The 144,179-nt window shown below is 40.0% G+C and overlaps 4 protein-coding genes and 3 long non-coding RNA genes across 11 annotated transcripts; 3 read left to right on the forward strand and 4 right to left on the reverse strand.

Annotated features, from left to right (window-relative positions):
- The first annotated feature begins 10,255 nt into the window (after window positions 1–10,255).
- LOC131227240 (uncharacterized) lies at window positions 10,256–17,074 on the forward strand. Its single transcript, XM_058222995.1, has 6 exons — window positions 10,256–11,117; window positions 11,167–11,407; window positions 12,442–12,581; window positions 13,700–13,797; window positions 15,091–15,380; window positions 16,881–17,074. The coding sequence occupies exons 2-6, from the start codon at window positions 11,224–11,226 to the stop codon at window positions 16,892–16,894; spliced, it is 726 nt and encodes a 241-aa protein (XP_058078978.1). The 5' UTR covers window positions 10,256–11,117; window positions 11,167–11,223; the 3' UTR covers window positions 16,895–17,074.
- Window positions 17,075–21,087: 4,013 nt separating this feature from the next.
- On the reverse strand, window positions 21,088–28,220 carry LOC131228178 (uncharacterized). Its single transcript, XR_009162743.1, has 4 exons — window positions 27,795–28,220; window positions 27,158–27,644; window positions 21,249–21,408; window positions 21,088–21,152 (listed from the first exon to the last, which is right to left on the reverse strand). It is a non-coding gene; the product is annotated as an uncharacterized LOC131228178 (long non-coding RNA).
- Window positions 28,221–28,250: 30 nt separating this feature from the next.
- Window positions 28,251–38,612, forward strand: LOC131228176 (proline-rich receptor-like protein kinase PERK15). Of its 3 annotated transcripts, none has more exons than XM_058224025.1 (9): window positions 28,251–29,360; window positions 29,513–29,655; window positions 30,627–30,724; window positions 31,464–31,735; window positions 32,858–33,583; window positions 35,015–35,163; window positions 35,270–35,491; window positions 37,276–37,425; window positions 38,037–38,612. In XM_058224025.1, exons 1-9 carry the CDS (start codon window positions 29,177–29,179, stop codon window positions 38,385–38,387), a joined length of 2,295 nt encoding a protein of 764 aa, XP_058080008.1. In that variant the 5' UTR covers window positions 28,251–29,176; the 3' UTR covers window positions 38,388–38,612. The 3 variants fall into 3 exon arrangements, with proteins under 3 accessions (XP_058080008.1, XP_058080009.1, XP_058080010.1); XM_058224026.1 differs by having other exon boundaries at window positions 28,251–29,327; XM_058224027.1 differs by having other exon boundaries at window positions 29,186–29,314.
- LOC131228179 (uncharacterized) lies at window positions 31,362–38,342 on the reverse strand. Its single transcript, XR_009162744.1, has 2 exons — window positions 38,203–38,342; window positions 31,362–32,496 (listed from the first exon to the last, which is right to left on the reverse strand). It is a non-coding gene; the product is annotated as an uncharacterized LOC131228179 (long non-coding RNA).
- Window positions 38,613–42,784: 4,172 nt separating the features above from the next.
- On the reverse strand, window positions 42,785–95,170 carry LOC131228177 (vacuolar protein sorting 38-like). Of its 3 annotated transcripts, XM_058224031.1 has the most exons (7): window positions 94,820–95,170; window positions 79,214–79,420; window positions 61,362–61,542; window positions 55,629–55,801; window positions 55,141–55,365; window positions 50,239–50,314; window positions 43,175–43,297 (listed from the first exon to the last, which is right to left on the reverse strand). In XM_058224031.1, the coding sequence occupies exons 1-6, from the start codon at window positions 95,021–95,023 to the stop codon at window positions 50,252–50,254; spliced, it is 1,053 nt and encodes a 350-aa protein (XP_058080014.1). In that variant the 5' UTR covers window positions 95,024–95,170; the 3' UTR covers window positions 43,175–43,297; window positions 50,239–50,251. The 3 variants fall into 3 exon arrangements, with proteins under 3 accessions (XP_058080011.1, XP_058080015.1, XP_058080014.1); XM_058224028.1 differs by lacking the exon at window positions 50,239–50,314 and having other exon boundaries at window positions 42,785–43,297; XM_058224032.1 differs by lacking the exons at window positions 50,239–50,314; window positions 79,214–79,420 and having other exon boundaries at window positions 42,785–43,297.
- A 26,600-nt stretch (window positions 95,171–121,770) lies between these two features.
- Window positions 121,771–124,568, forward strand: LOC131226811 (putative receptor-like protein kinase At3g47110). The gene is made up of 3 exons (XM_058222536.1): window positions 121,771–122,643; window positions 122,878–123,469; window positions 124,069–124,568. The coding sequence occupies exons 1-3, from the start codon at window positions 121,771–121,773 to the stop codon at window positions 124,509–124,511; spliced, it is 1,908 nt and encodes a 635-aa protein (XP_058078519.1). The 3' UTR covers window positions 124,512–124,568.
- Window positions 124,569–126,905: 2,337 nt separating this feature from the next.
- Window positions 126,906–129,619, reverse strand: LOC131227338 (uncharacterized). Its single transcript, XR_009162213.1, has 2 exons — window positions 129,271–129,619; window positions 126,906–127,095 (listed from the first exon to the last, which is right to left on the reverse strand). It is a non-coding gene; the product is annotated as an uncharacterized LOC131227338 (long non-coding RNA).
- Window positions 129,620–144,179: the final 14,560 nt, after the last annotated feature.

Here is a 144,179-nt window from a genome sequence, read left to right on the forward strand (position 1 = left end):
CAAGATCAAGGATAACTATCCTAGGGTGCTTAACCAATAACGCGAAGATGAACAAACGATAGGTAATGCCGGTCTTATAAACTATTGTTAATATAACATATGAGTGTAGTGCGGACAATTCCTAAGGCTAAGTTTCTCTATTAGATATCACACACAAGTGCATATGGAAAGGAATTTACAACCACTAGATATCACTAAGTCAATCTTGCATAAAGTAATTACGGACAAAACTAATCTTAGCATTAGGGGCCTTGCACAAAACCTTAGGATCTAGCCTCCCGAAACAAATTAGAATTTTGGAATAATAATGCAATGAACTAAATCAAAACATAAACCACACCACACCAGAAATTTTTATGTGGAAAACCCTCAAAGAGGTAAAAACCACGGGACCTCGTCCAGATCAACAATCCACTATAAGGCAAAACGTTACAACCGATCACAAGCACACACCGCTTGAATCAAACCTTCTTCACTCACGCAGGAGTGGAAAAACAATAAGAGAAACAAAGAAGATGGAGAGATCTCACCGATTACGAGGACGTGGAAGCGCTGAGATGTGGTAGATCACCTCTACGAGCATAGCCTCCCTTTCACAAGCTTCCCCCCTCTCTCTCTCTCTCTCACACACACACACACCTTTGATAATCCTAAGCCCTTTAGCAAACCATTGCAAAGCTTTAGGAAATCCTATAATACCCTAGAATACACATCAATCCCGCATACACCCCTTTATATAAGAATAGAAAGAGGTAGAATCAAAATGGAAAACAAAATCCGTAAAATCTGCGTTTTCGCAATCGCATCTACGAAACTCTTCGATGATATCGACGGTCTTTCGATGACAGACTTCGATATCATCGACAGTCCTTTGATGATATCGAAACAGGACCAAAAGCTGTCCAGCGACCAGGGGTGAAAAATCCAACAATTATCAATGTCATCGAAGGTCTCGATGATGATAGCCTTCGATATCATCTAAAGTCCATTGATGATATCGACAGGACCAAAAAACTATACAGCGACCAGCGGTAAAAAATTCAGCAATTATCGATGATATCGAAACTGGTTCGATTTTATCAAACCCAACAATTATGAGAAAATCCCCATCACTTAGATGTTAAGAGGTTTACATTGATGAGCAGTGGAGATGATAAGTGTCCTATGAGATTGGATAAACAATATTTGTGTTGAAGTTAATTGGTTTGTGTTTGAGAATTTTTTGTATTTTATTTTTATGATCTTTCTAATCATAAGCTCATTCGTTATTTATAGATTTTTTAGCATTATTATGAGAACAACAGGGTGCTTAACCAATAACACAAAGATGAACAAAAGATAGGTAATGTCGGTCTTATAAACTATTGTCGATCTACCATATGAGTATAACGCGGACGATTCTTATGACTAAGTTTCTCCATTAGACATCGTACACGAGCGCATATGGAAAGGAATTTATAACTACTAGATATCATTAAGTCGGTCTTGCATAAAGTAATGACAAACAAAACTATTCTTAGGTGCTAAGAGGTTTACACTAATGAGCAGTGAAGATGATAAATATCCTATGAGATTGGATAAACAGTATTTCTGCTGAACTAAATTGGTTTGTATTTGAGAATTTTTCGTATTTTTTTGATAATCTTTCGAATGATGAACTCATTCATTATTTATAGATTTTTCAAAATTATTACGAGAATAACAACTGCTACGTGACGATGTCGTATAACAGCAATTGTAAATGGCAGTTGACTTTAGTCGTTTGTTCTTTGCCTTTATTGAATACATCTTTATTGAAGTAATAGGCTATTGATCATATATCGACGCTGATGTAGTACTAATTGTTCATCATTCTTATTCATGGATAACTTTAAGCAGTCCGACTCTTATATGTCTAGTTACTAGTGAGCTAGCCTTCGTATATTTAGCACATAATACAAAAATCTCACGACTACCCGCGGCTGCATTTGCATTTCGGATCCAATGTTGCTGGATCTTGCCTAAGCAATAAGCATATAGCCAATCCATTATTCAAACTCATTTTATAGTATGAACCCAAAAATAAAGCAGATTCAAAGTTTAAGTGGACCACACCACATGAAAATAGTGGTGATTCATCACCCATCGTTAAAAGTTTATTGATAGCCACAAGAGTTTTGCATTAAGTTGATAGTTTTGTTTTTCCTTCTTACAGGTAGGTGTGGCCTTATTAACAAGTTACATGGCAAGAAGGTGCGGCCCTTAACGTGCGGTTCCATGGGGCCACCTTAATGTATACATTATATATCTTTGCCGTCCATTCATTTTTTCAGATCTAATTAGGGAATTAACCGTCCATTTCATAGCGGCCAGTTGAATGGTTATGATCGTTCAGCGCATGCCCAAAACAATTAGGCTATCTCACCCCTCAATGTGGGCCAAAATCTAGCGAACGAGGGCAACACTCCTACCAATTTAGAAATGGTGGTGACGCATCCTCGAATGTGGTACTCACAAGTCTTGGATGGAACATATTCCTAATTTCACAATAATCAAACAATCCTAGCCATTCAATTGATAGCAATCAAACGGATGGCTGAAAGTAAAGCAATTAGTGGTCCAATTTCCAAGGCAAAAATGAGATGGCTACCTTCCATTGAGTATGGATTTGGTGAAGCTGGAAAACAATGAGTGCGGTGAGGCTGTGACGGTGGGGCCCACTTGTTGTATTTCTTTATTTCTTTTCCCCGCTCATCAGCACAAGGAAATAGTGGTGACTGAATGCCCCGGTTAAAAACTTCCTATACTCACCGTAATGTTTATCAGCCACCAATGGTATTGATACGATCACACGGACTTATATATGAAGGGAAAACAATTCAAAAGTTTTGTGGCCCATTCCAAGTTTTTAATAGTACACATTCAATCATCACTACTTCCTACAATATGGTTCACCTGATATTTGGATTTACTTCATTTTTTTGGGTTAATGCCCTAATATAAGTTAGAAAAAAAATGGATATACAACAAATACATTAAGGTGTACCTCATTAGTCACTCAAGTCGGTGTTCCCCTCGCCAAAATCTGATATGGTTAACATTTTGGGTGTAAAATTTTTTAGAGCAGTACATGAGCTGAACCTGATTTTAAGATTTTAAATATATATATAATTTATTTATTTAAATATATAAATATTTACCAAATATTTATATTAAGTAAACCTAATCCGAGTTGAATTGATTTGAATTGAGTAAAGTTTCAAGCCGAGTTGAGTCTAGTTTGATTTAACTCGAACTCGGCATGAAATTTTTTCAAGCTTAAAAACTTAGCTCGACTCGGCTCGAAATTAGTTTGGAGCCTAGTTGAGTTGAGCAGGTTAGCCGAGTTAACTTGGTTCATGTGCAACTCTATTCTCCCTCCACATCCAGTCGAAGGCTTGGTACCAGATTTGATGAGGCCGAAGAAACACTAGGCTTAAGTGGGGCCTAGACACGGTTAGATTTGATTATGCCAACCTAGGCTAGGTCTAGAGAGGACCAGACCACCTTGGGGGTGCAAGGATTAGGTGCATCACTGGCCTCACCCAAGATGGTGCACTCGTTACTATGGGACCAACTTGATGTATGTATTCTACATCGATCCACTTGTAATCCATTTTTTCAAATCGTTTTAGGACATGCTAAAAGATGAAGTATATCCAAATCTCAGGTGGACCATACTATAGGAAAGAGTGGTGATAGATCACCCTTAAAACTTCCCAGCGTCCACCAAATGTTAACTTGCCATCTAACCCACCGAAATAAGGCCACACAAACCTAAGATGATGGGAAATACAGATATTAGCTTGATCCAAAACTTTTATGACTCACAAAAAGTTTTTAATAGTTAATCATTATTACTATTCCTATGCTAAGGTCTACTTTGATATTTAAATATGTTTCATTTTTGAGCTCATCTCCTCGAATGATCCGGCAAAATGGATGGATGGTGTGGATATTGAATACATACTTCTAGGTGGGCCCCATAGTAAGGGCCACACCATTGGGTGAGGCCAGGCCACACCTCATCTACTGCCCATTATGGGAACCGGATTCCGTGAGGCCAATTTGATTGGTCTAGCTCACATGTGACATCAACCAAGTATGAAATTGGTCGAACTACTTTCAAACATACTCCAATCTCTATCAGCTGCATGTGCCTCAATCAAATTTAGCCATCATAGCCTCGCCAAACTTGAGTGTTTCTTAGAACTTTCTCAGAACTTCAGCTGCCCGAGCCTCCGTCACGATCAAATCTCGCCATCATAGTCTTATCAGCGGCACGTTCCTCGCCAAACTTTAGTTCATGTTTTTCTCAGAACTTCAGCGGCACGTTCCTAGCAAATCTCGCCATCATATCCTTATCAAACTCGGGTGTTTTCTTAACTTTCTCATAACTTCAACTGCACCAAACTTGGGTGTTTCTCATAACTTTCTCAAAACTTTCTCAAAACTTTCTCAAAACTTCAACTGCACATGTCTGGATCAAATCTTGCCATCATAGTCTTACCAAACTAGGGTGTTTCTCGAAACTTAGGTTCCATCACTTTTCAAACATCCTTTCCATGACCATTTTACAAGGTGTATATTTGGGGAGGCAGGGGCTAATGGTGGAGCCCACCTTGATGTATATGTTGTATAGCCCTCCATCCGTATGTTAGGTCATTTTAAGGCATGGGGCAAAAATGAATTACACAGTAAGAATTGAATTCCTACCATTAAAAACTTCTTAGGCCCAGGTTTCTATTTGCTTTTTCCCTTCATTCACGTCCCACTGTCCTTATCCGTTTGTCTTGTCATTTTAAGGCATGGAACAAAAATTAAGCAAGAATAAAATTTCACGTGAATTATGCAGTAAGAATTGAATTCCTACCATTAAAAACTTCTTAGGGCCCAAGTTTCTATTTGTGGTTTCCCTTCATCCAAGTCCTGTTAACTTTATCCGTTTGTCAAGTCATTTTAGAGTATGGGACAAAAATTAAGCAAGAATAACATATTCTTGTGAATTATGCAGTAAGAATTGAATTCGTACAATTAAAAAAATTCTTAGAGCTTAAGTTTCTATTTGTATTTTCCCTTCATTCACATCCTGCTGACCTTATTCGTTTGTCAAGTCATTTTCGAGCATGGGACAAAAATTAAGCAAGAATAAAATTTGATGTGAATTATGCAATAAGAATTGAATTCCTACCATTAAAAACTTCGTAGGGCCCAAGTTTCTATTTGTGGTTTCCCTTCATTCACGTCCTGCTAACCTTATCAGTTTGTCAAGTCATTCTGAGGCACGAGACAAAATTTTAAGCAAGAATAAAATTTCATGTGAATTATGCGCAAAGAATTGAATTCCTACCATTAAGAACTTCTGAGGGCCCAAGTTTCTATTTGTGTTTTCCCTTCATTCACGTCCTGCTGGCCTTGTTAGTATACAATCGTAAAGTAATATATTCTCAATAAGACCGAAGTTGATCCATGGAGAATATAAGAACACAAATGGGTATTGGAGGGCGTGGAATTCATAAATCCAAATATTAGGATAGAGGTAAAAACAATAAAAATATAGTATGATTTTATTTTTATTTTTTTGTACGCGTTCACTCACCGCTATTTTTCTGTGGTGTGGTCCACCTGAGATTAGCATGGCCTCATTTTTTAGACCGTGCTCTAAACTTATGTAAAAATAAATAAATAAATAAATAAAAAATCACCAATGATGGAATGCATATACAATACATCAGTTATCAAGGTGGAGCCGAGGGTGTGGACCCAGCGGATTAGGTGTTATCTATATTAGGTTTTTGGCTGACCATGGGGCTTACCTGATGTATGTGTTGTATATCTATGCTGTCCATGAGTTTGTCCAGCTCATTTGAGTGCATGTTCTAAAAAAATGATGCATAACCAACAACCAAATGGACCACACCATCAGAAAAATGGTCATTGAATGCCCACCATTAAAAACTTTCTCAAGCACACCATAATGCTTTTTTGCCAACCGACCTATTGATAAGGTGACCTAGACCTGGGTGAAGGGCAAACACTTAATATCAGCTTTATCCAAAACTTTTATTCCCTCAATAAATTTTTAACAGTGGTATTCAAATCCTACAGTGTGCTCCACTTGAGATTGGGAATTTTTTTTAATTTTTATTTTTACACACGCACAAGTACCCTCAGACGCTCACACCATAGCGGAATTTCACCACCTATGGGTACTCGAACCGTTGACCAGGTGTTAGAACTCCTAAGACTCTACCACCCGAGCAAGAGTAAGGAACCACTTGAGAGTTGGATCTACTTTATCGTTTGATCCATGCCCTAAAATAATCATGAAAAATATACAGATGGCAAGGATATACAGTACATACATCAAGGTGGCCCCACAGCGAGGGAAACACCCACTACTCCACTATCGCCTAATCCGCGCCCTCATTCGTCTGGCCTCACTGAATTTGACGCGTGTGCCATTTTGAAGTGTCTGTGTATCAAGCGTCATCGCAGTAGGAGTATCAAACAGATCACAACCAGCTGCTGGATTTGAACTTTCACATACATCCTTTTATTTCCTGCCAATGCATCACATGTGTAGAATATCAGATCCGTGAAAAAAGGTAGGCCACGCCCTGATGATCATCTGACCACACCAGCACTGCACCATGGCCATCCATTGATTTTGATGTTGTGTTCCGTATGATAAGCAGATCAGCATGATTTTCTTATCAGTTGATCACCATGGTGTGACCCACCTGTTGCACGGACCGGATATTCTACAAATGTTACCATATTACCAAAATAGATTAAAAAAACTTGTGGTTATCCCCTGATGATCTACTGTGGTCCCATGTTACCAAAAGAGGCTTGAGCGTCAATATTATTGCCACCCATATGGAGTTTACACTCCAAATTTCTGATGGTCCAATGACTTCGCAAGATCCTCATGCCTTACCATGGGCTGGATTATAGATCGGCTAAGTAAGTTTCTAAGTGACCAGGCTCCTATTTAGGCCTTCGGCTTGCTATTATCCTAATGATTTCAAGCTCTTACTCATTAGTTCTGGTTCAAGTAGCTCAAGTGGTACACTGAGTGAAAGATACCTCAACACTGAAGTCTTGGTATCATCCCTGGTGGGGGTGGCTAACAGTGAAGTGTTAACTGGCAGTGGGGTGTACTGATAAGCTAACAGAAACAAAAAAAAAAAAAGAAAAAAAGAAGAAGAACAGGAAGAAAAAGAAAAAAGTGCACCATTTTACTAGAATGGGTGTTTACTGGTTCATGCCCTAAAATGAGGGGGCAACACGGATCAACACCATGGATATAAAACACATATATAATGTTGGCCCCATCAGAAGGTACGGACTGCAGACATGTTTTTAGAAAAATGCACAAAAGGAGATTCAATATGCCCGTTATTACATCAAACGAGCATGAAATCACATTCCACTCACTTCATCCATGAGCTGAAACGAGCAAGGTATCACTTACTCGCATCAGTAGACATGGATTCAGTAAAACCATGTTAGGAGCAAGCCTCGACCGGTCAAACAGCTCCCTTCAATCGGTCGAGCATCCCACTCGACCGGTCGAGTAGCACGGTAAAACATCCGTTTTACACTACCTCTCCTTTGAACTGAGGAGGAAAATCTCAAAAAACCACAACGCTATATCAAGACACCCAAACACAGCCCACACAAATCGAAATAGCAAGTTACACATCAAAGAAAAAATTACCTTAATGAGCCAGCTAGTGTTTGCGGTCCATACCCATCAGAACATCCTCTTGAGGTCCATTGAAAAATCTGGAGTACTCCAGTCAAACGTTGGGACCTCATGCTGATGTGGAATATACTATCCTTGTTTGTTGTGATTTGATTGGGCCACATCATCACGCATTGTATTGAGTATAGCAGTGTTGACAATGTCAATAATAAGTGGACCAATCATGCTACTTTAACACAAGAATTTATTGTTTGTGGCAATCAAAAGATTTGGATTCACCGGGAGGTAGATTTCCCACTTGCTGTATTTAATATATCAGTGTCGAGAACCCTAGTAATATGTATTCCAATATTATGCTGCTTTAAAACAAGAATTTTTTGTTTGTGGCACTCAGAAGATTCAGATTCATCGGACTTAGATTTCCTGCATGCATGGAATCTAGATAGGGCCATTGTGATGTTTGTGAGAAATTCACGACGTCCATATATTTTCGAGCTCATTTCAGGATATAGGGCCAAAAATGAGATGGATCCAATACTCAGGTAGGTTGGAAAATCGAAGATTGAACGTCCATAGCTGAAATATATGTGGGGCCAAAGAAGTTTCAATCGGGCTATATAATATTTGTGTTTTTACTTCATAACAATATGGATGGCATGTAAACATCATTATCGACCTTGGGAGGTTTCAACGGTAGGAATTTTTCTATCCACCTTTTCCTTTAGTGTGGTCCACTTCTATCCTTCTTACTTTTGGTCTAAATTTGTAAAATGATGTCACAAAACGGATGAACATCACGGTAGGCCGCAACTGCATTTCAAACTTCCCGTGAAAGGCTTTGGCAGTAAATCCGCGTCCGATTCACCAGTAGACACTTATCTGGAAAGACCAATTGCAAGCACCCACGTGGCACTATAGCATGGGCTATAGGGTCCAAGCCCATCAGATGGGCCACACCATCCATGTAAAGTGGATGGTTAGAAATGAACAACCAGCCGTACGTGCACATCCAACATACATGTGTAGCCCACCTTATTAGCAGAGATGTCGCATACATTTGCTGAGCTGTAACAAGCATAACCATCTTTCATAAAAATAACGAGGATGGCCCGTTGATGAGATCATCGAGGAATGTAGAATTGCTTAGCTCATCGATACAGCCTAAGTACGGCTTTGCATCCTAACCACACATTCATTCCCTTATCTTCGCTGAATAAAATATAATTGACGATAGCAAACCAACCAACAACGTGTCTGCTTACCAACCATAACAGGCTTCTCAAGCAATCATTTTAAGGCCGGTGATGGCCCCACCATGACCAGGCAAATTCGAATTGGTTTGGCTAGTGACCCAGCACCATCCAGCTAGATGGTGTTAAAGATCTATGCGCCCTACCATGATGTATGCGTTTTATCCATTCCGTCCATCCATTTTTTCAGAACATTTTAGCATATAAGACAAAAAATGAGGAAGATCCAAATCTCAGTTGGACCACACTACACGAAACAGTGGGGATTGAATGCTCACCATTGAAAACTTTACTGACGTCACAAAAGTTTTGGATTAAGCTGATATTTTTGTTTTCCCTTCATCCAAGTCTACGTGGACTTATCAACAGGTTGGATGGCAAATAAATATTACACCGGGTCCTAAGAAGTTTTTAATGGTGGACGTTCAATTAACATTATTTTCATTTAGTGTGGTCCACCTGGGATTTGGATCCACCTCGTTTTTCCTCTCATGCCCTAAAATGGGTTGAAAAAATGGATGGACGGCATGGATAAAACATATAAATCATGATGAGGGCCAATAAAGCTTTGACACCTGCTAGCTGTCTGGTGCTGGGGTCACTAGCCAAACCGCGTCCAGCAAGGAACTAGTTTTTTAGACTGTTGGGCATGGACCGTCACACATGCAACTGGAATTTTATATTGAAGCATGGCCAGAGCCCAGGTATTCGGGAGCGGATTAGGTGTTACCAGAGTAACACCTTAGTGGCTATATCCACGCCGTCCATTCATTTTCCCATATCATTTTAGGATATAATCCCAAAAAAATAATTAGATAAAAATATCAGGTGGACCACACAACTGGAAACAGTGATACATGACCATTAAAACCTTTTTGTGGGCCATAAAAGTTTTGGATCAAGCTGATCTTTGTCATTTCCCTTCATCTAGGTCTGATTGACCTTATCAACAGGTTGGATGAAAAGTAAACGTTAATGTGGGCATTGCTGTGGACTCTAGGAAGTTTTTAACGGTGGACGTTCTATCACCACTGTTTCCTGTGGTGTGGTCCACCTGATATTTTGATCTGTTTAATTTTTGGGAACACATACTGAAATGGTCTGGAGGAACGGATGGACGGCATGAATATACAACACATCACTAAGGTGGGCCCTATGTCGATCGAGGTGTGTAATTTGGGCCGGGCCGTTCAATTCCAACCCAGCCCAATCAAAGCCCGTTTCTACTCCGAATCGTTTTTCCCGCTGCTTCTGTCCTTTCTAACACAAACAACAGATATGACGGAGCCGAGAAATGGCAGAAAAATCAATTTCAGAAAACAAAAACAATCAGCTAAACCAAACCTTCAATAGCCCAAAAACAAATCAGGCGATTTTTCAGATATCCGAATATGCAGTCGAATCTGTATCACAGATGCTTGCCTGGATCCACTACCACCACTTCGCCATTCTTCTCCTCCAATCAAGCACTCAAATCTCTGATCAGTTTCTCCGTCTGTAGAGCCTGTGAAGGCAGTCTCTTTTCGGGTCTTTCTATCGTCTGAATCATCAAGATCATTAGGTCTGTTTGGGCTCTTCTCGATCCCAATCTCAGGTCACAAAACAGCTTTGGATATCATCCATTCATTTGATTTTTAAAAATTGAAGCCGGTTTGCAGGTTCTTCAAAATCTCTGATTCCAAAAATATTCATTCTTTTTCCCTTATTTTTCTTTTCATCTCTGTGAAGTGTTATCTGAAACCCGCTGTCCTGGAGTCTAGAGCTGAGATCTTGACATTAGAATTCCTGCATTTCATAATCGAAAACCATGAATTCCTATGAACCACCTCTGATCTAAATCTCAGAGCAGGAAAAATCTATCTCCCAAAAACCAATCTAACGAGTATTTTACTTCTGAAGTTTCGCTAATTGCATTTTAAATCCTAGAAACTGAAGTCCTAAAATCACCAAAATCAAATAAAAATTTCTCCCCTTTGCTTGCATTTCTTCACTCCACAGAAGAAGAAAAAACAAGCCCTAAAATCTAAAAGATCTAGACATTCCAAAATCAATCCGAAAATACCCTTTGCAAGTTTTCAGATCCGCCTACAAAGATCAATTCCAGCATTTCATACCTTTAATCAGTGAAATCTCAGGTTTTCGGGCGACCAAGTTCAGATTTCACCTGACACGCATCCAAACCAGACGGTCAATTTCCATAGATCTAGATCTACAGGCGGGGATCCATCAACAGGAGACAGCATGTCGGAGGCGGCGAAGAGGGTGGTGGTGATCCAGGACGCATCAAGAAACATCAGTTCGATCGCAATCAAATGGATCTTGAAGGGTTTACAACTTAAGCCCGGAGATACACTCATACTCCTTGGTGTTCTTCACCAGGTTAATACTCCTAGTGCCTTTCATTTCATGGGAGCCAAGAATCTGTGTAAGAATTCATGCTTTTCTCCTGAAAAATAACACAAACAGAACAACTCAACATACACTTGAGGTCTTGGTATCGATCCCTAGCGGGGGTGGCTAACATGGAGTGTGTGTACTGACATGGGTATGTACTTACAAGCTAACCTTAAAAAAAAAAAAGAAAAAAAAGAAAAAGAAAAAGAAAAAAAAGAACAACTCAACATAGCATACCATGGGAAATGGGTATTTTGTTGGGAATTCCTCCCAAGTGGAGGTGATTTCACATGTGAGGATCAAAGAGTAAGTGAAGGTCATTTTTGGTCTTTTTTCTTGGCTAAGATTAAAAAGCAAAAGAAAAAAGAGGTTTTGTGATTAGAGTCATGCACGGCAACTATCAACATTTTTTTGGGTTTTTTTTTTTTTTTCTTTTTATTATTATTAATATAGGAGAGAAGGATTTTTTGAGGAATAAGGGCAAGTCTCTCTCTACTAGGCCCTAATTTTAGTCTCTTGTTGAGACTTCCATACATAAATTACAGGTTCTTTAGTTATCTTTTTTTTTGAAAAACTAGGTAATGATTTTTTTTTTATTTTCTACAATCTCGTGTTGATAAGAAACTTATTTCTTCTGTAGTGATGCTTGCAATCCACATATTAGGTATTATATTTTGATTATTTAAGGAGGATATTTTGATGAAAGTGATTGTGTGGTATTATCTTGAAAGTAACTGTATGGTGTACTTAGGCATTCAAGAGATGGTGTTTTCTTGATAATTGTATTTCTATTATCTTTGTAGTAGATTTGTTGTTAGACTAGGTTTCGTGATTTTTTTTCTCCTTCGTATTGAAGGGTTTTTAATGTTAAAATATTGATGTTTCACTTGCATTCTATATGTTCAATGATATGCTTGGCTCATGTTAGAATATTTGAATCTTCCATTAAAATTCTCTATTTTGTTAATCTCATTGATTTATATATCGTTAGAAAATATATTATTTTCCTTGCATATTTATCACTCGTCTTTTTTATTGACTTTTTTCCATTTTCTTTATTATCAGTGGGATGCAAGGGAATCAGCTCCAATCCAATTGTTGGGGTGAACAAGACAATTATTAAAGAAGCAGTCGAAAGTAAAATGGAAGAGTATGACAATAGCACGGATGTTGCAGAAATTCGTATGCTGTATGAAACAAACCAGGTTGTTACGAGTTTACAAGCCTGACACTAAATAAGTTATTTTGTAGGGTGTGTCTATGGAAATGCTAATATGAGGTTGACCACATGGGAGCTTCCCATGAGGTCAAGCTATGGGCCCCACCGTGATGAGTATCATACATCCACAAAGCATTTGGTAGGTCCCTTTTAGGTTACAGGGTGCGCCAAAAATCAGCCATATACAGAACTCATGTAGGCCACACCATATGAAAACATGATAAAACAACTAAAAACACTTGATGGGGTGCACTTGGGTTTTAAATATGCTGAAACTTGGTGTGACCCCTCATCTATTGTGTGTACCATCTGAAGCTGCGTGAAAATATGCTAAAACAACTAAACTGAAACTTGGTGTGATCCCTCATCCAAGTGGGACACACACAATGAATGGGCTGAACGCATGAACCACATCTCTGTGGACCCTATAAATAATCATAAAGGTTTCAATGGGTGCATAATCACTCTCAATTGTTGTCTATGGTGTGGCCTGCCTAAAACATTGATTGACCTGATTTTTAGGCCCGTGACCCACCATAGAATCGTGCATTGATTGGTGGAGTGAATGTCTGACACATATAATGATGGGGCCTACACAGCTTGATCTCATGGGAGGCTCCCATGAGGTTGACCTCACACACACATATCACCCACACTAGTTCTCATGAGAATGTTCTCACAATTCACGTGAGAACTTTTTTAGAACTCATCTCCCATGCTATGAGCCTAAAATCTGAATGGTCCAATTCAGCATCCCATGAAACCCCTACAGGGCCCCACTTTCACCCTTATCCAAAACTTTGGTGTGCTATGGCAAAAGAGAGACATGTTTTGGATTAGGGTGAAAGTTGGGTCCCAAAGGTTTGATAAGTTACAATGGACTTTAGATTTTGCACTTATACCACGAGAGATGAGTTCTAAAAATGTTTTCACGAGTTCTCGTGATAACTGATGTGCAGGTGAGCATTCCTATGTATATATATATATTCTTTTTAAGACCCCATAGCAGTAGAAAACTTCTTTCACTCAGCTCTCCTTCCTGTGACTACATTCTCTACTCGATCCTAGCTGCTAATATAATTAGCTCATGCATGAACTTCTCAGGTCGAGTTCAATGTAAAGGTGGTGGCTGCAGCTTCACCGAAGATGGTTGCTTTGGACATTGTCAAGATGTCAAGGGCTACATGGATAATTCTCGACAGGTCAGTCAGAATATCAGTGAAGATTTAAAACCTAACGAGACTTTTCTGATGCCAATACAATACCCTTACACTTTCCATGAACGACAGATAGTGAAATGATCCGAGAAATACACTAAAACCCTCGGGGTTCAATAGACTACTGCAAGTTCATCTCAGAAGGCAATTACTTCTGGTACTTCGGCGGAATAGTGCATGGATTACACAACTTCTCCTGTGGTGTGGTCCACTTGAGCTTTGGACATGCTTCGATTTTGAGCTCATACCCTAAATTAAGCTAGTAAAATAGATTGACAGTGTGGATAAGATACATAACTCATGGTGGGCCCTACAGATTTTATTCAGTAGTACATAATCTGATTTAGCCAGATGTCGTACATAACCAAGATGTAGAGTGGGTTGCCGACACTTTCATGTCTAAAATGGACCAAAAAAGCCCGGTCGGAGGCAGAAGTAATCAAGACCGTCAAAACCCTAAAATAGGCATATCTTACAAACTGAAATGAATTATTCAATATACCATATATGATTTTGGGGTAAGAGAAGCAACTTTAGCCATATGCCGAATTTGTGAGATTCCATCAAATCAACGGTTGAAAGTTCTTTTTAATTTTGTTTTTACTATTTACAGTAAGTTTTAGTTTGATCATAACTCTTGAACCTTCGAGCTTTAGGAGTAGTGCCCAACATGAAAAGTTGTTAGAAAAATTAGGAGAATTATATGATTAGGTGAAATTGGAGACTTACTATTTTTATCTGAAAACCTTGAAGCCTAGTAGAGATCATGACCGTCTATAAATAGTAAGTTTACTTTGTATATATAGTAAGTCACGTTTTGATTCTTTAACTTTTTCTCTAGTATCACTATTTAAATGATTGCAAATTCATTTTTATTATCAATCAATCTATTTTCAAATTTATTTCTATTTTTTTATTTTTCCTTGTGAATTTGAGGAATCCCTGTGAGGAGTCCAGAGAAGTGGATTTGGAGTAATTATCCCCGAGGAAGAAGGAGATTGACCTCATTGCATCCATCCTGCGTCATACACACACACACACAAGTGTTCCAAAGCTTCTTGAGAGGGAGCAAAAAGCATTCGCTAGACTTTGATGTCATATATGTCTAAAAATGGCATGATGTAAAAAAAATAAAAATCAAGAGATAGTTTTCATATCTGAACTTTTATACCTCAGAGCATTGGCAATTTGATAGTTTTATCCCAGAAATACTAGTGCTTTACAAGGGCATACAATAATCTTTCTATAGTTTCTTTCTTAATTGGAGCCGTGTTGCAGACGGATGAAGAAAGATAAGAAATACTTCCTGGAAGGGCTAACTTGTGGAATTTCAAGGATGAAGCGTGATGACATCGTTGTAGAGTTGAGAGGACCAAAAGACAAAGGCACCAACAAAATGCAGGCAGTTGGAAGATTGAATACTGCTGTGACATGTGATGAGATGATAGCAGGGACATCTGACGATGAGATATCACCAAAGACACCAGGGACATGTGACTATAAGATACCACCAAAGGCACCAGCAACACCAGAAGAAGATCTTTTCAGCTTGGAACTCTCTCCTTTCAGTGAGTCCTAAATGAATTGGTACTGATTAAATTATGTAGGGCCCACTATGAGTTATGTGTCTTATCCATTCCGTCCATCTGTTTTAACAGCTTATTTTAGATTACAAACCAAAAATTGAAGGATATTAAAATCTCAATGGACCACACCACAGGAGACAGTGTGAATTGAACACCTACCATTGAAATCTTAATAGGGCCTACGAAGGTTTTGGGTCAAGCTGATACTTATGTTTTCCCTTCATCCATGCTTGTGTGACCTTATGAATAGGTTGGATTACAAATAAACATCACTGTGGGCCCTGGGAAGGTTTCGATGGTGGACATTATCATCCCCACTGTTTCCTGTGGTGGGGTCCACTTGAGATTTGGATATGCTTCAATTTTGGTCTCAACACCCAAAATGATCTGAAAAAACGGATGCACGGCGTGGATAAGCCACATACATTCAGTGGGTTGGTAATAATCACGCTTTGAGTCCAAGCGACATAAAAGGAGGGTCCCACTGTGTAAACGATCAAGATCTCTCCCACAAGGATGGCAGTGGGCCAGGTCGCCCACCAGATGTGACGAGCCCAACCCGGCTTTGGGCTAAGATCGGCTTAGCTGGACTTAGGCCAATTAGCTTTTCGATCGAGCCTAGGCTCAAAGTCATTTTAGCCCGACCCCAACCGACCTAGCCTGGCCTGGCACAACTTTATATGCACACGTGTTATATTCTACAATACAAATATGTCATTATAATCTTTGGTTAGGTACTGATTCCTTTGAAATGTCTATCTTATTGCAGATGTGGCTCACTCGATCAACGCATAGATTTGAAAAATTCAAGATGCAAATAAGAATTTTATCAAATTCCAGGGTGGGTTCGGGTCCAATCAATTTTCTTTTTCAGGTTCAGGGCTGGGCCATGCTCAGGTATTGTTCTGGCGCGGATTGAGTACTACCCCACCAGGACCTAGCGCTGTAGGGTCCAGTGAAGTATGTGTTTTATTCATTTTTACGAAATCATTTTAGCTACGGTCCCAAAAGTGAGGTAGATCTAAAGCTTAAGTGGCCCTCACTATAGGAAGCAGTGGGAATTGATCGCACACAGTTAAAAATGTCTCAAAGGCTACATCAGTTTTGGATCAAGCTAATATCTATATTTTCCCTTCATCCACGTCCGTGTGACCCTATGAACAGTTTAGATAGCAAATAAATATCATGGTGGGCCTAAGGAAGGTTTCAACGGTGGCCGTCACTATCACCATGGCTTCATGTGGTGTGGTCCACTTGAGCCTTAGATCTGCCTCATTTTTGAGCTCATGCCCTAAAATAACCCTATAAAAATTGATGGACGGTGTGGATAAAACAAATACGTCATGGTGGACCCCACAAAGCTCCTGACAGGACCGTCCGTATCTAGCTAGTGTCGGGTAATGGCCCACACAGAATCACTATTGAAAGGTAAGGATTTTTTCGTACGTGTCTTTAAACTCTTTTCATTGGTTTTGATATTAGGTTCTGCACGATGAGTGCCACGCCATCTTCTGGTGGGCCCACCTTTTCATTCCCATCCACGTGTCTCATGTACTTGATATCTTCGTTGTGCAAAACACAAGACTGATGAGTTGAAGTAACAACTGCGTATTGTTATGATGCGATGTATGGTCTGATGAACGGTTTGATAGTTGCATGGGCATCTTGAAGGTGGGGCCCACCTGAAGTTGGATTATTTGGATCTTGCTCTGACTCTGATTGGCATGTTGTTTCTGTGGGACGCCGATTGCCGGGCCCACAGGGATTCCGTGAAAAATCCATTCCTTTTCTCTCGCTTGCAATAGGACAGTGTTAAAAATTCACCCACATCCATAGCTCAACTGGCAGACTGGGTGAAGATACCTCGTTTCAACACTTGAGGTCTTGGTATCAATCCCCAGCGGGCGTGGCTAACATGGAGTGTGTGTGCTGACATAGGTGTGTACTAACAAGCTAACCCAAAAAAAAAAAAAAAATAGGTGTTAAAAATTCAGGCATATTCAACTCTCAGGTGGGCCACACGACAGGAAACAGTGAGAATGAAAGCGTACACAGTCGAAACCTTTGAGGAGCCAACGGTGATATTTATATGCCATCCAAACCGTTCATAAAGTTATTACGAGTGGGATAAACCGTAGGCACAAACCTTCAGATCGTGTGTCCCATCTGTGTTTTGGATCTTCCTGGTTTTTAGAATCTTATCCTATTGTGAGCTTGAGAAACTGATGGATGGAGTGGATTTCTCATGGGAATCTATGTGGACCTGACATAGCTTCCGACCACAAGAACTGCCTATGGGCAGGGGCACAGGCAATGCCGTCTGATTGTGCGCCCGTGCATCGCGCAGTTCCGTATTATAGGAGAAAGTTGCACATATGGGCTTACAGAGAGACAGTAAGATGATCAGAACCGTCCATCTTTTGGCTGCAACCATTGGCTTTCGGAACCCTAAGAAGGAAGATGATGGGCCGTTGACTTGTGAAATTAACTATGGACCGTCCACAATTTCCTTTTCTACGGTCCATATATATATACACACACAGATATACACTTTCAATGGTCTGTCGAAATTCAGTGGTTAAGATGGGGTTAAATTCAATGAGAGGTGCAAATCAAATAATCTTATGGCCTGTTTGGTACGTGCGCTTAGGTGGGCTTATGTAGAATAAAATTACATTTGGTTCCGTGAAAATTTCATATGGCATGTCGAGACTACCCAAAGATGGAGTTACATTTGGTCGGGTCCTTACTCTTACTCAGGTAGTAGACTCTCAGGAGTTTCAACACTTGGTTGAGGGTTGAGTACCCATAGGTGGTGAAATTCCACTACGGCGTGAGTGCGTGGTGGTGTGTGTGTTAAAAAAAAAAAGAAAAAAAAGAAAAGAAAAAAGAAAGAAAGAAAGAATTACATTTGGTCCCATTATGGATTTCCGGTGGATTTTAAAATCCTACATATGTGGGCCCCACCTTGACATGTGTTCTATCCAAGCCTTCTTCGAAATGTGCCACGTACACATGACATTCAAGTTATATACGGGTACAAGTGACCCATCCCAACCTCTGATTTGTGAACACCTGTTTGATGAAATAAAATAATCGGATATTTTCATTATTAATTGTCTCATAAATGTCCACTAATTTGATAGTCAGATAATTCGATAACCATAAGTTTTTGGGGTCATGATACATTAAGTCGATATGCATGTTTTGAACAGTTGATTGTATCGCACATGTACAATTCGTAAGTAAAAATTTGTAAGTGCTGTGTATCGTCCACCACACTCTGCCAGAGTATCAAAGTTCTTCTCTGTTTCACCGCTCGCCACCCGAGAGAGAGAGACCGTTTCGACTGGAATCCTTTGGAACACCGGTATAACGTTGTAAAGGAAATAACCAAATCTGTGGGACCCACCATTTTACATTATGTGAAATCCACTCCATCTTTCAGGTTATACCTTCGATGTTAGATTCTAAGGCCAAAAATCAATTAAATCTGTAACACAGATGGTCCACAACACATGGGACAATGGAGATAGGATGCAATATAGCTGGTCTGTGGGGTCTGCCATGTTGTACATATGAAATCCACTCAGTCAATCAGGTGGGAATCATTATTTGAACTGTATAAAAGATACGCCCAATTTAAAACTAATATGAGCTATACCAACCAGAAACAATGTAAATTTGCTCCCAAAACTGCTAATTTCACTCGGCATGGCTCACTTGAGTTTTTAATATGCTGATTTTTATATCTTCTCTTCATCCAGAAAAGTAATACCTGATCTTCAGGTTTGATGATAGATACATCACATGGTGACCCACAAAAAAACCTGTGGTCAGTATCTCATGCCCAATGTTCCATGTGATGTACCTAAGCTGTAGATCTAGCTGATTTTTGCCCCGCAAACCTAACATGAGTTTGTGACCTAACAAGAAAGCTTTGCTCACTTACATCCGAAAGCCTAGCAATAAAATACATTGGGATTCTAGCAGTTAGATTAGGTTTTTTTGTATTTTTATTTTTTTCAAATGACCCAAATTGTTTCATTGATGGGGTTTATCTTGGTCGGTAAGGAAAAAAAAAAAAAACTTTCAGATTGAATATTTCGACCCTTTAATTTGTTGCGAAAAAACATCTGCACAAGATCATTGTGAACAAGACCAAAACACAAAAGAAAATAGCTAAACAAAAGGTCAAAATGACTAAACCAAAATAAGAAACAAGAGACACAAAGATTTACGTGGTTCAACAATATGCTTACTCCATAGGATAGCAACATAGAGTGTCCTTCTTTATTAGAAATAAAAGAATTATAAATACAAGACTTACCTCTCTTTCACCCATATAAAGAATCACCCACCAAGGAAATTTTCAGAAGATGAATACAGTATGATACTTCTCTCTACAAAGTGGATCTCCTTATATAGACTACAGGAGAGCCCTACTAGAAGTCTTAAGAAAGAAAACTAAACTTCATGACTACGAGAGAGAGAGAGAGAGAGAGAGAGAGAGAGAGAGAGAGAGAGAGAGATAAAATGGAGAAGATGTCTCCCATTAGGTGACATCAACCACGCCTCAACATTCTCCTACTTAAAAGACTAGTTTCTCTATTAGTGTGAAAACTCTCCCATTAATGACTATTTGAACATCACAAAAACGTTAGGTAATAACAAGCTCAAGAGAAGTCTTACACCAAACAAACTTTTCATTTGTGATATGCTTCGTCAACATATCTGCTACGTTATCATCAGTGTGAATATTCTACAATGAGATTTGACCATCTTCCACCACGTCTCAACCTGAAGTGAAGTTTTGGAAGACAGTAATTACAAAAGGAAAAGGCAAAAACATGAACGTAATATACTAATAAATAAGGGCCTATTTGGATTTACGTATATACTATACTGCATTGTGTATTTGTATTGTTCAAATATACAGTAGACAAAAGCTATTATCCTTTCACTTTGGCGAAGGAGAAGCGAGTGTTTGGATCAGACTGCCTAAGAACAGGTATACAAAGGCGAAGTAGTAGTCGACGTTTCGATAAGAAGTACACGGGGCATGACGTGTAAGGTCCATAATGAGGGGTGGGTCATCCAACGGGTACATACTATAAGACCCATCATGACTGCCCCAATATTTTATTATGCTCGGGCAGAATAACGGAAGCTCGAAAGATCTATGTGTAGACGAATAAAGACCAATTAAAAAATTATGTTCATTACAAGAAAATGAGGTGAGGAAAACAAATATTAAAAAAAAACCATCCATGAAATGTAGCGGATTTTCTAGAACATGTTGTTAACACAAAGTCGATGTCCTGCAAAGTCGTGATATAGAAGAATAAGAAAGAAATTTCGACTCCTAAAACATGATAGAATTGACGCATTCGACTCCCAGTCAAAAAATACAAAAAGCCCTTGTGCAATGACAGATAAAAAATCCATAATCATTATGAATCCAACATAGAAAACTATCCTCGTTCAATTTCTCAATGACCAAATGAACCTTGTAATAGGAGCATATATCATCAACACCCCAAGCAGAACCGCAGCATGACATTCATCATCCCACAAAGCACATTTTGATAAATTCCGCCCACACTCTCCTCATCACCTTCCTGCATCCCCCCATTCTTACTGTCAATAATCACGCCTTCCTTGACACGAGCACTTTGGCCACCCACATGAATGCATTTGAAGTGTTGTGTAGTCCTCATTCGTCCTCCTTCCTGATCCATGATGAAGGGTGGCCTACATCATGAACATTGTCATATCAGGATCCACGGTTACTGAAAAGTTATCTAAGAAGAAGACCAAAAGTCATGTTCCAAAGAATATGTTCTAAACCTTGTTACTTGTTCCATTCCTTCTCTGCCTCATCGTATGACTTGAACGATTGGTATCGACAACTACTAAATTGATATACATGTGTGTCGTAATCATCCCAATTGTCATATATCCTTGGAGCTCTTCCCACGAAGACCATGTAAAACTTTCCCATTGTTACCTAAAAATGGAATTGGTATATTAAATTACATATTACCCTGACAAAGAAGCCCTACCAATGTCGCTATTAAGGCATAGGGTTAATGTCCAACAAATATTTAGTGATCAATAACCAAAATTTAACAAAGAGGAGAAACACATTTAGGTCAACAGCTCACCTGTTTAAGAATTTTCAATCTACCACGAAGTTGCATACAAATATGAAATGATACAATAGATCATTCCAGTTGTTAGTCAATCTCTGGTACATTACTCCTCACATGAGTAATAAAGCTTCATTGTTCAGATGAATATAAAACTGAAGTATATTACTCACTAAGATCTACCCTTCACCACACATAAAATCATGACTACATGCTTATAATAAACTAAGCAGGATATATAAAAAATTACAACTTGTATCGATTAGGGTGACGCTACAATGTCACACACACATAACAAATAAAAAAAAAAAAAAAAAAAAAAAAAAACAAAAAAAAACTAATTTATTCCTTTGCAAGTCGTTTGTCTCTCATAAGGGAGAATGTCATCCTATTCATCAGCTTTGGGGGTGTAATACCTACTCTGCACCTGCTTCCGAACAAAACACAACAACTACCTTATACTTACTAAAAGAGTGAATGAAAAGCACCTAACTTTGTGATGGTATATCCATTACCAACTATAGCAAACATAATATAGTTAGCATCCTCTCAGGTGCACAAAAAGCATGCAATGTATAGTAGCCATAAAACCATAAAAACCCAAAAAAGAGAATGTATGTGATGCAGGGCAATTAATCACTCGCTCTAAAAGCTCGAACTGTTAGAGCATGGCGAATCAATCCCTTTATCTCATAGCCATCTCACAGGCAACCCCACTCGAGCCTGGTGTGAAAATACTTATGCATTAATCACCTCTGATGAGGAGTCTCGAATACGAGACCTTCCGCTCTGATATCAATTTGTTATAGGACAATTAACTACTTACTCTAAACGCTCTAATTGTTAGAGCATGACGAATCAATCCCTCTATCTCATAGCCTAGGCCCCACATCTCATGGGTTAGGATCTCGGCCGAACCCCCTCGTGGGACCCAAATCATATGGGTACCGTCTCACACGAGCCACCCGTCCCGAGTGTGCCCTTGCATCTCACAGGCAACCCCATTTGAGCCTGGTGTGAAAATGCATATGCATTAATCACCTTTAGTGAGGAGTCTCGAACACGAGACCTCCCGCTCTAATACCAATTTGATGCGGGATAATTAACCACTTTCTCTAAAAGCTCGAACTGTTAGAGCATGGCAAATTAATCCTTTTATTTCATAGCCCAAGTCTCACATCTCATGGGTTAGGACCTCAGTTGAACTCCCCTCGTGGGCCCCAAATCATATGGGTACCGCCTCACATGAGCTACCCACCTCACACGAGCTGCGCACCCCGAGTGTGCCCCTGCATTCCATAGGCAACCCCCCGCGAGCCCGGTGTTAAAATGCCCCTGCATTAGTATGTTATCATCATCCAGTGAGTAGGCAAGAAGTCAATCCAGGTTCAGTTAGGGCCACTATGTTCGACAACATGTTTCTATATCCACTCCCTCCTCTCATGGCCCATTAAAAAAAAACCCGCACTAACTAGATCAGTTTGTAAAACCCTTACAACCCGAAGTCGATCTTCATAGCCAAGTTCTTCAACTTCTTCGAGAATCCCCAACAACCGTTGCAGATGACTCATGCTTTTACCTTGTGACATTGTAATTGTTAGGGACTTCATTGCTTCAGCCATCTCCCCCATCTTGTCACCAATATGATCACTTGGCTTACCCTTCCTTAGTCGAGTCACGTTGCTTGCTATCGAGCGGCTGTTTCTAGACCCAGTTGTTGTCTCCAGAGGGTTTCTGTTATAACGCTTTGACCAATGACTGAATCCCTTGCCCCAACGAATCTGAGGAACACTTTCATCATCATCTGATGATAAACGAATAGTTTCAAATCCATGTTCTTTTGATCCCTCATCCGAATTTAGTTCGTGTTGTGGACGACGTCTTCTTGAAATGGGTGACGAGTAAGCCGTATTGACAAATAAACTATTTGGCATTCATTGACAATAATAAATGTTAAGTTATCTTAACTTTCAATGTGCTTCCCGCGAACTCTCTCGGTGTATGGGTGAGACTGTAAAGATTGAGAAAACATAAACTCCTTTAGCCATACCAAATTCAGACAAAAATAAAATAGCAAAATATGTTGAAGTCCGCGAATAAAATTCAACGGATATACTTACCACAATGTAACCATCCCAAAATTCGTCAGAAGTAATAACTATTTTCTCATCGGGGTCCCATCCAAAACCATTCGCATTCAGCATATCTTTGATTGCTCAGTATAATATTTTCAAAATGTGTAAACGGTTAGAAATGTGATGATTTTCTAATAAAATACCACATCTATCATGGATTTCGGTGACTGTTACCTTATAAGCTTTTAGTTTAAAACCAATATCACTCTTATGGCCAAGATTCACTTGCTCCACCAATGCATCAACTAAAGCATTATCCATTGGATCGGTCTATTAAATTTGAGTATTTTTCTTATTGCCAAATACCCTTGGAGTGAGATTTGTTTGACTCATAGGTGAATGAGCTTTGTGTGAGGGAGTTGAACTTTTCTTTGTTGGTGTACCAACTTTACGATTTAGTGATGATGGGCTCTTACTTGGTGAGCCTGCACCCTTCATAGGCAACGATCTTTCATTCTTGTTTTTAGATACTTACAAACTGCTCCAGAAGAAATTTATGCGACCTACGCATCATTAATAGTCAATGAAAATAGGAGAGTAATAGCAAATAGAGACAACAATATAGGGTTGAATGCACTCAAGATGCAAAGGAACTTAATATGTAGTAGACGATGCAAATATACTAATCTGTTGAATATAAAGCTGGGTATCTCAAACAAGTTTTAAGTAGCCAAAATAAGAAAAAATTGTTATTTGTTAACACAATCCTGCTGACGCAATCGTTATCTCATTATAACAACAAACATTATAATTAAAAATGTTACCGCGTCTGTGGAAGGTTATCATTACACATCTTCTCCGCAATTTCATCCCTCTTCATCGTTCAATCATTTCTTGCTCAGTCTCTCACGTGACATAACGCTTGACCTTCCTTGGCATTAATAACCTCTATAGGAGACAACGAAATGTCCTATGTACTGTCTCCATTGTCCTTAACTACTTCAGTTAATATATTTTCATCGCCAACACGGATGAAATTGTGTATTACACAACAAGTTATAACAATTTTCACTTGAGTTATAAACTTGAACTGCAGTGTTGTATGTAGAATAGGAAATTGGCCCTTCAAAAGACCGAAAAAACGCTTGATAACATTTCTCAACTAGGCGTGGCGATAATTGAACAGTTCTGGCGATAATTAAACAGTTCTTTTTCATTAGCAGGCTTCCTTCCTATATGAAAGTCATTCAAGTGATATCAAACCCCTCGATATGGTGCCATAAATTTGGGAGTATGCGCATATCTCGCATCAACCACGTAATATTTTCCTACACAATGCAACGCATGATTAAGTTTTAATGATCTGACAATCTCCTATCTTACAAGTAATTGCACCATTGAATGTTTACCATGGGGAACTTGGTTTGACAGAGAAGAATGAGAGTACAAAAGGAACAATTTCAAATACTGTTGCGATAATCTCTGTTGGAAGATATCCCAATAACGAATATGCAGGGATGGACTCAATGAGCATGTTTCTACCTCGTAAAATGACTCTAACCCCAAAGCAGAAACCCAGATGTTTGTTGAAGACATTGGGAAACGAATGAAGTTAAGGAGGTGACAAATTCGTCAGTTAGAAACGATGTATCTGATCTTCCTCTTCCTCAGTGAAGAAGTTTCATTGCCGATGAGAAGGGATTGAAAGGAGATATTTGTCTCTCAGAGTGTGGAAATGAGGTAGGAGTTGAGGACAATGGAGCAATGAGGGGTACAATCGTTACTTCAATCACAAAAGCACGTCCTGCAAAGTTTTTCTTTTCCAATACAATGGAATGAATGCTTCGCACTGCTTGAAGCATTTCTCGTTGACAATACTGACCTACCAAATAAGCATTTCCCGCACTGCTCGAGAGAGGGAAAGACGTTGGATTTCAACTCCCATTTAAATGGATTGAATGCACATATTTAACATATAAGACAATGCAAAATAATCCTGACCGTAAATCCAAATAGGCTTCAACATTCTCCCTCTTGAAGAGTAGTTTCTCTATTAGTGTGAAAACACTCCCAATAACGGCTACCCAAACGTCACAAAAACACTAGGTAATAACAAGCTCAAGAGAAGTCCTACACCAAACAAACTTCTCATTTGTTATATGCTTCGTCAACTTATCTGTTACACTGATGAGAATAAGTTCTGATCATCTTCCGCCACGTCTCAACCTAGGGTGAAATTTTGGAAGATAGTAATCACAAAAGGGAATGACAAAAACATGAATGTAATATACTAATAAGTAAATGAAATCAAATCAAGTAACACTTCATTTCTGAAATTCGGCAATGTGTAGAGCATATACTCAAGAGTCATTTGGATATCAAGTAAGGAATATTTGAGAATGAAAATGTGTAATATCAAAAAATAATAATAATAAATAAATAAAAATGAAAGGTCTGATTGTCGTCTATGCACGTGGAGATGTGGGAAGAGGAGAAGAGAGCTACAATACTCCTCCTAAGAGGAGATCATTGTAGATTTCAAATCCCAGCCATTGAATCTCTCCTATAATTATTTTGGAGATTCTCTCTTATAATTATTACGGAGATTCGCTAGAAGATTTGGGATCTTCTTAGATACACATTGATATGGGCAGCAATAATATTGCTGTCCCTAAACAAATGTGTACATTTTGAGCACATCAACCTCTAAGGGTCCTCAGCTTGTGGGCGGCTAAAAAATCGCCACCAATTTGTAAATTCATGTATTTTGGTCACGACAGCTTGTGGCTATCCCCCAATGATCATTTGGTCCCATGTTGCAAAAATAGACTTGAGCAACAACATTATTGTCACACATGGGGAGTTTGCACTCCAAATTTTCTATTGTCCAGTGACTATTCAAAATCCTCACACCTTATTATGGGCTGTATTATGGATTGGCTAGGTAGGTTCGTGGGTGACTAAGCTCCTAATTGGTCCTCCAGCTTGTTAATTTCCTAATAGTTTCAAGCTCTTAACCATCAGTTATAGTTTAAAGTGAGTGCGCAGATTGCGAATGTGGGATGTCTACAGGTTCATTCCCTAAAATGGGGGCAACCCGTTGTGGATATAAAACACATACATCATGGTGGGCCCCACAATGCCCAACACATCAATACATTGCTAGATATGCCAGCTCATCCGTACCCAATCTGGTTCATTACCCTGAGTCACCAGCAACCCGGGCAAATTGGCCCATTCACCCCTGATTGCGGTGAGTCGACACTGAACAAGTCGATCTGAGTGGCCGAGTTATTCAACGGCTAGGCCGGGTCATCAGCAAATCTGTTTTGAGGCCACATTCCGTCAGAAAGGCACCGACTGAAGACGTGCACAGAAAGGAGCTGAAAGGCCACATTCCACTTCATCGACGAGCTGAAACGAGCAAGATATCACTAGTTCGCAAACATGGACTCTTTAGAATCACAATGCCATGCCAAGACACCCAAACACTAATAGAAATGGCGACTGACAACTCAAAAGAGAGAATTACCTTCGCAAGTAAGATAGTGTATGCAGCAGCCCATACCCATCAGAGCATCCGCTAGGGACCCCACCCTGTTATGGCAACTGACAATGCCTGCATCCACGTCTGCAATTCTTCCCTGGCTTTCTCTAAAGAAAGTTAGTATGCTGTACTTGTAGATACTTATCCGCAAAGACCAATCACAGCACCCACGTGGCAAATAGCATGGGCTGTAGGGTCCAAGCCCAACAGATAGGCCACACCATCCATGTAAAGCGGACGGTTAGAAATGAATAACCAGCTGTGCACATCCAAAATGCATGAGTCGCCTACCTAATTAGTTGACCATCCTGATTTTTGAGCCACTGCATGTTCATCATGAGTTCCATCAAACAGATGGCCAGGATATCGCATACATTTGCCGAGCTCTAACAAGCATAACCATCTTGCATAAAAGTAACGAGGGATGGTCCGTCGATGAGATCACCGAGGAATGGAGAATCGCCAAGGACGGCTGCATAAAAACAGACAATAAAACAACAATGCTTAGCTCATCAATACAACCTAAGTACGGTTTGCATCCTAATCACACATTCATTCCCTTATCTTTCCTAAATAAAATATAATCAACTACAGCAGACCAATCAACAAAACATCTGCTTACCAACTATAACAGGCTTCTCAAGCGATCATTTTAAAGCTGGGGATGGGCTGGGCCAGACCACCATGGGCCAGGCAAGGAACTAGCCTTTTGGACTGTTAGTCGGTCATGGACCGTCACATGGTCTACCAGAATCATCATTTTTTTATCGAAGCATGGCTACAGCGCAGGTCAGGACTGTATGTCGATTGAGGCATGTAATTTAGGCCAGGAAATAAATGGGCCAACCTGTTCAATTCAAACCCAGTCCAATCACGGCCCGTTGCTACTATGAATTGTTTTTCCCGCTGCTTCTGTCCTTTCTAACACAATCAACAGATATGACAAAACCGAGTAATGGCAGACCATCAGTTCAGAAAATAAAAATATCAGCTAAACCAATCCTTCAATCGCCCAAAAACAATTTATGCCAATTTTCGGATATCCGAATATGCGGTCGAACCTGTATCACAGATGCTCGCCTGGATCAGCTGCCACCACTTTGCCATTCTCCGCCTCGAGTTAAGCACTCAACCTCTGACCGGATTCTCTTTGCCTGTGGAACCTGTGAAGGTAGTCTGTTTTTGAGCCTTTCTATCATCTGAATTATCGGGATCCTGGGTCTGTTTGGGCTCTTCTCGATCTCAATCTCAGGACAGTCGTTTTTCAGCTTTGGATATCATCTGTTGACTCAATTTCAGAAAACTGAAGCTGGTTTGCTACTTGTTCAAAATCTGTGATTCCAAAAATATTCATTCTTTTTCCTCCTTTTTCTTTTCATTAGAATATTCCAAAATCTGGTCTCCAAAAATCCACTGTCCAGAGAGCCTATAGATGAGATCTTGACATTAGAATTCCTCTGTTTCCGTAATCGAAAAACATGAATTCCTATGAACCACCTCAGATCTAAATCTTAGAGCAGGAAAAATCCATCTCCCAAAAACCAATCTGATATGCATTTCATTAACATTTTCAGAGCTCTACTTCTAAAATTGCACTAATTGCGCTGTATATCCCAGAAACTGAAGTCCAAAAATCACCAAAATCAAATAAAAAAGTATCCCCTTTTCTTGCGTTTCTGAAGTCCACACAGAGATAATACAGGCCCTAAAATCTAAAGGATTTAGATATCCCAAAATCAATCAGAAAATCCTAGAGTTCACCCTTTGCAGGAATTTTAGAACTGCCTACCAATCAAAATTCCAGCATTTCATACCTTTAATCAGTGAAATATCAGGTTTTCGGGCGACAAAGCCCAGATTTCACCTGACAACCATCCAAACCAGACGCTCAATTTCCATAGATCTTCTACTAACCTGTTCTTGATTAGTTTTGCCACGGATCATTGTATCAATACATCAACACCATAAATATCTACGGCCGGAGATCCATCAACAGGAAGCACCATGTCAGAGGCAGCCAAGAGGGTGGTGGTGATCCAGGACGCATCGAGAAACATCAGTTCGACCGCAATCAAATGGATCTTGCAGGGCTTACAACTTAAGCCCGGAGATGCACTCATACTCCTTGGTGTTCTTCACCAGGTTAATACTCCTAGTACGTTTCCTTTCACGGGAGCCACGAATCTTTGTAAGAATTCATGCTTTTCTCCTGAAATAGATAAAAAGGAACAGGAAAATAACACAAACAGAACAAACTCAGCCTAGCCTATCATAACAAATGGGTATTTACCATTCTTTTCTTTTTTCCACCTTTTTTTTTTCCACTTCCCTTGTTCTCAGTGGGATACAAGAGCAGAGTCGGCTCCAGCTCGATTGTCGGGGCGAACAAGAATATCATCAAAGAAGCAGTCACAAGGAAGATGGAAGAGTATCACAACAGCAAGTTAATCTCAGAAATTCGTAAGCTGTATGAAACAAACCAGGTTGTTACACAATTACGAGCCTAACTCTAGATCAGTTGTTTAGTAGTTCCAAATCATTCTGATATTGTTATGAATAGATTTTTTTCTATATATATAATTTTATTGAGGACCTTAATAACAGTAGAAGGGAGGGAGGTAGGCATCCAATGGCAGAATAGAATGTGCATTTATATGACAGAGAGAGAGAGAGAGAGAGAATGTGTGTGTGTGTGTGTGTGTGTGTGTGTGTGTGTGTGTGTGTGTGTGTTGTCCAAGCTCTTACAATAGCTAAACAAATGGCTGCCTCGACTGATTCCACCCTTAAGGACAGACAACGGCCAGTATAGGTATGCTGAAGCTAGTTCATATGTACACTCTCCTCCACTGACTCAATGGGTATGCACATTGAGTCTACATTTTTTACATGTCCAGGTGAGGAGCTTTAAGCAACATGCATATATGTAGAGCCAATCACCACACTATAACATGAACATACGACTACCATATGGATATGTTGAAGCTAGTAAATGTGACGACTCTCCTGAGCTTGCTATGCATACAAGTGCAAAGCCAATCACACCACATATAAAAGGTACATACAATTACTGTATGGATATTCTGAAGCCAGGACTTGTTCATACTCTTCTGAGCAGGTGTATGCACATCAATTTATAATATTACACTCATATGCACCTCCATGGGAATCAGTGTGGTTAATAGATTCTATCAAGCTATATTTATGGATATGAATGTAGAATCAATAACATAACAATAGTGCATGTAGATGTTTCATGCATTTGGATGGATCCATGTGGTGTACCTTGATTTTCAAGTTTCACTGAACCATGACACCACCTCAATGCAAACCATTACCCTTACATTTATAGCCTAGAAATAAAAAAATAAAAAAAATCCATCTCTAAGATGCAAATAGTGGAAAACATTGTGGGTGGTAACAGCTAATATGATTACCTCATGCATGAACTTCTCAGGTTGAGTTCAATGTAAAGGTGGTGGCTGCGGCTTCACCGAAGATAGTTGCTTTGGACATTGCCAAGAAATTAAGGGCTACATGGATAATTCTCGACAGGTCAGTCAGAATATTAGTGAAGATTTAAAACCTAATGGGACTTTCTCATGTCAATACAATACCCTTACACTTTCAATGAAAGACGGGTATTGATATGATCTGAAAAATACACGAAAATCACCGGGTTTAGAGTACTGATAGTTCATCTCAAAAGGCAATTACTTCTGTTATTACTTCAGCAGAAGAGTGTGTGGATTTCACAACTTTTCTGAGCATACTCAAGCTAAACTTACCACTTTACAGGTTCATATATGTCAAGATCACTTGACCCCCAAATCTCAGAGTCATGCAGCACAACTATACATATAGCATTTTAGCAATTTATTCTTATTGATTTATGGTTTTTATAATTTAAAATTATTTTTAGTAATAAAAGATTCGGTAATACAAAAGCTTCAGGTATGGCTGAGAAATATCCAACACAGGTCCCATACTCACACCATCACTTGTCATATCTGACATGGATACCATGAGGGATTCAAAAGATGCAGGATAATATATACAGTCCAAAGTCCAAAACTTCCTGCTAGGGAGCAAAAAGGGTTCATTAGACTTGGCTGTCGTATGTCTGAAAATGGCAAGATCAAAAAAAATTATAAGAAAGTTTTTAGATATGAACTTTTATCCTTAAACTCATAGCATTGGCAATTTGATAGTTTTATTCCAGAAATATTAGTGCTTTACAAGGGCATACAATCATCTTTCTATAGTTTCTTTCCTAACTCGAACAGTGTTGCAGACAGATGAAGAAAGATAAGAAATATTTCCTGGAAAAGCTATCATGTGGAATTTCAAGGATGAAGCGTGATGACAGTGTTGAAGAGTTGAGGGGCCCAAGAGACAGAGACACCAACAATATGCACACAGTTCGAAGCCGGAACAGTTCTGTGACATATGATGAGATGATACCAGGGACGCCTGATGATGAGACATCACCAAAGACAACAGATGATGCAATGAGACCAGGGACACCAGAAGATGATCTTTTCAGCTTGGAACTCTCTCCTAGGAGTAAGTCATCCATCATCACAATCAAAGTGGGATTTAGTCATAACACCCAACAAGTTTCAAACAAGAGGTTGGCTAGATTGCTTGCCCTTGTCGCTCCCCTTGTTGTTCACCTCTTGTGTTTCACCACCTGGGACGCAGACCATTCAATTAAGTAGCTCACAGTGTGGATGGAACACTTGGTAAAAATCACACCAATGGGAGATCTTTCAATCCATACAGAGCATGATAGGAAAAGAACAACAAGAGGAACAATTAGCAATATCATCAAAATTCCCCAAAAAAGTTAGAGAAAACAATTGACAAATTGTCTCTCCACCATGCAAAAAAGGAGAGAGGAAAAGAACGATGAGAACTTGGAATTATGTGAATGTAAAGACAATTTACCCTTATCAAAATTTAGGCCTGATTGAATCTTGCTCTTTAAGAACAGCAGATAATAATCGCTGAGAGGCCTGTGTATGGCAAATTTAAAACATCTTGGAATACAGGTGCTTTGACAATTTGTATGAAATTTTCCTAACGATGACAGAACAATGAGAAGATTTCTCTCCAATATCTTCTGCTTCCAAGAGAACCACACCTCAGAACAGGAATCTTCTAGCTGAGGTGTCACTCCTGCTCCTGTTTCTGGACCCATTCTAGCTACAATCACTTCCTCTACTGTGATTCTATCAAGACTTCATTGTCAAATCAATTTAGTGCTTGCTATATACAGTGTTGTGATTTGTGAATATACCATCTCTAACATGATTTCCCAAGTTCTGTGAACAAAAACCGTGTTAGTTTTTACTTAGATCAGCATACAAAACTAATATCAATGTAAGTTCCAGTCAATTTGAGTGCTGCGTGCAGATGAAAATATGTTGCAGGGAGCTTTCCAAATATATATGTTATAGGGAGTTACCCTATTCCTCTTGTATAGAGGATCTGCACATTATATGTGCACATATATCTGTGTGACTGTGTATGCCCTCCCAAGAGGCTCCTGGTTCCTGAATTTTCTGGATCTACTCTGCGAGTAGCAAAGCTGATCCTTTCCTGTTAATGATGCACATATATCTTTTTCCGTTTCTTTCTTCTTCTTTTCTCAAAGATCTGATCCAATAATCTGCTTGGTTCCAGTAACCAGGGGCGCATACAAGAATAGCTTGGTCAAAGAGCCCAGAACTGATAATGAGCCCCAATGGGGTAGCACAACAACATCCTCATTTTCTAAATCCATATCAAGTGAACTGCTCCAGTTGCTAAGCCCAAACATGAGAAACCCTGAGGCGTCATCAAGTTCCAGTTTTAATGAGGCAAAACATTTTCCCCTTGAGAACGAAAGCTACACAGACAGCAGATGTACAACTGCAGAAGATGAAATGCCAGATGCCATCCTAGACGGTCAAAAATTGGACCAAGCAGAAGCTAATGAAATATTGTATTCAGATCCAAGGCAAAGGCAGAGCAGCTTTTATGCTCGGGATTTTTTCATGTTTGGGCTTACAGTGAATTCTGTTTGTTCAGAATGTACGAATGAACGGCCAAAGATTGGATCAACAACAGATTTCACTTATGCGGAGCTTGAAGCTGCTACGAACAAGTTTTCCCAGGAAAATTACCTATCTGAGGGGGGATTTGGTTCCGTATATAAAGGGAAACTGAAGAATGGGATAATGATTGCTGTTAAGCAACATAAACACGCAAGTTCTCAGGGAGAGAAAGAATTTAAGTCAGAGGTACACGTACTAAGCAGGGCTAGACACAAGAATGTCGTCATGCTGCTGGGTTTATGTTCAGAAGGAAATCACAGGCTGCTAGTTTATGAATTCGTCTGCAACGGTTCACTGGACAGACATCTCTCAAGTAAGAACGAAGGAAAATAATTTACTGTGATTTTATCTTACTGCTTTTTTCCAAGAAGGCTATTGTTCTAGCATGGCCCTACCATGAGTCCACTTTTTTCACTCTGGGAAAGACTGCAGTTCTGTTTTTATTTTCCTTCTTTAATTTAGCAGTAGATAATAGGCAGTTAAATGTATCTAACCCTTGAAGTCTCCAAATCCATGAGATTAAAACCAAACTAGGTAGTTCTAGCATAGCAGCCCCTCCACTATAAAGATGCATTAAAGCTTCCATCATTATCAATTTCTGTAAAATTGAAAAGAAACCAAAAGCATAATAGTTCTATAATATATTTTCTTCTATCTACATAAATAACATCTTTTCAAAGTTGCATCTAAGGCTCTTCCATGTGAAACCTATAGAAAGGGGAGTCAATACATTGTTTCACGTTTTAAGTGCAGACATCATTCATTATTTCCATATATTCTCTTCCACGAATCCTAGAAATAATACACTATTAGATAATAACTCTAATTAACCTGTGATTGTACAACTTGAGCAATAAATAAGAAAGAATAAAAGAAAAGAAAAAAGACATCATTCATTGTTTCCATATATTGATTATATTCTCTTCCATAAATCCTAGAATAATACACTAGTAGACGATAACGCCAATTAACCTGTGATTGTATGACTTATTTGAGCAATAAGTAAGAAGAAAAGAAAAAGAAAAAAAAAAAGAAAACGAAAGAGTGCAAAAAGGTTAGCCCAAAAATGTTGCTCATATATATAAATCAACCAGGCTGATTCAGGACAATCAAGCAGTCACCTTGGAAGTAGAGCTTCATCAACATTTTGAAGAGAAGTTTGCCATTTTTTTTCTGAAGATACAAGCTAGATTTGCTTGAATATACCCACCAAAACACAAAACCTGGTAATAATTAGTCTCCCATCAAGAACAGAGATGGCTAAAATCCATGCCAACATTTAACAACCACAATGCAGCCCCATTCCAGTTTAAACTGAAGAAATGCTTAACAGCCCAGAATCTCAATGTCCTTCAGATATCGCATTCATTTTCTAGAAGTTACTTCACTTTTCATCAACTTGTAGATAAGCAACTCCTAACCAGAATGTTATGTGCACGAGGGAGATCTTTCAAAAGGATATTTGACTCCATCCAACAACCAAAAAAAAAAAAAAAAGACTTCAATGATTTGTCTCTTTCTGAATCTTCAAACTTGTGCAGAAAAGATTTCCCCATATTACTATTTCTATTAGATCATGTGATCTTCAATGTTTTACAAAAGAGGGCTCATGCCTCAACCTCAAGGACAATCACCTTTTGCCTTGGCTTTTGGCACCTTGTTTACATTTCAAGAACACTAGTCTTGCCCTTTCCACTATAAGATCTGAAGTCTAATCACAAAACAATTTGCCACACCGATGCAGAAAAAAGCCCCAAAACTCTGAGTTGGAAAGACAGGATGAAAATAGCACTGGGAGCTGCTAGAGGATTGCAATATCTGCATGAAAACAACATTATCCACAGAGACATGAGGCCCAACAACATTCTTGTAACCCATGATTACGAACCCTTGGTATTAACCTACAACTATCAAGCTCAAAGCTCAGAGAACTCATTTTTAGATGTAAAAATATTCAATATTTACACTGACTCTCATTTGATTGTTAATGTATTATTAGCTTGGAGATTTTGGACTCGCAAGAACTCAAAATGAAGGGTCAGATCACTCCTCAGATACTAGGGTTGTTGGAACTTTTGGCTATTTGGCACCTGAATACGCAGAAAGTGGGAAAGTTTCGACCAAGACAGATGTATATTCCTTTGGTGTAGTTCTATTACAGCTGATCACCGGTCGGACAACAATAGACAAGGAGCTCAGAGAGAAAAGTCTCATAGGATGGGTAATGATTTCATCATTGCATGTTTTCCTCCAAAAGCAGCACTGTAGTAACTGAAGTTCTTATAATCATTGTTCGAAGCATCTCCAATATTATTGAAATGTCTTCGATATTATCTGCATCTCTAACTCAGCGATACCAATAATACTAGTAGTATCATAAACTCTAGGTATCGACAATGTATCGCTAAATATCGCCAATATTTTTTACTGTGTAAATTCCAAGTGTCGTTTGTATTGCCAATGTATCGATATCACCAATGTATTGCCAATATTTTTTACAGTGTAAATTTCAGGTGTTGCTTGTATCGCTAGTGTATTGATGATATTTTGATAATATCACCAAAAATCTGTTTATTAATTTTTTTTTATTTTTTATTTTTAAATTCCGTTTCATTTTAAAAAAAAAAAATTTATGGGCGCATGGTTGCATGCAGTGCTCAATTTTGTCGACGATAATATCGCGATATTATTGTAATCATGGCATTTCAGCGATATTTCGATAATATCGCCAAAAATCTGGTTATTAAAAAAATTCCATTTCATTTTTTTTTAATGGGTGCATGGTTGTATGCAGTGCTCAATTTTGGGCAACATGAGCGATATCGAGACCATAATCTTTCATTTCCATTCCAGTTGTTGACAATTTCATGGGAAAATGTTGTGTTGTTGATATTCTGAAATATCGATGGATGTTTGGATGGATATAGGGCTGAAAGTTGGGCGGGTTCAACCCGATCGACCCGTGACCGACCCAACATTGGGTTGGGCTCGGACAGGATATCGGGTCTGATCTCAAGCTTGGGCTATATAAACACCAACCCGATAAAACTTGGGTTGGGCTCGGGTTGAGGTCTGGGGTTGCCCGACCCAACCCGAATCCAATCAATATATAAGCTATTTACAAATCATAATTGAGTGTCACCCAACCCGAACCCGATCAATATATAAGTTACTTACAAATTATAATTGAGTGTGGATCGTTTGTGTCAAAGGCACACTAGTGATGTCGGGTCTCATTTGTCCATGTCATTACCAAGGACTCAAGTTAACAAGATATGCCAGATTTCTCTCTCCCAAATAGATTGCATGTTATGCTACATGACTTTTAAAGGAGCAGTTGTCCTATATTTTAGCATGTTTTTTCAAAGAAAAAAATGAAGTTCTTTATGACGAATGATCACATATATAATTAATAAAATCATAGATACAAAAAATAAGTCCTATATTGAAATATAATAAACTAATGTAATAACGAAAATATTAGCACATATACCCGACCAACCCGATCAACCCGACCGAGCCCGCTTGGGTTGGGCTTGGGTTGAGAATTCCCAACCCTATGTTGGGTTGGGTTGGGTTAGGGTTGAGGTAAAGGAACCTTGGGTTGGGTTAGGGTTGAGCACCAACCCAACCCGCCCGACTTTCAACCATAGATGGATAGATGGGATGGTTGGACTGATTTCTTACGACAACACATGCTTTTAGGCCCTCATTAAATCAAACCTTATTATGTATGCGTTCTTTTTGCAACTTTTTTTTATTCCTAATATGCAAATATGTGTATTTTAGCATCTCTGAAGTATCACTGAAAATTTGCACCATTTTGCCCATGTTTTCCCAATGTTTCCCCACATTTTCAGTTATTAGCGATATCGTTATTGTTTCTGTATCCCCGACTAGCGAAAATTGTAGTGATACCGATACTTCGAACACTGCTTACAATAACATGTTAGTTACTCTTAATGAATTTTACTTATGTTCAGTTCTTTATCTTTTTACCAACAGGCACGACCACTTTTGAAGGAAAGGAAGTACCCAGACTTAATAGATCCTAGGATTCTGGACTCACATGATGTCCACCAACTCTTCTGCATGGTTCAGTTAGCTGAAAAATGTCTCCGCAAGGATCCTGAAAGAAGACTATCCATGGACAAGGTAAGCTTGAGCATAATTTCAGTACACAAGCAGCTGCATAAGTCACACTTTCAAAAAGAGAATCTACAGGGGAATCTATCAAACCTACAGGTCAGATGCCCAGGAAAGTAACTAAGAGAAGTAGAGAACTGTCCCTAACAGAGCCTATCTTGAGTTTAGAAATGAACTATAATCCATCCACTCATACAGTGATCATAAAACTATTGTCTAAAACTCCCACCTGCTGCTTTTCATTCTAAAAACTTCCAGCCAGTAAAATGCAGTATTTTTCTAATGTTCGCATGTTATTCATGTTTACAATTTACATTTCTGGAGACCCATGGTAGATGAACAGAAGCTAAGTTTAGAGGAATCCCATACAGTTAGGGACTAGGAAATCAAAGACAAACATCACTGTCAATACATTCGCAGATCATCAAAATAACATATTAGGATTTATGGTTGAAAATATTTTGAAGAAAGGGAAGGCTTGAAATCGTTTAAGAAAAAGGTCTCATGGAAGAAAATATTTAGAAGAAAACAATTCCGGCATAGAGTTCAATTCCCCTGTAGAATGAACTGTACAAACTGTGATATTTTCTCGACTACTTTATTGATTGTCACTGCTTCAGGTTGTGGGCACATTAGAACGCATACTCAAGAATGAAACAGTTAGTGGCATTGAAGATTTCTCTCCAGCCAACTCGGATTCAGTAAGTAGCATCCCAGAGTATAATGATACACATGCAGACAACGAAACAGTTGCAGAAGAAAGGCGGTTTAGTCCAGAATTATCACCAGTCAGTAGCAGGAGTCAGATGAGTGAAGCATTTTCAACAGCATCTTCAGCAAAAACCTCTTCGACATCAAACACATCCAAAAGCTCCAAAAGTTCAATTTCCAGAGGTAGAAAAGGACACAGAAATAACAGAATGGAATCTGGAAGCCAACCACAGTTCCCTTATGGCAACATGCTCAATTAATATAATGTTGGAAGGATTCTATTCTTCTGTGCAGTTAGTGATAGTTCCTGAAAGAAAACTTGCAGTTTTTGTTTGCCGAAGAAACACACGATCTGTCGAGATAAACTTTGCATTTATTTAAAAGCAAGCCATTTAAGCAGTCATAAAAAGTGTACAAGAAAATCTGTAAACTTGCTCCCATATTATTGTTCACTGAAGAAAGGAAGCCAAATGATTTATCATGCAGGATCCAAGGAAATTAACCAGCAAGAAATATGATAGGGTTTTGCCAATTATGATACCTAAATAGCATCAATGGGGATGCAAGATGTTGTTTTCTCCATTTCTCATTCAAACTAAAAATACCTCATAAGCAGTAGCCTTTTTAATTGCTTGCTCTAATGCTGACCAATTTGTAGCAATTGGGCTATTATCAAATCAAGCATCCAGAAAATAAAAATAAAATTCAGGAGTGTGAACATAAAAATGCCTCCCTCCCCCTCCTCCCTACAATATGGTGTCAAAAAGATAAATCCTAAAGATATGCCAACTCTGGCTCTCAATGGGATGGCAATGAGAGGCATTTATAGTCAAAGATTTTCTTTTTTCCTTCCATTAATTTCTCTGCAGGCAGTTCTAAAGGAGCCCCAGTAGAGTTAGTCTGCTGGAACCTAGAGATACATGCAATGCACAGAAAAAGGCAACATCGACCTTCTCAAGTACCAACAACCACAGGAAATAACTTACTGGATCCCAACTTCTCCAGATAATACTCTGTAGGATGTCCCAGTGGAGAGCAGGGGCTCAAATTTGAAATAAAAGCAAAACACCAGCAATTCAGGGGAATTTGTATTTGATATGAGACAGAATGCGTGCTTGAGCCCATAACAAGTTTTATTTACATGGATAACAATGGATATATTAAGGAAAGAAATAAGAGAGCATACAACAGCTTCCCTCCATCCCTCTGTATTTTATTTGTCTGTCTTTTCTTTTTTTGGTTTGGATTACATTGTCAGTTGAGACTGGAACCAGTACATCAATTGGACATGAGAATAGGCCATGGACTAACCAGCTCAACTAGCAAGCTGGATGCATGAATCCATACCACGTTACTGGCAAAGGCCATATACCTAATCCATAGCTTTTCAATAACTTGTGAAAATATCTACTCGCTATGCTTCTAAACTCTACAATAATATCTACCCACATTCCAACAAAAACTAGCAATAATTGCAACACTTGAATTTAGCATGTGACAATTGCGGGAATAATGACAGGCAATTCAGTCATTTTTGAAATGTTAAACACCAATAAAGTCATGCACAATGCGGTGGTAGATCAAGCGGATTAGCGATGTGGAGAAATATCTGTAAATTAGGAGATACACCCAAAGAGGAAAGGGAAAAATGCCAAAGGATCCATTCAATTTTAGTGACAGCCAAAGGATCAGTTTCTAGAAGGACACTAGGATGGGAAAGGCTTTTTCTGCTCTCTTTCTCGCACCTTGCATGAGAAAAGCTCATATAAAGGACTCGAACCAATCTATTACATCTTCCTATGGAATCTTAAGAAACACAACATCATTGAATTCAACCAACTTATGGAACAATGCATATGGTGCACTTCCTTAGGGAAAAGGACAAGGATAGGTGGATTTGAAGAGGTACACCGAGGAGGAGGAATTTCCTCTTAAGGAATTTATCTGCTCACAACAGTTGCATATGGGGCACTTCCCTAGGGAAAAGGATAAGGATGGGTGAATTTGAGAAGGGTCCACCAAGAAAGGATTCCCTCTTAAGGCATTTCGGTGCCCTCTTCAAGAAAGGGACAAACCCCTCAAGTTCTTGTCTGGGGCAACCCAGTTCCCCTAAGGTGGCGACTTTTTCTTAGATGGCAACTACAACATATGTTTCTTGTGAAAGCTGTGAAGGAAATGGTTGACCGCCTCTTCTTGCATTGTCCTTTACCTATAGTGCTTGGGTGGTGAATGATTCAACATCAATGGAACTGTCACCCTGAGAGAGAGAGAGAGAGAGAGAGAGAGAGAGAGAGAGAGAGAGAGAGAGAGAGAGAGAGGCCCTTCTTGTAGGTCTGTGGACCTTTTGGATGGAAAGAAATTCTCGCTGCTTTGATAATAAGAAGAGTTCGGTCAAGGGGTGATGTAGAGTGACCCCATGTATTAGGGAGTGGAGGCCTTGGTCTCTTAGGGTTGGGTTTCAATTTCCCTGCTCCTATATCTTTTCTTCTTCTTTTCTGCTTTTGCTGTCTTTCTTCTTCTCTTTTCTTTTGGCTAATAAAATCTTATCACATTTCGAAAAAAAAATAAAAATAAAAATGTTTCCATTTTACCAAACATTCCTGAAAAACCTTCTCACATACTTAAGAAACATGGTTTCCAAAATTTGAAGGAAAAGGAGTGGAAATAAGCCCTTCCACCATCTCGAATGACATGGAGTTTCTCCCATTGACTTTCTCACTTCTTCCATCCCCATTTTCCTTCTTAAAGTCGGAAACTCTTCTCTTTTGTAGATTGAAACGATGACATAGGGTTGCCTGAAGGACAACGCTTCTGAGTTCCTTAGTTGGGTGCGGCTAAAGGCTGAAGGAAAAATTTGAATGGGCCTTAGTGTTTAGGTTGTGTCTAGGCAAATAAGGCCTTGTAGGATGTGGGCCAAATGTTGACCCAAATGCATTTTAAAACATCAACAATGCTGGGCAACTAGGACTGCACCCAACAACCAATGGCAAGAGCCAATTGGAATCCCACAAAAAAAAAATTACCCAAGTTGAGTTTCTCAATGGCATGAGAGAACAAGACCAAGAGGGGGACCGATTTTGTCCAAGCCTCAGGACCTTTCTAACTGAGAGGCCAAATTTTGTGGCATGTGCTCCTACCACAATTGGGTGGCAAATCTGGAATTAGCGACAATATAAGAATCTTCAAGGAACTTTCCTCCTCGTCACAGCGCATGAAAGTTCCAATAAGTATTGTGCCTTATCCCTGGAGAATTGAAAGGGATGTCTGGCTGCCTGCTCCTAATCTTGGTAGAAATTGGGTCTGGCATCCAAGGAAAGGCAAAACCCAGTAATCCTAGCAATTCCAGGATTGTTGGTGACTTATCAAAACCCGAGAGAGAGGGGGGGGGGGGGGGGGGGGGAATGAAAACAGAACCACGACCGGTGGTAATTGAAAAAGAGCTAGTAGTCTTTGGACCAGCTGCCCTTCAGTACGTAACTGAGTGGGAGTACTGGCAAAGAAAACAGGCGTTGGCCTTTACGCAACTCCCTGATCATTGAAGATGATTATCAAAATCCTATGCTTAGGCACCCAGAAAAAGCCCCAAACAATGGAAGTTGTCTTCTACTCTAAATGAAATCAAGGATATGAATCAATCCTTAGAAGCTTCATTTAGGCACATACCTAGGGAAGCCAATTCCATATCGGATTCCCTACCAATAGATGCAGTCCTTAGTACTTCCCAGTGTTCTAAGTATCAGTATTGCAACAAGTTTCGTTGGCCAGGGATACAGAAACAATATCGATATTGCCGATAATATTGCTAATAACCGGAAATGCAGGGAAACATGGGAAAAATGGTAGAATTTTCAGCAAAACTTCAGGAGATATTAAAATGTACATATATGCATATTTAGAAATAAAAAAAATTACAAAAAGAAGGAATGCATAACAAGTTTCCATTTAATGGGGCTTTAAAAGCATGTGTTGTTGTAAGAAATCAGTCCAACCATCCCATCCGGCCTATTTAACCATCCAACCTTCCATCGATATTGCAAAATATCAATAACATATGATATTTCAACAAGAAATCATCAACAATTGGAAAGGAAATAAAAGATTGTGGTTTCAATATCGCACGTGTTGCGATATCGATAATATCGAGATATTATCAATATTATCAATAACAAATTGAACACTACATACAACCATGTGCCCATGAAAAAAAATTTGAAATAAATTTTTTTCTAATAAACAAAAATTTGATAATATTATTGAAATATCGTCGATACACTTATGATACAAGCATTACCTAAAATTTACATAGTCGAAAATACTGGTGATACTGGCAATATTGATGCATTGGCAATAGAAGCGACGCCTAAAATTTACATATTTGAAAATATCGGCGATTACATTAGCGATATTGATACGTTGGTGATACTTAGCGATACATTGCTAATACCTGGAATTTCTTATACTACCAACGTTATCGGTATCACTACCAGTGTTAACGGTATCGTTGAGCTAGAGATAAAGATAATATTGAAGATATTTCGATAATATAGGAGATAATTCGAACACAGGTACTTCCTGAGATAGATGACGTGCATCCCTTACACTGACATATTATTATTATTATTATTTGGGGGGGGGCGGGGTGTTGCAATTTGTTCGCCTTCTTAACATTCCAATACATAATGAAGTTAGTTTCCAATGATACAACAGACAACCCATCTTACTTTACTGCAACAAATGTAATCACATCTCATTTCAAGATTGCAAGCTCCCATCAACATTGCACGTCTTATGCACATCAATTCCCTTTCCAAGGTGCAACTCCACATAAATTCACCTCTTCTCAACATGGTAGGGCCAAATAATATATTATAGTAAAAGAAGGCAATCCAATAAGCACGACAGACATTTCTGCAAATACAGCTTCTTCCAGGACCTTATAATAATAAGGTGCTACACAAAAATAGCACCTACCAAGAAGTACAAACTAAACTGGTCTTCATGAAATAAGCAGCAGCAGCTAACATTAATGGTTAACACTTCAAAGCAGCAGAGATCATTTATCTACAAATTCCTGAGACTGAATTGTCCTCAAAAGCTCCCTCAAATTAGCCAATACATGACGTGGCCCCAAACTTTGAATGCCAATATAGTTCAAAAGCTGCTCTAAATCCTACATAGACCAAAATAAATAGTAAGACACATTTAAACAGAACATGGAAATTAAAGCAAAATTAGGAAATAGCACAATCCATAATGCAAACATATCAACACGCAGAGCATTTAATTGTGATAGTGTGAGCAGGTGACAACTGACAACAAGACATTAAATAATTCGAGAAGAAAGATTTTTGAAGACTCAAGCATAGATCAGAATGTCTCCAAGATTAATCAAACAATCTAAAAGAAACTTGTTTTGGACAGAGCCATCTCACTAGAGTAACATGAAATGGGTACATGCACAGGTCGGATCCAACCATATATTGGGCCCTTTCAACGGATGGTGTATGATTAAAAGATCATTCCTGTCAGGTATTCCTATGCATATGATCAGTGGAATAAAAACAACGATAGACAAATATTCTGTAGGGTAGATTACAGAAACTCACGTACAGGATTGTCTAATAGACTTGATTTTTGAAACATAAGCTATCCTCACAGAGGCCAAATAGAAAGATGGACCTGATTGATAATTCAACTTGCCACATGTACTGTGGAGCAATTGCTCTATTTCAATTCTTGAGGCTCTACCTTATCACTCTTATGGATTAAACGAAGGTAGTTAAGACTATATGGAGGAACCAGCAAATGTCATACTTGTATATGATCGGTGCCACCTAATGAATGGGCTTGCTTGATTTTTGAGTCAGCGCATGTTAAGATGCCCATAGATCTTAAGAGTGGGTTCCGCCTATGAATGAACCCATATCAAATACCATAAGCATTACCTTTCATATATGTGTGACAAACACTGGATCATCCTAAGTTTAGATCATAACACATATATAGTGTTGGATTTGAACTTTGAAATACAGTGGAATATAAAGTTTTTCAAAATCCATCTTAACTAATCTATTCCCTAGGAGCCTGTAGTGATAAATCTTAGATTTCTATTATTAAAAACCAAGATGAATGATCAAGACCTTACATTGGTGTGATTGAATCGTGTAGACGATTTTTCCATGAAGAAGTTGTCAATGCCAAGGTATTCTGCAACGGCAACCGCCAATACCATCACGATATGGGCTATAACAGCCATCGTGGCCCTTATAATGGCCGTTTTAGCCTTTTAAAAAATAAAATAAAATAACCCACATATGCACCATAATGGGCTGTTATGGGGCTTTTTCCGTAACGGTCATTATGCCATTACAACATACCATGGGACTCAATGCAGATCCTCTACACTGAGAGGTCTCACAACAATCTACCTTAGGTGGGAAAGATCAAAAAGTTGTGATCTACTCCATTGGTGAGGGTCGAAGGAAATGCATGATGTCCACAAGGTGGACCCCACACGTTCCACACATGCGAATGGAGAAGAGAAGATGGAAGGAGAAGAAGGGATGGATGATGCACTCTTTCTTTCTCTCTCCCACTGACACCCAAGCAAGGGAGGGACATCTAGGGCTCTCCTGGTTTCCTCATCTTTGAGATAGGATCCAATTTATAAGGAGTTATGGTTTCAAGTGCACACAGGTATTGTGCACTACCATCCTATGAACTTCCTTGTACCCTATTGTGAGGGAAGTCCGTTGATTTGCCTCATCATGCATATATTCATGATCTAATCCCTCCACAATCATGGTGATATAAAACCCATGTTGATCAAGTAATGGACAACAAATCAAGGTCATCGGGTCATCATTGAATCCGGTCAAAACAGTTTTAACGGTTAAAACAAAACTTTAATGGTAGAAAACCTTCGAAAACTCGTCTAAAACCTTTGAAGTGCAAGGCCCTATGGTAAAACTACTTAATAACCCCTAATCTAATGAAATCTAGCCATATAACAAGTCCCTAGGTAAAACCAATGGATCATATGTTAGCCCGACCAAGAATCAATGAATCATGAAGGACTACCAAGTACCACCCACCTTCATTGGCCTCCAGAAAACCTCATAAAATGAGCTAACACCAAGTCAAGATCATGACCCTTACACGTCATCAAGGCTAAAGATTGATCATCTTTCATACACTATCAAGTCCTTGATCATATAATCATACTCCAGGCTAACGGGCCGCCGAACTACTGAATTGAACTCGATCCTCCAATGTAAGTGTCTAAAGGTCCAAAACCAAGATCCTGAAACCATGGCACACTTACACTCCAGTGTAGGGTAAGGCCAAAGGCATAACCGAAACCAAGTCGGCTCCTGATGGTAGAAAACTTCCATGCTGACACAAGTTAGTCCCCTCACATAGGACGATTGTACATCTCAAAGTATGATGTCCATAGATGCGTCCTAACTTCTAAGCAAATATGTTGATCATGGCTCAATATGGTACTGAAATCCATAGACCACAACTATTATCGGTCAATGACCACTGTGTCTAAGCTCAAGTTCCCAATGACCAAAGGAATCAATTCTCACATAACCCGCATTAAATAAGTATTTAAGGCAACACCAGACATTATCTAAGGCATATTACATTGTCCAAAAGAAATGACGGTCATTGTCCAAAAGAAACTATGGTTATCAAGATCAATGGCTAAGAACGACCTTATCACATCCATGCAGCCAGTGGATTAGGGCACACATTGGTATCTAGGGCATACTTCAAACAATCTCCCACTTGCCCTAAAACCAATTTGTGCTCAAATCCATCAAGATTGCATGTCGAATGAGACTTCTTAGCCAAGACGATTAAGGAATCATATTGAACCTCTTATACTCTTATAATCTATCTTTGTCTCTCTAATGGCAACTCCCATTGTTTAACACACCTAGCTAGACACCACTAGTTCCACAGTTGCCAAACACACACCATGCCTTTTTATCACCTACAACTATAGTTCTTTTAAGAACTTACTTTGATCCATGAGAGAGAAAGGGGTCGTTTGGTAGTGTGGATTGACCCGGGGGGGGGGGGGGGGTGTTCATTGGAGGGTATTTTGCATCCAGGAGTCGTTTGGTAGCATGGATGGAGGGTATTTGGAATCCAAGGGATTGCCAATCCTCAGTTTTATTGGGTTTTGCAATCTCTCCCTTTTGCTAAGATTACCAATCATCTCCCTTTTTTACACATTTTTAAAGGCGGGACAATCACACGTGTAACATAGGTGTCGCTAAGCTACTAATCCACTATACATGTGGCCTGCTGATGATATCCCAAAACAATGAGATAATCAACTGCATAACTAAAATTACATCAATAGAATGATATGAACGGTCCAAACATTGGCCATGTAAATCAACAGTTAAAAACCATTCGTAGTCGCTTGGTTGTGATCCCATGCTTCTGGCCCATTAAAGGATTGGAATTTCATCAATTTTTTGCCAAACTATATATTTCAATGGGTTGATTACAATCATTGTGTCAACCATCACATATGTACACTAATTAGGGATATTAAAGTTGATTTTAGTAATTAAATTTAAACTCCTGTAAATATATTACATAATTTCAATGCATTGCTATTTTCGTATTACATGGATTCTAAATACCAGTTGTCAAACACAATTAAAAGATTGGGAATCACCATTGATTATGATTCCCCTTGATTTGGAATCCAAGTATTTGAAATCCGAGCTCCCAAATGAGCACAAAACCTTCCACGCATATAGCACACTTGGATTATTACATAACTACCCAACATATCACATGCTAAACGACAGTGCTACCTCACAAGCAACATAACTAACTCCACACTTGACATATCATCATGAGAAGCATATACATCCGCATAGGTGGAAGCAATTCCCAAGGTCGTTTTGACATGAACACCCTCCAATGAAAGCTAGGGTCATTACGGTGTCAATTTTCCTCCTACTAAGACATTCATCTCAAGTTTGATACTATGTGCAAAAGTGCACTATAAAGATCCTAATGAGTTGGATTGATTAAGCCTTTCGACATACATCCCTTGGGTAAATTGGAATTCTTTGAATACCGCCCCAAATACAATCATCTTGATAGAAAAATAATCACACTAATAATTATCCCTTTATTATTATCTTGATTAGCATCCCATCTTTAGTGCTCACGATCAAGCGAGGTAAAAATGTCATTTATTCATTCATGCAATGCGATTGTCAGAACCACGCCATATTTATGATTCATCTAGTATCACTGAGTAATACATCCAAGGCCATCACTCTCATCACTACTATCTAGCATACTATCCAGCACATGGGTGGTGACATTAAGGATCAAGATATGTGATTGATAACAGCAACCCGTCCACAATGACATCTGATCAAACATCAAGATATGTGATTGATAACAGCAACCCGTACGGGTTTGTACTAGGATGTCATCAGTGGAATTCATGCAACTGTCGCATGATATCTCTCTTAACATCTATGGATGGAATCCAGTGCCATAATCCCTACCACGAGATACCTCAAAGAGAGGAAAGTACTACCAAGGAGGAATAATCATGATATCTCGCATAACATTCTCAGCATGAATTATACATAAGACGATAGATCAACACATAGTACTACCAAGGAGGAATAATCATAACTGATCACATAAATAATTAAACAACCGTTTCTTAAAACGAATGGATAATGGTAACCAGTCTAGTAAAACCAAACAGTTTATCCTGGGTCATTGACCCTAACACCTTCACTAGCACTATTCTACTATTTTGCTTCTTGTCCTAGCACACCCCTCTACTCCTAGCCCATTGCATGTTCGTCCTTTGCTTCACTTTCCATTTTATACCTTCTGACTCTATGCACGTGTAAAGTCTAGCAGTCTATCAAATGATACATTAAGTATCACTCTTTGGGTTTCATTAACGGTGAGAGGAGAGAGTTGTACATATTGGCTTCTTAAGCGAATTGCTTCTTGAAGACAGCACAATTAGCATTAAAGTAGCCTTGTTTCCCACAATGCCAGCATGCCTTCTTCCCTTTACCTTTGACATTCCATTTCCTTTGTTACCTGTAGGGTTACATACTCCTTTAGGGTAATTGTTCTTACCACCATGATCTTCGTTCCATTTACGCTTCTAAGTATTGGGCTTGCCACTAGAGGAGCTCTCAGTTAACTGTACCACATACCGCTTTTAACATATCGTATTGTTGGCCTCAAAAAGAAGCAATTGCTTGTCCTACTTCTCCTCATTGTATTTGAGTTCACTCATATTGTAGCCGTCGTCAATGAATCTGTTATACATAGGTATCAATGACAAGAGGATAGCATTCACAATGGTACCCTCTCCTTTGTCATGCCTAATGATCTCAAGCTCATTAGTGATTTCAAGTATTTTCATCACATACTTGCTCACTAATGTGCACTAATGCACCCTCGTTGAGTTTTGTGTTGTGTAGTTTCCTTTTGAGGGCTTGGAACTGAGTGTTGATCTAGGAATATATCCCTGGGGCCCCAGCATTTATCATGTTCCATAGTTGATTGTGAAGCACATCAGCCATAGAGGCCGGGATGTACACTTCGACCACCTCATTTTCTCTTTCCCATTTAGCGTGTTTAGCAGAGACAGCCAGAGGTTCATTATCAACCTCAAGGTTAGGCTTGGGAGAAGGAGGCTCATAAATGACGTACAGTACTCGCTCAAAGGTGAGTACCAATTTGAGCTTTTGAGGCCAGATTATAAAGTTCTTCCCAGCTTCTCAAATGTAATGATGAACACAGTGAGTAGGAATGTAAGATGATTAGCTGATCAAGATCTGTTTAACAAATATTTTTTTGGTAGTTTACCAGATTTGCTGACAGAGACAGCAATACAATCAATACTACGCTTGAGTACAAACATCAGAACCTCATGAATAATTCATGATCCTGAAACAAAGGGATCATAATAATACAGCAAAGTCTGGATTTTCAGTAAGAATTTGTTCTCTACCGATGTTTAAGTACCTAAGAATATGTATTCTGCCCTCATCAAACCCACAAACATTTTAGATCCTTCTAGCTGAATGGAGACCATGTACTGCAAACTTGAGAAAAGGATTCATTCTGTTAATAGCTTTCTCACATGTTTATTTACCTACGTGCAAATGCAGCTCCAAATACCAGGGTAATATTTCGTGCCTTGCAGGCTACTGAAACTAGAAGCAAGTTTGCCTGAAATTCATTCTATAAAGAAGACTCGTGCAAATTGTATCATAAGAATCAGATAAGAAATCACTAGCAAATCACACCTTTTTCTGCCTACAGGTACATTTTTTATAGTCAAGCTGGGCTCAAACCTGAGGCCCCAATGTTGAAATAATGCCTGCAGGGAAAGGTCGTGTAAAGTCCGGATGATGCAGGCGCGTTGAGGAGGCCAAAAATAAGGAACCATAAAGGTTAAAATGCGAACTTGTGATACCCTTATCTTTCACTTATTTCCTGGGCCACTTCTCTTCTTCTTCTTTTCTTTTCTTTTTAAAATTTTTGAAGGGTAATGGAAATTTTATTAAAGGCCCGCTTGCAAGCAAAACGGGAAAAGAATACAAGAAAGGGATCCCAATGGGATTACAGCCCTGAAACTGACACAATAAGAAAAGGATCCCAATATGCAGTATCTGTTCCTGGGCCACTTCTCGGGTGCTAAAAAGCATCAAATGATGAGAAAGTGGCCAAATTCACTAAAATTTCAAAGAAAGGAGGGAGGGAGAGAAAGCATCTGCCCACAGTTTTTTTTGGTATACTCCTAATTATCTCGATCTGTTGTTAAAATTCAGTTGTTGTGCTGCTCCTTACATATTACCAACCATAAGCACACTAGGAAAGTCAACCATCACAATCTACATCTTTTCCTGCCCCAAGGCCCATGGTCCCAAGCTAAAGGCATGGGAATACCCTACCATTTCAAACAAAGTGACAACCTGGTGCTACACCACAACACGTAGATACAAGCAATAGAGATATGTCCATTGTCTCATCACTTCTAAGGCACACAATGCAGCCATTGGTGATTAATATGTTCCTACTCACTGGATGGTCTATGTCAGATTCCTTCCCCACCAGCAACTTGAGGGCAAGAAGAAGTAGGACCTTGATATGATATCCACTGTGACAAATATTGCCGAGATTGTGAAAATATCATGATTTTTTTAGAGAGATCTTAATCAAATCATTTTTAAGAATAATAAGCAATATTATCATGTAATATCAGGAGATTTACAGAATCTCAGCAGTTAAGAATAATCAAACAATATTATCGGGTATGGGATTCTATCCTCTTCATTCAAGATGCAGTGGTCCATGCCCACTTTGGTGGATAGTTTTTTGAAGACAGGTCATGGGTTTGTCTTCCAAAGCAAGCTCAAGCGAAATGGCAGATGGCGAGTTTTCAAAATCCAGTAACGTGACTCCTTATTAGCTGAGTTCTAAAAAGGGGATTTTTTATACTCTGGTGGCATCAATGTTCGAGTTGTCGGTATCGCTACAAGTTTCACTGGCCGGAGATAAAGATATAATATCATTATCGCCGAAAACCGAAAATGCAGGGAAAGGGGGAAACATGGAGAAAATGGTGGAATTTTTCAGTGAAACTTCAGGACATGCCTAAATACACATATTTACATATTCAAGAATGAAAAAATTGCAAAAAAAAAAATGCATTAAATAATAACTTCCCATTTAATGGAGGCCAAAAGGCATGCGTTGTCGTAAGAAATCACCACTGTAAATTATATGACCCGAGAGCATTGATCATTTCTCAAGTTGATACTCTGACGAGTGAGATAGTTCATACACGAGCACTAAGTACATGTAATTCAATCAAACCGCCCAAATCGTGGGCCCCACTTTAGATGGGCTACAGAACTCATTACAGGAATCAAACCACCCAGTTCATACACGCTTCAGAACTCATTATAGGAATTTTCCAATCAATCTGATTTTAGGACATGACTTTTGTGGGTCCCACAGTTTCAACGGTTCAGTAAAAGTTCTGTGTACGGAGGTGCGCAAAGCGGAAGCAGATTGGCTGGTGTACCACACACCAACTATATAGCTATTGTATACATGTCGTGCGAAGACGAGCACTGACGCTCCTCTTGTACGAACGGTTCAAAGTAGATCAAAGTTACATGGGCCTACAGTGATGTATTTATTATATCTATACCGTTCATCTATTTTTATAGATCATTTTAGAGCGTAATCCCAAAAATGAACCATATCCAAAGATCATCTGGACCACACCACAAATAGCAGCGGAGATACTGATTTTCACCGTTAAACAATTTGTAGGGCCCGCCATAACATTTATTTTCCATACAATCTGTCCATAAGGTCACAAAGGCCATAATGAAGAGGAAAAACAAATTTCATATTGATCCAAAACTTCTGTGACCCCAAAAAGGGTTTCAATGGTAGACGTTTAATCTCCCATTGCTTCTTTTTTTTTCAGTGTGGTCTACTTGATAGTTAGATCTATCTTATTTTTCGTCTCAAGCCTTAAGACGAGCACGCCAAATGGATGGACAGTTTGGATATAACACATACCTCATGATCAGACCCACAGAACTTGCTGACGTCAATACACCAGATATATAGCTGGTGTGAGGTACACCAGCCAATCCGGTTCCAGTAGGAAGCGGATTGCGTACTGAGTTATTCAGTACCCTTAGCGTAGTGAGTAAAAATTGTGGGGTCCACCGTTATTTATTTATTTCATCCACTCCGTTCATCCATTTTAACACATAATTTTATGGCTTTACCACAAAATGGAAGAATATAAAAAACTCAAGTGGACCACACCATGGGAAACAGTGTGATTGAACCTCTACCATTGAAAAATTTGTGGAAGCCATAGAAGCTTTTCATCAAACTAATATTCGTGTTTACGCTTCATCGAGGTCCGTTCGACCTTATGAACAGGTTGTATGACAAATAAACATAATTGTGGGCCCTAAGAAGGTTTCAATGGTGGAAATCATTATTCCACACTGTTTCCCGTGGTATGGTCCATTTGAGCTTTGGATTTACTTAAATTTTGGGATCAACCACTAAAATTAGCAGAAAAAATGGATAAAAGGTGTGGATAAATCACATACATTAACAATGGGCCCAAATGAGTTGACTCATTACCATAAAAGCGTACTGAGTAACTCAATACGCAATCCGATTTAAAAAGCCTCACCACTGGTCCATGCTCTGTGGTCCCACCATGACACATCTGTTTAATCCATTCCATCCGTCCATTTTTCTAAGTCATTTTATGATAACAATCCAAAAATGAGATGGATCAAAATCTCAAGTGGACCACACAATGTTGATTGAACATATACAGTCTACCATTAAAAACTTCCTGCGGGCTACGAAAGTTTTGGATCAAGCTAAGATTTCTTTTTTCCCTTCACCCAGGTATGTAAGACCTAATCAATAGCTTGGATATCAAATAAACATTACAGTGGGTCCCAAGAGGTTTTAAATGGTGGACATTTAATGACTACTATTTTCCCGTGGTGTGGTCCACCCAAGTTTTAGATCTACCTAATTTTTTGGATCAAGCTCTAAAATGATATTTAAAAATGAATGGACAGCATGGATACAATAGATGCACATTGGTGGAGCCCACGGAGCACCGACCTACACCATCAAAGCCAAACCCCCATTTAAAATGAAATCCGATCCCCAATTTCTGTATAAACCCTGAAAATCCTCTCCTTCCCACCAAAATCTCTAGATTTTCAACTCGAAAATGCCTCTCCCTCATCCCAAATTTAAATTTATTTTTTTTAAAAAAAAAACCTCTATTTTCCAACAAGATCTCAAGATTTTCATAGCCCACAAGCCGATTCTTTTCTAAAGAAGCTGCCAGAGGATTTTTCGACGGAAAAACCGATTTTTTTTGGGGTTGAATCTTACCGGAAAGTTGTCGATCTGCACTCAACAGCCATGAAGCTCTTGAAATTCACGTCTTCAACCAGATCCGGGTGAAAAACAAGTATTTTCTTGTGTTTTTTGTTTTTGAATATCTCCCTTTTATCGATAAAGGTGGGTTGTTGGCTACGGTTCCCACCCGTGGTTGGTGGGAACAGTGAAATATCGGCGATATTTCGAAAATATCAACAAACTGATATTTTCGGCGACATTATCGGCGATATCTGGCAGCGATTCAAATAAATGGGTTTTCGGTATCGCTGAGTCACCGATACTGATATTATTGGCAACAATTCGATATTGTCGTCAATAATTTAAACACTGGGTGCCATATGACACTCGATACACTTGCACTCAGAAAATTTTACATATGGCATATATGAACTCAAAGTAAACCAATTAAATTGTGGGACCCCTTTTCCTTTTTGAAAAATGAAAGATATTGTGGGACCCGTCGTTGATAAGTCATAGTTCCCAAATCAAATTGGTTGAATGATTCTAACCACTGATTTGTGAACACTTGTTGAAATAGGACCACTGGATATTCTTTGCTCTTCACCAACCAATGTCCTCCAATTTGATGGTCAGATGATTAAATAAACATAATTTCAGGCTGATTGCACTAGTAGGATGAGTGCCATAGATTCCATGAATTTGTGGCTGATTTGGGGCATCTAGTGGTCCCCCAAATTGGTGACGCTATTCATCTGAATTTAGTTTCTCTTTTTTTCCTTCTTGAAAATTCTAGGGGAAAATGATGTCAAACACTTAGGGATATACATTAGTGAGATGAATGTCATAGATTACAAGATTTTGAGGCATTTAACTGGTCCCCCAATCATCGAAACTATTCATCCAGATTTATTTTTAATTCTCTCTTCTTCTTTTTCTTATAATTACTTGAGGGGAATGATGCCAAATGCTTAGGGATATGCATTAATGGGATGAGTGTCATAAATTGCATGAAATTCGGGGCAATTTGAGAGCATTCAAATAGTCCACCAAATCAGTGACATTATTTATCCGAATTTAATTTCAATTTTCTTTAAAATTTCTTGGGGGAATAATGTCAAATATTTAGGAATGTGCATTAGTAGGATGAGTGTTGTAGCTTACAAGAATTTTGGGCCAATTTGGGATCAATTTAAGGCCATCAAGTTAATAACATCATCAGACAGGCCGAAACAACATTCTTGCCAATGAGTGAACCATTACACCATCATAAACATGTTCAGAACCACAAAAGAATACATATTTGGAATCCTCTCAATATTTCTAATTTTTTTAGACATTTTTTCTTTAAATAAATCGACCATTGTAGGGTTGTAATGACCGTAACATGTAACGGTTTTCAGCCGGTCCTTATACCCACTGTTACCGTTATGGAATACCTTGAACAAGGTATTGCAAAACGGTTATGTAACAATAATGGTGGTAACCATTACGCGTTATGAGGCCATAACGGCCGTTATGGAAAAAATGGCCCGTAACAATCCGTTATAGGGCCGACACATGTTTTCTTTTTTCTTTTGAAAAAAAATAGGCCATAACAGCCGCATCGCAATGGTAATGACGGCTGCCATAATGGCCACTATTACCATTATGGAATACCCTGAACAAGTAGATGAGAACTCAAAATAATTTACAGGTCGACAAACAGTGGCTTAACACAAGCAATCACTTCACTAAACCTTCAATGATAGAGAAAATACATGCCTGGTTAGTTGAGGTACTAACAATCATAAAAAGTTTTTATTTTATTTTATGCCGAAAGAATCATAAAAAATTGTGATCACATATTAAGCACAGTGATGTGATAAATATTTGCATGAATTATTAATTTCTAAACAAAATCACAATTATCTCATCAAATATTAATTCCTTGAATCTCGACAACAAAATAAATTCAGGCAGAGTGTAAAAGACAATATCATAAAATTACATCAACATAGGGTAACTTATGACAGCAGACAGACATGACCAAATGCACATGAAAAATAAGCGCACCTTGTTCAACAAGAACATTGCATAAGCAGCTCTGGTTGTGTCCTGGCCTTCTAGAAAAAGAGGAAATTCTGTAGGCTTCATATTTGGGCCAGCTATTGGGTTTGACACTAAATCAGATGTGGACTCCAATGGAGATGCATGGTCAAAAATGTATGAGCATGAACCTCCCAAGTGTAGAGGGTACCGAAGAGGAACGTCTAAGTAAGATGCTATAAGCAAGACAGCCTGCAATATATACATGTTGAGTTAAAACCAAACATTGCACCAGCCTTCCGAACCATGTCAGTGGAACAAGGCGAAAAACTTCGAACAAGGTCAAAAGGAACTTCCAAACCCAGGTGATTTAGAAACAAACTGAGGTGCACAATATCTACCAACACTTTCTTTTTCATTTTCTCAACAAAAATTACCATCTAGAAACAGGTTGTGGTTAATGAATATTATGTCAAACCACCATACTAAGATGAAATTATAAGATAATAACTCACATGTGCAACATAGCCGAGAGCAGTGGCAGACCTCTGAATCTCCTTCTTATCACTGAAAAAACTAATCTTCTTCAAAGGAGGCACAGTAAGTTGCAGCCCTAAAATGGTTAAGGATGACTTTCCTGGATTCCTGGATTCCAGGATAACTGACGAGCTAGATCCAGCACCATCCCCTGAAAATCCAATTACATGTTTCATTTTTTAACTTTTCGTCGAAGCAAAATAACAAATACTAAAGCAGTACAAATTGATGAAAAGTTATTTGCAACAGAGGCAAAATCAGAAAATAACCCTGCTGCTGCATGGCATCCGCCTGGATTGTTAAAGATACTTGGAGATTCCATGATTATATAAATTTTAGCAATATCTGGTATTTGATCCTTTCTTTTTTTCTTCTTCTTCTTCTTCTTTTTTGTGTGTGTGTGTGTGTGTGTGGCACTAAACACAAAACAAAAGTTCAAGCCCCAACAAAAGAAACAAATACACCCAACAAAGCCCAAACAATCAAGAAGCCCACTCCAACACATCTGATTTTGCCCTTCTAAAGACCTCCATAGTCGACCCACTTCAGTACCGAAGGCATTGGTTATTCAGTTCCACCCAAAGAGACCACAAAGCAGCCAACAAAGCTAACCTCCACTTCCCCTTTTTTTTCCTGGATCCTCCCCCATGCCACGCAAGAAAGAAGGCCTTGATAGTCCCCATCATCACCCATGAAACTTTGAAGAAGACAAAAAAGCCCTCCCACACTACTTTGACAAAAGGGCAATTAATGGAAAAAATGGTCAACCGACTCCTCGTCTTACAAGCATGATCTTTCAAATTTAAAAAATTAAAAATTAAAAATGATAAAAAAAAAAAAAAAAACATATATGAGATGATTATTGGGAAATGCCAGAAAAACATACGGAAAAAAACATATATAAAAATTTCTTATTCCATTTTGCTCTTTTATTGAGAAAATTACCAAACACCTTTTGGACAAACTAATCAAGTTGCCTCGAGCGTAAAGTAATGAAGGTTACCCAGGAACATGCAGAATGTCCATGCTGTGACAAATGTTTCAGAAAAGGGGATTCCAATTTTTCAGAAAACTATTTCTTGGCTTTCATTCATGTTTCACCACTTCCCCAAAGACTGAAAATTGGTTTCCAATGGGAATTCTTCTTTTTTTTTCAGAAGTGACGATTTTATTAAAAAAGAAAGGAGGAAACAAAAAGGATCTGCTGAGAAGGCAGATCCAAAATTACATGCCTAAAAACAGCAAATTACAGCCCTTTAGAGAAGGGGTATTAGTGACCCATTCGATGAGGAGAGTTTTGGCCCGAGTTCTAACAGCTTGCACTGAAGAGTGAATGTTGTTAAAACATCGGTCGTTCCTTTCCGTCCAGATAGCTAGGATAGCCATTCTCCAAATACGCAAGTTTGGTTTCCCGAAAGAAAATCCGTGCCAGTACAGAAGAAGGGAAGAGGCGGTCTCAGGAATACACCCGTAGGCATTGAAACGTTGGAAAAAATCCCACATGATAGGAGTTATGAGAGCACAGTGCACCAACAAGTGATCAGCCGACTCCTCAGCATTCATACGGCAAAGACAGATGTTAGGGAGTTGCATGCCTCGCTTCCTAGCCACCAACCAACTGAAACAGACGAACTTGGGAGGAGCGTGGTACTTCCAAATAAAATGATGCGACGAGGGAGCGGGGGAATTGGGGTGAGAGAGGAGAGAATATAGCGATCTGACCGAAAATATGCCGGATTTGTCCCCCTTCCACAATAGTTTATCAGGTTCGTCCCTGATTGATGTCACCAAGGAGAGACAATTGAGGAGAGCTGCGTATTCCTCCAACTCCCAATCGTGTAGATTCCTTGTGCAATTGATTTCCCAAACTAACCCCGAGCCGATTTGTGAGAAGAAGCTACGAATCGGGCTATTTTTAAGGGCTGCGATTTGGAATATGTTGGGGAATCTGCTTTGAAGGGTTGTTTCGCCGAGCCAGTGATCCTCCCAAAATCTTATATCAGCCCCATTCCCGATTTGAAATCCGATATTCTGAATGACCGACTTTTTTGCACGCAGAATTCCTTTCCACAGATAGGAAGCTCTATATTGCGAAGAATCTTTGGTCCACCAGCCCCCATGAGACGAGCCATATTTACCTTTGTCCACCAAGTTCCATAAAGCCTCCTTCTCTATTCCCATTCTCCAAGTCCATTTGCCAAGGAGGGCACGATTCATCACCTTAAGTCTTCTAATGCTAGCTCCACCTTCTTTGATATGGGAGCAGACTGCTTTCCAGTCCAGCAAGTTGATTTTTTTCTGATTATCCTTACCATTCCAGAGGAAATCACGACGCAGGTTGTCGATTTTGTCTAAGACTTTGGGGGGGGGGGGAGGTAAACAAAGACATAAAGTATATGGGAATGTTGGACAGAGCGGCCTTGATGAGAGTGAGTCTTCCCCCGATGGACAGATAGCGACACTTCCAAGTGGCGAGCAATTTGTTAAATTTGTCAACGACTTTATCCCACATAGGCTTCGGAGGGGGACCTAACACCAGCGGCGGGCCCACAAAGAAAATCAGAAATGAAGCGGGGGAGCATCCCAAAATGTTAGCATATGAAGATAAATCGGCATTGGAGCAATTAACGCCGAAAATTCTGGATTTAGCCATATTAATTCTTAGACCTGAAACGGCTTTGAAGCAGTGTAAGGTTGTATGGAGATTTTGCACTGATTCTGACTCTGCTTCCACCATGATTAGGATATCATCAGCGAATTGTATGTGTGAGATCGTTGGATGAACACCTGGGATCGAAAATCTTTTGAAGAGACCGGAGCTCTCGCCTTTAATGAGCATCTGAGATAGGGCTTCTTTGATCATGAGGAAGAGAAGAGGAGAGAGGGGATCGCCCTGGCGAAGCCCTCTTGTGCTTGGGAAGAATCCTTTAGGCGTGCCGTTAAGGAGAATTGAGGAATGCATCGATACGAGGCAGGCCTGCATCCACCGTTTCCATTTGACGCCGAAGCCCATCCGATTGAACATATAGGATAAGAATCCCCAATCATAGTGGTCGTAAGCCTTTTCAATATCCAGTTTGAGGAATATATATTTATTTCCGGACCTGTGACAAGAGTGGAGAACTTCATTGGCAATCAAGGCCCCATCGATGATTTGTTTGCCCTTGATAAAAGCATTCTGATATTTGGAGATGAGATTGCCCATGACCGTCGATAATCTGGAGGGTCAAATTTTAGCGAGGATTTTATAAGGACTGCCAATGAGGCTGACGGGCCTGAAGTCAGAAAACGAGGAAGCACCGGCCACTTTGGGAAGGAGAGCAATAAAGGAGGCACCCGGGCCTTTCGACAGTTTGCATCTTGCATGGAATTCATGTAAGAAGTTCATCACGTCACTTCGAACCGTGGTCCAGAAGGTTCAAAAGAAGATGATGGGAAAACCATCGGGACCCAGGGCTTTGTCGCCATCCATGGCGCTAATAGCCGCTAATGTTTCTTCTTCAGAGAAGGGGATTTCTAGTAGTTCAGCTTCAGTGACTTGAAGAGAGTGAAAAGGAATACCATCAAGTTGAGGTCTGTCCCAGCCCTCCGCCGAATAGATGTAAGTGGGCGATAGCACAGTCGACGATTTCTTCCTTATCATCAATCAGCCGACCATCGACTAATATGCTGAAGATAGCTTTGGCTCGAGCTTTCATACTGGCAATGTTGTGGAAGTACTTTGTGTTTTTATCGCCATCAGAAATCCATTTCGCCCTTGCTTTCAGTTTCCATGAGATTTCATCTTCGAGGGCCCTAGATGATATTTCCCGAATTATTTGGATGCATCTGGAGAAGATATGTAGGGGAATATCATTGCCTTCAACAGTTGAATCGATTGACTGCAGTTCCGAAAAGAGGGCTTCGGTTTCTTGATCTCTCTTACGAAGCTCCTCCGCCTTCCAGCGTTTGATTTTTTCCTTCAAAAGACGCAGATTGCATAACAGACTGTGGCCAGCATAGCCGGTGACACGGAATGACGACCACCATTCCTCTGCTGTTTGAACCTGTCGATCTCGAGCCAGGCTAAATTGAATTTAAATGGCTTCGGACCCCAATTTACTTCGTCTGACAAGAGAAGGATGGGGCAATGGTCCGAAGTAGTTCTGGGAAGAGCTAGCTCAAAAATGGAAGGAAAAGCGTCAATCCAATCCGTGGACAGGAGGAACCTGTCGAGCCTGGACTGAATCGGATGACGATGCCCATCCGACCAAGTGAATTTGGCAGCCGCGAGGGGAAGATCGACCAGCTCCATTTGTTGAATCCAGTTCGAAAAAGCTTGCATGGCTGGTTTGGATCTCCTCTGACGAGAGTGTTCTGCAGCGAAACGGACCACATTGAAATCGCCGACTATGCAACATGGGCCTAAAAATAATTGCCTTGCAGTGGTCAATTCACCCCAGAAGTTCGGTCTAATGGAATCATCATTGGGGCCATATACAATAATGATAAGACATCGGGAAGAAGAAGACTTATCTTGTAGAATGATTGCTACGGAGAAGACGCCCGTGACCGAGTGTTGCAGGTCCCACGGAGAAGATTTCCAGGCAACGAGAATGCCTCCTGAAGAGTCGTCGGCAACCCGAGTCACATACTTAGCGTCATTGGTGTGCCATATTGTGGCCAGGAGGCGATCAGAGAAAGAAAGAACTTTGTTTTCTTGAAGGCATAAGACATCCAGATGTCTGCGCCTGATGGATTCCTTGATGAGATTCCGCTTCTGCCTGGACCCCATCCCGCGGACATTTCAGGAGAGTATTTTCATTGAGAAACCACTCTGCCCCGAGTACCCTTTCTGCCGCATCTAGAGGAAGAGGCGGGGGATAATGCTGGGATAGATTGGAGGTTGGATAGCTCCCTGTTGGAGACAGAGCGGGTTGGTTGTTTGATCGAAGTCTTGGTCGGAGGAAGAGGCCTTCCTCTGTCTTCGATATATTGGAATAGGCCGATGTAATCTTCTGGCCGGGTTCCGAATGTTAGGCCTAGAGACCGACCGATGTGGCCAACAGCGTCCCTGATCCACCTCTTGTTTTGCATCTTCTCAAAGATTTCCTTGCGGCTTTTCCCTTTGGTGGATAGCAAGGAGTCAGTCTGCTGTTGATGGGAGGAATTAGCTCTCATCTGGAGCGGTTCAGCGATGATGATCGCTCTAGGGTCCTCCTCCTGGAACAGAGTCAGGGGTCCCATATCTGCCCAATCATGACTCTTGGAAGCTGAGGAGGTAGGCGAGGTGGGACAGGATACGTCGCCTTGAGATTCTGTGAGAAGACGGTCAGAGATGTCCCCATGGGATTGAGAACCGTCCATCGAAGCCAGGTGGATACTATGTGAGGATTGAATGAATTGAGAGGAGAGTTTCGTGAGGATGGGCGATGAGGGCAGAGGATGGGTTGCGTCAGAAGAGAATTGGGGATTAAGAGGAACTGATTCAGCTACAGTGATGGCGGGCCATGTGTTGTGCGCTAGGCGGATTCGAGACGAAAAGGGGCCCGCTTCCACAAACCCGAGTTCGTTTCCAATGGGAAATTGATTCTCGATAATCAAAAAGGGATGTTCACAAGAACCTGTACATTCCCAAAATCTTCCCTTTTTTATTTCACAATATTCCCAATAAGAGCATCATTTTCTTTCAAACGGAAATGGAGATATCAGATACTTCACAAGCATAATACCTGATTTGCTCCCATCAGAACGTGAGTCATACTTTCCTCCAGGTGTCTGTCCAAGTGAGGCCTTTACTGGATAAAGGGCTGAAACTTGTGCCATCATGTACTGTTGCCTCATTCGAAGCAACTTCTGAAAATTTTTGAGATGAACATGACCTCGTTCACCAGCTAGCAACCTATTAGCTTCCTTCAAAGCAAATAGTTATCAAGTAATCAGTTGCCCCCCACATTGCTCTTTTGAATTAATCAATTTTTCTATCATGATAGTTATTCATACAGTATGCAGTACCTCAAAATTAAAGTACTCTGCAACTTATGGTAGGAAATGGAAAGCAACACAAGTTCCAAGAAAGGTTCTGTAAATATTTCCTCTGATAAAAAATCTGTACGTAAAAAATTCGCTATCAAATCAAAGCAAGCTGAATGGAAAGCTACACAAGTTCCAAGCCATGTTATCTGGATATTATACTCTGCTTAAAATCTGCATGAAAGACTTTGCTATCAAGTCCAAGTGAAATCTCGCCTGACCAGACTCAAAAGCAACTGGATAAGATTATATAGTATCCAATGGTATGATGAGCTAACAGATAGGTAGATTAATAGATTAATGTTTCTTTTATTGGTAAATTTAATAAATTTAGTCATAAGACACAAGTACAACAGGGCAATCGAAAAGAAATTAGTGTCCTACTCTAGTCCATTTGGCAGACATGATGACTATGTTTTTTCAGATCGTTCAAGATTTTAAAAATAGATAAAAAATAAAAAATAAAAAACTATGCTTTTTCAGCAATTGTATTCCATGAGTATTGAAAATGTGGGATGCTAAGAACGTCTGCAGAGGGCCAGAGGCACAGGATTATGTACATGTGGGCCCAAAAAAGCCAATATAGATGCAAGACCAGAAATGTCTGAGATTTTTTTGAGAGATAGAAATGTCCAAGATAAGAAGATCCTCTCCAAAAATTTCCTATGATGAAGCTATCCAGGTTGAGCACTCATGGATATATTTCTAGGAGACCTTCACCTAACCGAACAAACCTTGAGCTTAAAGCCATCCTCCTTTAGACTGCCTTGACATGAATTTTGAATGGCATAGCAAAGATGCTCGGCATGACATCAGATGTGAGCCAGGACAGGACTGAAATAGCAATCTAATAAGCTATCGATGAAGTTGAATGTGACAGTTGATGCAAAAGCCCTAGGGCCCGACATAATATCCAAGACTTCCATCAGTGAATGGTCATTTAGTAACCCATGCGCGACCCATGGTTAGATCTAGTGGGCGACTAATGTGACTTGAGGTAACAACACCGCATAAGGGACCCAAAGCCATGAAGAGAAGGTGGCAACATGGCTGTTTTGTCCTACAGCATGTGCTTGAGAAATGTGCACACCAAGGTATTCAAAATCAGTTACGTAATTGCTGCAACGGCTGTTATGCAACAGTCATAACTGTTACGCGTTAGGGGGTCGAAACGGCTGTTACAAAAAAAAAAAAAAAAAAGGCCGTAACGGCCCTGTAACAGATTTTTTCAAAAAAAAAGAAAAACAAAAAAAGGGTCGTAACGACCGATACAGGGGCTGTAACAGCTTGTATCATAACAGTACCAACCATTCCCGTTTTGGAACACCTTGGTGCACACTATTCACAATGCTTAAGATGGTTCCCCATTTATGTCACTCAAGTCTATGGCCACATTTCAAGGTCGAACAACATCCAACGTCATGAAATTGGTATAATTTAAAAGGCTCTTGAGTTATCTTTCCAACAAAGATCATGCAATCCAAATAAGAGAAAGTTATGAATGAATTGCTAATAGGGTGAACAATTATGATGAGAATTAGAGGTTTTGATTTTACTAGTGTTGTCTTCTTTTTCTTTTCTTTTTTACTTCTTTTCCTTTTTTTGGAAAGATGATAAATTTTATCAGGTTGAAAGCAAAAGAAAAACAAACAAATGAGAAAAAAACAAGAACAAAAACAAAGACTAAAAGAAACTAAAAATACAACAACAACAACCCCTAGGCTGGAAAACCCTCAGGAAAACAGCCCAACCCCAGCAGCAATCAAGGAGCCCAATCTCTAAACAAAAGGACCCGACTAAAAACCCCAACAAAGGAAATACCTTAGTTGCGGAAACGCCAATTGTTTCTTTCCCGACATATAGACCAATGAACTTCCAAGACTCCCTCGAACACAAGTATGCCACGAGTCGAAGCGGCCATCAATGTTGGGAGGACCCAAATAACATTAGCGAGGCCAAGGACACCCGACCAAATGACCGAAGAGATTGAGAAGTGAAGGAATAAGTGGTTGATCGAATCTGCGTCTTGCAGGCAGAACAAGCAAGCATTAGGCAGGATCATGCCTCTTTTGCGAAGATCGCCAACCACTAACAAACAACTCCTCCTAGCCAGCCAGCAAAAGCCATATTTATTTATTTAATTTGGTGTGTGTGTGTGTGTGTGGGGCGGGGGGGGGGGGGGGGTTATTAAAGATTTCTACAGATTGCAGGAAGCCAAATCCAATCCTAGCCACCGCCTGAGAAGCAAGAAGCCATGAAAATATTCACATTAGAACAGAGGGAGGCCAGCTCTGGGAAAGCAAATTTGAAGGAGCAATCTCCGGACCAAATGTCCATCCAAAATTTGACTCTTTCACCATTACATAGGGAGAAACCCAGACCTTCAAAAACTGAGGGAGCCACTCAAGCTTTTCCTTTCCAAATAAAGGAGGAATTTTTTGTCCACCACCGTATAGGAGAAACCATATTTGGTTGAGATGACAAATCTCCATAAACTAGACCCTTCCTTTCAAACATGCCACACTGCAAAATTAACCAAATCTAGGTGTTTAATTCCTACCCACCTTCTGACCAAGGAGCATACTTCCTTCCAATTTAGCAGAGAACTTTCTGGAGGAAGATCCCCCCCTTGTCATAGAAAATCTCTCCAAAGTCTACCGATTTAGGAGATAACTGATTTCAGGCACTGAAAAGGGGGTATCTGGTAAAGAAGTTGGATAAAGAGGCCTTAATAAGGATGATTTAGCATACGAGAGAGAACAGGTTGCTTTTCCAAGGGAGAGTTGTCTCTCCATTCTCTCGATAATTTTGTCACAGAGAAGCAGCGGAGGTTTTCCAAAATAAGTGGTAAGAGATCCAGCCCAACAGCCAAAGGAATTCGCCAACTAAAAAAGGGTCCTCCCTAGAGAGGTGAATTCTGAAGAACTTGCACCTAGATTTTATTTTTATTTTTTTTAAGATTAACTCGCACTTAGATTTGTTAACCTTCAAACCTGAAACCACCTCAAACCAGCAAATCGCGATACTTAGGAAATCAACCATAAATTCTTCTACTTCATAAAATAGAAGATTATCATCAGCAAATTGGAAATGACAGATGCGTTGGGGGTAGTTACCAACTAAAAACCCACTAAAAAGCCTAGCCTCATAACCCCTAATAAGCATAATACTCGGAGCTTCTCAAACTAAAATGAAAAGGAAAAGGGATAGGGAGATCCCCTAGAGGCACTAAAGAAACTGAAGGAGAATTCATTTATGAGCACATAAAATTTACATGAAGAAACACACGATCGAAAATATGATCCACTTAACCCCAAAACGTCGAAAAAGGCCCAGTCTACGCTATTATAGGCTTTCTCGAGATCAAGCTTATAGAAAACACCCTGCCTTTTGGTCTTAAAACAGAAGTCAAGACACTCATGGGCTATCAAACCGCTATTGAGAATTTGCCTACCAAAAATGAAGGCACTATGAAAAGGAGAATGATCTTTAGGAGAACCAAACGCAGCCTTTGACTAAGAACCTTAGCAATAATTTTGGAAGGGCAACCAATCAAAGTGATTGGGCAATTGGGCGAAAATATTTCAAACTTCCAGCTCCCTCCAGTTTAGGGATCGGGGCAAGGAATGTACAACCCAATTTTGAAGGAAGATAACCTGACTAGAAGAATCCTTTACAAGGCCTCAAAGGGCCATTTCAACCAGATCCCAAAAGGCTTGGGAAAAGGCCATAGGAAACCCGTCAGGTCCCGGAGATTTATCCCTCATAAGGTCAGAGACAGCAGCCCTTATCTCGTCTAACAGGATCGGATTTTCAAGAGAATCCGTGTCCTCCTGGGATAATCTAATAAAATTCAGGTAGACTAGTTTAGGATGATCCTTACCCCCATCTGAAAGGACGAGAGGGTACTATCTGACAATAGAACCACAGATATGGTTCTTGGCAGTGACCCTTTCTCCATCTACCAAAAGTGAAAAGATAGAATTGGCGCGCTCGAGCACTAGCTATCCCACGAAAATAATTGGTGTTTTTTTCACCTTCCTTGAGACAAACTACTCGAGAATGCGAGCACCATTTTATCTCTTCCTCCTTAAAGCGAGAACAATAATTAAAAGACAACTTAGCTCTCAAGCAAAGATCTTTCTCCGACAACTAGCCTCCTTCCTTAAGATCCAAAGATTGCATCTTACTGAGAAGAGACGACATCTCCAACTCCCTATGGCCAAAGATCTCACGATGCCAAGTTTTGAACTTGATCTTCAACATCTGTAATTTTTTAAAAAGAACAAAACCCAAGTGACCCTCTACCAAGGAGGCCAACAAGACTGTAATCAGAGAGTGGAAACCTCCATTTCGAGCCAAGCAAGCTCGAATCTAAAAGGTTTCAAACCCCAATTGATTTCATCAACTTCTAATAGAACTGGGCAGTGATCAAAGACTGGTTTGGGGAGGCCTCTTTGACGAGCGAGGGGATATTGAGAAATCAAACCCGGAGAAACTAGAAACTTGTCCAGTAAAGACATGGTAGGGGGTGACTAGCCATTAGACTAGGTAAACTTGACATCCCCCATCGGGAGGTCCACCAACTCGTGTTTCCCAACTCAATCAGAAAAATTAAGCATGCTGGAGGACACCCAATACCTAGAGGATTTCTCAAAACGAAGTGGAAAACATTGAAATCGTCTCCAACGCACCAAGGTAGAAGCAGTTTCTCTCAAACTAAGGACATTTCTTCCCAGAACTCATTGGGCAAGACGAACGACTAGAGCCATAAACTCCAAAGGAAAGCACAAGAAACTCAAAGAAATGTCCCAAAAGACTATATTCACGAAGAACGAAATCAACTAGTTGTCCTCCTTACACCACAAAGCTAAGTCCCACAAAACCAAGATCCCACCTGCAGAACCGAGTCAAGGGCCACCCAATCAACACTTTCCGGCCCCAGACAGAGCACACCAAAGACCTATTCACATCTTGAAGCTTAGTCTCTTGCAAAACTATCAAACAAACTTTGGACCTAAAACAAATATCTTTTAACTAAGGATCTTTTTTAAGGCGGGCCAGAACTCTAATATTCCAAGAAAGGATGTTCACTAGGGAATCAAAGTAACCCCTTTACCCCTCCTCTCGGCTCAAGGAATAGCTTCAAGCAATCTTGTTGATTCCACACCCAAGTTAATCAACTCTCTGCAACCCTTTACCAACTTAAGAGAACCCCTTTGAGAGGTCATGGTAGGAATCTAAAGACCCCTTGCCGCCACTAAATGGAGAGAGCAATGTAGTCTTCATCCCTAATCCTGAATACCACCCCCAATAATATGCCCACATGGCAAACAACGCTCCTAACCCATCTTTTTCTTTTGAGAGTCTCCACTAGACAGTCCATTTGTCCCTGCAAAAGAGAGGATGAAGGACACGTGCCCTGGGGATTCCTAATGTCATCCAAACAGAATAACGCTCTAACAGAGGAGACATCTAAAGCATATGCCAAGATATCCCTATCCATGCAACCCGCCGACCCCACCTCCAGGTGAGAACTGACAAAGAAAGGACATAAGGGAACCCTCCAGAGAAAAAACATGGCCAGCAAACCTACATCTTCCATAGGTTGAACATAAAAGGATTCCATTGTGGTAACCCAACAATTCAGGAAAACTATAGACTAGGGAGGGGTTAAGAACGAACCAGACGGGGGGAAGGGGGAAGGACCAAGCCAAAGAGAGTAGAGATAGCATCCCCAAAAGAGAAGATCCTAATTACCGGCCTAAATATAGAACTCAACAAAGGACTCAGCCGCAGGTGAGAGGAATCGTCTGAAGACTTTCCATTAGAGCAAGCATTAAAAGACTCACCTATCAAAAGCTGAGAACACGTATCGAAGCCCATGGCAGCACATCTGTCGCACTTAAGAAACAGGGGAGATGCCATGTCAAGCGAAGTCAAAGAAGGGGAGCCTCCATCTCCCTCGAGTAGCCCACAATAGAAGAAGGTTCACCATCTAACTGCCTCATATGCTCCGTTGTGACATAATCAAAACATCTATTTTATGGATAAATGAGGGGCATGTTATACAACACTAGTGTAGCCTGCAAGATATCAGAGCGGAGCTCAATATCAACATAACCCATTAATGAGGAGTTGGCAGGCGCCTTAGAGACACCGCCCAAATCCTAGCATGGTGATCCACACGTCCTTTTGATATAGACCTCCCCATGAGAGAGAAGACGCCAATCATCAAGCAATAAAAGCTGGGGAGCCCTCTCACCGAAATGAACTTCTAGATCATCACCACATGTGTTATCATCAGGCACACTACTACATAGGATTAAAACAAGGAGATCTCAGCTCTACACATATCCTTAGCACTGATCGGGGAAGGTAAGTGTGGGCCAATTAGCATCAAAGATATGAGATAGGTTGACTATATATTTGTTTGAGAAAGTGGATCTCACGAGATAATGAAATGACCTGTTCAACAACTGAACCTAGGGAATGAGAAATCTTGAACCCTCCGAAAGCATCGACCCCACCCGAGTATGAAGAAACAAAAGGCCAAAGACCGGAAGCAAAGCAAGAGGGGGGGGGGGGGGGGGCGGTTGTCCTTTGAGATAGGGATAGTTACCTCGAATTTGGTACACGTGTACACCCACCACCTGGGACATGCGGATGCTCAGGATCCACAAGAGAAACCACACAAGCTAGATTGGGAGAGCTCACCTCACACATGAGATTTGCCCTGACGAATGGATCGTGGGAGTATGAAAACGGTGGTCGTCCTTCCCTCACTACGGGAAATGACTAAGAAGGAGGGCAGAGAGACCACTATCACCAACAACTATAGCTTCCCAAGATTGAGATGAAACATGTTGACCACCTTCCTTAATCACCATGATCAAGAATTAAACCTCCCCGATCGTCATTCTAATGGCTTCTAGCACCACTGTCATCCTGTTAACCCAGATACAGAACCTTGCCCAGTGGAGTCCCAGAAGAGCCTCTTTGACAAAGACAGGAATCCCTACAAGAGACTTTGATCCCTTAGGCAACATCGTCAGAGGAGATATGGGAGTAGGGAGAATCGGAGTTCTAAGGGAGGCCGCAATCGGTTTGCTCTCCTCCCCCATCGACTTTAGCTATTGGTTCACCTCCTTAAGACCATAATGGGTGATTTGAACCCTTAACTCTCTCCCATTAACTCTCTCCCAGACTTTAGCTCTTGGCTCACCTCCTTTGGTTACGAGCTTGACGCCTTTCCTTCTACGCATCTTGGTCTACCACTCTGTGTTGGGAAGCTGGCTAAACATCTTTGGGACAAAGTTATCGAGAGGATTGAGAGGAAGTTAACCTCATGGAAGTGTCGTGGAAGTGTCGCTACCTTTCTTTAAGGGGACATCTAACACTAATTAAGGTGGCTTTTTCCAATATGCCCGTGTAGTTTACATCTCTTTTCAAATGCACCAAGTGGGTGGTGGACAGGCTCGAAAAGTTGAGATGGGATTTTCTTTGGAAGGGGGTCAGTGAAAGGAAGAAGTTCCACCTCCTTAGATGGGAAGATGTTTGCAAGTCTTTTCAGGAGGGGGTGTTGGCATTAAACCTTTGGGAGACATGAATAATGTTTTACATGGTAAATGGATTTGGAGATTTTGGGTCAAGAGGGGTAGACTTTGGAGGGAGTTGACTGACTCTTGAGTACGGCACCCATGATGGTGGTTGGTTCGTCAAACGATCCTCTCTCTACAAAGCCTCTGCCATTTAGAGAGGTGTGTCATCCACTGAATCAATTGTACATCAAAGTGTTGCCTTCTCGATGGCTAATGGACGTCGTATCCGATTTTGGGTTAATGTTCGGTGTGGAAACCAAGCGCTCAAAGATCAATTTCCTGGCAACGATCGTATAGCTCTTGACCGTTCCATTTTAGTGGCGGATTGTTTCTCTTTTTCAGGGGGTTCAGTGGTTTGGGGCTCCTCGTTGAAGAAATCTATCAAAAAACAAAGTATGGGAGAATTCATAAACCATTTGAAGACTCTTTTCGAAGTCAAATTCATCGACCAAGAGGACTTAATAGTTTGGTCGAAAAGCCTCAATGGGTCATTCTCAAGGAAGTCGTCATTTAGCTTGATTAAGGTTCCCGATCACCCGCCTCACCCGTTCCACCATTAGTCCTACGGGAACCCACCCAAAGTTGCGGCATTTGTTTGGCTTTTGGGTTAGAAGAGTATCCTCACTATAGATAACTTGCAGTTGCAGGGAAGGGCCATGGTTCTTCTTAACATAGGCCTTATGTGCATAAAGGATGGAGAGTCGCTCGATCACCTTTTTATTCATTATTCCTTAGCCGCTAAGGTGTGGAGTCATTTTTTCTCTTTTTATAGCACGACTTCAGTGATACTAAGATCTGTGGAGGATTTACTTTAGGCATGGCATGGTGGTGTAGGTAGGGCCGGGAAAGCCATGTGGAGACTCCTTATCATGGTGGTGGTGTGGTCATCTATTTGGGGGGCTAGGGATGAGTATTGCTTTAGGAATCGTCATGTGGACGTCATTAGGAGGATTAATGCTCTTATGGAGGATTAGGCTATCTTCGTAGGGTCAACTTAGGCTGGCGTTTTGGCCGTTTTTAGTCTACTTGTATTCTTTTCTCGCTTCTTGTGAGCTTCCTAATAAAGTGGTTGTTATCACTCAAAATAAAATAAAATAAACTTTCTCCCATTAAATTTCTGTCCATTGAAACCTTTAATGTTTCTAACCAAGTCATCTTCCTCTTCTATTCTCACAAAAGCGAAGCCTCTGATAGAGATTGAGCCTTTAACCTAAGGGATAATGACTTCTCTAGCCTTCCAAAAGTTTCCAAAAACTCGGGAGAAATGCAGCTCCATCCATTTTTCAAGGAAATGGTCCACAAAGAGGGTTGGTAGATCACATGGCGAATCCAATGTTTTCTTCTGGGGCTTGTTGCTACCTCTTTTCCTTCCTTCACCAGCTGGGATCCAAACACTGGAATCACCTTCATGCAAATAGTCAGAGAAATGGGCTAGATCTTTCCCTTTCGAGAACCTTCATTAAGGACCATCAAACTATCAATGGGATGATCACTGAAAGTCGAAAGAGAGCAGGGTAAGGGATCTTTGCGCCTAAAGTCAAAACGGCTAGTAGGTTGTCCCCTACACCATTGAGATTGGTCTCGATTAGGACGTCTCCTCGAGAATGACCTCAAACTTGAACTAGTCTCGAGCTGGTTTTGGAGAAGAGGGCCTTTGCAAGACAGGCTCTCGATTTCCTTTAGCCCCCTAACTTGTAGTAACTCTTGAGCATTCTTTCATGAGAGAAGCATCATCTCAGGATATATGAAAGGCATATTCTTTAACGAATCGCCGCCCAGATCCTTCTCTTCCTCATAGCTTTTGTCGCTTCTCCTCAAGGATCTCGAGTTCTTGTCTCGCTGAGCATGATCCCTTGACTAGATTCTTTCATTTCCTCTTAATTGATCACGAGCCTCATCTCTACCTCAAGATCGAAAGTCACTTGAACGGGAACCTCTTTTTTTATTGTCTTGGCCATTGAAGGTTAATAGCATTTCTAATGCAGGGACATTTCCACACCAGGCTCGAGTAGGGTGGCCTGTGGGATGGGGGGGCACACTCGGGGTGGGCGGCCTATGTGAGGTGGGTGGCTCGTGTAAGGCAGGCCTCGCCCCTGTGAGGCGGGTGGCTCGTGTGAGGCAGTACCCATTTGATGTGGGGCCCACGAGGGGGGTTCAGCCGAGGTCCTAACCCATGGGATGTGGGGCTTGGGCTATGAGATAAAGGGATTGATTCGCCATGCTCTATCAATTCAAGCTTTTAGAGCAAGTAGTTAGTTGTCTTACATCAAAGTGGTATCAGAGCGGGAAGTCTCGTGTTTGAGACTCCTCACCAGGGATGATTAATGCAAGGGCATTTTCACACCGGGCTCAAGTGGGGTCTCCTGTGGGATGTAGGGGAACGCAGATGAAGGAAAGCGAAGATTGGCACAGAACCACAATTTTCCACACTTATGCTAAGTGCGGAGAAAAGAGCTGCAAAGTGATCATAGATAGCGGGAGCTGTGAGAATGTAGTTTTCCCAGTAACTTTGAGTTGCATAGGGTTGAAGCCAGTCCCTCACCCCAACCCATACAGAATTTCTTGGGTGGATGCGACATCCCTCACTGTAACCCAGTGATGCCTTATTCCGATTGAGTTTAGACTAATGTTTTAAATATCGTTATCGCGTAATGTATCACACCCTTAGGGCGTGTTTGGGCGGTGGGATTAGAAGGGATTAGGAGGGATGGAATTGCATCTAGTCCTGTGCCAATTCCACTCCATGTTTGGGAAAAATTGAAAAGCTTGGAATTAGTTTAGATGTAATTGCATTGGGTCCCGTGCCAATTTCGCTCAATATTAGCAAGTTGTGTAGGTCCCACCATGATGTGTGGGCTATATCCACACCGTTCACCCATTTTTCGAGATTATTTTAGAGCATGGGCCAAAAAATCAGGTAAATCTAAAGCTCAAGTGGACCCCACCATAGAAAGCAATATGGATTGAATACTTACCGTTGAAAACTTCTTTGGGGCCACATAAGTTTTGGATTTGCCTCATTTTTAGACCCATGCCATAAAATGAGGTTACAAAACAAATGAACGGTTTAGATATAACACGTGTTATTCTCAATAATTTCAAATGATGGTGGGTATATCCATTCAATGTACCACCGTATTACCAATAAAACATGTAATTAATCTTATCCCATGACAACAGGGGACAAACCCTGCCATGGGTAATAATTATGTTTTTTTGAATCGCATCCCACATGATCCCTTCTAATCCCACCGCCCAAACACGCCCTTAGGATATGGATACATATCGATTATCGTATGCGATATATCGGTTGTATCGCGTAATGTATCGCCGTTGTTGGGAAACATTGGAACATTGGGAAATTGGTTAAATTTTTCAATGAAACTTTAGGGATTGTTAAAAAAGACATCAATACACACTTAGAAATCAAAACATTACAAAAAAAAAAAAGTGCACATAATAAAGGTTTCCTTTATATGGGGTCCTAATATATGCGTTTTCCAATTGAACTGATGCAAGTATATTCAGAGTCTATTCATATAATTTATAAACATAAGAAGACATGTATGGAAACACAAGCAATCATTCAAAAGCAAAAGAAGAATCATTAGATCGGGTTACATACATGTTTAATTTTGTGTTTGGATACAAAGATTGTAACTGATTTGCGAGAAATTGATAAATTTTGATTTTTCTCAATTTTCCACAACTTAACTCATCTCTCCTAAATCTCAAAATCGAAGTTCTAAATCCATGATTTTTAATGGAAAATATGAAGAATCATATATTTGTAACAATTTGGCACTAGTTTAATGTGATTTACAACAAAAACATGGATCGAAAATCGAAAATGCTCTCTAGATCAAATAGGTCGGATATATCGGCACTACCTGTGCGTTTCGTATCGCATAGGTGGGATACAAGATATATCATGGGAGATATCGGCTGATATCATCGATATTTAAAACACTGGTTTAGACCATACAAGGACAAGTTGTGGTGTGATGTAGTCACGATGGACGTTGGTCAGATCGTCTTGGGTAGGCCATGGCTCTATGACAAAGATGTCACAATATTCGAGTGTACGAATAATTGTGTTTTTAAGGATGAAGAAAAGAAGCTTGACTTGAGCCCGCTCCCTCCCAAATCGTCCACAGGAGCGAAAGATGTTACGTCCCCAGGCGGTCCTAAGAGTCAAAGGGTGCCTCAATCGAAGTCTCTCCACATCATAAGATGCTAAAGAGTTTGAGGGAGAGACCAAGGCGGGGACTGGTGTACGGCTTGCATGTTAGGAAGAGTACACCCAAGGTTGCTATGGGGAAACCCTAGGAGGCTCGTCCGGTCCTAGAGGAGTTTCAGGATGTCTTCCCTGAGGACCTTCCAAACGAACTTCCACCGATGTGAGACATTCAGCATGCCATAGATCTCATCCCAGGGGCGACCCTACCAAACCTCCCTCGCTACAGAATGAACCCCATCGAGCATGCCAAGTTGAAGAGGAGAGTGGATGAATTGCTTAAAAAGGGATTCATTCGTGAGAGTCTGAGCTTGTGCACCGTGCCTGCACTTCTTACACCCAAGAAAGACGTCACGTAGCGCATGTGTGTCGATAGTAGAGCCATAAACAAGATCACTGTCAAATATCGGTTTCCCATCCCAAGGCTTGATGACATGCTTGACATGATGGCCACCTCTACTATCATTTCAAAAATTGACCTCAAGAGTGGTAATCACCAAATTCGTGTTCGCCAAGGAGATGAATGGAAGACTACCTTCAAGACGAAGGACGAGTTGTACAAGTGGCTGGTTATGCCCTTTGGGTTAACCAATGCCCCAAGTATGTTTATGAGGGTGATGGCCTAGGTGCTACGACCCTTTATGGGTAAGTTTTTAGTTGTGTACTTCTATGATATCCTCATCTATAGTATGTCCCCTAGCCAGCACATCGAGCACTTAAGGCAGGTCTGCAACGCCTTACACGAAGAAAAGCTCTATGCGAACCTCAAGAAGTGTTCCTTCTTAACCTCCCAAGTTATCTTCTTGTAGTTCGTCATATCGTCAGAGGGTATGTATGCAGGCCCTAAGAAAGTCAAGGCCATTGTCAATTGGCCCAAGCTAAGTACCATACACAACGTGCGAAGCTTTCACAGCCTAGCTACGTTCTATCGGCCGTTCATCCGTAGATTTAGCTCGATTATGGCTCCCATCACAAATTGTATACAAAAAGGGGAGTTTCGATGGACTAAAGCCGCAGGACAGGCTTTCTTAGAAATTAAGAAGAATATGACAGAAGCGCCTGTTAAGCGTCTACCTGGCTTTACCAAAGTCTTTGAGGTAACATGTGATGTGTCAGGAATTGCCATAGGTGGAGTGTTAAGCCAGTAGGGACATCCTGTGGCCTTTTTCAGTGAGAAGCTAAACGAGGCTAAACAACGCTACTCCACTAATAACAAGTTCTATGCGGTTGTGCAATCATTGCACCATTGGCGACATTATTTATTACTGTAAGAATTCGTCATGTTCTCTAATCACGAGGCCTTGAAATATTTGAGCTCTCAAAAGAAGTTGAGCCCAAGGCATGCCAAGTGGGCACAATTTCTTCAAGAGTACACGTTTGTGCTTAAGCACAAAGTCGGAAAAGAGAATAAAGTTGCTGACGTGCTTAGTCGTCGTATCATGATGTTGCAGTCCATGAGTATTGAAGTTGCAGGCTTTGGGCAACTCAAGTGTGAGTACTCAAACTGTCCTAATTTTGGGATCATTTATACATCATTGTCTAGTGACACGCCCTAGAGGAGTGCGGCATTCGTCCTTACAGATGGATATCTTTTTAGATGGGGCAAGCTCTGTATCCCACGCATATAGCTCTATGATTTTCTAGTTTGAGAGCTGCATGCCGGAGGGATGGCGGGTCACTTTGCTCAAGATAAAACAGTTGCCGTTGTGTCTGATCGTTTCTATTGGCCAAATCTCCAGCGAGATGTGGCTAAGATTTTAGGGCAGTGTCGGACATGTAAACTGGCGAAGCAGAGGAAGCAAAATACAGGTTTATTTACTCTTTTATCAATTCCACATGCCCCATAGCAAGATGTCAACATGGACTTCGTGCTTGGGCTTCCCAAGACTATTCGTAAGCACAATTTCATACTCGTGATTGTTGATCGATTCTTACCCTGTTATAAGACCTCAAATGCCTCCCACGTTGCTAAGTTATTATTTCAAGAGGTTGTACGACTTCATGGAGTACCTAGATCCATCGTGTCTAACAGAGATACTAGGTTCACTGGTTATTTTTTGAAAACTTAGGCATCTTTTGGGTACGAGGCTCCAATTTTCTTCAGCATATCATCCCCAGTCGGATGGTCAAACAAAGGTAGTGAACTGTAGCCTAGGGAATTTGTTAAGACGTCTGGTTGGAGACCACCATAGGACCTGGGACATTGTTCTTCCCACAGCAGAGTTCGTATATAATTTTTCAATAAATAGGTTCACAGGAATGAGCCCATTTAAAATTGTTTTAGGTCTTCGACCTCGAGCCCCCATAGATTTGATCCACATAGCTACCCACAGCGATCTTCGGAGTTAGGAGTCCTTCACCCAGCATATACATGCATTGCATAGCGAGATCAGGAGGAAGATGAATTCAAGTAATGAACATTATGAACTTTCTGCTAACACTCACAAGAGATTTAGGGAATTTCAACCTCGAGATGACATCATGGTTCATATTTAGTGTAATCGGTTTCCACCTGGATCCATGAAGAAGCTTCATGCCCGTAGCATAGGCCCACATAAAATTGTGACAAGGTTGGGGTTTAATGCTTATGTTGTTGATATCCCTGCTACCACGGGCATTAATTCCACATTTAATGTGGAAGATCTAGTTCCCTATCACAAGTCATCACCTCTATCTATTGGTTTCTCTGTTTCTTCCAAGACCCCCCCCCCCCCCCATATATAGACATTGGCCACAGCATAACCTTCTTGTACCCATCTTACCTTTTCTTCCACCTACACTGAGAAGAGACGAGACAGAGGAAATTTTGATCTTCAAGGCGGTTTCCACTCACTCCGGGCTTTCCGGAAATTCCTAGTCAAATGGAGGAACAGGCCCGTTACAGCTAACTCTTGGATCACAGAGACAGAGTTGCAGTGCATCGACCCCGATTTACTTGAGAGATACAGGTGTTCACTTTTGCCAGTGGCAAATTCTTCCTACCTGGGGAGAATTGATGCGGACATCAGTGGTGCAACCTTTAGAGTGTACCAAAGAAGGCATCGCTGACAGAATACCGGAGCAGAGGAGTTGATGTGAATGGACATCAGGTCCATCGAACCCATTTTCTGACATGCTATTAGTGCAGTAGCTGCATGACTGTACCTCAACCGCAGGCCCATGGGGCGGATTTCACACCGTCGTGCCGGTGTTTCAGTTTTTTAGGCCTTTTTTTGTTCTTTTCCTTGTTTTCAAGGGCTTTAGTACACTTTGTTTTATTTTTTCGTCTTTTGTTATTTTCCTAGTTTTCAGGGGCTTTAGTGCACTTTTACTTTTTGTAGGGCTTATATATACACCGTGAGAAACCCTATTTTGACCTAGAATGAATAAGAGTTCTTATGTTTTTTTTGTTCCCTCTTTTATCAAGAAATTAGGGTTTCAGGATTGGCCCTTGGGTGTTGAAGATTCTACCCCGGTTTTAGGTTTCCTTCTTCTTAGATCTTCGAGGTGCAGGAAAAGGTAAAAATCATCTGTTTTCTTTTCTTTTGATGACAAAGGACTCGTACTTTCTTATCTCAAACCCTCCCTTCTTCACCCATTTCGTTCCTCTGGACATACCCTTTTGGTTTCAACGGAAAAGAGGGATGGTTAGTCAATATAATCAGATCCAAACTTGACCGTGGACTGATTTATGCTAGATCTGGGATATCCTCATATCCCTAGGTCCTTCCTTTCTACTATTTATGTGATTTTATGCTAAGGGGCATGATCCTAATGAAATGATCTCATCTCTATATTGAGATTTGCCTAATCCATTTGATTTAAAACAATTGGTTGATTAATTTATTTATTTGAATCTCGTTATCCTGATTATACATGCATCTAGAGTTAGGCCATCACATGTCCATGCATCAATAGGTAAACAGATTGCAGGCAAGGAATTTATTTTTTGAAATTGTTCAATGCATGGAAAATTACAGCTTCGGCAATCCCATCCTCCCCTTGTTCCAACAGTTGGACCAATGGTTCGATGATATAGACAATTCTATATTTATGGCCCATTGTAGATAGCACCCGTTGTATATGTGGAACCTACAATAATCCCCTCTGTGTATCATCTATCTATGTTCAAGGAATTAATGATCACATTCTGGTGCACTGTACATGTGGGGTCATCCATCTATAGTCCTGCCATAGATGGATCGTATATGGCCCGCTTTGTAATCCATTTATGTACCTCTCTTTGTATCATGTACCTCTGTGTCATGTATGGCCCATTGTACATGTGTTGATCATGCATACATGTCTAATTGTACATGTGGCCATGTACGGGTGGCCGGCATATGTGGGGGCCATCGTACATGTGAAGCACACTATACACATCGCCGGTACACTGCATGTACATGTGAATTAATAGTTTATTGTTTATATTTAATAGTTTCTCATCACAAAAGGAAATTTGAATTAGTGGGCTTACTTCTTTGGCACACCAAATGATTGGTTTAGCATAAGGATCAGCTAGGCTTTATTGAGTTGGGCTTATCCCAATGATCTATCTTAAATGAAGACTTTATATATCATTTGAAGATTTTTAAAGGATTTATCACTCCAAGCTCTGTTGTGTGTGAATACCCAATTACAGGCTATAACTAATTACAGGTTATCCAAACACAGACAATTGTTTGCCTGTAAACATCTTACAGCTTAAAGCCAAATAGGACAGGCTGTAAACGCTTTACACATGTAATCCAATTACAACTTAGGGGTCGTTTGGATGACTGTGGGCCTATTTGCTTTTTAAATTTCCTATGTAATACAAAGTAAATAAGTCATCATTATCATTTCCAAGTGTTTGTTTAAACATAAATTATGGCTCGTAAATCAAAACTCAAATACACTTGTAAAGGAAATAGGTAAAGGAAATTGTAATCATTACATTTTCACACTAAAAAACTACCATTTTTATAGTAATTTCTAGGTGAAACAAACGATGTAGAAAAATCATCGTTGTAGTCAAATGTAAGTGATGTCGCCACATGGTTACAAAAGTAATCATTACCCATTTACAGCCATTTACAGTTGTAATTGGAAAACCAAACAGGCCCTAAAAGAACTTGGATGAGAGAAAGACCTAGAAAGGATATGAAGGCTAGTTCGCTTACCAAGGACATGGCCTTTAAATAAGAAGGACAGGCAAAATAGGATTTGTAAAGCCGACCTCAAATAGCTAGGATAGGGCTAAGATAATTAGATGAAAGCCAACCTTAAATAGCTGGGAGAAGGCTATGATGATGGGGGAGATGATGATCGAAGGTTATCCTCTCTTCAATTTTGTGATTGTTTGTGGCACTCCTTTTAAATTGTGTGATTGTTTGAGGCGATTGTGCAATTCATTGAAAGGATTTCATCACCTTTCCTACACCGGCAAAGGATGTATACTACACTGCAAGGACTCGTGATAAGTCTTACTAAGGTTTTTGGTCTGATATCAAATCCCCATGCCTCTGGTAGCAGGAGTCAAGTATAGCGAAAAATGATGACCCCAAGAGAGAGAATTGAAAGATTAAAGAAGAAACCATGGCATATAAAAGTACAAACAAAGGTGAAAATGAGAAAAAAACAAAAAAAAAAACAAAAACAAATGACCAAGTCACCCAGTATTGCATTCCCATGCATTAACCCAGAAACGCTCACAATGTTAGTAATCATGGATCCAACACTAAATAGAAATTACCTGCAGCTGATTATAAGCTACTGCAAGTGCTTTGCCAGCGCCCAACAGTGATCTGATGCTGAGGCAAAGCTGCTTATTTTGGTTCCTAACATCCTCTGATGTGCTTTTCGAGTGAATCAACAGATTCCCCATCACTAGCTTCTGGGTCTCCAGTTTTTGGCGCATCTCCTCAAGCTCATTGGACTGATGCAGCGATTCTGATCTTACCTGCCCACCATATTGCCGACCCGCTAACCAGAGAACTAATCAATTAAAGCCCATAAAATTAAGAAAGAAAAAGAAAGAGAAAAAAACACATATACAGAGAAAACTACTTACTCGGTCCTTTTTTTCCAAGGACATAAAGAAAAAGAAAAACACAATTACTAGAGATTGCAAGTTCAACCCATGATTTTTATTGAAATAATACAGACATCTTACTTTGGTCAGATACCTTTATTTTTATTTTTTTAAAAGCAACGAGAATATATTAGATAAAAAAGGGAAAATGATACAAGGGGCCTGCTGAGATAGCAGATCCAAACCACGGGAAAAGAGAAAACTACAAGCCTAATAGAAGAAAATGGAAATCTTTAAGAAGAGGAACAGTAGAGCCCCATTCGATAAGAAGATGCTTCGCTCTCGATCCCACAGTTTCGGCCAAAGGTTGCACGTTGTTGAAACACCTAACGTTCCTCTCCTTCCAAACTACCCACCAGATAGCCATAATAGCTATTTTCCAAACCTTGGAAGTGATTTTACCGAGCTTGAAGCCGTGCCAATAAGCGAGAAAAGAGGAAGCAATTTCTGGCACACAGTCGATGACGCCGAAGTGAGAGAGGAAATCCTGGCGAATCTGAGAGACGAAAGGGCAGTGCACGAGCAGGTGGTCGACAGATTCATCACAACCCATACAACAGAGACATATATTGGTGAGCTGCATACCTTTTTTCATAAAATTGTCTACAGTGAGGATCCGGTTCCTAGATGCAAGCCAAGCAAAGCAAATGAATTTTGGGGGGACGGGGTATTTCCATATAAACGAGGGTATCGAGGAGGTGGGGAGGGAGGAGGGGATAAGGGCAGCGTAGAGAGACTTGACCGAGAACTAGGAGGATATATCTCTGGACCAGAGGATTTGATCAGGCTCGGATTGGGAGGGAGTAACCGTGGATAAGCAGAGATAAAGATCAACAAGGAGAGGGACCTCCCAATCGTGAAGGTGTCTACGGCAACTGATGTCCCAAACCACACCCGATTCCGAATAAGAGAAGAAGTTGTCCGCAGGGCTGTCTTTCTTGACTGCAAGGTAATAAATGGCAGGGAAGCTATCCTTTAAGCTTCTATCCTCGATCCATCGATCCTCCCAAAACCGAATAGACGACCCATTTCCCAACTGGAAAACCACATTCTCAATCACCGGATTCTTGCAGCGCATGATTCCTTTCCAGATGTGAGACGCCCTGTAAGCGGAAGAGTCCCTTGTCCACCAACCTCCCGAGGATGACCCACATTTCCCTTTGACGATCATATTCCACAGAGCTTGAGGTTCCGATCCGAGTCTCCACATCCATTTGCCAAGGAGGGCCTTGTTCGTCACCTTCAGGTTTTTAACGCTAGCACCACCATCGCGAAAATGTCGGCAAACCTCTTCCCAATCGAGGAGGTGAAATTTCTTCTGGTTTTCGTTGCCGCTCCACAAGAAATCCCTCCTCAGCTTGTCGATCCGACACAAAACAGCAGACGGGCAGGGAAATAGGGACATGAAGTATATAGGGATGTTAGACAAAGCAGCTTTTATAAATGTGAGTCTACCCCCCATAGACAGAAGTCTGCACTTCCATCTGGCCAGAGTCTTTTGGAATTTCTCAACCACCTTGTCCCACATCGAAATCGGAGGAGAGCCAATGGCAAGGGGAAGGCCCACGAATAGTGTCGGGAAGGAGGCAGTAGAGCATCCTAAGATTAAGGCAAAGGAGCTTAGTTCCAGATCTAAGACATTGATTCCATAAATTTAAAAAGCTTGCCCCTAGCATGGAATTCGTTGAGACATTGATTTCATCTCTTTGGACGTTGAAGCCATGTTTATACGTAAGCCAAATACAGCCTCGAAACATCTGAAAGTTGTGTGCAGATTATCAACGACTTCAGCGTCCGCTTCGCAAGTGATCAACGTATCGTCCGCGAATTGAATATGAGAAATCGGCAAGTCAACCCCTGGCATCGAGATGCCTTTGAACAAATCAGCTCCTTGGCTCTTAAGCAGCATCTGGGATAAGGCCTCCGCAATCACCAGGAAAAGAAGAGGGGAGAGAGGATCACCCTGACGAAGACCTCTCGAGCTAGGGAAGAAACCTTTCGGGGTTCCGTTTAACAAGATCGAAAAGTGAGGCGATTCAACGCACACCTTCATCCACGTCTTCCATTTCTGGCCAAAACCCAACCGGAGAAGCATATAATGGAGGAAATCCCAATCCACATGATCGTAAGCCTTCTCAATGTCGAGCTTACAAAAAACAGATTTAATCCCAGCCCTATGATAGGTATGAAGAACTTCATTCGCTATCAGCGCGCCATCGATGATCTACCTGCCTTTAATAAAGGCGTTTTGATACTTGGATATCAGCCAATCCATCACAGAAGCAAGACGTAAGGATAGAATTTTATATGGCTGCCAATGAGGCTTATAGGCCTAAAGTCAGAGAATGAAGAAGCCCCAGGGACTTTAGGAACAAGGGCAATAAAAGAAGCTCCGATTCCTTTAGAAAGCTTGCCCCTAGCATGGAATTCGTTGAGGAAATTCATGATATCCGGGCAAAAAATATCCCAGAAGGCGTGGAAAAAGCTCATAGGGAATCCATCAAGACCCGGGGATTTCTCTCCACCCATCGAATCAATAGCCGCTTTAACTTCATCAACCACAAAGGGAGCCTCCAGCCTCTCAACCTCCTAGCTGAGAAGGGAGCGGAAAGGGATTCCATCCAAGAGAGGCCTGAGCCAACCTTTAGAGGATAGAAGGGAGCAAAAATGGAGCACCGCTACATCCGAGATCTCATCTTTGTCATCAACCTGTCTCCCATCCACAAGAGATACTGTGAATAGCTCTAGCCCGAGCTCTCATGTTAGCAATGCTGTGGAAATATTTAGTGTTCTTATCTCCCTCAGAAATCCATTTGGATCTCGATTTGATTTTCCAAGATAGTTCGTCTTCCAGGGATCTAGAAGAGATGGATTGAATAACTTGAATATGCCTGGAAACTATCTCCAGGGAGGGAACATTGCCTTCCAATCCAGAATCGATCAGATGGAGCTCCGCGAATAGAGCCTCTGTTTCGCTTTCTCACTTCTGAAGCACCTCTTTCTTCCACACTTTTAGGTTTTCCTTAAGCATGCGAAGCTTAAACATGAGATTGTAACCAGCGAAACCGTCCGAAGGGAAGGAGGACCACCACTCCACAATTTTCTGGTGGAAGCCATCGATGCTGAGCCAGGAGGGATTGAATCTGAAGGACATAGGGCCCCAATCATCATCGATAACCGAGAGAAGGATAGGCCAGTGGTCAGAGGTCGTTCTTGGGAGGGCCGTCTGAGACAAAGACAGGAACTCCTCGATCCAGTCTGATGAAATAAGAAATCTATCAAGCCTCGATTGAATCTGGGCTCTGCGGCCATTAGACCAAGTGAATTTTGCACCAGAGAGGGGGAGATCAACCAGTTTGTGGGCTTGAATCCAGTCGTTGAATGACTGCATAGCGATAGAAGAACGTTGACGTCGAGATTGCTCGTGAGGGAAGCGAACCACATTAAAATCACCCACAAAGCAACAGGGCCCTGCGAAAGATTGTCTAATGACAGTCAGTTCTTCCTAGAAATTAGACCATAAAGAGTTGAAAGTAGGGCCATAAACCGAAATCACAATACAACGGAAAGAAGAAGACTTATCTTAGACGATGACTGCTTTAGAGAAGGCCCCAGAAAGCGAAAGCTGTAAGTCCCACTTGGAAGATTTCCAAGCAATAAGAATACCACCAGAGGAGCCCATAGCGTTCAGAGAGATGAAATCAGCATCCTGATCTCCCCAAACCGTGTCCAGGAGTTTCTTTGAGAACAACGGAACTTTAGTTTCCTGGAGGCAAAGAACATCCGGATGCTTTCTCCTGATAGAGCCTTTGATCAGGCTCCGCTTCTGTCTGGAGCCCAATCCCCTAACGTTCCAGGAGAGGACAATCATTGGGGCACCGAACTGCCCCGAGTACCCTTCCTACCATGCCTGGCCGAAGACGAAGCCGCAATAGCCGAAGAAGATTGAAGACGGAGAAGCTCTCTATTACTACGGAACAGGGGACATGTTTGACTAGGATCTTCTGAGGAGAAGGGGCCTGCCCCTGTTTTCAATGTATTGGAAGAGACCAGTGTATTCTTCTTCTCTATTGTCGAAGGAAAGGCCCAAAGAACGACCCACATTTCTCTCTGATCCATTTCTTTTCGTGGATTTCCTTGTAGATTTCTTCTCTACTTTTCCCCTCCAACGAAGCCATGGAATTATTACCCTGGTGCTGATGAGGAAGATTTGAGCACATCTAGAGAGGTTCTACAACAATGACCTCCATAGAGGACTCTTCCTGGAACAGCGTTAGGGGGCCCAGATCAACCCAGTCCTTGAAAGCAGAGGCGGAGTTGATAGGAGAAGTGGGGATGGATGAGGCAGAGTCAGAAATTAGATTTTCTGTCATATCTTCACGAGAGAAATCGTCGCCCTGGAGAGAGAGAGATGGGTTATGTGGAGCAGGTATGGGAAAGAAAGATGAGGTAAGGTTAGGGTGTTGAAGACGGTCAGGTCTGTTGGGTTGATTAATCGGGTGCGCGACGAATAAAGGGCTATGATTGAGCGGAACGGTGTCGGATAGCTTTAGTGGACCCCATTTAGACGAAGAGAGGGTATATCGAGAAGTAAAGGGACCTGCTTCAATCGACCCTACATCAATGAGGGACATCAACTTCTGTGTTGACGTTCAAACGTCCATCCTGACACCTTTACAGCCATCGAAAAGCCTCTCCGATGACACGCATCGAGATCCCGTAGCATCGCTTACGCCGACATTAATATGATACCTTTATTCTTTCCCAATCTTAGAATAAGATACCTTGATTCCTTCCCAATCTTAGAAAAACTGTAGTATGAACAAATTGGAACAGGCAATAATTATGATGCAAGCCTTAATTCCAAATCAGAACCAAAAGTATCTCCTAAAAACCAAAAACGAAAAAGAATAACAAAACATATTTAAATAAAAAAGGTACATTATGGAAATTAAAACTAGCCATTGCAATTTGACATTTCCTATTATTCTGAAGAAAAATTAGCTCCAACTGGCCATTTCTGAAGATTCATTTTGCTTTTTTCTCCCATTTTCTAAGTAAAATAAGTGTTTGAATTTTGATGCACACCCTACTTTGAAAATCCGAGCACCATTTTTTTTTAAAGATACAACAGGAAACACAACAACAACAACAACAAAAATAAAAGTAGACCAAGCACAGTGATTCCGTATCATTTCTTTAGGGTTTCAACTTGTGATTTCCGTATAATGTGTTCCGTTACAATTTCAAATCCTGATTTTCTGAACCATAACAATGTAATAAATCCCAATTTCGACACAGCATCATCAACACATCATCCAAGCCTTATCCCAACTAACTGGATTGGCTACCCAGATCATGTTCTGCAATTTGGATATGGCAATGCAATGCATAATTCAAGTCATCACTTATATTACAAAGTATTTCATACTGCTTCAAAGAAAGTTTAAGGCTTTAACTTGCAACTTCTGTAAATTGGGCTTTCTTTTCTATTTCAAGAGTAATCAATGGACCACACCTCAGCAAATGCACAGTTTGCAGAGGCACACAATTCCATACAAGAGGGACCCAACATTCCATTACCCAAACGGTTCATGGGCCCCGCCATGGACAGATCATGCCCAAAAAGTCAACAGGTTGGAAGATACTAAACACTTGATCTTTTGCCTCTTCTCATGAATTGTGGACTAATGCTGCATCTCTCTCCTTGCTGGTTGATATCTAGACCACCAGTCAAAGGGTTATGATCATCCAACCCATGAGACTTCCGGGGGCATTCCCTATCCATTGCCAGGTCCATCCCGTTAACAATCTTGTTAGCTGCCCACATATGCAGTACATCTTCTGAAGCTCAGAACAAACCTTCAGAGGGAAACTATGCACGGGATGCCCAGGTTTTTAGCTTGTATAAACTAGGCCCATGGTTGATGTGAGGCCATGGTTTATGTGATCTGGACCATTGGTTTGTCAGGCACCACCACATATAGACCACAACCAAAACTCCTAGACCACACAATTGTAACCTTCCAATTTAGGGGTTGTTTGGATGCCTGTTGGTTCCATTAGTGGGAAGTGACTTACTCGTAACTCACTAAAAAGTGGTGCTTGGGTGTGAAATTTCACCTGCAAGTGAGTTATAACCTGTAAGTCACATCCTTCAAAAAAAAAAAAAAAAAACCTTTTCACAGACAAATCTTACATTTTGAAAACATGAAGCAAGTTAGTTACGGCAACGGTCTCCCCGGTCCCTCGCTCCCTCTCTCTCTCCCCAGTGACTGCTGCTGCCGCCCAATGTAGCCATTGGTGACGCAGCCCCACCACTGCTGCTCCTCTTTCTCCGAGATCAAGTAATGACAGCTACGGTTGCTTATTTCTGGATTTGGGTTTTCTAAAACACTAGAGAAGGAGAAGAAAGAGAATGGGCCTCGAGTTCACCTGGAGAATGAGTTAATGGGCCTGGCTTTTGCATTTTTGTCTTTTTGTATTGGAGCTTGTTAGGGATATCTAATCAACGGTCAAAGTGCCATTGAAAAGTAATGGCTCAGATTTTCCATTATAGAAGTGGGGTCCATGGCTTCAATAATCCAAATTTTTTTGGTGGGGATCCAATTTTCGTTGGAAAAATGGATTGCCAAACAAAATATATTTCAATGGCCTAATCAAAGGTCTATGTGCCTTTGGAATACAGACGCTTGCCCAATATTTCATTACAGAAATGGGGTCCACGTTTTAGCAATTCTAACCATCGATTTAGTAGCTATCAAATGGATTGTTCAAGCTAAAAAAAGTGAGATCAAATCGCTCCTATGTTTTACTTCTCAATAAAATAAAGTAAAAGGTACAAAAATGAGGGGACCAAACTCAACAAACAGAAATTATTATTTGCTCGATGTGATCAGCCCCATCACAAGATGTGCCATGGCCAAATATGTCCCTTATCAAAAGATCCTAACCATTGAATGATGCTTGCAGACAGACAGGAACTGTTGAATGGTCATGTTAGCTGGGAATTTATTGGATGGGTCACAACCAAGTAAAAAGTTGATGCAGGTTGAATTGGGCCCAAGATCCATGGGCCAGTGCAAAGCCCCACAACTAGTCCATCAATAGGCCCAAGCCGCCAATTTAGCTAGCTAGCAAAATCATTCATCTAGCTATGCAATAATTAATCAGTCAAATCTTCTTAAATGCATTCATATCCCTTGGCATCTATTTATTAATTTTCCATTTTTGTAATAAGTCATTGGTTGTCAATGATATTATGAATCTTCCTTATTTGTAGGTCTTAAAGCTTATTTAAGGGCCAAGCATGAGTAGTATCAAGGCACCTTGGAAATGAATAAAAATTTCTAGTTATTGTTTTGCTTTGTTCATGATTCTTGTGTTTAGTTTGAAGGTGCCTACGTTTGGACAGGATCTTTCCCGTCAATTGGCTGCACCAATTTGGTATCAAAGAGGGTTCCAAGGGCTGGATTGAAGTTATGAATCAACAACAATCTCAATGTTCTGTTTTCAGGTTCTTTAATCATAAAATTCTGCATCTTTTCTTTTACTGTCTTCATTGCATCTCTCTCCTACCCCCCATTCATTTAATTTTTTTTTTCTTTTACAAAACCCAAAATGTCCAATTAACAGGAGTAGACTACCAAAATTTTGGCAGCCATCCATCCTCCAAATTCTGTCCCTATTTCAGCCCACTAGCATCCCAAAAGAAGCCCAGAAAATCAGCCCTATTCTAGTCCAAAATCCAGTCCTTAATTCAGCCCATTAACAACCCAAAATCCAACCTTGATACCAACCCATTAGAAGCCCATAAAAAATCGGTCATATCCCGGTCCAAATCCAGCCCCCATTAAAAGCCCAATAACAGCCCAGAATCTCAATCCAATAACAATTTTTTGTTCTAAACCAAAAATTGCCCCATATTCTTAGCCAACATCACCCTTTGATACGATGTCTGCCCATGGTGGTCACATCTATCAAGGGAGGCTTACTAATCATCAACAAGACAATTGTATCACATAACTATTCACAAGGATAGCCAACCTAGAAACCGTTGTTGACCTACTACATGAGAACAATGTGGAAAGCAACCTGATTCAACCGGAGATCCTGATGGCAACCCAAATCCGCAATCAGGGTTCCAGCCAGAACCTTCGGTGAATCAAAATGGTACTCATCCTCGAGAGTATGTTTATGACCATTCAACTGCTCTTTGCAAAGAGAGCCCACCCATGACACCCCAATAGAGATGCCCCAAAAAGACAATATCACCAAGAAAGTATGAATTAAAGTTCCGGACTTCATGGGTTGCCTTGATGCAAAGGCTTTTGTCGACTAAATTACAATGCTTGAAGATTATTTTGTATGGTACAACATTGATGATGTTCACCAAGTGGCCTTTATGAAGGGCAAGCTAAAGGGCCCAACAAGAATCTGGTGGCAAACCATTTACAACAACAATCTCATCATGGGTCGTCTTGCCATTACTAGGTGGGATGACATAAGGGAGAAGCTGGAAAGTAAGTATTTGCCCTCAGATTAATGGATACTCTTCTCCAAGAGCTCCTTGCATTCAAACAAGGAAATTTATTGATGGATGACTACACTGAGAAGTTCAATAAGCTTTCTGTCCATTGTAAACTTACAGAGACAAACCACATAACAACTTATAGTTATCGGACAGGGTTACGCCAAGAAATCCAACACCGATGGTCATGTATGAATTTGAGTCAATTGACAATGTTCAACAAAAGGCTTGATGAGTTGATCAACAACTGCGACAGCATACTTTCCGATGCTTTGTTCCTCCAGTCAGGGAATCTTTTGTGAGGAAAGGTCAAAATCCACATCTTAACCAAAGTTTGTCGTAAGGCAACTGACAACCTCCCTGATGGGGACATCTCGCACATACGTGCACACACGCCACCTCACCTATGCACGTACGCACGGAGTAGGAGGGCCCCACCATCGATCTGTCTTGATGACGACGTCCAGAGAGGGCCTCCTACCTAGAAGACGAAGTTTGGTTCAAAAGATTGGGCCCGATAATCAAGAAAATCTCATCATGGGATCTCATGATCGTGGCCCACTCGTCGAATTGATTTCATATTTTAGGTTTTGCTTATTGTTATTATTTAGAACATTGTGAACGCTTTAGATTTCTCTGTTTGGTTTTTATTTTCGTTTACTTCATCACCAAGTAATAGGTTGCACACATGGTGCGAGTTTTGGGGTATGGGATTTTCCCTATAAATAGGCACCCCTTGTAGTTCTTTTGATTCATTGAAGTTAATAAAAAAATTCCTACTTTATTTTTCTGCTCTCTTCGTGAGATATGGAAGAATTCAAAAGTGGGTGCGAAGCCCTCCATTTTCGAAGGGTTAACTACTGTGGTGCGAAGCCACATCGACCCCGATTCACCCTCATCCTCCATCATCGTTTTTTCCATCTTCCCCCACCATCCGTACTTCAAATTCGTCCTTTTGTTGCATCAGATTTCTTCATTACAGCAGGTTTCCAGATTTCGGCCCACAGGCGAGCTGAAACTTCGGCGGAGCACCACGCACAAACCGTACATCGGATCGAGCTGAGATTTGGGGGTTTTGGAGACCATCCCTGGCCGACCAGGGCCAAGGTGGCCTTTTTCTGAATAGTGGGCCCCACACACGTGCGGCCGGATCACACACACGTCCGTCTGGCCATTGTTGTTGTCCACACGCGGGATCGTCTTTTGGCTCAGGTTCTTATCCTCTTTTATCCTCTCATAGCCGTTTTTCATGAATCTTAGCCCTAGATTATGTTTTCCCTAAGTTATTTGCCAATTTTCTTACCCTAAGGTTCTCCGAATTGGAATTTCTGAATCCCTTGGATTAGGGACTGATTACTATGCATGCGTGGATGATTATTTCTTATCTTTGAGTATTGTTTGGTTCATAATTTTTATTGATCCAGCCCTATCATGTGTAGGCCTGGACTCGCATAGATTCCCCTTAATTGAATGTTTGGACTTTCATGTGGGATATGGAATTTGTGTAATTGTTTCTGAACTAACGTGATCTTAAGCCTGAAATCTCGCATATCATATTTAATTTTCATGTCCTGCATCACTCCCCACCATTTTCAATTACGCCTACAGATGTAGATTTCACCTATAAGCCAACCATAGCCTTTGCAGCACCCCCACCCATAATCCATACCAAAGGCAACCAACGCCATAGGGATATGACACCAGATGGTGAGGTCCTAATCCTAATCATCCCCTATGATGAGAACAACGAGATGTTGGAGACAAATGGGGCACTTTTCTAATGAGCATTTGCAAGCCAGGAACCTCAATTACTACAGTAATGAGGACTCCTACTACCCAGATGGCCATGAGCATTACGATGAGCGCATCAAGATGAAATAGCCCTATGTAGAGCCTACATCATAGCCAAAGCACCCCCCGCTAAGATTACAATCGAAGGTGAGGGTGAAGGCCCCACCATTGATGATCATGTTACATGACCTATCCTGGCACTTTACCCACATATGAAAGTTAGTGGTCTGTCGCCTACAATCGAAGGTGAGGAAGCAAAAGATTGGCAACAGACCACTAACTTTCATACGTGGGTAAAATGCAAGGATAGGTCATGTAACATGATCATCAATGGTGGCAGTGGAACAAACATCATCTCTCAACAAGTGATTGATAAGCTCAAATTGCTAACCAAAATGCATCCAAAATTATACAAGGTTGCATGGGTTAACGACATCATCAATGGTGGCAGTCAATGAACATCACCTCTCAAGAGGTGATTGATAGAATCAAATTGTCAACTTAATGGCATCCAAAACCATATAAGGTTGTGTGGGTTGATGACATTGCCAATCCCGTGACTCGGAGATATTTAGTGTCCTTTAAAATTGGCATATATGAGGACAACAATAATTCAAATGAATGTTGCCCACATCCTTCTCAATCAACCTTGGATCTTTGACCGAAAGGTACAAAGCGACGATGAGGCTAGCATGCATACTTTTCTATAGCGAGGTCATCATATCCATCTTCGCATATTGCAGCATATGTCGCCTCCATCTATGCCCCCATCATTGACATCTTCTACACCTCTAAACTCCCGTGTTCTCAACATGCGGAAGTACAAGGAAAACTGCAAGGAGAAAAGCATAATGTTCACCCTAGGCACAAAACAAGTGCAGGAGCTTGTTACTGACCAAGATGAACCACTTGATGAAGTCAAATCCATGCTGCATGACTTCTGAGATTTAGCCTCTAAGAATATGCCTGAGTTACCTCCATTGCAGAATATTCAGCACACCATAGATTTGGTTCCCGGAACATCCTTACCTAACATATCAGCCTACCAAATGAGTCTTGCCAAGCAAGCCGAGTTGAAGCATCAAGTTGATGAGTTACTAAAAATGACTACATACAAGAGAGTCGAAGCCCATGTGCCAGCCCTCAACCCCAAGAAGGATAGAAGTTGGCATACATGTGTAGACAACTGAGATACTAATAAAATCAAAGTGAAGTACAACTTTTTTTTAATTAGTTTGTTAGTACAACCCACCGTCAGTTCACACTTCACTGTTAGCCACCCCCACTAGGGAATCGATACCACAACCTCAATGTTAAAACGAGGTATCTTTCACTCAGTCTACCACTTGAGCTATGGATCAGGGTGTTAGTACAACTTTCCCATTCCTCAACTCGGTAATATGTTGGGTATGTGCAGGGTGCTAGCGTTTTTTCTAAGATTGATCTTCATAGTGGATACCACCAGATTCGCATCCGACTAAGTGATGAATGGAAAACGGCATTTAAGACGAAGGATGGTCTGTATGAATGGTTGGTTATGCCACACACCTAGCACTTTCATCAAGTCATGACCCGGACGTTATACCTATTTATTAGTAAGTTTGTAGTTGTATGTTTTGATGACATCCTTACATATAGTAAGTAGAGGATGAAGCACCTCAATCACCTAAGTCATATCTTCAAAGTCCTTCGCCACAAGTGTTTCTACAATAACATTAAAAAGTGCACCTTCATGAGTACACCCACGATCTTCTACATTATTTCGTCACGAGGTGTAAAGGTGGACCCCACCAACATAAAAATCATTGTCGATTAGCCAACACCTACCATTATCTTTGAAGTTCATAGTTTCCATGACCTCCTACATTTTATTGACGTTTTGTGCATAACTTCAGTGGCATCGTGGCTTCGATTAACGATTGCATGAAACATAGAGTTTCCATGGACAAGTGCAACAACAAGAGCGTTTAATAGGATCAAATATAAAATGATCAAAGCTCCAGTTTTGCACCTTCCGAACCTTACAAAGGTATTTGAGGTTAGCAGCGATGCTTCCAACATCGGTATTAGTGGAGTTCTCAATCACAAGGAATTTGTCCTTCTTCAATAGCCTTCTTCAATGAAAAACTCTCTGATGCGAAGCAGCAGTACTCCACTTACAACTTGGAGTTTTATGCTGTTGTTCAGACTATACAGCATTGGCGTCACTATTTGGTTGGCAAGGAATTTGTCTTATACTCTAATAATGCACTCCAAGTATCTAAAATCTCAGCATAAGATAAGCGCTCACCGTGCTAAGTGGAACACTCACCTTCAAGAGTTCTTCTTTATCATCCGTCACAAGGTGGCAAGGACAATCAAGTTGTTAATGCATTGTGCCGTCGTGCACATTTGTTATCATCAATGCTTGTCACTATTTCGGGATTTGAAGAAATGCAGCATGAGTATACTGATGACAAGGATTTCGGAAGTATTTATACAAACATTCTTAGTGGATAACATGCAAGACACCCACATTTCAGCATTCATGATGGCTACTTATTCTGAGGGACACAGCTTTACCTATCCAGTACTTCTATCCGTGAGTATATTTTGAGGGAGTTACATGCCGATGTGTGTAGCGGTCACTTGGGTCGTGATAAGACCCTAGCCCCTTCATTGGAAATAGATACTTTTTGCATCATCTAAAATTAGATGTTGTAAAGATTTACTCGTCATGCAAGGTTTGCTAGCTCGCTAAAGGTCTAAAGAAAAACGGTGGATTGTATCAACCACTGTCAATCACATTACGCTCTTAGGAAGATCTCAGCATGGACTTCATCCTGAATTTGCCAAGAACGGTTCAGAAAGTTGATTCAGTATTTGTGGTGGTAGATTGATTTTCAACGATTGCTCATTTCATTCCATGTTCGAATACAAAAAACACCCTCAAGATTGCTCAATTATCTTTTCAAGAAGTTGCTCATCTTCATGGGCTTTCGAAGACAATTATATTAGATCATGATACCAAATATGAATTATTTTTTAAGACTCTTTGGGTGGCAATGAAGACCAAGCTTTAGTACTCTAGTGCCTACCACCCTCAAATCGATGGTCAAACGGAAGAGGTCAATCATAGCTTAGGCAAGTTATTACGGTGTCTTGTCTACGATCATATAGCTATGTGGGACCTAGTAATGCCCATGGCTGAATTTGCATATAATAACTCAAGTCAACAGATCCATAGGAATGTCACCTTTTGAAGCAGTAACTGGTAGGTATATGATCGTGTCTTCTAGTCGAGTTGGTTCCTCTACCCATAGAGTTGAGGCCAAGCGTAGAATCTGATGACTTCACCCATCATATGTAGCAAGTGTATGACAAAGTAATGAAAATTATTAGAAACATATAGATGCAAGACGTTGTTTTGTCGAATTTGCGGAAGGTGACATGGTTATGGCTCATATTCGTCCTAAATGGTTACCCGCTATATCCTTGAAAAAGCTTCATCCTTATAATGTGGGACCATTCAAAATTATAAAGACGATTAGTGTTAATGATTATGTTTTGGATCTCCCACCAAATTAACCTATCAGTCCTACTCTCAATGCGGAAGATCTTTCCATCTATCATAGGCAGCATATTGAGAATGGTATGGAAGAACATGCCATCACACTTCTGACCTCATGATCATTGATGTTATCGACGACCAATTGTCTCCACACGCCAAGGTGGTTACCTAAAGTTTCTCATCCATTAATAAGGACGACTTCTATCCGATGCCACAAGAATCATAGTTGCAGACTTTCATCACCTGAATTCTAAACTCTAATAATAATATTAGGCCATTAACATGCCGAAGTCGAGTTCTTTCAAGCGGGGGAGAAGTGAATTTATGCAAGTTGAATTGGGCCCCATATCTAAAGGTCAAGCCCAAGCCCATTAAGCCCAAGCCCAACAACTGGCATCGATAAGTAGGCCCAAGCCTCTTATTTAGATGGCTAGCTAGTAAAATCAATAAGCTAGTTATGCAATAATCAATCAATCAAATCTTCTTAAAAGCATTCTTATCCCGTAGGCATCACTTGATTACTTTTCCATTTTTGTAACAAGTCATTGATTGTTAATGGCATTATGAATCTTCTTTATTTGTACATTTCAAAACTCGGTTAAAAGTTTGACATGATTAGTATTAAGGCACCTTGGAAATGAATGAAAATTTCTTGTTATTGTTTTGCTTTATTTGTGATTCTTGTGACTTGTGCTTAGTTTGAAGGTATCTGCATTTGGGCGGATCCTTCCCATCAGCTGATTGTGCCAAAAGTGCATCCCACCTAATTAGTGGAGAAGACCGACATGAGTTTTGAATCTGCAGTTGACTTAGCCTAAGAATTGGCTCAAAGATGGGCATAAGTGACTTTGTTTCGTATGAATACACTACTTACCTGTAAGTTACTTACAGGTACCCACACAATAAATAAATAAATAAACCTACTCACCTGTACAGCTTGCATCCAAACAGGCAGCACCTAAGTGACTTTAAGGAGAAAGTCACTTGCTACTTAAAAGCTTACAGACATCCAAACAACACCTGGCTGCAGATAGAAAGTTGAGAATAGAAACATATGAACATTCCACATTCAATTGAAAAAGAAAGAAACCCAAGCTTGGTGGAGAGGATCTTCCAACCAGGGAGATTTACAGACCACGGTCCATCCAGGATCAAATCAGACCAACGGTGATGATCAATGAACCACGGGGGCCACTTGTCCTCAAGTGAAATGCTAATATTCTCGGGCTGAGGATCATACACTTCCTCTCCTCACAAACCCTAATTTCCGCCCGCAAGTACAAGAATCCAAACCCTAGAACCTGCGAATCCAATCCAACACCCTCCATCGACAAAATCCATATCCTCGAAACCCTACAATTCGAAATCGAACCTTAAATGGAAGAGGAAAACCAACCTGGATGAGGGACTCAAGCTTCTGCGAGAGGAGATCCTTCCTCTCTTTAGCTTTCTTGAGCGCTGACGACAGGCTCCAGAGCCTCGCCAGCTCCTGCTGCAGATCCTCCCATTCAACGACTTTCACGGACTCGGCGGCCTTGTCGTCGTTCGGGGATGCAAAGGCCCCCAAGTCCAACCGAGATGATGATGTTGATGATGACATGGAGAGGGGAGGAAACAGATCTGGTCCGTTGATTCAGGGTATGGAGATCATGGATGGGCCTCATGACGGCTTGGAGATCATCGATTCATGGAGAGAGAGAGAGAGAGAGAGAGAGGGATGCGGTTGGAGGGAAGCGGATTGCGTACTGAGTAACTCCGTACGCGAAGCGTACTGCGTAAACTCTGTGGGGTCCATTGTGATTTATGTATTTTATCCACTCCGTCCATCCATTTTACCAGATAATGTTAGGGCTTAAGCTTAAAAATGAAATATATACAAACCTCAAGTGGACCACACCTCGGGAAAAAGTGTGAATTGAACATCTACCATTGAAAATTTCTCAGGGACTATGGAAGTTTCCCTTCGTCCATGTTTTTTGGATCTTATGAACAGGTTGGATGAGAAGCAAACATCACGGTGGACCCCATAAAGATTTCAACTATGGAAATCATTATTCCAACTGTTTCCTATAGTATGGTCCACTTGATCTTTGGATATGCTTAAATTTTGGTTTCAACCCCTAAAATAAGATGGAAAAACGGATGGACGGCGTGGATAGACCAGATACATTCACGGTGGGCCTAACAGAATTTACTCAGTACGATAAGAGCGTATTGATTAACTTAGTACACAGTCCAATTTTGAAGAAGGGTAGATGGAAATCACTACGAGGGCATTTTGGTCATTAGGAGTAAATGCTTTTAACATGAAAGGGAAGTCAAGAAATGACGGTAAGCTTAGGGTGTTTCACGCTCTTGCAGTGCGGGTTGAGCCAACGATATTGGCACCACACGGGTGCCAGATCCAGGCCGATCGGGGCCAATGTGATTAAAGTTTGAGAGAGCGGATTAGCTATTATCCGAAGTAGCTTAGTGGGTGTTACCTAACCGTGTGAGGCCTACCTTGATGTATTTTTTGAATATGTACTTTGTCCATCTGTTTTTCCATCTCACTGTAGCGTGCGTTCCCAAAACATAAGAAGATGCCGAATATAAGGAAACTCTATGCCAGTAGAAAAAGTGATGAATAACCAGTAAAAACTTTTTTAGGTCATAAAATTATCAATCCGATCTTTCTATTTTGCCTTCAACCAAATCTTCTTCACATTATCAACAAGCTGGATTGCAAATAAGTATTATGAAAACCTTACAATGAGCTTTTGGAATTTTTAATGGTGACGCAATCACTATTGTTTCATTTGGTATGGTCCACTTGAGATTTGGATATGCAAAATTTTTGGTAGCCCTTTTTTAAATGAGCTTCAAAGATGGATTAACGGCATGGACATGCAACACATCATCAAGGTGGGCTCTATTGTAGGGGTAACACCCACTAAGTTGTTTCTTCAATAAGTGTAATACCTAATTTGTTTTAGAACTCATAAAAGCGCATAAAGTAGAATCAAGCAACGTAATCACAATCGCACAAAGGAACTCAGTAAGAAGGTAATCGGAATTTTACGTGGAAAAACCTTTGCCGGAGGAAAAAAATGGTACAAAACGACGAATAATGCACTATGAAAACAATATTATAAGAAACAGTAAATCTTACCGATTCAAACAACTCTCGAATCTCATTTGAAAACCTTAAATATGCACTTGAACCATTTAGAACAACTTATAAAGTCCTAATCTTCTCCATGATCCCAATTACACTTGATATATAAACTACCCACCTGGAATAGGAAACAAATCGCACACTTACGCAAAACTGCACGCCCCTCTGATGGGTCATTTGATGGCATCAACGGACATCGAGGATTAATCAATGATATCGAAAATTCCTCAATGTCATCGATTAACAACCTCCAAACTTGTCTAGCAATCAACTATAATTTTTTCGAATTTTCTCAATGGGATCGAACTTCTGTCAATGTTATTGACATCATCGACATATGCTCGATGAGCTCGAGTGGTCTATTAATGACATCGACAATCCTTCTTAGACATTAGACAACAATCTACACCATGTATTCAATCTTTGTTTTCCACTGTTCCTTTACCATCAGCATCTCTAATTGCCTTCCATCATATCTTCATTGTTATTTCTCGTGCACACTACGTCTTTAATAAGGTTTTGTCAAGCTTAGAGAAGTTGCATAAAACGTTAACTTCTCTGTGAGAACCACCTTTACAAGCATGTCACCCAAATTCACACTTATGTGTCTCTTATCAATAGTCATACCTTATTTCTCAAGCACCCGTCAAATAAAATGATGATGCACACTTATATATTTAGTACGTGGGTGTTAAAACAAAGTTCTTTGCCAAATTAATCATGTTTTTGTTGTCACAATTAACTAGCACAACCTCCTATTGAAGCCCCAACCAATTTACTATTCCCTTCAACCAAACGCCTTTCTGGATGCTTCTATCATTATTATATACTTAACATCGACTGTGGAAAGTGCCACCACAAACTGGAGTTTTGACATTTAATTGATCGCTCCACTTGCTAATTCAAATGAGTAGCTGGAAGTCTACCTTCTATCATCCACAATGCCCGTATATTATGAATCCACACGGCATATATAACTTGTCCCGTGATTTTTCAAAAGTCAAAATGTAATCTTGCGTACCTCGAATATATCAAGGTAGCTATTTCACTGTCTCCCAACGTTACTTGTTGAAGTTAGACATATATCTGTTAATAACACCCACCGAATGTTAAATATTTGGTCGCATACAAATCATGGCATATAACAAGCTGTCAACTACGCTTGAATAAGGCATACGAGACATAATATGATTTTATTCATCTATTTCAGGACGCCGTTCATAAGAAAGCTTGAAATGAGTCGCATTAAAGATTGAAATGAGTCGCATTGGAAACGTTAAATGACTTTGCCTTGTCCATCCTGTACTTCACTAATACTTTCTCAAGATATTCTGTCTGAGATAAGCATAGTCTACTCATCTTCCTGTCTCCATGTATGTTAATGCTGAAAACCCTCTTTGCACCCCCCATATCTTTTATCTCAAATGTGACTAATAATTGAGTCTTTGGTATATTGAAATCAGATATGCTATAATTGGCGATAAGCTTGTCATCAACATACAATACCAAGATAATGAACTTCCCATCATTTAGTCTCTTGTAATAGACATAATGATCATACTCACTCCTGATAAACCCCTAACTCACCATGAAATTCTTAAAATTCATGTACCATTATATAGGATATTATTTCAAACTATATAAAGACCTCTTCAACCTGCAAATATTGGTCTCTACCCCCTTGTATTTCGAAACTTTCTAATTGCTTTATGTAAATATGCTCTTTCCATTTCCTATGCAGGAAAGCAATATTCACATCTAATATTTCAGCTCAAAATTGTATTAGGCAACCAACAATACGAATCTGATATATACTTACTTCACCATGGTGTAGACACCCTGCTCAAGCTAGCAATTTGATAAGGCATGGATGATCCTTAAGAATTGAACTTGAACCTCACACCTTACCTAAAACCACAACCATTTCCCAAAACCTGATCCAAACCCTAGCCAAACTTGAGCCATCATACTCGAAACCATAACTTAACTCAGGCCATCACCCAAGCCAAAGCATGCTTAAAAACCATCCATATTTCGAGTCGTCTTTAAACCATTTTCGAGTCACTTTTGGCAAAAAAATCAAAATGGGCTTTGGGCCATGCCTAGGGTTCGAATTGAGCCCACCGGCCAAACCCGGGAGCAATTGTGCCCAGGTGGTAATCAGATTACCGCCCCTCTCGAAAAAATGTGCGCGAAGCCAGATCAGTCAGAGGCGGTAATCCGATTACCGCATTCTCTCGACAAATGTGCCCGGAGCTACAACTATTTCTCTCCTCGAAAGTCAACTATGCCTGAACCTCTTTGACCCCAAAATGCATACTATTTATTATTTTACGAACCCTTTCAACCTATAAGAAAGTGTCACATGGCGTCTCCATTCTCTCTACCAATCTAAAACTGTCACATCATCATTTACCCTTCATAAACCCTTCAATTACACAAAAGTAATCCCAATGGGCTATAAATACCCCCCTTCTCTCTTGATTTAGGACAACTACTAACCAATAAAGATAAGGAGAGAGAGAGAGAGAGAGAGAGAGAGAGAGAGAGAGAGAGTGAGTGAGTGAGTGAGAGTGGGAGGGAGTGCTTGAGTTCTCAAGCTCCCATCTTTTCCAGGCCCCTCCAACCTCATCCGGCCATCTTTTAACCTCTCAATCCTTCCAATCATGATGCACCTAAATATCCAAGTCATGTCAAGTACAAGCAAAAGATCATGCAATCATCACTAACATTCATATCTTATCAATTGCATCATTACTTCCCTTCTCAAGCCCATTGCTCTTCTAGATTGCCATTGAATGTATGTTATATAACTTGCCAGAACTCTGGATCTTGTTACATCAGAAACTCATAGTAATCTAATCCTTCTACATGTCATTATAGCATCATCATAAATCTCGTTTCTATACTCTTTATGGACGTATGCTCTGCGGCTTGCCGAAATTTCGAACCCTATCACATCAGAAATCCAAGTCTATCTAATCTCATTTCAATCTTGTCATCCTATCCCTTAAGACTATTTTACCACACGGAGTAAAGACAGTACACCTGTACGGGCAGAGAGGGTGTCTAACACCTTCCCACTCTATAACTAAGAACCCTTACTCAGAATCTCATGTCTTAGATCAGGAGTCAACTTAAAAGCAAGAGTCTATAGATTCTATAACTTTATATATTTTGCAGGCTCTAGTCGACTGTGTGATTTTTAGTTAAATGGCTAGTGGTGACTCCAAGTCTGTTGCATCATCAATCCAAATCAACACAATCACCCCCAGTTTTCCCCACCACAAACACAAAATCTGCAGGGGCGCCAATTTCCCAACGTTCACACATGGGCGTGAATATCTCATCGAAGTCAACACCTTCTCTCTGAGTGTATCCCTTCGCTATCAGCCTTGCCTTGTACCTATTACGTTTCTTATTGAAGATCCACTTGCCCCTATCACTTCAGGGCTTACAGAAAGCTCCAACAGCTCCCACGTCTCATTCTTGTATGGGGAGCCCATCTAGTCATGCATCATCGCTTTTTTACTTTTTGTCATTTATATCATCAATAGCCTCCTGAAAAATAGAGGAAAATGCAACATTCGGGTCATCTTTATATCTTGTCGGTAACTTATGATCTCTTAGTGGATTCCTTTTCAAGGAAGGCTTTTCCACCTACTCTTGCACCTTTGTCTGCATTTCAGTATGAGCCCGTGTCTCGTCTATGTTTATTTAAACGTCCACAAATGAGTTTTCGTCCTCCCTGTGTCAATCTTTATGAAATAATGATCCTTCGTAGACTTTGACGTTATGCCTAAGGATGATTTTCCATGTGACCAGGTCATATAGCCTATACCATTTCACACCATTTCCATAGCTAATAAAGACATACTTTTTAGCCATTTGGTCCAACTTATCTCTCTCAACTGACGGTACATAAGAGTAAGCAACGTAACTAAATACTCATAGCCCTGAGTAGTCTAAATACTCACAGCCCTGAGTAGTCTATCTGTTGACCATTCCACACTTCCTCTGAAATTTTATAATCTATAGTCGTAAAAGGGAACCAATTCACCAAGAAATAAGCCGTGTTAACGGCATCAACCTACATTTCTGTCCAACCCTACATTACTCATTATATATTGAGTCTTTTCTAAGAGAGTTTAATTTATTCGCTCAGCCACACCATTATACTCTGGTGTGTCACACACTTTGTTACGTCCTATGATCCCTTCATCCTCACAAAACCAATTAAAATCCCCATAAGTAAATTTTCCACCGTTGTCTATCCTCAACACTTTCACTTTTTCGCCCTGACTATTTTTACATCATTACCTTCCAATATTTTAAGTTGGTAAAAACCTCAGGCTTACTGTTTATAAAATAAACTCATACATTTTTGGAGTAGTAGTTAATGAATGTAATAAACCATAACGATCTTCCACCAGAAACTACAAGCGACCACCCCCATACATTAGAATGCACATAATCCAAAACCCCCTTACATATATGTTACCCAAACTTTAAAAGACAACCTTGACTATTTACCATATATACATTGCTCGCATATACTAAAATCTATGCTTGTAAAAACTAGAATTAAACAACGATCATAAAAGTAACTTAATGCCCCACTCACTCACGTGACATAGGCGCGCATTCCACATACGTGCAAACGTGGAATCCGCTCAAGCTACCGTAGCTCCACCTAATGAAGTGCTTTCGATCAACTTGTTGAGGTTACCATTCCTTTGTACCCTCATGATTACAATGCCCCCTTTGAGACTTGAAGGACTCGATTGACCCAATGGATTCACACCCAAGTGCCTCGAATGCTCCCACAAATATCAAACTCTTCCTCAACTCAGGAACGCTTCTCACATTTGTCAAGATATGCTTAATGTCATCAAACATCTTGATATGCATCAATCCAAAACCAACCACATTACATGCATTTTCATTGCCTATAAACACCTGGTCACAATTGTACTCACTATAACTGGTGAACCAACTCCTAAAAGGGATCATGTAATACGAAGCCCCCGTATCCAAAATCTATTCATCGCTGAAATACCCAAATTTTGACACAGTCAACACATCACTACCCACTCACCTTCTCATTGAATTCCACAGTACTGGCCTCTCTATAAAAACTCTCTGATTTCTCATTCCTTGTAACGCCCTGAAAATCGGGAGTCGAGTAAGTACCCAACTCCTACGTTCCAACGCATCACTTATTCAACATAGGTAATGATGATTTAATGTTGTCCATGTTAGTACATAAAACATGAATGAGATTAAGCTAGATCAGTAAATCATACTCCAAGGACAGTTGAATTTACGCAAGCGGAAGACTATGATAAGTGTATAAAATGTATAAACCATTGCAGGTCCCCAAAGTATGAACGCATTGCCAGGTCAAATAGTTACAAGTATTGTTTCAAAATATAAAATATTAAAAAGTGATAGTCCACTACAAGTATAAGCCCTGAAGCCCCGTTGATCAGAACGGTCTATAGAAACCCGCCAGAATACTGCATATATGAGAATGCCTCCTCATCATCCTCAAAGTCCGGCTCCGCCTCGCAAGCTGCACCATCGTTTGAAACTACAACAGGGTCTGGTTGGTGTTTAAAACACCGTCCCGTAACATGGGAGTGAGTGATCAACTCAGTGGAACAATAAAGCAAAGGTTAACATGTTATCAATTCAGTCAAGCAGTAATGATAACGCAATACAATCAAACATCCCTAAGTACTGTGATTAATGCAAGAATGGTATGTAATAATGATGCATGCCCTCGCCTGCATTCCCTCTACGAACTTCATCTCACGGTCATGGCATGTCAGTCACTTCCTCAGTGCTCTACCTAACGCCAAACGACACATGCAATGCAGTGCATGAGCGTGATTACCAAGTTACTATTAGGCCTTTTCATACAGCAGGATTGTGAAACTAAGGTACCTCCCTTATATCATTTCCCAAATGATGATCCATTCTAGGGTCGTCAGTCCTAGCCAGTCTCATATGATGTTATGGTTACAGGTCGCTACAAATGGCTCGTCACCTCGATACATGCCTGGTTTATACTCTTATTTACTACGGTGAGGCTCGTCACCTCAGCGCAGTCTTAGAGTATGCTCGAGGTCACTACGAATGGCTCGTCACCTAGACGTAGGCCAATAGCTCAAATACAGTGTCCCATACTACCGTATTCGGCTCACGAGTTTGGGTTGCTCACTGGTCACTATGGGGAGGCTCGTCACCCTAGCGTAGATCGACAACTCGACCACGGTGTCCCATATCACCATGCTCGACTCATGAGTCTTAGCGGATCGAGATACCAAGGTTAACGAGATTTCCACTGGTGAGTTTCGGTACCTTAGGTTCAAGCAGTAACGTCCATATATGATAAACATACATCGGGTCAATCGAGTTACTTGATGAGCTTGACTGGTATGAGCGTATGTCGAGCCGATCGACATGGAGCGCGAAAGCACTTCGTGTGGCCTAACCACTGTCGACAACCCAAGTACGACTCGGATTCATCGAACACGTCCGGTGTGACGAAACAACCTCAGCCACTAACTCAGGACTTGTTACCGATTGCCTGGACTATACCATAGTCCCAAACACACTCCGAACAATTCATTTCACATGTGAGAGTCGAGAACAGCATGTGATAATCAATCCACATAGAAATCTTATTTGAGCATTTTAACAAACACATAGTGTACATGCCAATACACATAGGCATTTCATCACAAATCACGTGATAGTAGATAGGTTACATAAGGAAACCATAAGTATAGATAGGGGGTTTAGGATCCTGTCTCAACGCCCTTATGTGATACCATTAAACAAGCATTTACTCATTCAGTCATTTTGTTAAACACTTAGACTACATATATTATATATATGTAATAACTTAATTAAAACACATGTTGTAACAAATCCTTTCACAAGAAGATGTCACGTATACAACGATCATGCATTTACAATTAATAATCATGGCAAGCACGAATTATAATCCCATATTCATTTAAGCATATCAACAAACACATGGATTTCACTATATTCAACATAGTTCATATATATGTGTAAAGTGCGGGAAACATCACATCTAAGCATGTGATAGCATTCAAGTCAGTCATAAATCATTAACTGACATTGAAAACCTTGAAAACTATAACCTAAACATTTATAGTTCGCACCTTTCACCGGTAAACAAGTATCGAACTCAGTTTGTATACCAAGTCTTTGTCTACGGCACAACGACAACCTACAATATGAAATAGGTTAGCTATTTCATCACTTACACTATTTGAAACCCTAAAACAGGCTAGGGTTAGGTTTTTCTTACCTAAGAACGGTGTCGGAATCGCTGAAATAGCGATACAAAAATCGTGGTTAAGCACATGGAGCGTTAGGGAAAGATCCCGACAACTAACTCCCACTCTCACTCATTTCTCCTCACTTTCTCCTTCTCTTTTCTCTCTCTTTTCTTCCTAGGGTTTGGAAATTCGTATGTGGTGAGAGAGAAGTAGGTTTAGGCCTTTATATAGGCCCAGGTCTAATGGAAATGGCCCCAGGCCTAAGGTATACTTAGGTTATATCAAAAGGGCGTCTGTTTTAGTCCAACGAAGCACTTCTGGAGGCCCCTTTTATGCGTGCGGTCGGACTTAAGCTCCTTGACATTGGATCTACAGATCGACCGTGGCGGACCAGTTTCAGTTCGACGGTCACCGTACTCAATCAGGGCTACAAGTGCACTGATATGTGTTGAAAATTTTCCCTGAGTCGAGGGTGTAATTAGGTCAGATTCTGACGGTCTGAGCCTTATATTTGGACCTGCAAGTGCACGACTCAGTTTACTTAAATTTAGGTTTATTTTTAAAAGATATTCGCGTTTCTCACACACTTCGCTCCGGGCTCAAGTCGTGCGTTTTTTTATACTATTAGGACTTGATTTCTGGATAGTTGTCAAGTCCAACGAGGTGGTCATATTCGTATAGTTTCTTAGTTATCGGACTTTCAACGTGCGGTCCAGGTCTGATACGGAGTTTCGATGTGCTCCCGAGAGCAACTAGGACTTGAGATTGATCCTAAGTTTTAAGGTAATGTAGCGGTAATGATTCTACACGGTTTGGGTCTTGTAGATCATATTTAAAGTGATTAGTGCTAATTTCACAGATAAGCTAGTTTAGCACTAGTTAATTCTCGCCTAATTTCTAAAGGATTTGGTCCTGTTTGATTTCTGCCTGAGGTGGTACTCAGGCCTTTGTACGGATTTTTTCGAGACATTACATTCCTCTACTTAGGATTCTGACAATACTTCTTTATGTGTCATGTCATGCCATGATTCCATCACTTCAACTTACCTTTGCCATTTTCCCTTGGACTTAGATATTGTAACGCCCTGAAAATTGGGAGTCGTACATAAACTTGGCTCCCAAGTTCCCCGGTGTCACTTATGTTAATTTTTATTGATTTATATTTAATCAGGTTTAAATGTGTAGCATGGAATTTCTTGGAACATGAAACATAATCACAACTGATCTACTGAAATGATATAAGTCAAATATATATACAAGTCCAAAAGAATGTAAATGGGTCGCACCAGGCGCTGCCCAACAAAATCACAAAAGGAATATCATGTCCAAAAGAATAGGGCTAAGTCCACTACTCGGCGATCTAACGTTCCATCTACTGAGCCGATGAAGACCCGCTCATCAACTGGAAGTAGGAGAACTCGTCCTCCTCCTCGAGACTCGCGTCGCCGGGCTCCTCATACTTAGCATCACCTGCATCTACGAGCAGTCTGGTTGGTGTTTTAAAACACCGTCCCAGAGTAGGAGTGAGTGATCAACTCAATGAGTGCTATTAATCTTAAGTTGTAACAGACATCAATTATATTATGAACTTAATAAAAGGCAATCATTCATAACACATAACTAATCTTGTTACTACGTATGCATGATAGATGATATGATGCATGCCCTCGCCACAACACTCCCTCAAGCGACTCCGTCTAACGATCGTGTATGACCAACACTCACTCAGAGCGACCTTAACTGCCGAGTCGCCAACCTAGCTAATGCGATGCAATGATAATGTTAGCCAAGTTCTTAGTTAATTCCATTCATCCAGCAGGTTGGAAAAACTGATACACCCCATGTATCAATGCCCTGAACTGGTTGCGAGGCCAATACCCCTCAATGCGCGAGGCCAGGGCACCGCGATCCTTGATCCCGTCGGGTTCCCCATCCCCGACTTCAAGCACATGGGGAGTGCTGAGAACTGGGATCGCTCGCGGTCACTACGGGGAGGCGCGTCACCCCAGCGTAGGCCGACAGCTCGGACATAGTGTCCCATTCCACCATGCCTGGCTCACGAGGTGGTGGATCGGTTTCAATCTGGTTATCGATGGGCTACAACGGTTATAGGGTGTTCCAGGTTCCATACATATGTGAGCAAACAAGGGTAACAATTAAGGTTGGATAGTAAATAGGCTACACCGCATGAGTCCAGGTAAACACGTGACAGACGACATCGGATACAAGTGACCCATGTAGTCTAACTACTGTCGCCCACACGTATTCCCCCAAATCCATGGGTTTAGTCTCAGGATAGTCTTACCAACGGGACCGCCTTCACTCTCCTCATTTTCCTGACCAACCCAAGGGTTGAGGGTAATTCCATAACATGCCACAATCAGGGTTATCGTATAATACAAGTAGAAGCAAGCGTGCATATCTTCCAACATAGAATATAAAATTTCTCTACTAAGTAAAGCGAATGATGATGTGAACTAAGGGTGCAAGTGTGTTGTGTAGGTTAGTGAGGAAGTTAAGCACTTCCTACACACATGGAACCAAATTGCACAATAATTAATACGACATACATGCTATAAGGCAACATCATATGAGAAATCAAATAAGACATAAACATGAGATCATTAATTTGTACCAAATCATGTGAGAAGCAAGAACAACATCATATGAGAAAATCAACAAGACATACAATTCCATACAATTCCAAACAAACCAACAATTCCTAGGTTTTCTCTAGATTCTCCAAATACATCATCCAAGCATACAAAATCATTAGATTCATATTGAAATTGGTGCTAGGCTACCTAAGGATAATAGTCCGCACTTATGGTTCGTTGAGATATTGGAAATGACCTAGAAATGCCGAACTCGGAGTCGATTAGCCGGAATCCTGAGGAAGCGCATTTGCATGTTAGAATCTCATGCAAAACATCCCTCAACATGAGAGGTTCCAAAAAAATGAGAGATTTACTTACCCAATCGGCAGAGAGGGGTTCTCCCGGTTGTGGATGATGGATTTTCTTGAGGGAGAGGTAGGGTTTTGCAAGATGGGACTCCCTTGGGCCCCACTTTGATCTATGGCCCACCTTCACTCTCCTTCACTCTCCCTTCCTCTCTTCTTCCTTTCTTCTTTCTCCCTTTTCTCTCTTCTCTCTTTCCTTCCCTAGGGCAAATTCGTATGGGGAGAGGGGGTGCCCAAATGAGGCCCTTTTATAGTGTCAGATTTGGTGTAAATGGCCCCAATGGCTAGGCTTTTACTATACTAGCCCTATAGGAGGGTCTTTCTAACATCTAGGGCCCACTATGGGGCGTACATGTTGATATACACCGTAGGATAGTTAGCCCTAATGATGATCTACGTATGGACATGATCGGCCCGCCATTTGGATGCGCCGATCGACAGATATAATTAGAAGTCTATTCAACGGTCACCGATGGTTGATCGGGGCCGCGGCTATACGGATATGAGCAGGAAAATATCCTTACTCTACATGTGAAGTTTGGTCACAAACCGACGGTCTGAAACTCTCAACTTCGCGTAAGAGTGGACGACCCAATTCACTTAAGTTTCAGATTCTTCCTTTAGGGTATTTGCACTTCTCATGCACTCGTTCTTTGGCTCAAGTTAAGCAGTTTTGGACAACACCCAAGTCCGACTCCCGCGATGGACGTCAAGCCCAGTAAGACGAACATTATTTTATAGTTTTGGGACTAGTGGCCCACCAACGAGCGGTCTAGAACTTGTTCGGAAAATCGGGGCATTTCTAGAATGAATTAGGTATTGAAATTTCTCATGGGCGATGATTAGGGTTTGGAATAACTATGTTCATAGTGAGGCCTATTTATAGCTAGTGAAAGTGGAGATTTGGCCATGTTTACTCTAAACCGTCAGTTTTAGGCTAAAAGAGTAACGGGGTTGATTTGGTCTATTATTCAAGATCCGGGCTTTAGCTGACTCTGCTCCGGTTAGATCTTTAATTTAGTCATGCTTGTTTTGATTAGTTAGCGAAGGGTCGGTTAGACTTGGGCCCTATGTGAGTAAATCATGGGGCTAAACTTGATGTTCAAATGATCGGGCAGATTCGGTGGTTTCCTACTGTTGATTAATCGGACTTGTGTGGTTCTTTACTGGTACCACCCCTGTACAGACTAACATTGAGTGCTAATGGTCATTTAAGTGATATTAAAAGTTAATTTATAAAAGAAATTTCAAGGATTTTTGGGAATCCAAAACAGTGAAAATCCAGGATGTTACAGATATCGATCGTGAAGATTCATTATACCACTCAGAAGTCCTCCCCGTTGTAACCAGTGGATTTATAGAAGCACCCACGTCATCACTTTTTTTGTCTCATCACTTTTCGACTGAAGTACTAAGATAACGATCTCAATGCTAATGGTTGTCCCATCAGTGCACAAAGAGTCTTTAAATGACCCATATGATTCTAGAAGATAATTCAACATAATGCATTCCTGATATTCATATTTCATCATCTCATCCACATGTAGCAATTTACAAATGAGCATATTGACGTTAACGATGTGAGCCCCACTTTGATGTTTATATGCCATCCAAACCGTTTGCAAGGTCATTTTCATTGAGATGAAGTGAAAACACCAAAAACTTACACCGATACAAAACTTTTGTGGCCATATAATTGTATCAATAGTGGTCACTAAATCCCCACCATTTCCTCTCATGTGGCTCATTTTAGTTTTGGATCCACCTTATTTTTGGTCACATGTCCTAAAATGAGCTCGCAAAACGGATGGACGGGTTGGATTTCTCACAAACATCACAGTGGGCCCCAACTAGAATCCTTGAAAGGCTTTTGTAGGAAATCAGCGTCCGTGATTAGATGCTTGGTGACCGAAATCTACTCCCAACACTTGTTTCATGCTTTGTTTTTTTATGTCTGTGTAACATAAAATACCCAAGTTTGTGATGCCCCCAATCTTATATATAAAAATCCACTCCATTCATCAGGCTTTTCAGTGGATGTTGGGCCCAAGGGAGATAAATCCGCGACATCCACCACTCAAGTGGGCCACACTGCGAAGGGGGGGGGGGGAGGGAGAATGGAAGTAGGATGCTAACCATAGCTTTGTTTGTGGTGTCACCGTGGTGTTTATCTTTCATCGGACCAGTTATTAAGGTGTAACTCAACAAGGTGAAGAGAAGAAACAGAAACCAATCTGACCGAAAACTCAAGTGGACCACACCATTTTATATAATAGGTTTTATGAGAATTTTACAAAAGTGGATTAAGTAAGACCCCAAACTTGAGTAATACATTCTCAATGTGTTATGCATTAAACAATTGTAACCCACTCTTCTCCCTATCCGTGTATCTCAATACTGAGAATCCTCTTTACAATCCCTAGATTTTTCAACTCGAATGTATTTGATAATTGAGTCTTCAATACATTAACCTCAGACATACTATGACTGGTGTTAAGCATGTCACCAATATATAATACCAGTACAACGAATTCTCCATCACTTAGTGCCTTAAAGTAGACACAAATATTATATTCACTTCTAGTAAACCGTTGACTTATTAGAATCAAATCTTTTATACCACTGCTTAGCAATTATTTTATGCCGTATAATGACCTCCTTAGCCTACAAACCATATTCTTTGACCCTTGTATCTCGAACCCTTTTGATTGCTTCATATAGATTTGCTCTTTTAGTTCACCATATAGGAAAGTAGTCTACATCCATTTATTCTAGTTTCAGATTGTATTGAGCAGCCAACGCCAATACAAATACGATAGATACATGTTTGACAATCTATATGAATATCTCACAGAAATCGACGCCTTCATTCTGACCATACCCCTTTACAACCAACATCGCCTTGTACCTATCATATTTCTTCCAGCAGAGATTGTTTCACCTCAATCAAGACTTTAGGCTCGAGCTTTAGTCGCACATTACTAGCCATTAGATTAAAGTAGTAATTTGAGATTAACCAGCTTTAGCAATTGCTAAAATCAGTTAAGACAAAAAGTTAAAATTGATTAAATATATAAATAAAATATTTAAATTCTCCCCACTTTTCTCCTTAGCATCATCCCTTCTCAGTCACATTTCTTCTCCTAGTATTATTTTTTTCCCAAACATGTCTTTTACCTAGGCCAACAACAACAAACCTCTCAGGCCCACCATGTGGTATATGTGACATCAACTCCCATTACGGGTGAATTCTTGAATGATATCCCCAGATCCCAAAAATCAACCAGATCCCTAACTCAAGTGGGCCACACCATATGGAGCAAAGGGGACAGAGAATGCTAACCGCTATTGTGTTACATCTTTCATCAAATCCATTAATCAAGCGTTAGTCACCAAGATGAGAAAAAAATATATATAAAAATCAACATCATCCAAAATTCAGATGGGCCACACGGACGAACATATAATTTTCATTATTTCCATTGGCATGGCCCACGAAGGGGATTTTGCACGTAGAACGTGGTGGGCGGCAGTGATTAGGTGGTTTATAACCGAAATCTACTCCAACACCTGTTTCATGCTCTGTTTTTTATGCCTCAATCATGTAAAAACACGCAAGTTTTTTATGCCCCCAGTTTTATATGTGAAAATCTACTCCAATCAGGCTTTGCCGTGGATTCTGGGCCCTAGGGATATAAATCAGCAACATCCCCCACTCAGATGGGCACACTGAGGGGGGAATGGGAGTAGGATGCCAACAATAATCCACCACTCAGGTGGGCACATTGAGGGGGGAATGGGAGTAGGATGCCAACAATAGCTTTGTTTGTGGTGTCCCAGTGGTGTTTTACTTTCATCAGACCCCTTATTAAGGTGTAACTCATCAAGGTGAAGAGAAGAAACAGAAATCAGTCCGACTGAAAACTCAAGTAGACCACACCATGTTATTTGATAGGTTTTATGAGAATTTTAGGATAGCAAATTAGGTGAGACCCCAGATCCACGTGCAACACCTGGCTGTGGGGCTCACAGTGATGTATGTGCCTTAAATCCACACCGTCCAACCACATTGAAAGCTCATTTTAGCGCATGATCCTAAAAATGAATCTGACTCAAATCTTAGGCAGAGCACACCACATGAAACAGTCGTTATTGAATCCCCACCGTTAAAAACTTCATTGATTACCGTGAAAAGTTCGGAAGTTATACCTTAACATGTACCTTATTAAAAAAGGACTTTAATTATATGTCCACTTGAGTTTTTTCAAGGCCCACAATGATGTGTATGAGAGATCCACTCCCACTAAATGTGTAATAGCCAAAAAAATCAAACTGACCTGTGATTGAGGTGCGCCACACCAAGGGAAACAGTTGGGAGAGACGCATCCCCTTGATTTTTACGGGGTCCACAGTGATGATTATATGTAAGCCACTCTTAACTATTAGATGCCACACTAAAATTTAGTTTTGGGCCCTAAAACTCAGGCCCATCCATGATTCAGGTGGGTCACACCAATTGGAAACTGTACCTGGCAAAGGTTACCCTCCAAACTGTTTTCCTTGGTGTGGCCCACCTGAATAATGAATAGTGGGGGCCACCCGAGCTACTCTCCTCTTCCAAAGTAATATTCAATTTCCAAACCGGTTGGACATGAGAGATGTTCCGGTATAGTTGAATTAGGACAGTTAGGCAATCCCAATCGTCCATGAAGTGCATGTGCTGACATGCAAAAATCCTATTATCAATAGCCGCAGATATGGACGCTCAGGATCATCTCTAAAATTAAAAAAGGTCTAACCAACCATTCTATCCATCTATTTAATAGCTCCTACCATGAATTACTTATGGTTTTAAATATTCAATTTTATTAGGCAATCCTGACTATCCCCATCCATTGGTTTGGAAAAGGATGGCTAGAAAAATAAAAATGATTCTAGGATGGATTTGACCATTAGATCAGTGTCAGTTTTTCGTAGTAGCCCTTGACATGTGTTTTAGACTTAACTGACGGTTTAGATCAATCTAGTGGACTGTCAAATTTAGCCAATGCAACCAGGAGAACTAATACACTTTGAGAACATTGGAGCATTTCTCGATACTATTTATTTTGATCTAGCTTTAAAAAAAAATTAAATTAAATTAAATTTTTATCACTGTAAAATTCCCGAGGAATCTATATTTTACCAAATCATGCCTCATTATTATGCTATTTGAAGATGAAAATACAAAAATGCCCCCATTAAAATTTTTTTTTCTAGGGAAATTCAAGATTTATGGGGCCCAAGTGGCTATCTATAACATCCAACCCGTTAAATGTATGGGGAGCATATCATGGCGATAACAATAACAAGACATGAGATCCATCAGATCAGCTACACTAGAATTTAGATTATTTTAAAGGGTGTACATTACTTTTTATGGATTGGCCCACCTTATGATCATATCCGCTATATTTTAGGGTTGCCTAATGATAATGTTGGTGTTTATATATTGGACAGATTGGATGTGAGAAACATACTATGTGGGCTCGATGACTTAAAAATTTCCACTTTGTTAAAATAAAAAATTAAAAAATTAAAAAGCAAAAGACAATAAGTAATTTACCATCTTAGCTTGAAGAATTTTGCAGTAAAAATCTCTCTCTTCTTTTTTTTGGAGATGGTCTCTTCCAAATAAAAAGGTGTGTCTATGTATATATATACGGAAAAGGTTCCATGTGGTCGAGCTCATGGGAACTTCCCATGAGGTCGAGTTGTGTGGGCCCACCATGATACGTGTTAAACGTCTACCCCATTAGTCAGATGCACCATTCCATGATGGGCCTAGGTCTTAAAAATCAATTCAATACAAAAGTTTAGCGAGGTTACCCTCCATTATTCCATGATGGGCCTAGGTCTTAAAAATCAATTCAATACAAAAGTTTAGAGGGGTTACCCTCCGTTAAAACATTCGTAATCATTTGTTTGGCCCACTGAGAACTGGTTCACAAATCCAGCCCATCCATTATGTGTGTCCCACTTCGATGAGCGGTCAGACCAAGTTTCAGATGCATCCAAATTTCAGGTGGGCCCCACAAAGTGCTTTTATATGTTTTAACTATGTTTTCACATGATTTTAGATTGTATGGCCAACCTGAGTTCTGTATACCGCTGATTTTTGGGATATCCCATAATTTAAAGGGGACCCATCAAATGCAAGGTGTTGATGTTCGACACGCATCATGGTGGGGTCCACACAGCTCAACCTCATGGGAGGTTCCCATGAACTCGACTGCATAGAACCTTTATATATATATATATATATATATATATATGGGAAAAGGTACTATACGCTCGACCGTATTATACCTTTCATAAGGTCGAGTGCTGGCAACACATTATTCGTTGACTGGTAAAAGTTTTAAACAACAGGGAGATTTTATAGGAAACTGAATAAACACGACATGGATTAGATACTAAAATAGCTAGAAACGTTATTGAAGTGATGTCACCAAGCTCCATGGGCCCCACCATGATGTATGTTTTATATCCACACCTTCCATCCATCTGGAGAGATCATTTTAGGGCAATATGCAAAGAATGATCTAAATCCAAAGCTCCAGTGGACCCAACATAGAAAACAGTGGGGATAGTGAGGCCCACCATTGAAAACTTCTAAAGGCCACGAAAGTTTTAGATCAAGCTGATATTTGTGTTTTCTCTTATTTCATGTCTTTTTTAACTTTTGAACAGGTTGGATTTCAAATAAACATTATGGTGGGCCTTGGAATAGTTTCAATGGTGGCCACTGTTTTATGTGGTGGGTCCACTACAGATTTTTATCTGCCTCATTCTTTGACTCATACCCTAAAATGATATTTCAAAATGGATGGATGGTGTAGATACAACACATACATCATAGTGGGGCTCACAGAACTTGGAGACGTAGCTTCAGTAGCCGACTCGTTACTCAAATGTGCGTACATATACTTTTAGATTAAAAGGGGAAGCAGATTGGTTGGTTAGCAAGTTTTTTTGGTCTAATCATGAGGTATGTATTATATATATCCAAACCATCCATCCATTTGGTGAGCTCATTTTAAGGCGTTGGACAAAAAATAAAACAGATCTAATTATCAATTGGACCACACTGCAAAAAGCAGTGTGAGATTGAACGTCTACCATTGAAACCCTTTTTGGGTCATAGAAGTTTTGGATCAGTATGAATTTTTTTTCCTATTCATTTAAGTCCTTTTGACCTTATGAACAGATTGGATAGAAAATAAACGTTATGGTAGGCCCTACAAAATTTTCAACGGTGAAAATCATTATCTTCGTTGCTATTTGTGGTGTGGTCCAGATGATCTTTGGATATTATTCATTTTTTAAATAATGCTCTAAAATGATCTCTAAAAATAGATGAACCGTGTAGATATAATAAATACATCAGTGTGGGCCCATGTAACTTTGATCTCCTTTAATCCGTTTGCTGGAGGAGCGTCAGTGCTCATCTCGCATGACATGTACCTACAACAGCTATATGGCTGGTAGGAGGTACACTAGCCAATCCCAATCCACTTCCATTAGAACATGAATTGCGTCCACCGCCTCCCGGATGGTAAACCGTCCGGGCCCAACGTGATGTAAGTGTTTTATATCCATGCTGTTCAATGATTTTCTTGGATCATTTTAATTTATGAACCAAAAAATGAGGTAGGTCCAAGGCTTAAGTGGGCCACCTTGGACCTGCCTCATTTTAATACACTAGCAAGGAAGGACAGACTTATAGGCTTAAATATATTTAAAAAATTTACATTTTCGGAAAAGTCTAACGCTGTTAGACGGTTTCGCTTCGAAATTGGATTGCATACTGATAGTGCGCTCTTGCTCTCACCATATTGAGTAAACTCAATTGGGCCCACCTTGTATGTATGTGGTCTATCCTGGCCGTCCATCTATTTTTCCATCTAATTTAAGGGGTTGAGCCCAAAATTGAAGTATATCCAAATATCAAGTGGATCATACCACTGTAAACAGTGGGGATAATTATTTCCACCATTGAAACCTTGCTAGGCCCCATAGTGATGTTTATTTGTCATCCAACCTGTCCATAAGATCATACAGGCATGGATGAAGAGAAAACACAAATATAAGCTTGATTCAAAACTTTTGTAGCCCCTGAGAAATTTTCATAGTTGATTTTCGCTCCTCAAGAGCCTTAGTTTCGCCTTGCTTGGTTAATAGACTAATCATCTTAATCTTGCATAACTTAAAATTATTTTTGCCTGAGTACTTCTCAATATTAAACTTGGTGTTTCCCATTGATGTTAATCCTACAGATCCAGATTTGTGCCCCAACGATAGCTTTGATACCACTTGTTAGGTTTTGGATTACGGAATCACACAGATATGGATCTAGGATAGCAATTTAAGAGCACCAAACAAACACAAGAGAACACAAAGATTTAATGTGGAAAACCTTTACGGGAAAAAACTACGGCACAAAGTGACAGATCTTCACTGTAAAAGCGGAAATTACAAAGAGGAAGGACTTACCGGACTTGAGCAATCCTCAAATCTCTCCCTTGCTCTACCCTTTTAAAACCCTAGAACCCTTTTAGAAAGCCTTAGAATCCTTTAGAATAATATCTTCCAATCCCATTTACACCCATATATATAGTTTTAGGAAGAATCCTAAACAAAATCGGAAAGAATCATAAACGAAATTGGAAACAAATCCGGCACTTTCGCAGTTGCGCGAAAAATCTGCACAGAATCTGATTAGATTTAAGACATCAAATACAACATTTCTTTGGAATACTAGGCAATCTAAGTTGGGCCCATTATCTGTATGATTCAAACCCATAATAGGAGGGCTCTTGCAAAAAGTTTGAGCATGGCATCAACAGCTTGGGTGGGCCTCACCGTGATGTTTATGTGAAATATCCACTTCAACCACCAGGGGCATCACCCTAGCTTAGGAACATGGCACAAAAATATGCCCATTCCATGATTCATGAGGATGACACAATTGCAAAAAATGTGTAGTACAATCCTCACTTTCCAAATGGTTACACTTGGTGTGGCCTACCTGAATAACGGATGGGCCTGATGTTTGGGCCTCAGTGGTGAATTTTGATGGGCCAATCTAATGGTTAGAGCGGATTTCATATAATCATCACAGTGGGTGCTTTTAAAATGAAGAGAGGACTTCTCTCCCAATTGTTTTCTATGGTGAGGGCTACTGAATTCACAAGTCAGTCTAATGTTTTGGCCTTGTGCCTAACGTGGAATTTTCCATCTAATGATCAGAATGAATTTCACATACACATCATGACAATTACCATACATTCAAGTTATGTGGGATCTAGTATGATGTTTGAGTGAAAACCGATTCATCCAATAGATGTACCCTCTATGCATACTTAATTTATAGGACATTTTTTAGTTATTTTATTTTATTTTAATTTTTTAGTGCGAATAGTTTGCTTTCCTAGTGCTAATGTGAGTTTATCTGCCACTTATGTGATTTATTTTCAACTTTTCCCTATATTTCCCTAATTAACTTTCAATTCATCAAACTTAAATTTCTCCGCATAATCAAAAGGCTAGTTCCATCCCATCAAAGTTTGATTTGCACCATTTTACCGTCTCCAAGTAGGGAAAAGCATTTTGCATGGCATCAATTGTTCCTCGCACTATATGATGTAGAACAAGTTGCAGACTATTTCATGGCCAAGATGGACCAGAAAAGGGCCAATTGGAGGTGGAAGTGATCCAAACCGTTAGCACCTTAAAACAGGCATATCTCACAAACCGGAATGAGTTATCCAACGTGCCATGTATGCTTTTGGGGTAGGACAAGCTACTTTAGCCACCCAACTAGGTCGTGCCGGATTGCCTATGTCAAATTTACGAGATTCCATCAGATCTATGGTTGAAATCCCATTTTATTTTCATTTTTTCTATTTATAGTAAGTTTTAGTTTGATTACAACTCTTTATCTGTTGGGCTTTAGGAGTTGCGTCCAACATGAAAAGTACTTCGAATAATTAGGAGAATAGTATGGTTAAGCCAAATAGGACACTTACTATTTTTGGCTGAAAACCGTGATGTTTAGTAGGAATCACGACTGTCTATAAATAGTAAGTTTACTATTTATAGTAAGTCATGATTTCTAGGAATTTTAGTAGTAGTTTAATTCCGAAACTTCTTCCAAGGTTTAGTATCCCTATTTAAAGGGTTGAAAGCTCATTTATTTCAATCATAAATCGATTTACGAATCGGATTCGAGAAGTCTATGTGAGGAATCCAGAGAAGCTTCGTGGATTTGAGTAGTTATTCCCTTGAGGAAGACGGTGATCTACCTCGTCACGTTCATCCCTGCATCACTATACCATCTTATCTCAAGATTCTGGATTCGGAGTAGTTATTCCCTTGAGGAAGATGGTGATCAACCTCGTCACGTTCATCCCTACGTCACTATACCATCTTATCTCAAGATTCTTAGTGTTGAGTGAATTGTTACTAAATGATAAAATTCATGAGGTGGGGACTGGGCATATATTTTTCCAATAGAAGGAGATGGGGCATTGCTTGTGTCCTTGCACTTAGTTTTCAGTGTCCTGAAGAGATAGGGTATCCGTTTTTCTGCGTAGACTTGACTTCTTTTCATACAGGATAATGATGGGTACTTGGCTTCTTTTCTTCATAGACTTGACTTCTTTTCATCTAGGATAATGATGGGTACTTTACTAGATTGAGAAGGTGCATGTTGAATGCAACTGAATTCAGGCCATGATTGTGAGAGGATATCTTTGCAGTTGGATTCAAGATGGAGTAGCTTTACTCTCCTAAATGTCAGGTAATTAATTTAGACAGGCCATCACTTTCCTTGTTTTGGCTTTTCAATCAATAAACAATTTGTAGATCAACAGTTCGTGGATAGATATATATATATATATATATAGTGTGACTCTTGATTTTTTTGGGGTCTACTGTGATGTATATGTAATATTCACTATAACCATTGGCTATTAAGTCTCATATTAAGCCTAGAGATACTCACTAAACGAAATAATTGGGAGAGAGATGTCCACCTTTTATTTTAAAGGGTCAAACATTATACTTACATCAAAATCTACTTCAAAAACTAGATTATTATTATTTTTTAAAAAAAACATTTTGTCAAAAGTCATACCGATATACATGAATCACTTGGGTCAGACTAATGGAAACAATTTGGAAGGCGAAGATTATCTATATATACACTGTTTACAATTATGTCCTCAACCTGAATTATAAATAGAACTGATTTTTTCGGCCTATGGCCTAAAATAGGGTGACGCACCTTGTAGTTTAGGTTAATTTTTTAGAAAACATCATAGTATGGCCAACCTAAGCCATTGACTATTTGCTCATACCAATGGTTTTGACAAAGGGGACACTAGTAACATATACCACCAACTATAGTATTATGTTTTATTGGAAAAGTTCTATTGGCTCCACCATGATGTATGTATTTTATCCACGCTATCCATCCATTTTTATAGATCATTGCAGTTCATGAGCACACAATTGTGGAAGATCCAAATCTTAGGTGGACCACACCACAAGAAACATGGATGATTAAAACTTATTGGGGGCTACAAAAGTTTTGGATATCAAGCTGATATTTGTATTTTCCCTTCATCTATGTCTTTGTGACGTTATCAGTTGGTTGGATGGAAAATAAACAATACCTTGGGCTCTACGAATTGTATAATAGTATGTGTTCAATCACCACTTTTCCTGTGGTGTGTCCACTTGAGATATCGATCTATCAATTTTTAGACTCATGCCCTGATGTAAGTGGGCAAAACGGATAAACATTATGGATAAAAAACAACCATCATGATTAGAGGTCGACATCGAGGCAATTCAAACCGAGTTAAGGCTGACCCGACTTGATTCGATTTTGAAATAGGCTTGACCCGAACTCAACCCGACTCGGTACCAAGTCCAGCATGCCTAACTTGATCTGAGTCTAGGTCTGGCCTGGACTAATCTTGACTGAGTCTGACTCGATCACAAGTACCGATTCGGGTCGAGTCTTAAAAAATATGAGAAAACGGATGGATGGAGTAGATGTACAACGCATAGATCGAGGTGGGCCCACAGTGAGGATCTTATGGACATCACTCATCCTGGGTCGTAGCTAATATTCCTTGCTAATCAAGAAAATTTTGTAAATATTTTTTTATCTTATAAAATTGTCGTAAGATGACATGGCCTAATTAAATTTTAGAAGAAAAAAATTGGAGGCGGATTAGCTACCAACAGGTTGAGTAGCTAGACTCGCTACTGAAGTGACGCCACCAAGTTCTGTGGGGCCCACCATGATGTATGTATGTTGTATCCACACTGTCCATCCATTTGGAGAGATCATTTTAGGGCATGATCAAAATAATGAGGCAGATCCAAAGCCAGAGTAGACCCCACCACAGAAAACACTGAGGAGAGTGATGTCCACCATTGAAGCCTTCCTAAGGTCCACTGCGATTTTTATTTGAGATCCAACCTGTTCATAAGTTAACACGGATATTAAAGAAGCATAAACATAGATATCAGCCTAATTGAAAACTTTTGTGGCCTTAGAAGTTTTTAATTGTGACCGTACTCTCGTCATTGTTTTCTGTGGTGGGGTCCACTTGAGTTTTGGATCCGATTCATTCTCTGGCTCATGCCCTAAAATGATCTCTCCAAATGGATGGACAGTGTGGATACAAAACATACATCATGGTGGGACCGACATAACAAGGTGACGTCACTTTAGTGGCGAGTCTCGCTACTCAAATGGAAACTTAAATAAAAATCATGGTGGACCTTGAGTTAACACAGACATTAAATAAGGGAAAACATAAATATCAGCTTGATCGAAAACTTTCGTGACGCTTAGAAGTTTTTAATAGCAGGCGTGACTCTCTCCACTTTTTTCTGTGATGGGGTCCACTCGAATTTTGGATCTAGTTCATTCTTCAGCTCATGCCCTAAAATGATCTCTCCAAATGGATGTACGGTGTGAATACAAAACATATATCATGGTGGGACCCACATAACTAGGTGATGTCACTTTAGGAGTCTCACTACTCAACCCACCCGCAAATTCCCCAAATGGAAGGGAGCGGATTGCGTAGTGAGTAAACTCTGTGGGATACACCATGATTTTTATCCGCTCCGCCCATCAATTTTACCAGATAAGTATAGAGCTTGATACCAAAAATGAAGCATAACAATGTTCAAAAGGACCAAACCATAGGAAACAGTTAAATTGAATGTTTACAATTGAAATTTCTTAGGGGCTACAAAAGTTTTGAGATCGAGCTTATATTTGTTTTTTCCTTTAATCCATGTCTATATGATCTTATGAACTGGTTGGATGACAAATAAACATAACTGTGGGGCCTAGAAAGGTTTCAACCGTGGAAATCATTATCCCCACTGTTTACTGTACTATGATCCACTTGATATTTGGGTATACTTCAATTTTGGGCTCAACCCCTTAAATTAGATGGAAAAACGGATGGACGGCGTGGATAGACCACATACATACAAGGTTGGTCCAACTGAGTCTACTGAGTAAGATAAGAGCGTAGTCAGTATGGAATCCGATTTCCAGATGGAAACCGTCCAAGTTCTGACGTTTAGACTTCTCCTTAAATGTATTTTTTTTTAAAAATATATTTAAAAAATCTGATGTCGTGGCACTAACAGTGACGTGTACCAATAGTAAAGCTGAATTCAGGTGCTCCTGTTTCCACGAAACAGGGGATGATCCGCACTCAAGTGGAGGCGGTTTGCGAAAAAAAAAAAGCGAAAATAAGCCGAAAACTGGGCCCACCAAAAAAAAAAAAAATCATCTAACGGACGAGAAGTCGCCCTTCTCTGTATATATGGGAGAATCCATGCCATATATGTCTCTTCACATTGGCTTTCCTGCATTCACAAACTCCATAATGGAGCTCCCACGTATGAGCTTATGGGCAATTTGGTCATTTCTCCTTCTCTCTTCCATTCACGTTCCACGTTTCTTTGGATCTGCCGCTCACTTCTCCAACGAAACTGATCTCGCTCAAATTAAAACATCTAATAACCGACGATCCTCTCCATTCTTTGAGCTCATGGAACCATACTCTCCACTTCTGCCACTGGCAAGGTGTCACATGCGGTGGTCCCCGGCATCCTCAAAGGGTCATGGCCTCGAACCTCACTGCCCAGAAATTGGTGGGCCCCATATCTCCCTACATAGCAAATCTCACCTTCCTCAGGATAATCGATCTCTCAGCCAACAGCTTCTATGGGAGGATTCCTGAAGAGATTGGCCGGTTGTGCCACTTGAGGTATCTCCGTCTGGTCAATAACACATTCACTGGAGAAATTCCAGCAAATCTGACCCACTGTTTCAACCTCCAATTTCTTAGACTCGCCGGGAATGAGCTCGCAGGGAGGATTCCGACTGAGCTTGGGTCTCTATCGAAGCTCACCAACTTAATGCCTCATCGCAACAGTCTTGCAGGAAGCATCCCACCTTCACTTGGAAACCTTTCGTCTCTCACTGACCTTTATCTCTCAAGAAATAGTCTGGTGGGAAATATCCCAGATGACTTTTGTCAATTGGTGAGCTTAAAGTTTCTTATCATAGGTCGTAATAAACTGTCAGGTACGATTCCGCCTCGGCTCTACAATATCTCCTCTATTATCATTTTTTCCATGGGATTGAACAGATTGCATGGAAATCTTCCACCTAACATAGGCCTCACCCTTCCTAATCTCCAAGGGCTCTATGCTGCAGAAAACCAATTCACAGGAGCCATACCAGTTACATTATCCAATGCTTCCGAGCTTGCAATTATTAGCCTTGCTAACAATATAGTTTTAGCGGATCCGTGCCTATGAATTTTGGAAGCCTCAAAGGTCTCTTCCGATTAGAGTTGAGGGCAAATGAACTTGGAATTGGGAAAGCTCGTGACTTGAGTTTTCTCGATTCTTTGACCAATTGCAGTAGCTTACAATGGGTGGACGTGAGCAGAAATTGTCTCAGCGGTGCGTTGCCCAACTCCATAGCAAATCTTTCAACCCAACTGACATTCCTATCTTTAGGAAGTAATATGATATTCGGAAACATCCCATCTGGGATTCAGAATCTTATTGGCTTAACATTACTGGGTATGGAGTATAACTATCTGACTGGTACAATTCCCATTGGTGTTGGGAAGCTTAACAAGTTGGAGGAACTTTACTTCGATTCAAATGGATTATCAGGGAAAATTCCACCTTCATTGGGCAACATCACCAGATTGTACGACCTCTATATACCTTCAAATCTTGGTAATTGCATTAACCTGAACTTAATATACCTCTTCAATAATAACTTTAGCGGTACCTTACCCAATCAACTTTTCAGCATTCCCTCTTTGATTGAACTCCAAGCTGGAAACAACTTTTTCACTAATCTGCCACATGAAGCCAGTTACTTGAAAGCTCTTGGAACATTCAATGTTTCTAATAACAAATTGTCAGGCGAAATTCCAAGCTGGCTAGGCAATTTTCTCAGCCTAGAGTATCTCGTGTTGGATGGGAACTTCTTTCAAGGATCAATTCCGTCAACATTTAGTACTCTAAAAGGCCTTCGATACCTGGATCTTTCACGCAACAACTTATCTGGGAAGATTCCAAGATATCTGGAGAAGTTTTCTCTAGAGTATCTAATTCTATCCTTCAATAATTTCGAGGGTGAATTACTAAAACAAGGGGTCTTTGGAAATGTCAGTTGAGTTTCAGTGCTCGGAAATAGTAAACTTTGTGGTGGTATCCATGAATTACAATTGCCTCCATGCTCTAGCCAAGCTTCCAAGAAACGGGGGAACTCTCTTGCTTCAAAAGTCAAATTCTCAGTAATTGGTGTTGTCCTATGTCTCATAGTGCCATTGTCTTTCTTTACCACTCTTCATTGGGTAAGAAAGTCAAGAAGGAAACCTTTTTCTGTGCCTTCTGTGGAGGATCCTTTTATGAACTTGTCGTATGCGGAGCTCTATAAAGCAACAGATGAGTTCTCTCTTGCCAATTTGATCGGAACCGGAAGTTTTGGTGTTGTATATAAAGGGATTCTAGATCATGTTGGGACTATGGTAGCAGTGAAAGTCTTCAACCTTCAACAACAAGGAGCTCTGCAGAGCTTCATGGCCGAATGCAAAGCCTTGAGAAACATTAGGCATCGGAATCTTGTTAAGATCTTAACTTGTTGCTCTAGCATTGATTTTAAGGGCAATGATTTTAAAGCTCTAGTTTACGAGTACATGTCCAATGGAAGTCTAGAGAACTGGTTGCACGGGGAGGGCCATGACCAGTCGAGAAGGAACCTGAAGTTTACTCAAAGGCTAAACATTGCTATAGATGTGGCTTCTGCACTAGATTATCTACATAATCATTGCCAAACATCAATCATTCATCAAGATTTAAAGCCAAGCAACATTCTTCTTGATGAAGACATGATTGCTCATGTGGGTGATTTCGGGCTAGCCAGGTTCTTATCAGAGGTTGCTCATAGTAGCTCAGTTGGGATGAAGGGATCTATTGGGTCCATCGCTCTAGGTAACAATTTCATCTATTTCCTATTATTATTATTATTATTATTGAAGGATCCACACCAGGCAAGATTCTCTAAGATGTAGATATACAAAGCGGTATACATACTCACTTACACCAACCCCACCACCACCACCACCACCACCCCCATGAATCACACCATAATAAGGTATATGATGATTCTTTTCTGTTAATGGCTTTAGGTTTTTTTTTTCTCTTTATTTTTTTTATTATTACATTAAAAATAACAGCAACTCATATATTCTCTTGATGATTGAGGAGCTAAGTTCTTTCATTTGAGTAACAAAGCCTTATTCAATGTAGAGCATCTTTACAAGAACATATAACTTCATAGCACACCAATTGATGTTAGGAATTCAGATCTTTAGTAAAGGAAAAAAAGGCAAATTACTTATTTAAATAGAATATTTCCTCTCTCTCTCTCTCTCAAAATTCTAACCTTTGATATTATTTGTATCTAAATGGTCTTTTTTCCCACACACACCACATGTGCACTCAAACCCATGACCTTGGTGTTGAAGCACACTCTATCTACTAGTGAGCCGTGGTCACTTAGATTCTAACATAAGTTGTATAAATTACAGAGTATGCGATGGGCGGAAAAGCATCTACACAAGGAGATGTTTGCAGCTACGGAATCCTTCTACTGGAGATGATCACTGGAAAGGGGCCAACTGATGACGTGTTTAAGGACAATCTAAGCCTTCATCATTTTGCTAAGCTGGCTTTAGCTGAACGAGTAATGGAGATTGTTAATCCACAACTGCTCTTAGAAGAATCTGAAGTTATTCAAGGCAATGAAAATCAAATCAATACAAGAAATAGAATGCATGACTGCTTGATTTCAATGGTCAAAATTGGTGTGTTGTGCTCTGCAGAATCTCCAAGAAAACGAATGCAAATGAGAGATGTTGTTGCTGAAATGCACACAATCAAGGACTTGTATCTCGGGGTCATGATTCAGCGAGACAAACAAGTTAGGTCACAAATATTAGATGAAGGTTTGTCTTACCTTAGGCATTACTAAGTTATTGTTAGCAGTTATTTTGAGAAAGATTTCCAAATGAAATGAGTTTGTTGAATACTTCCCTAAACAAGCTCTAGATATATTATTTAGTCTTGGGTAAAGAGTGTACTTGTATTGATATTGAATATATGAGAAGATGTTTAAAAATAAAAATAAAAAAATCTTATGTTAGGTAAAGGGAGATTGTATCGTGAATTTAATAAGAAAAAGTCATCCTCTTATTATAATAAGGATAATATTGAATTACTAAAATACTTTGATCACAAATATATTTTATATATGCTTAAGTTTTCAAGAAGACGTTACAATCTTAAGAAATTAGTTTAGCATTTGGACTACCAACTTGATATTAGTTTGATGAGGTATTCATCCAATGAGTTTGACCATGGATTTGTCCAAAAAAAAAAAAAAGGAAAAGAAAAGAAAAAAGAATGAATGAACTTGTATGATCCAATGGGTTCATCCAATTGATGTAATTCTTTTGCCTAACGAATGTGAATCATTGCTATATATGTTTTCAAATGTATGTTGATGTGAAACTAACAAGATGGTTAGAGTTAGCAAACCATGGTAGTCTCTGACGTAATGGATGGCACACATAAAACTGTGAATACCAACAGGGATGGACTAGGCTGTAACAGGTATGGGTTAATATAAAGTGGTCTAAGCTGGAACAATGATGGATGAAACCTAATGTTAATGGATCCTCTTGTGGGAATCTTGATGAGGTTGGAGGGGGTAGAATCTTTAGAGATCACACCGGTAAAATTATCTTTGCCTTTCATAACTTGTATGACAAGATCACTGATACTATGGCTGAAACACATGCAGTCATTAATTAGTATTGCATGGACTTGGGACGAAGGAATGTTATTGTGTAATCTGAGTCCTTTCTTTTAATTCAATTTCTAATCCCCTTAGACCAGCCCCATGGAAGATTTGGTATCAGGTGGGGGATGTTTCCCACTTGAAAATTGTTATAAATTTTAGGATTGCCCACACCTTTATAGAAGGAAATTCGTGGTGGATGGTTCAGGAAAACTTGCAAGCAATGGAAGGCCTAATCGTTTGTTGCATAGTTGGGGTGTGCTTTTATGTTAGATTTAGGGCTTGGTGGCTATAGACAATGCAGGTATGGGATGCCTAGTAGGGCTTTCAATGGGCTGAGCCTTGGGTTGGCCTCGGCCCAAATTTTGAACTATTTCAGGCCAGGCTATTTCAAAATTTTGATTTTGGTAGGACCGAGTCTGGCCCATTGACAGCCTTGATTATTTGTATCATGTTTTCTTTTTCTTTTCTTCCTTCTCTGGTTGCTATTTATTCTCTGGAAGGTTAATTTTCTTTTGTAATCTGATCTCTCTGGCCCCCTTTATCCCAAACAAAAAATACCTTATTGCCCCTAGCGGTTGAGGCTCAAAAAAAAAAGAAAGGGAGGCTGCCTGCTATTGGTCTCTTCATGATTAGAATCAGTTGAGTTAGAATGTATGGATTATTAGATGAATGGATGGATTTTCTTAGTAGCACTAGACTAACATCATACTTCCTGGTTGAATTGGTAGACCCATGTACATTTATCAGCTACATGATACCTTGAATATCAAACATCATTCATTTAGCTTCTAAGTTTCCAAATTTTCTCATACTTGTGGCCCAATTAATTAATGGAACTTCTTCTCGTCTTCATCTGCTATTTTAATAGTGTGTCCAACCTGTTGAATGGCATACGTTCATGGGCTCTACATATGACAAAGGCCTGTTCTTTAGGTGGGCTCTATCATAAATGTGGACTACTGGTAAATCCTCTACTCGCCTTTTTCTTAATAGGACTATTGCACATTATTAAATATGACAATCCAAAATTCTAGGCCATAACACATTCCTAGACACAAGTGAGAGTATATTCCTATAGATACATTGAGAGTAAGATTCAACCTCCATTTTTATTTGTATACAACTGGTTGCTTACATTCTTGTGAAACATGTAACATTACAAGACAAGGGACTTTTAACGGCGGTTTTGACCGCCGCTAAAATATCAAAAAACCGCCGGTATTTCCCTTTACGGTACTAAAAAATCAGTCGAAGGGTATGTCGGAAAAACCCGGCACATAAGTGACTTTCACCGGCGCGTATATGAGCGCTGGTAATTATGGAGACTTTTGCGGCGCCCACTTTAAATTCACCGGCGCTTCTAGTGGGTGCTGGTATTTCTGACAGAAGCATTGGTAAAAGTCACAAAATCGCTGACAAAGGTCTATACAAGCGCCGGTAAAAATCTTTGTACAGATTTCATAGGCCCCAACGCAGGCTAGTAATTATTATTATTATTATATATAATTCAATTGAAACTTATATTTTTTTAAAATTTGAAACATAAAAAATTTTGCAATACAATTTAAACTGAATATTAAACAAAATTTATATTACTTCACAATAATATATATATAATATTTATTACAAGAAATTGAAAATGGTCTTAAATTTTAAAAATAAAAAATCCTCTAAATGGTCTACTCCTAGCACGAGTGGCGTCAAAAGGCTGAAGTGCTTGTAGGCCTAAATTTAGGCACGATTGATTAAAATCCTACACACAAGGAAAAAGAAAAAAAAGTCAAAAAGTAGCATTCAACAAAGATAGAATAAACGAATTAAAAAATAAGCCATTAATTACAAGGTTGAAACAATATAACAAAGTTATCAATGGCTAGATGGGCTATTCAATAGACAACATTCAATAATTTAACCAACCAGTTTTTTTTTTTTCCATAACAAATTGAACCGACTAGTTTTAATACTATGAAATATTTTTTTACAGTTATCGATACGCTACAAAACTTAGAAATGGTCACAAATATCAGTGTTAAAAACAGACAAGATATCAAATAATGGTGTTTTGGTCAGTTGTCCATGTTTTGGCAATCCCATACCATTGATATGATAGTCAATCATGTATAAACCATGCTCAACGTCTCCTTCATTGGAAGGTCCTAGTCATGCATGCAATCATTGGCATTTCTGAATTGAATGTGAACTGTTTTTGTATTTTCTTAAAACCACGTATATGTGATGATCATCAAAGGAGGAATTAGCTCTCGTGGGGGAGATTTTTTTTTGACATGGCCTATCCACTATGGGCCTATTAGACTCTGGATCAGGAAACCATTGGCCCCACTTGTACTTAAGACCCGATGATAATATTCATAGCCTTAGGTCAAAGGATTATTTGATTCTTCTCTTTCACAAGTTGAGAGTAAATCAGAGATTATGAGTTGTTTAAATATTTCTAAGCTACTTAATAGAAACATATTTCTAGAATATCTTTGATTGAGCAAAGCCTCTTTGTTACTCTACCCATTATATAGATTTCATTCCTTGTATTTTCCTACCAAAGGATCAGCAGACATACTGTAGAGCTTGAAAGTGGGACAGAGAACTTTGCAGCAATGGCAAATGAACCTGTCAAAACGATGGAAGCTCGGAAATTGTGGAAGCTATGACAAGCCAGCATCATCTGCAAATGGCTGGATTTTTTTACTAGTATCCATTCAGGTTCTCAATTGCAGTTCATCTGCTTGTGCACTTCAGATTTATGTGAAGCCCATGGAGTATTCTCCGATTCTGCAATCAAATGTAGTTTCATGGCCTGTACTGTTTAGATGGGTTTGGAAATGTTTGTTTCAAGAATGTAAATTTGTGTAACTTATCAAAACTCACAATAGTTAACATCTTAAAGCTACAACCAAAGGTGATCATTCTTCTATTTGATTCTCGAAGCTGTTGTATCTCTATCCTGTTTTGTCGATGTCTGTATTTTGCTGTCACATGTATCAAGTACAAATGGTTTTGTCAAAGGAAAAAAGAAATTTATCTTCAAAGAAATAAAGCATATGTTTCTTTACTCTTTTCTAATTGATTAACTAAAATGTTGTTAAATTTATATCCACATGGATGCTTCTTTTTTTTTTTTTCCTTTTCCTTTTTCTCTTCTCATGGTAGAGAGGAGCTCTGAGAAAATTGCTGAAATCCCATCAATGAATTGGTGCACAACAACAATAATCAAGGATATAATGATACATGGACCTGATAAATGTATATTATGCAGGAACCTTTTTCGCATAATAAGACTGGGAGAATTGGTTGTGCCTTTTCCTGTCACAGAGAGGGTTTGTACCAGCATTGATGAAGCATGTAAATTTCAAATGTAAGCAACATTAGAAAGAAAGAAAGAAAGAAAGAAAAAGAAGATATGGAACAGAGACAGGGTGTTGTACAACTATGCTATAATAGATAGTGAGAAAGAATCCTTGTGGGGAACAGATATTAAAACTTATGAAACTGTTCAATCCCATTTTCTCCAGAAAATGGGAAGTGCTTTGCTTAATTGTTTGGGTTAGACTTCAAATTGTCTCTGTTTCTTTTCTTTTTTGTGTCACACGTGTGCACCATCAATAAATATGCATTTTGAATGTGATTTGTCCATAGGCACTCCTTGCCTCCATGGGTACATGCCTACATAACATTCCAATAGCAGTGTGCCACAATATTCTAAGAAAAAAGAAAATGTCCCAAAAGCCAAATTAGTTGCATCAAATAAATAAAAACGCAAAGTTCAATTCTAATAAAGGAACAGATTGACCAGTTTAAAGTATATTTTGAAAATTGGTACACAGAGAGATACTTCAATTAGTAATCATAAAATAAATAATAAATAATAAAAAATCATTATTGGTAGGAAAAAAATTATATCGTTAAACCTCACCCTCATATAGCGTGCCAGTAATCCAGGTTTTCTTTGACCACTACCTACATTTTTAAGATAGATTTCCGAATCCAATCAGAGGTCACATGAGTCATGAAATAAAAATAAACAGAAAAGGTTGGCCATCCAATGAACATGTGTTTGATGCTGCTCAAGAATCATACACAAGAAAACCATGCAACCAATGCCATGTTTATTTTGAGTTCCATGTTTTAGTTTCCTACAACATAAATCTTCTTCGTAAGTGTTGTTTATCTTGCATTCTGACTAGTGGACTATGAGATTCTCATCTAGTCTTTATCTATTTTTCTGATTACTGCATCTACACGTCGGCTGCGATTTTTGGTACAAGAGCTGATGTAGAGAGGGCCGCAGACACTTTCATGTCTAAGATGAATCAGAGAAGGCCTGATCAGAGGCAGAAATCATCGAGACCATCAGAACCATAAACATGCATATCTCGCAAACCGGAATGATTTACTCGACGTACCATATATGATTTTGGTAGGACGAGCTACTTTAGCCAACCAACCCAGCTATGCCAGGTTTCCCACGCCGAATTTGCGAGATTCCATCCTATTGATGGTCAAATTCCATGTTTAGTTCCATTTTTACTATAAATAGTAAGTTTTAGTTCGATTATAACTCTTCATCCGTTGGGCTTTAGGAGTTGTGTCTAACATGAAAGTGCTTAGAATAATTAGGAGAATAATGTGGTTAAGCCACATACAAAACTTATTATAAAAAGTAAATTTACTATTTATAGTAAGTTGCGAATTCTAGGAGTTTTAGTTGTAGTTTGATTCTGATTTCTTTCTCATTGCTTGGCACCTCTATTTAAAGGGTTGTGAACTCATTTTTATTAATTAATTAATCAATTTCAAATTTATTAGAATTTATTTCTAGTTTTTGCTTTCTTTCCTTGTGGATTCGAGAAGTCTCTATGAGGAGTCCAAAGAAGTTCCGTGGATTTGGAGTAGTTGTCCTCTTGAGGAAGACAGTGATCGACCTCATCACGTTTATCTTTGCGTCAATTGGTATCAATGCGAGGATTCCCCTCGAGCCGATGACAAACAACGAAGGTATGAATTAAAATCCTGTGGATGGTGATCCAGGGATTCGTTATCTTTTAAAAAGAATGAAAGCTTTCCACTGAGAGAGTCAGTTGACCATGCAAGGGCTGCATGCAACTCTCAACTGTATTGCGGATGCACTAATTCCACCCCAAGCTCAAAGCAATGCTCAACCACCCATGGTCGTTATACGACACAACCCCGATTTCTGCAAACCACCATCCGATGATGGTAAGTCGCAGGCCACCACTTCGATCATGAGGAAGCCATTATACATGTCAAAGGTAGAAATAAAATTACAACGAGACAACATCTTTCGAACGAGGTGCACTGTAAGCCAAAAGGTCTGTAATGTAATAATCGATGTTAGGAGCAATGAGAATCTCGTGTCAAAAATAATGGTGGAAAAGCTACAACTGAAAACAGAAAAGCATCCATCTCCATACACGATTGGATGGATCAAGGAGGTCAACAAAACAGAGGTAACCGAACAATGTACTGTCTCGTTTTCAATTGGTAAAAATTATAAGGATCAAATACTTTGTGACGTAGTCGACATGGAAGTTTGTCATATGTTCCTTAGTCGACCAAGACAAAATAATATTGATGTTATTGCTACACATCGAGGTTAGGATAACGTATTTAAATTTACTAAAGATGGTAGAAAGATTGGCCTCCTCCTTATGAGAGCGGAGACCGACCCACGACTTCTAAAGTTAAGGAACAGTCTCTCACAACTGAACAAGCTTTTGTTAAACAATCTGATGAAACAAGAGATATATATCCATTAGTTGAAAAGAAAGAATATATGGAGCCTGTGAACATTCCAGGGGATTTGAAGCCAGTGTTGCAGGAGTTCAAGGAGATTGTACAATATCTCACAACTGAACAGGTTTTTGTTAAACAATCTGAGAAAACAAGAGATATATATCCATTAGTTTAAAAGAAAGAATATATGGAACCTGTGAACATCCCAGGGGATTTGAAGCCAGTATTGCAAGAGTTCAGGGAGATTGTGCTCGATGAACTCCCCAATAAATTGCCTCTCATACGAGATATACAAAACCATATTGATCTTGTCACAGGGATAAGTCTGCCTAATTATCCACATTATCAGAAGGAATGTGGGATTTTGAAGGCAGAAGTGAAGGAATTGATCCATACTAGCCAAGTCAAGGAGAGCATGAGTGCATATATTGTGTCAACTAAAGAGCCTAATGTCAAGTACAAGAAAAGGGCTAATAAACATCGGCATTAAAAGTTATCTCAGAATCATAAACCAAGTCCCTTGAGTAACTCGAGGACGAGTTTTTTCCAAAAAGAGGGGTCTGATGTAAAAAGTGTCACAGATACATTCCTAGCATGGTTGGACCAAAAGAAGGTGGAGTGTAAATTGATCATAACTTTTGATCTAGGTGTCGTTATAGCGCACCAGACCGAGTATCATGAACCAAAGCAGCACGAGAACTCGAGGACGAGTTCTTTTGAAGTGGAGGGGACTGATGTAGAGTGGGCCGCAGACACTTTCATGTCTAAGATGGATCAGAGAAGGCCTGATCAAAGGCAGAAATCATCAAGACCATCAGAACCATAAACAAGCATATCTCGCAAACCGGAATGATTTACTCGACGTACCATATATGATTTTGGGGTAGGACGAGCTACTTTATCCAACCAACCTGGCTATACGGGGTTGCCCACACCGAATTTGCAAGATTCCATCCTATCGACGATCAAATTCCATGTTTAGTTCCGTTTTTACTATAAATAGTAAGTTTTAGTTTGATTATAACTCTTCATCCGTTGGGCTTTAGGAGTTGTGTCCAACATGAAAAGTGCTTAGAATAATTAGGAGAATAATGTGGTTAAGCTACATACGAAACTTACTATAAAAAGTAAATTTATTATTTATAGTAAGTTGTGAATTCTAGGAGTTTTAGTTGTAGTTTGATTCTAATTTCTTTCTCATTGCTTGGCACCCCTATTTAAAGGGTTGCGAACTCATTTTTATTAATTAATTAATCAATTTCGAATTTATTAGAATTTATTTCTATTTTTTGCTTTCTTTCCTCGTGGATTCGAGAAGTCTCTGTGAGGAGTCCAGAGAAGCTCCATGGATTCGGAGTAGTTGTCCTCTTGAGGAAGACGGTGATCGACCTCATCACGTTCATCCCTGTGTCAGGAGCGAGTTCTAATCCTTGGGTGCTTTAGATTGATGTTTCCAGATCTACATTGCATATGATACTTTTGCACCTTTACACCAATTTTCAGATTGGCAATGTCGATCAGTTCCACATGCTCATCAGACTTGATGACTGCTATATTTTCATATCTGAATTCTAGCTTCTATGTTTTATCTGCAATTAGAAGAATTTTCTTAGGAATTGAATTCTGGATTTGCTACAAAGAGTTCCTAATTCAGGTGTAATAAACTTTCCTATTTCTGCATACGGTTCCCCATTGGAGTTTGGGTTCAGCTTCCCCGTGAACAGGATATCCAGTCTCCTGTTTCTTCTCCCTCTTTCCCCATTCTACTACAGGCCCCCAGACATGATAAAAGCCATCCAATTTTCTGTTTCTTTTACCTATTCCTCCCGAGACAAATTAACAGCCCCATAGACCTAGAACCAGTCCCTAATTCCCAACCATTGGATGTATTGTTGGGGCCCAACATAGAGATCCCAACATAGAGAGAGGAAATTATACAAAATACATGATGTGCCAATGCTCAGCCAGAACCTTAAAACATCAGTTTCATTCAACTCATTGCCCCTTCTTGTAATGAACTCAATGACAGCCTGAATTGCACCTTCTGGTGACTGATTCACTTTATCACATATAGCAGCAGTGCATCCATGCATGGTGATTACAAGCTGCACAAAATCGATAACAGATATAGAGCTGCTCAAACTGAACTTCATGCAAATCAATGGAAACAAAAATAAAATAAAATAAGATAAAATGAAATAAATCCTTACCTCATCTTTGGTTAGCAAAATGCAAACAGAAGAAACAACCCTATTGAAGGCCTCCGACTGATCAATAGAAGCATCCTACAAAAGAAATTTTGAAAGATATTTTCATGCATGATAATGTTTCTCTACAACCTTTTTAGAATAAGCTTATTCTACAACTAGGCAGATTCCTCAGTGACATTTGTAGAATAAGCTTATTCTACAATAAGTGTGGAGCCCATCATGATCCGTGCAAGGTTCCACTGTCCATCATGTGTGTCCCCCTCATTTTCCTTTTGGAGGACAAAAATCAAGCTGACCCAAAACTCGGTATTGGACATGCAAAGAAACATCAAGTGCCCTACCACCTGATGCACATTGGGATAGAACTCGAGTGTCCCACAATCTGAATCGCATTGGGATAGAATGCGTCCATCCACCACAAAGGCAAAACACTCAAACATACCAATTCATAATATTTTTCTCAAAATTATACTGATTAATTGTTAAATATCACGATGTTTTTTTATGATAAAGATTTTGAAAGGAAAAAGACTTACCAAAAAATGAAGAAAATTTGATTCTTCTTTCCTACTCCCTCCAACTAACAACAACTGAAAAAAAAAGAAAAAAAGAAAAAGAAAAAGAAAAAAGAAGAGGGAGTGCATATGGGTCCCACACGTAGATGTAAAATAAGCTTATTCTACAATAGTTGTAAAGGAACAAGCCGCGATGAAAAACGGAACTGAATCAATCAAAACACTATCTTCAAAATAGATAGTTATACTTTGTACTCAATGCCCTTGACCTACACACAAACATAGATTTATGCCTAATTGAGAAGGTAATGTCATCAATTAGTTGTAAAAACAAACCAAATCGTGACAGAATAAGGACATATGCAAATATACAAAAATAAATAAATGTTGATTTATTCAGTTCTTTTCCCCATCAAGGTCATTTAGAGAACTTTATTATCCTAATGCAGGGCCTACTATCATATGGTACATAATTGCAATGAAGCAGCTTTCTTCTAAATCAAAGCAAGGGAACCATGAGTTTGTGAATGAGATAGGCATGATTTCTGCTTTGCAACACCCGCATCTTGTAAAGCTATCAGCCATTGCTCATATATGAGTATATGGAAAATAACAGTCTTGCCTGTGCTCTGTTTGGTATGATTTGTTTCACCACCTTTTATCATTGGTGTCATGATGTGTATGCTGTGTGAATAAAGTGCATAAAAGTATGCCTGATTTTGTTTTCTAGATATGTATAGGCCCGGAAGAATGTCAGCTGAATTTGGATCGGCCAACAAGGCATAAGATATGTGTTGGGATCACTAGAGGTTTGGCATATCTCCATGAAGAATCAAGATTAAAAATTGTTCACAGAGACATCAAAGCTAACTTGACCAAGAAAAATCAATATGACATCAAAGCCATAGAGGGTGCATCCCTGGCGCTTGAGGGCCTAGGGACATTCATATGGCATTGCAATGTCTTGCTTTTCGAGCTAATGTGTGATGGTTATTTATGTTTTTCAACGCTCTTGGTCGAAATCTGCAATCAAGTTTTAAATTCTATAACTTGCAGCCAATCAGAGAAAATAATCTACAATTGTTGACTAAAATGGGCAATTTATGATTATATGTCAATTGTTTTCTTCTTAAATATATATATATATATATATATATATATATATATATGTTTTTCAATATTCTCTTTCTGAATTTGTTAACTTCTAAGATATCATCAACATTTGTAATCCCAACTGAAAATGTTTTTCATTTTTTAAAGAATAAAATAAATAACAATCAGGCAGACAACTATTCTTACAGCTGGAAGTATATCTAGAATGTATGTTAGCTTTCGAAATAGGGGGCTCCCACCGTGAAGATGCACTGGCCCAAAAATTATAATGACCCATTCATCAGGAGGGACCACAAATGTACAAGAAAGCGGATGGAAAGAAAATAATAATTACAAAAAGATGACCAATGGTCTAAATTCAGTATACTTATCTTCCACATGAAAGGTGGACCATCTAGGTCTCTAGTCCAGGGAACGTCCACCGTGATCATGACATGACGGAGGCCCAAATATCGCATGTGTGCCACAAATTCTCTTAGCATTGTTCATCAGGAAATGACCTCCAGAAACCATGAAATGAAATGCTGATTAAAAAGGAAAAGGGCAGCATAGAGAGAGTGCAAGAGGTAATTGATATACCTCCGGAGATGAACAGTGGCTGAGATTTGTGGAAGTGGACCCCATGTACAGGGCCATCCTGCTCGTCGAATCTGTCGATGAGGGTCCCCATCCTGTAATCCTAGAGCTGGATGACACTACTATGGAGGCTCGTTAGGATCCATGGCCTATTGCTGTGGAAGCTCAACCCCTTTACCCTATTACTCTGTCTCGAATTTCGTCAGCATTCTTTGTCTCTATCGCTCTCTCAAACCCCTAACAAATTGCAAACTGCATCCAAACATCAAGAACCGATTATCCCATTTCACAAAAACCAGTGAATTCTAATTACGAAGTGTAGAATGGGCCCTAGGGTTCTGATCTAGAGATCTGATCGAGGACATGGATCTGTAGAGATCAAGGGTCGAGATTCGAGGGGAAAAGAGAGAGAGAGAGAGAGAGAGAGAGAGAGAGAGAGAGAGAGAGAGAGAGAGAGAGAGAGACTTACTACAGATCTAAGAAGGAGAAGGGCAAATCAGGCAGATTCCATCGTCTTCGTTCTGTGTAATGGCCAACTTCAACAGAGAGAGAGAGAGAGAGAGAGAGAGAGAGAGAGTCGAGGCTGGGATTGAAATGAAGGTGTAGGGTTTTATATATATATATATATATAGAGAGAGAGAGAGGTTTGTCGGCACCCTGTTGTACTTAGCGCCAGTGAAAGGTCCACCCAAAGTGTCAGGTAAGCTCTTGTTTGTTGTAGTGATATAAATTACCAAGTATGAAATGGGCAGTAAATCAGCCACACGAGGAGATGTTTATAGCTATGGGATCCTTCTAGTACTGGAGATAGTCGGTCAACAGATGACATGTTTAAAGACAATCTAAGCCTCTAACATTATGCTAAGTTGGCCTTGCCTGAATAAGTAATGGAGACTGTAGATCCATTTCTCTTGGAAGAAGCCAAAGTTACTGAAGGCAGTGGAAATCATATCAACACAAGAAATAGAATACATGACTGCTTGAATTCAATGATCAGAATTGATGTGTTGTGTTCTCAGGAATCTCCTAGGGAGCAAATGGAGACGAAAGATTTGTCATGGAAATGCATGCAATGAAGGACTTGTATCTTGGGGTCAGATTCACTGAGACAAGTAACTTAGGTCATAGCAATTAGGTGAAGGTCTGTCTTACCGCAGTCATTACTGAGATGTTATTGTTAGTTATGTTGAAAGAGATTTTTTTTAAAATAAGTTTATTTCTTTTTTTTTTTTTAACAAGCTTTAGTTATATGTAATCTTGGGTTAGGAGTTTTTTTTTTTTCTTCTTCTTCCAGTCATTCAGGTGGGCTCAACAAAAAACAAATGGGCCTCACCTGTCATATAATTCCACCGGTCAGCTTATAATCTCTTAATCTAAATTATAGCTACAAAGTTTTTCTTTCTTTCTCTTTATTGCATTTCTTTGAGTTCTACATCAATATGACCAAGTATCGACTTTCTTTGATGTACTGGTCATAATTGTAATGAAAGTGGAATCATAATAGACTAAATGATATTCTTTCATGCTAGTTGAAGGTAGGCCTAGCAATGAGCCAGGGTAGGCCCTGGATTTTGAAATGGTTATATGAGACTATTGGGCTAGCCAATTCGAAAATTTTATTTTCTAGGCCAGGTCAAGCCCATTGCTAGGCTTAGTTGAACGGAGAATATTGTGCGGAATAAATGCAATTCACGGATGAAAACTGTCTTAAGATGCTTTAAGACAAAACCACCCAACTTATCAACAAGTCAGCAATTGTTATATGCATATCACTCTAGCACATGTTTCTTTTAATTACTATAATACACTAAACTCAATCATGGGAAAGATGGGTCCCTAGTCATGGCTCAATGGTAGACTTACAAGAGTTTCAACACTCAGGTCATGGGTGCAATTACCCATTGTGGTGTATGTCAGTGTGAATGTGGGTTGGGAAAAAAAAATAAAATCGTAGGAAGAATATTTTATTCTTCCCAAGTGGTTAGCATGTCTCTCTATTGAAATTTAAAAGACTAAAATTTAAATTTTAATAATAATAATAATAATAAAATCACCCATAATAACTGGACTAGGAAAGCAATGGTTGAGAAAAAACAGTTTCTATTTCACCTTTATACAGACAACACCAATCTTTTGATCAATGAAGTCCTTTACCATGTGACCCTGAACGTGTGACCTTCTAGTTGAACAGTAAAGATTGTAGATCATGGTATTGTTGGCAACTGGGGTGGGCCACAACATTCCTAGCTCCAGTGGTGTTGATACCACTGTAAGCTTATGGTGATATGGGTCAGATATGGTATCTACATGGTATATGTATCCAATCCAACCCATCCATCAGCTACATACCCTACAGTTACACCGAGGGCCAGAAAATCAATTCGAATGAGATCTCTGGTAGGTTACACCACGCGAAACAAAGTGGGAGGGGATTGTCACCTCAGAGCTTACCTGAAAGGTAGAACAATATGATGTTTGTCCTGACCCTTCCTACAATGTAGATAAAGGGCCCGGACAGAAACGCATGGCCCCCACGAGAATCAAGGGTGAAAGTCCTCTCTCGACTCGTATCCTGTTATGTGTCTCACATGAGTTTATGCTTGGGCTGATTTTTGTGCTTGGGTGTATTTAAGACCCGCAACTGATGGACCAATTGCTTGTTGTGAATTCATCACATGGGCTCCACTTATCCCATTACCTCCATAGTTAGAACATGGTCGTACTCGGCAGAAGTAGAGTTGTACATAAGGTGAATCTAGTCGAGCTTGGCCCAGCTCGGCCAATAGTCTACCTCAGCTTGAATTCAGTTCGGCTTGGTCCTCAGGACGATCGACTCGGTCAGCTGCTCGGGCCAACTCGATCTCAGCTCAAGCCAAGCTTGAGCTCGATCTTTTGAGCTGAGTTCAAGATCAAGCCTACAAGTCGAGTTCGAGTTTAGATTTTAAGTTTTTTATTATATAATATATAATATAATATTATATATAATTTATTTAAATATATAAATATTTACAAAATATTTATATTAAGTGAAGTCGATTTGAGTCGAATCGATTCGAACCAAGTCAAGTTTCGAGAAGAGTCGAGTCAAGCTCGGTCTAACTCGAACTTGGCTCGAAATTTTTTCAAGCTTAAAAAATTAGTTCGACTTGGTTTGAAGCCATTTTCAAGCCGAGTTGAATCGAGCTTTTCCAAGTCGAGGCGAGCAAGTTATCTGAGTTAACTCGGTTCATATATAGCTCTAAGTAGAAGTAGGCCTACGTGATGTAACTAAGGAAGAAGTTTCAAAATCAAACTCCTTTAAAAAAACCTGACTCACTATAAACAGTAAACTTACTATTTATATATGGTTGTGATTTCTACTAGACTTTATGATTTTCAGCCAAAATTAATAAGCGTCCAATTTGGCTAACCAAGTTATTCTCTAAATTTTTATAAACTCTTTTCATGTACAACCTCTCTAAAGAATGGATTTACTATGTATGTTGCATCGAGTGTCCTTTTACATAGGATAAAGTACACCATATTTGAAAAACGATTCACCATTACGAACAACGAATCCATGCAGCAATGTGTTTGTGAGAAACTAAGTACAAAGTCCTTAAATAAGTCCTCTCAAGGGCTGTGACGCATAGGTAATGAGGTGTAAAGGCCCATATTTTGAGACTGCCCATTGGAGGTCTGACAAACATGACAACGCTGCATCACTTTACCCATGTCACTTACCAATTGTGGCCTGTAATATTGTTCCTCAACAAGAGTCCATGTCTTGTCTCGTCCAAGGTGTCCATCAAGGCCACCTCCATGTTACTCTTGGATATCTGCTCCTTCAAAGAACTTAGGGGATGCATAGTTGATTCCTATTAAAGAGAAAACCATTTTCAAAACAAACATGAATTCCTATATAAAAAATGCGATCTATCTAACATTCACGCGATTCACATTAGCCTAACTATTAATAAATTTTAATGTTTGATGATCAGTGTAGAGAATAAACTCTCTCTGAATCAGATAATTCCGCCAATATCGTAGTGCTTAAACTACTGTGCATAGCTCAAGCTCATATGTCGATCATTTCTTTCGGGCTTTGCCGAGCTTATCGATGTAGAAGGTTACCGGCCTGCTTTCCTAGAATAAGACTTCCAATTCCGCTATATGAGGCGTCACGCTCAACCTCAAACAACTCGTCAAAACTGGGAAGAACCAAAACCGGTGTTGTGGACAATCGTTGCTTGATTTCAGCAAAGCTCTTGTCGGCCTCATCAGTCCATTAAAACAACCATTTTTCATGCAATCTGTAATGGGTGCTACTATATTGCTAAAATTCCATATGAATCGTCGATAGAATGTCGTCAACCCGTAGAAACTTCTCACTTCATGAATGTTCGTCGGAATCGTTCATTCCCTAATGATTCACACATTTTTATCATCCACACGGATGCCTGTATATGTCACAATAAATCCTACAATAACAAGTTATCTATTAAAAAATGAGACTTCTTCAAGTTGATCTACAACTTGTTAATTGTCAAGACTTGTAACACTTGCCTGAGATGTTCCAGAGTGGATCTCACTTACACAGCAATATGGACCTCCTAAAAAACCAAAAGAGGATAATTGTTTTGCCCTTGGCTTAGCATGGGATTAATAGTCAGAATAGATCTTATATACACATCACAGTGGGTCTCCTGAAAAATAAAGGGTGTGCACCCTTTACAAAATTTCATGGGCTTTGGGGCGACTGCACCTTCTATGAAAATCTAGTCTGGCATGAGCTGTACTTTTTGGCCCATCACGGGCTCAGGTCGGGTTTGGGCTTCACTTGAAAGATGCAGGCTGGCTTTGTGCAGAGCTTAGCCCAGCCTAAACTAGGCCCGTTGACACCCCTAGCCCAATAGCGGCACTTGCGGCCTTCTAACAGCACTAGCCCAAAGGAAGATGGTAAATGGCCCTGCACCACATGGCTAAAATGGAATAAATTTATAATCTCGTCTGTTCATTAGGTAGAAATTCTCGTTAGAATGATATGGACATAATATAATGCCCATTTGATATATGAATAGCCTTTTCATTTCTTTTTTTTTTTGAGAAAATAAAATAAAATGGCCATTGGATAATAGATGGTATGGTGTTGATACAAAACGCAAATATCAAGGTGGGCCCCACAGCACGGCTTCCCTCGTTGTATTAAACTATCAGATTGACTTCTAAGTGGAGTGGTTCCAAAGCAATCAATAGATCTAGAAGTTCTTCCTACCATTGCCAGAATATTTTCAGATGTTTTGAGGCAGGTCCTTTTTTTTTTTTTTCAGCTGAGACATCCCACCAAAGTTTGATTTGGACCACCCAAGTAGGAAAAACTATTTAGATAGTAATCAATTGATACATTTTCATTTCAAAAGTTTCACATTCTGCCCGGTTGGGTCTCCCTTTAATAGAATAAGCTTCTTTCATCGGTCAGTTGTTCTCATCATTGGACCAAGGGTGTTTCTTTGGAATCCTAGGCAATCTAAGCTGGGCCCACTATCTGTATGATTCAAACCCAATAAGAGGGCTCTTCCAAAAAGTTTGAGCATGGCATCGTCAGCTTGGGTGGGCCTTGCCGTGATGTTTATGTGAAATCCACTCCAACCACCAGGGGCATCACCCTAGATTAGAACAGGGCTCAAAAATATGCTCATTCTATGATTCGTGTGGACCACACAATTGCAAAAAATGTGTAGTACAATCGTCACTTTCCAAACGGTTACACTTGGTGTGGCCTACCTGAATAACGGATGGGCCTGATGTTTGGGGCCCGGTGGTAAATTTTAATGGGCCAATGTAATGGTTAGAGCGGATTTCATATAATCATCGCAATGGGTGCTTGTAAAAATCAAGAGTGTACTTCTCTCCCAATTGTTTTCTTTGGTGTGGGCTACTGAATCACAAGTCAGTCTTATGTTTTGGCCTTGTGCCTAACGGGGAATTTTTCATCTAATGATCAGAATGAATTTCACATGCACATCATGACAATTACCAAACATTCAAGTTATGTGGATCAAGCATGATGTTTGAGTGATATACGATTCATCCATTAGATGTACCCTCTATGCATGCTTTATAGGACATTTTTTAGGTTTTTTTTTTTTTTTTTTTTTTTTTTTTAATTTTATTTTAAATGCAAATAATTGGCTTTCCTAGTGCTGATGTGAGTTTATCTGCCACTTATGCGATGTATTCTCAACTTTTCCTTGTATTTCCCTAATTAACTTTCAATCCATCAAACTTCAATTTCTCAGCTTAATCAAAAGGGTAGTACCATCCCATCAAAGTTTGATTTGCACCATTTAACCATTCCCAAGTAGGGAAAAACATTTTGTATGGCATCAATTGTTCTACGCACTATATGATGTAGAATGGCTAGCAGACTATTTCATGGCCAAGATAGACTAGAAATGGCCCAATCGAAGGCGGAAGTGATCCGGACCGTCAGTACCTTAAAACAGGTGTAACTCGCACACCAGAATGAATTATCCGACGTGTCATATATGATTTTGGGGTAGGATAAGCTACTTTAGCAACCCAACTAGGCCATGCCAGGTTGCCCATGCCAAATTTGCAAGATTCCATCAGATCTATGGTCGAAATCTCGTTTTATTTTCGTTTTTACTATTTATAATAAGGCTTAGTTTGATTATAACTCTTTATCTGTTGGGCTTTAGGAGTTACGTCCAACATGAAAATTACTTAGAATAAGTAGGAGAATAGCATGGTTAAGCCAAATAGGACACTTACTATTTTTGGCTGAAAACCGTGATGTTTAGTTGGAATCACTACCGTCTATAGTCAGTCACGATTTCTAGGAATTTTAGTTGTAGTTTAATTCCAAAACTTCTTCCAAGGTTTAGTATCCCTATTTAAAGGGTTGAAAGCTCATTTATTTCAATCATAAATCAATTTACGAATTGGATTCAAGAAGTCTCCATGAGGAGTTCGGAGAAGCTCCATGGATTCGGAGTAGTTATCCCCTTGAGGAAGACAGTGATCGACCACATCACGTTCATCCCTGCGTCATTATACCATCTTATCTCAAGATTCTTAGTGTTGAGTGAATTGTTCCTAAATGATAAAATTCATTCATAAGGTGGTGATTGGGCATATACTTTTACAAAAGGTGTGGTTAATTTAGACAGGCCATCAATTTCCTTGTTTTGGCTTTTCAATCCAGTTTATTGATCTGGCCATCCAGTCGTACAATTTATAGACCAATAGTACGTGGGATATATATATATAAACACACACACACACACACACACACACACACACACACACACACTATGTGCTTGACCGCATGTTACCTTCCAATGAGGTCGAGTGTGAAAGTTTCAAAAGAATGGTGAGATTTCATAGGGAGAAAGGTGACAAGTTATAGGAGAGTGGAGAAACAACACCGGTAAGAAGTTATAAAAGTTATATTTCCTATGAAAGCCCCCCGCATGAAGGTCCTGCCTTAGAAACCTACATGGGGCCTATCGTGGGGTTTTTTGAGAAATCCACCCCGTCCATCCGTTTTCTCATATTATTTAAAGATATGATCCAAAAAATGAGTCAGGTCCAAGGATCAAGTGGACCACAAGTTGGGGATTGAACGTCCACCATTAAAAACTTCTTGAGAGATGGAGAAGTTTCAGATCAATCTGACATTTGTGTTTTCACTTCATCCACGTCTACATTTCCTTTTGAATAGGTTGGATGGTAAAAAGAATATTACGGTGGACCTTAAAAAGGTTTCAACGGCGGGTGTCATTATCATCGCAGCTTCCTTTGGTGTGGTCTACTGAAGCTGTGGACCTGCTTCATTTTTAGGATGACGTGGATAAAACACTTACATCACGTTGGCCCCACAGAGCCCTGCTCGAACGGATTATCATCCGGGTGCGTCCTCTTTCTTTTGTGTCAGTGCGGAACACGCAAAAACGGATTGGCTACTCCCCCTGCCACTAGCCCGGTGGTGGTGGTCGATGCTCTATGGGCCTCACCATGATGTATGTGTTTCATCCATGTCGTTAATCCAATTTTACATATCATGTTATGGCTTTATCCCAAAATTGAAAGGGAAATAAATATCAGGTGGACCACACCACATGAAAACAATAGTGATTGAATATCCACCATTAAAATCCTCCTAAGGCCCATTGTACTATTTATTTCACATCCAATCTGTTGATTAGGTCATACAGACATAGATGAAGTGAAAAAACAAATATCATCTTGATCCAAAACTTTTTTGGCTCCCAAAAGGTTTTTAATGGTCAACGTTCAATCAACACTGTTTCTTGTTATGTGGTCCACTTGAGATTGGGATATACCTTATTTTTGGCCTCATACCCGAAAATAATCTAGAAAAATAGATGGACAGCATGGATGTAACACATACATCATTGTGGGGCCCACTGAGTACTGACCACCCGCCATTGGCTGGTGGCTAGAGTAGCCAATCCGTTTCCGGAACTGGCCCTGTTCGACGGGCGCGGAGATACTGACTGGTTGAGCAGCGAGTGGGCTACAGGAGTGACGTCACCAAGTTCTGTGGGCCCGAATCTGATGTATGTGTTATATCCACAGCGTCCATCCATTTTGAGATATCATTTTAAGTCATGAGCCAAAGAATGAGG

This window comes from Magnolia sinica, chromosome 15 (assembly GCF_029962835.1).
Source record: "Magnolia sinica isolate HGM2019 chromosome 15, MsV1, whole genome shotgun sequence".
Lineage (NCBI taxonomy): Eukaryota > Viridiplantae > Streptophyta > Magnoliopsida > Magnoliales > Magnoliaceae > Magnolia > Magnolia sinica.

Coding starts and splice junctions, on each gene's coding strand:
- LOC131227240 (XM_058222995.1), top strand. CDS start 11,224: ATGTCGGAGGCGGCGAAGAGGGTGGTGGTGATCCAGGACGCATCAAGA. Junction 11,408..12,441: donor CATGGGAGCCAAGAATCTGT/GTAAGAATTCAT, acceptor CTTTATTATCAG/TGGGATGCAAGGGAATCAGC. Junction 12,582..13,699: donor TGCTGTATGAAACAAACCAG/GTTGTTACGAGT, acceptor TGAACTTCTCAG/GTCGAGTTCAATGTAAAGGT.
- LOC131228176 (XM_058224025.1), top strand. CDS start 29,177: ATGTCAGAGGCAGCCAAGAGGGTGGTGGTGATCCAGGACGCATCGAGA. Junction 29,656..30,626: donor AGCTGTATGAAACAAACCAG/GTTGTTACACAA, acceptor TGAACTTCTCAG/GTTGAGTTCAATGTAAAGGT. Junction 30,725..31,463: donor ACATGGATAATTCTCGACAG/GTCAGTCAGAAT, acceptor ACAGTGTTGCAG/ACAGATGAAGAAAGATAAGA.
- LOC131228177 (XM_058224028.1), bottom strand. CDS start 95,023: ATGTCATCATCAACATCATCATCTCGGTTGGACTTGGGGGCCTTTGCA. Junction 61,543..79,213: donor TAGCTTATAATCAGCTGCAG/GTAATTTCTATT, acceptor TTTGCTTTGAAG/GAAGCTAATAGGTTGCTAGC. Junction 43,298..55,140: donor CAATGTTCTTGTTGAACAAG/GTGCGCTTATTT, acceptor TGGTCTATGTAG/GATTTAGAGCAGCTTTTGAA.
- LOC131226811 (XM_058222536.1), top strand. CDS start 121,771: ATGAATTTTGGAAGCCTCAAAGGTCTCTTCCGATTAGAGTTGAGGGCA. Junction 122,644..122,877: donor AACAAGGGGTCTTTGGAAAT/GTCAGTTGAGTT, acceptor CCTTCTGTGGAG/GATCCTTTTATGAACTTGTC. Junction 123,470..124,068: donor TATTGGGTCCATCGCTCTAG/GTAACAATTTCA, acceptor TATAAATTACAG/AGTATGCGATGGGCGGAAAA.